The following is a 118,817-nucleotide window of genomic DNA, read 5'->3' as shown; positions in this document are numbered from 1 at the left end:
TACGCTAATTTTGCACCCAGTACCAGATTGTCGAAATTTTGGTTGTGGCTTGGGTGCCTGAATGAAAACTAGTAATGAATTTAATTAAACACGCTATATTGTCTACTCTCAAAGCACTGGAAAAGCCATTGTTCAGGTGCAGAATTAATGTATAACAGCTGCTGATATTTTAACTTTGAATTGCTGGTGCAGTTTAATCTCTTACATGAACCCACACACAATGGTAATGGTTTGATTGCAATCGCTATTGCATATTAAAATTGAAAAGTCTGCTGATTGAAAAATATGGGAGAGCTCAGCAAAACCTAAACTCATGTAATGTGCTTCATTTTTAAAACAGTTCAGTTCTCAAGAAGTATCCAGAGTAATCACTTAAAAAGGAAAGACATGCCCTATTGCAGAGCAAGTGCATTTTGTGGGATTGAAGTTTGTCATCTTAACGTGATTTTTTTTTGCAAATTCAATTTTGACAAACACTTTATTGATCTGAGATGGATGTGATTGGTTGTAAGGTTTCATTTCTTGGTCTAAATTTGTAAAGGTCACAATGATCTAATGCTAAATCCATCCTTATTTCTATCAGCTGAAAGTATTTGTTAGGGTAAATGTGTTGTTTAATGCAATTATCCTTTCCCAGATTTCTCAGCAATTAGAACAAGGCCAGCAATTAGCAAGAAGGATGTAGTTAGTAAGACAGTTAAATTAGTCAAGGCAATGCATGGCGCTGACAAAATTCATCCAAAGTGTCCTTTGGAAAAGTATTTGTGAAATAGGTTAACACGTAAGGCAATGGTAGTGTGTTGAAGGAGTAATCAAACATTTCTAAAAAGAGAAGAATTAGTAAGCTAAATCAGTACATTCAAAATTATAAAAATTCTTTCTGATCTTTCAAATGAATTTATTTTGAATTTGAGTGCAATGTTTCCAACAATTCTACTTCTGGATAACTACTCAAACAATGAAAGCAATAAATTATGATAACTATTTAAATTAATATACTGGCCAATATACATTGATAGAGGTGACATTTGGTGTTTAATCATTCTGTGGTAATGTTGCCAATGATAAAGGTTCTCTTGTCTGAAACAGTTTGTATTGTGAACAGCTGATCACCTTCACACTACAGTGAACAAAGTACTGCTACAAATCAACAGCAAAGCCCATTTTCATAAAAATCTAACTCAACTGCAGTGTGATATTAAGGGATTACAGAAAGATTTTTCAAAGGTGACTTGGTAATGTAGTTTTGACTAGTTAGAATTTCTTACACAGCTCGTTCCTAAATCCAATGTTGAAGCAAACAAATGAAAGTAGGAAGGCATCTTTCCAATAACTGTGTAGAGTAGCATTGATTAGAAGCAGAAGGTTGGAATTAAGATCCAAAATGTGACCAGTCAGGGAAAGTGGATGCTGTAGGAAAAAATCAAAAGATAATGTGAATGAGAGTATAAAATAAATGAAAATTGTACTGAAGTGTCTTCAGAAACATAATAAAAAATATCATCCCTCATTTCATACAATTATCATATTATCTCACCCTTGAGAATTAATGCATTGAATAAAATGCAAATTGCAGAGCTTTAGCCAGCAAGTGTGTCTCGTAGTGAGGTGAACTGGTCACATGGGGGAGTGCAGTGCTGTCAGCAACAATAAAATGTTAGCAGCAATCGCAATGGTTTTTAACTTAAAGATTGCTGCAGATGAAAGAGGGCAGGGACTTCAAACGCATGAGCAGAAACTGAATTTAAAATGAAAACTCATTTTACATATATTATCTACATTTGAAGTGTTGAAATAATTTTATAGACAACACTAAAATGCTGCTCAGCTCATCAGCATTTAGGGCTGGGAATCATGTTTTCGCGCAATCCTAACAGATTTCTTGATTTTGTTAGTTCTTAAAAATCTTTGAGAAAAATAATAGACTGCATCCAGTTTTTTTTTAAATCAATCTTGTGGATTTTACTGCTGACTCAGCACATCAGCTTGTAGAAATGCTTGACAGAACAGAATGCATCATATTCATTTTGCAGTTTGTGCAAAGCTAGCTAATCACTGAAATTACTCCAGAAATCCTGGGTTATGAAGGGGAAAACTAATGTGTTTCTGCTGATTCCTCTTCAGTAACCCCTGCTGGCATCACTTTAGATGGGACTAGCACAATCAAATACTCCACTAACATTCAATGTCAAGGCACACGTGTCTATTATGAATGAGACACATATGGGTGAGACATCACCATTTTGTACGTAGGAATTCTGAAGAAGGGCCACTGGACTCGAAATGTTAACTCTGTTTCTGTCTCTCAGATGATGCCAGACATGCTGAGTTTCTCCAGCAATTTCTCTTCTTGTTTCAGATTTCTAGCATCTGTAGTTCTCTGTTTCATTTCAGTCTGTAAGGGGTTGGTTAGCTCAGCTGGCTGACAGCAATTGTAGAGAAATCCAATTAAGGCAATTTTTAAACCTTTCTGGGAAATTTCTGGGAATGCTCAATCATCAAGCAGTATTAATCATGAAGACCCCAGACACAGTGCCGTGAACAGCCAGAGTAAAGGTGTGTTCCTCATTTTAGAACCTCAATGTTGGCATCCTTTTAATGTCTCCATTGCTTTGAAACCTCTGAAGTGAAGAGCTACTGCCCATTACTGTATAATCGAGAGCTTTTTGTCAACACCTGATTGGGAAGCTTCTTGATGAGCAAGAGAGACACCAACGTTCAATTCCGGCACCGGATGTGGTTGCCATGAAATTCCCACCTTCTCAAACCCACCCACTTTGCATGAGGTGTGGTGACCTTCAGCTTAAACCACCACTTGTCAATCCTGTAATGAGAGAGCAGACCACTGGGATTATGGCAACTTTACCTTTCACTTATGAAGCCAGACCCATGCATGCAAGGTCAAAAGGCTTTTAGGAGAAAAGGTGTTGAGAAAACAAGTGAAGACATAAAGCTGCATTGAGAAGTAAAATCAAAACCTTTCAGTCACTCCATTGACAGGATACAGAGAGTCATACAGCACGGAAACAGACCCTTTGGTCCAACTAGTCCACATTGACCATATTCCCAAACTAAACTGGGTCCCACTTGCCTGTGTTTGGCCCATATCCCTCTAAACCTTTCCTATCCATGTACTTACCCAAATGTCTTTTGAATATTGTAATTGTACCTGCATCCACCACTCCCTCTGGAAGTTCATTCCACACACAAACTATCCTCTTGTGTGAAAACATTGCCCCTCATGTCCTTTTTAAAACTTTCTCCTCCTTTAAAAATATGACCCCTATTTTTCAACTCTCCCACCCTAGGGAGCAGACCCCTGTTATTCACATTGTGTATGCTCCTCAAACTTCTATTCTCCAGTGAAAAGATCCCAGCCTATTTTTATAACTCAAACCCTCTGTTCCAGCAACACCTTGGTTGATCTTTTCTGAAATCTCTCTAAATTAATAATATCTTTCATATAACAGGGTGATCAGAGCTACACACAGTACTTCAGAAGAGGCCTCACCAATATCCTGTACTACCTCAACATGACGACCAACTCCTATACTTAAATGTCTGAGCAATGAAGGAATGCATACTAAACATCTTCTTAACACCCTATCTATGTGTGATGCAAATTTCAAAGATTTATGTACCTGAACTCCTAGGTCTCTCTTTTCAACAGCAATACCCAGGGCCCTATCATTATTTGTACAAGTTCTGCCCTTGCTGTTTTACCAAAATGCCATACCTAGCATTTATTCAAATTAAACTCTATCTGTCACTCCTCAGCTCATAGTTGATCAAGATTATTTTGTAATCCATGATAACCTCCTTTTTCAGTCCACAATGCCACTAATTTTGATGTTAACAGCAAACTGACTAACCACATCTCCTAAATTCTCATCCAAATCATTTGTATAAATGACATCCTTGTTCACGTTCTCTCATTATTTACTGAAATCTCCAGAGGGTGATGCTGGGCGTGTGCTGAGAAACGGGTAAGCTGTATTCAATGTTTGAGCTCTTCCTGTTGGAGCCAATATTTATTATGTTTTTCAGCCCAATTATGGGACACAGGTACCAACTTTATCAATGATGCTGTCTTCCAAACAGCACTGAAAGGGTGCACACCCATATCAGATTTTACACTGAAGTGATTATACACTCAGGTTTGTAAATGTGTATTAAAGCTTGAATTAACAATGACTAATTGGCCCTGACACTCTTTCAACTGTTGTTCCCAAACATGGCTGAGAGTCAGTTCAAACATCTGCTGATATCTGGGACTAGAAATCCATGCCATGTTTATGATGATAACAGAACAAAAGAGCATTGGTTAAAAAACTATGGTTGGAAAATACCAATTCAAATTTTTAAAAAACTTTTAATATGCAGTTCCTTTAGCAATTATATCCTTATTATTACATCAAGATACAGTGACTAAACATGACAATGTAAAATTGTTTTCAATTCAGATTTCAGATATAGTTTATTTTCAACTGCTACCACATGACAAAAAGAAACTACACTCCATCTGGTTCTCCCAGTAATTTACTGGTCATAGGAACAGGAGTAGGCCATTTGGCCTCTTGTGCCTGTACCTCCGTTCCATGAGATTAGGGCTGCACTGTGGCCTAACTTGTTATACCATATCTGATTGCAACTATATTTCTCTTTTCTCCCATCTCTTGAACAGCTCCCTGTATCTAGACTTCAGATTAAAATTGGAAAGTAACATTTGCACCATTCAAATGCCAGGTAATGATCATCTCCAATAAGAAATGATTCAACCATCACCCCTTGACATTCAATGGCATTACCATCACTGAATGCTCCACTATCAACATCCTTGGGATTACCATTGAGCAGAAGTTCATCTGGACTTGCCGCACAGTGGCTGCAACAGCAGGTCAGAGGCTGGGAATACTGTGGTGAGTAACACACTTTCTGACTCAACAAATGCTGTTTACCATATGCAAGGCAGGGGTGTGACGGAATACTCCCCACTTGCCTGGATGGGTGCAGCTTTAAAATCACTTAAGAAGCTCAACACCATCCAGGACAAAGCAGTCCAATGGATTGGCACCACATCCACTCCCTCCATCAACACTCAATAGCAGAAGTGTGTACTATCTGCATGATGCATTGCAGAAATTCATCAAAGATCCTTAGACAGTACCTCCAAACACATAACTAAGTTAATCTAGAAGGATATCAGAATATCACAGTGTTTCTCTGTGAATTATAATAAAAATCAATTTATTTCCTGCCATAATCAAAACACAGGTCGAATAGAAAGTTACCACATTCTCTGAACTGACCTTTAATATTATCAAAACTGATACCCGTTCTTAAGAATGAAAATATGTTTAAAGCAGTGAAAAAAATGCTTTTGTGAAAATCACAGTGAATCAAAAAAAACTCCTTCAAATTCCATTGAAATATTAATCCCATGTTATTTAATTTTAAGCTTGATTTTTATAAAGTTGATTTGTATTTTGACATTTGGCTGATTGGATTAATGAGTTTTGGTTGACTTTACCTGGATATTGGGCAGGATTGTTGCACTTCAGTCAGTTTGTTTGGGAAGTCTATAAATGCCTCAGTAGTTTATTACAAATATAAGCTCAGATCAGGGCTTCTACTTCTGAAACTTACCATTTAAACTATCAGTTGTAAGTCATAAGTGATTAAAAAGTTGCCATGTAAATATTCTCATAATTTTCATCCTGGTCATCTAAAACTATGTCATAAGGAAATATTATTCAACAGTTGTAAACATTATAGGTCAGACTGAATGAGCCTCAGCTTGTAAAACTCCTGCAGGAAGATTCACATTCCACATCTGTAGATGCAAAGCTGAGCTAGGGATAACAAAAACTCAATCATTAAAAAGAAAACTCCCCAACACATACAGACAGAGACAAACACAGACACACTCATACAGAGACACACATAGACACAGACAGAGACAGACAGTCAGAAATATACACATAGACACACAGACACAGCTAGGGGTGGATACACAAAGACACATATACACTCATACACACAGATACAGACGCACAAATGGACACAAACAGAAACACATGCACATTCATACACACAGACACACACTCAGACACAGCCAGAGACAGACACAAACAAACAGACACACACACAACATAAACAATCTAATAGACACAGAAAGAAATGGGACTTGCAGGAATGATTATTGAATTGAATTGAATTTGAATTGAATTTATTGTCCTGTGTACCGAGGCTCGGTGAAAAGCTTTGTCTTGAGAAGAATACAGGCAGATCGCATCAGAGGTTCTTGTTTTGGTTATTCGTTTCAAATATTTAAAAAGTATCACAATATAGAAACTCTCCCAGTCTTTGTTTCAACTCACCAAGCAAAGTCCCCTTCTGCAATATCTACAGCTTTGACCTCCTATCACCCGCTGTGTAATTGAGGTGGGTTAAGTAGAAATCCTCAGAGAGCAGAACCCTGACTGGGACAGCTCAGCCTGGTGACTGTCCTTATGGACGGAGGTTTATCTGACCGAGTGGAAGCTGAGATCTGCTCCTCCTTTCTGTTTATCTATTTCTCAGACAAACACTTTGCGTCCCAGACTGTACCTAATGTGTGCACCAGGAGGTGATACATTTCAGCTCTGTTGAACTCAGTTATTACACAGAAATACTATCAATTTTCACTGATGGTCTTAATAAAGGCTGGACATTTCAGAATTAGAAGTGTACACACCGGGGAAATATTTTGAGTAATGTGGAGTTCCTGTGATAACTGTGAGTAGGTTCCATGCTTCTACCTGATAATACATCCTCCGGGGACCGTGTGAAGAATACAGAAAGCAGTTTCTCTCAGAGCAAGGTCAATGTCCAGCCCAATGTCACGGTGTAGTTCCCCTACCTGAAGGCAGGGTGAGTGAAACAGAAACTCCCAAGGCTCAACCTTCCACAGCTACCTCCTGCTTTCTTGATAGATTGTGATGAATGAAAAAACATGCACAGGTCCTGGACTCGTCAATAATTTCTCTTCGGACCTGAACAAAGGTTCCTGTACAAACCTACATATCCATCCCAACTGAGAAGAATCCCATAGTATTCGGAAGAGACACAGAGGATTTTATAATTTTGTACATTCAATACCCATTCATACTCTGAGGGCTGTTGTGGGGCAATGCTAATGTCCTGTCTCTGAGTCAGGAGACCCACCAAAATTGGAGGTGTAGTGGACAGCGAAGAAGATTATCTCAGATTACAGTGGGATCTTGCTCAGATGAGCCAATGGGCTGAGGAATAGCAGATGGAGTTTAATTTGGATAAATGTGAGGTGCTGCATTTTGGGAAAGCAAATCTTAGGAGGACTTATACACTTAATGGTAAGGTCTTGGGGAGTGTTGCTGAACAAAGAGACCTTGGAGTGCAGGCTCATAGCTCCTTGAAAGTGGATTCGCAGGTAGAGATGATAGTGAAGAAGGCGTGTGGTCTGCTTTCCTTTATTAGTCAGAGTATTGAGTACAGGAGTTGGGAGGTCATGTTGCGGCGGTACAGGACATTAGTTAGGCCACTGTTGGAATATTGCATGCAATTCTGATCTTCCTATCGGAAAGATGTTGTGAAACTTCAAAGGGTTCAGAAAAGATTTACAAGGATGTTGCCAGGGTTGAAGGATTTGAGCTACAGGGAGAGGCTGAACAGGCTGGGGCTGTTTTCCCTGGAGCGTTGGAGGCTGAGGGGTGACTTACTGAGGTTTACAAAATTGTGAGGGGCATGGATAGGATAAATAGACAAAGTCCTTTTCCTGGGGTCGGGAAGTCCAGAACTAGAGGGCATACGTTTAGGGTGAGGGGAGAAATTTATAAAAGAGACCTAAGGGGCAACTTTTTTCACTCAGAGGGTGGTACGTGTATGGAATGATCTGCCAGAGGAAGTTGTGGAGGATGGTACAATTGCAGCATTTAAGAGGCATCTGAATAGGTATATGAATAGGAAGGGTTTAGAAGGATATAGGCCAAGTGCTGGCAGGTGGGACTAGATTGGGTTGGGATATCTGGTCAGCATGGATGAGTTGGACCAAGGGGTTTGTTTCCGTGCTGTACATCTCTATGACTCTTAAGTCCCACATGTTACCGAGGTATATACCTCATCTCTGAACAGTGTGATGAGAAAATATCCACTCATTCAGCCTCTAAATGTTGTTAGGGAATAGAGTCATAGAGATGTACAGTATAGAAATGGATCCTTTGATCCAAATCATCCATACCAACCAGATATCCAAAATTAATCGAGTCTCATTTGGCCCAAATCCCCTTAAACCCTTCCTATTCATATACCCATCCAGATGCCAATTAAATATTGTAATTGTACCTGCCTCCACCACTTCCGCTGGCAGCTCATTCCATATACACCCCACTTTGTGTGTGAAAACGTTGCCCCTTAGGTCACTTTTAAATCTTTTCTCTCTCACCTTAAACCTATGCCTTCTAGTTTTGGACTTCTCTACCCTGGGGAAAAGACCTTGTCTATTCACCCCATCCATGCCCCCTCATGATTTCATCAACCTCTACAAAGAAACCCCTCAGCCTCCGATGCTCCAGGGAAAACAGCCCCAGCCTGTTCAGCCTCTCCTTGTAGCTCAAACCCTCCAATCCTGGCAACATCCTTGTAAATCTTTTCTGAACCCTTTCAAGTTTCACAATATCCTTCCTGGTTGAACACGGTTGGTCACATGAAACTAAATAACTTTCTGACTTGGTGATTCATTTATAGGATCACTGGCCAGGGCAGCATTTATTGCCCATCCCCAATTGTGCAGAGGGCAGTTAAGAGCCAGCCACATTGCTGTGGGTCTGGAGTCACATATAGGCCACACCAGGTAAGGATGACAATTTCCTTCCCTCAAAGACATTAGTGAATCAGACGGATGTTTCCAACAATTGGCAATGGATTCATGGTCATCATTAGACGTTTAATTCCAGATATTTATTGAATTCAAATTCCATCATCTGCCATGAGGGGGCATTAGCCTGATTCTCTGGATTGCTTGTCCGGTGACAATATCACCACCTCCCCCTTGAACATCTCCTTGCTCATCATGAACCTTCTGAATCAGGTATTGACAAAGAGCTCTCGATTATACAGTGGTGGGCAGCAGCTCTTCAATTCAGAGGTTTCAAATCAATGGAGAGAGAAGAAAAGGATGTCAAAATTGATGTTTTTGTAATGAGGAATACACCTTTACTCTGGCTGCTCACAGCACTGTGCCTGGGGTTTTCATGATTAACACTGCTTGATGATTGTGCATTCCCAGAATTAATTGCATGAGAGGGAAGGAGGTTTAAAGGAGTTTGCTTTAATTGGATTTCGCTAGAATTGCTGCCTGGAATAACCAGAGGTTGAGACAGATTCTTGTTTTAATTGGGTCACACAAATTCACTTCGTTCCGGTTAGAAATCTAATTGTTCAGTCTCCCTGCTGAGTGTAATATTCTGCAGAAATGAGGTGGTGATTTAATAAAAATGCTGCTGGCTACACCAATATTAATGTACCAATATGTGTCAATGGCTCAGAGCTGAGTGTCGTTCCCAGCACAGAGAAACTCCCCCAGAAATAGAATAAAGTCACTCCATGAGATTGCATATGAATGTAGTTAGACAGTGACTATAATTAGCAATGTCAACCTTTAACCTGAAGTAAAACTTTCACTTTGAGTACAAATCAATCCGTGTTTATGACAAACATGATCATCTCGTTCATTTAATTACATTCGTTTTTTTCCCCAATCACTCCTGCTTATCTATTGCCTCCCAGCAATCATGTCACATTCCTGTTTTTGTGGCGATAGGAAGTGTGCTAAAAATGAGATGCCCCAAACATCAAAAATGCAGCTACCTCCCAAAATCTTCAGGCTGTATGAGCTGCAGATAACATGCAATCGCTAGATCTTAACTAGACCTCAACTGGATCATCAATCCAGATCATTGCTAGATCTTGTGCCTACACAGGCCTCACTGCCATGACTCTTTTCATTCACAAACTTCCCAGCCGCTGTGATTCAGAGTGTCAGGAACTGGTGGTGTCAATGGTCAGCTGTAACTGGGGTATGTGATATTATCGGCTATGTGAGCTTGAGTTATTTTGAAGTCCCACGTGCTCCAGCAGGTATGTCATAGCGTCCCTCTACAGGCTCATTCGAAAATATATTTTGCCAAAAATTGACTGCCTTTTGTGAGGCAGAACCTCCTGAGCCCCTGTCCCACCCAGAAGCTCAAGTGTAAAATCCAAATGGATAATCTCATTGGTTTAACAATCACAACCAGACTGTTAGTCTGTGGAATTCTCTTCCCTGGGATAATGGAGGTATGTCATTGAATTTATTCAAGGCAGAATTGGATAGAGTCTTGATAAACAAGGGTGTCAAGGGGAATGGGAAGGATGGGGAAGTTAGGTTTGGGGGTGAGTGATGGGGATGTGAAGGAAGGGACAGGAAAGGGAAGTTGAGAGCCACAGGGAGATCAGCCATGATTTTCTGACGTAGTAGAACATGGTCAAAGGGCCAAAGGGTCTACGGTGTCTCTTATGTCCAATGTCCCTGTGAAACAGAATGGGGACTGGCCAAGGACCTTGAGCCACTGCCCTACACTCCCCATTAAGACCCAATACAGACAGGAAGCAGATATCTTGTGCTGTTGATAAAGGGGAACCAGAGGATGTATTTTACTTCGATTTCCAGAAGGCTTTTAGAATTACAGAATCCTTACAATGTGGGAACAGGGCCTTCAGCCCAACAAGTCTACACCGATCCTCAGAAGAATATCCTACCTAAACCCATTTCCATACTCTATTACTCTACACTTACCCCTAACTAATGCATCTAACCCACACACCCCTGAATACTATGGGAAATTAAGCATGGCCAATTCACCTGACCTGTACATCTTTGGATTGTGGGAGGAAACTGGAGCACCCGGAGGAAACCCACACAGACACAGGGAGAATGTGCAAACTCCACACATATAGTTGCCCGAGGCTGGAATCAAACCCAGGTCCCTGGAGCTGTGAGGCAGCAGTGATAACCGTGGAGCCACAGGCACCTTTGATAAGGTGCCACATCAAAAGTTACTGTGGGGGCAATGCATTGGCATGGATAGAGGACTGGCTGGCTAACAGGAAACACAGCATACGAATGAATGGGTCTTCTTCAGGTTAGTGCGATGTCACGGATGATGTTCCACAGGAGTCGATGTTTGGGCCTTGACTCTTTACAATTTCTACAAATGATTTGGATGAAAGGGCCAAGAGATGCGATAACTAAGTTTGCCAATGTGACAAAGATAGATCAGAAAGTGAGCTGTGAAGAGGACATAAGGAACTAAAAAGGGATTTTGAAAGGCTAAGTGCATGGGCAAAGGTCTGGAAAATGGAGTACAATGTGGGAAAGAGTGAAATAGTTTATCTTAGCAGAAAGAATAAAAAAAGATTCACATTATCTAAATAGTGAGAGTTTGCAGAACTCTGAGATAAAGAGGGATCTGGGTGTCCGAGTGCATAAATCACAAAAGGTTAATCTGCAAAATCAGGAAAACTCATACAATGTTATGTTTACTGTGAAAGGAATGGAACATAAGAGCAGGGAGGTAACACTTCAGTTATAGAGGGCATTATTGAGGCTGCATCTGGGATACTGTTTCAATGCACTTACCAGGTGGGATGTTAATGTGTTAGAAGCAGCTCAGAGAAGGTTTGCTAGACTAATCCCTGGAATGAGTGGATTGCTTTATGAGGAAAGGCTAGTCAGGCCAGGCCTGTATCCTGTGGAGTTTGGAAGAGGCAGAGGTAACATAATTGAAACTTATGAACCGAGTTGACTGGGTGGATGTGGAAAGGATGTTTTGTGGGAGACTCTAGAATCAGGGGTCACAGTTTAAAAATAAGGAGGGACCCATTTAAAATAGAGATGAGGAAACATTTTATCCTCCCAGAGAGTTGAGAGCCTTTGGAATTCTCTACATCAAAAGGCAGTTGGTGCAGTATCTCTAAATATTTTTAAGGCAGACATAGATCGATTCTCAATGACCAAGGGGGTGAAAGATTCTTGGGGATATACAGGAATGTGGAGTTAAGGTTAAAATCAGATCAACCATGAACTTATTCAATGGGAGAGCAGGCTTCAAGGGCTGAGTGGCCTCCTCTTGAATAAACAGGAACAGCCATGACTGCGAATGTGAAACACAAACAGAAATTGCTGGAAAACTCAGCAGATTTAGCAACATCTATGGAGAGAATTCAGAGTTAATGTTTCGGGATCAAGTGACCCTTTCGGGGTTCAGATTTCCAGCATCCACAGTTCTTTTGATTTTTTTAATGCTGTATTGTGACTTTGTGCACAGTTTTGTACAATGTGACTATATGTAAATATAAACGATTAGGTGAAATATCTTCCCTAGGAGTTTGTGAATCTGTGGAATTCTTTACTGCAGAGGGCTGTAGAGGCTGGGTCGTTGATGTGGCACAGTGATAGTGTCCCTGGCCCTAACCCACTCTGCTGCAAAATGTCTGTGAAATTCATCGATCCTCTTTATTCTCCCTTATTAATCCCTTAATTTACTTTCTATAAGACCAATGCTCATTTAGTTAACTTCTCTTTTTTCAATATCGATAGAAATTCTTACAGTTCCTTTTTTATATTTCGGGGGCTAATCGAATGTACTAAACTTCTTAACTGAATAACTATACCCAGACTTCAGTATTGATTACTTTCCCAGATACCCTTCCATCTCCTCAAAATAATGAATGTCTTTGGAGTTTAATTATTTCAGTGAATATACAAAGTCTCTCAGAAGGTTTACACATGGGATTTCCTGAGGAACTGAGTGGGTGTGTGTGGAATAGGGAGGTGGGGCGGTTGGAACTTTCCCCAGTTGGATTCTCCCCCTTTCCTCCTCCAAATTTACCTCTGTCACACACACACAACTCTATGTGTGTACACAATGAGGTGACTCCAACTTTTCTCAAATTTATCCTGAACTGTTCCTCATTTCATTTCTATTATATATAGTGAACAAATTGGAAATCAATAAATTGTTGGAAGTGACATTGAAAAGGATTTAAATGTATTTAACTGTTTGATACAGTTAGCTCAGTTCACTGGATGGCTGCATTTCGATGGAGAGCGATGCCAATGGTGTGTGTTTAATTCCTGCACTAGCTGAGGACACCATGAAAGATTCCCTTTCTCAATCTCGTGACTCACCTGAGGCATGGTGACCCTCAGGTTAAACCACCATCGGATATCTCTCTCTCTAACAAGAAAGCAGGATTATAGTAGGTCTTTAACTTTACTGCCAAAGGTAAAATATCAAATGCAATATTACAAATGAGGATTGTACTAATAACTTTTATTTAAATTTTGATTTTGTACAAATATAAATGTTTTGAAACTTTATTAATGTGCAGAATTAACAATTCCATGTTAATCTGATAAATGAAATAAAACTCTCTTCATCTCATGAACACAAAATTTCTTAGTCACTTTGCAAAACACAGATCTTGCTTTTGGAGAAGTGACATTCAGTAATGTAATGATTATTCTGTATATAAGGGAGAATGTATTCAGTGTAATGTTATTAATTATTCTGTGAAACAAACTACATTTATTACCATTCCACTCCCTGAAATATATTAACAACATATACAGCCCTCTCCACTTTCTTAGTTCAGTGTCTTCTCAGTGTGTGAGGTTTTAGTTTGAATTGGGTGGGTGAGGTTTGGGCACATGTCCATTGAACCAGCCACACCAAATATTATTGCAGTACTTCTTTACCAACACTGGATGGCATAGCATTGCCTGTCTACATTCTGAAACCTTTAATGATCTTCAATTAAAATGCAACATTTAGTAAAATACAATGACATTGTTATTTACTGAGACAGTAAACCTGGAGTAAGACTCATATCTTTTCTCTTGCTTAAAAAATAAGGTATGGAGAGCCGAAGGTCCCAACTACCTACAATATACATTTCTACTCTTGACCATTGCACTTACTAAAGAGGGAAGTAGCTGATCACATTATCTATGTAGCTGTGAATTTGAAATATTATCTTGTAATCTTAACAGAAGTCTCTTATTGAACTTCTCTACATAAACTGAAGCAATTTTGCTGATAATGCTATAAATACATGAGAAGTTGCCAATTCATAGAACATAGAATAGTACAGTACAGTACAGGCCCTTCAGCCCACAATGTGCCAAGCATTTATCTTAATCTAAGATCAACACACCCCTCATTTTACTGCCGTCCATGTGCTTGTCCAGCAGTTTCTTAAATATCCCTAATGTCTCTGACTCTATTACCACTGCTGGCAGTGCATTTCACACAGCCACACTCTCTGTGTAAAGAACCTACTTCTGATATTTCCCCTAAATCTTCCTCCAATCACCTTAAACTTGTGACCCCTTGTGACAACCATTTCTGCCCTGGGGAAAAGTCTCTGGCTATCTTCTCTATCTATGCCTCTCATTACCTTGTACACCCCTCCTCTTTCTTCTCTCCAGTGTGAAAAGCCTGAGCTCACTCAAACTCTCTTCATAAGAAATCATCCTGGTAAATCTCCTCTGCATCTTCTGTAAAGCACCTACATCCTTCCTATAATGAGGTGACTAGAACTGGACATAATATTCCAAGTGTGGTTTAACCAGGGTTTTATATAACTGCTGTAAAAAAAATCAAAAAGCATTCAATAAAAATTCTGACCGTGAATAACTTCAGGACAAAAGTATTTCAAAAATATAACAAAATTGCTAAATAATGTAGCTAAAAATGCTATCCCTATATTTGAAAAACAGTATTCAGGAGAATGGTGTGAGCTGATCCAGCTTCAATGCTGGAGAGCGTCTCCAGTCAATTTGGCTGCTCTGAACTCTACCCTCATCACGTACCTACATCAGAATCGAAACAAGTAAATGTATAAATATAACTAAACAATCTGTAGCTAAAGAAAGAGTCATCTGTAATGAGAAAAATCTTATAACCTGCAATGAGTTCACAGCTGATTTATCATCATTTTTCCATTGGCAGCTCAAATAATAAAGTAACAAACAAAGTTTTAAAACTTTTATTCAGCTACTATTGTGTTAATCAAGATGGAAACTGCTTTCTCTCCTACTCTCCTTTCAACTCAGTTCCCTTCGCTGATCTCGGTGGGTGAACAGTCTGAGTTATAGTTGTGTCTTTTCTACATCCCTCCAGCTGGTTGTGATCTTGAAAGGATGAGGCTGAAAAGTTCTGAAAGTCATTCAGATGGACAGTGGCCTCTGAATACCAAGTGCTGAAAGCTCTGACAGTTCAGTGGTCTTCCTTTGGGACAGACAGTTGTGCACTTGTTGGATGTGGTTTTCTCCTGGAGGATTCCATTATGTGATGAATCTGCTCCCATGCCTCGTTCTGATGCTCTGGTGATCGATTCCATCTCAGGAACAACCCTGAAACAAAACGACAGGTCACTCAGGTGACTGTCAAACTGGACCAACTGTTACAGAGGTGGTTGGTTACCCGGCGTCAATTTGTACCTGAAAAACATACAGTGCAGGATCAATCAAGAATTTAAAAAGTCAATTATATAGGATGATAACAGTGAAATTAATAATAGACAATTTTGTGAAAGATACTATTATGATAAACAGTCAATAGGACAATCCTCATCTGTAATTACTGGACAATTGTCATGTTTTTATCCTGTTTCATTAATGTAAAAAAAATGCCAAAAAGTGCAAAGCTTTCTATATAGATTAGATTATCTACAGTGTGGAAACAGGCCCTTCAGCTCAACCAGTCCACACCAAACCTCCGAAGAGTAACCCACCCAGAGCCATTTCCCTCTGAATGATGCGCCTAACACTGCGGGCAATTTAGCACGACTAATTCACCTGACCTGCACAACTTTGGACTGTGAGAGGAAACCAGAGCACCCGGAGGAAACCCATGCAGACACAGGGAGAATGTGCAAACACCATCAGACACCATGCATGGCTGGAATCGAATCTGGGACCCTGGTGCTGTGAGGCAGCAGTGCTAACCACTGAGCAATATGCAACCCCATATAAATGGGGTGTGGCCCAAGGAAGAACTAATTGGCTTTTGATGAAGACACAGGCCCTTTGGCTCACAATGTGCCAAGCATTTATTTTAATCTAAGATCAACCTAACTTACGCAACTCTCAATGTACTGCCATCCATGTGCTTGACCAGCAGTCCCTTTAATGTCCCTAATGTCTCTGACTGCTGATAGTGCATTCCACACACCCACCACTCTCTGTGTAAAGAACCTGCCTCTGACATCTCCCCTGAACCTTCCTCCAATTGTCTTAAAATTATGACCCCTTGTGTCAGCCATTTCTGCTCTGGGGAAACGTCTCTGGAATGTTTTAAAAGGTTCTGATAACATTGGATTTACACAGAGTGGGTTGACATTTTAAAATGTTGTGGGTTATTATACTCAGAATGTTATGGTTTGTCTCAGCTGCTGGGGTGGAGTTTACTGCAGCCATCCAAATGTGAACAGAATTTTCAGAGCAGACTATTGGACATAGATTAGCTTGAAGCCTCCTCAGTGAGTGGAAGCTCTGAATAAAACAGTTCCTTCTTTCAGCTTTGTAGTTTCAGACAATCAATAAGGTAGCACAGAGCTGTGCAACTGTATTATCACTGCACTAAGGCAGCTTGCCAGAGGTAATGTGAGTGAGCTCTGCTCTTGTAATTAACACAGGGACAGCATCCTGATGTATGGTCACTGCTCACACATTCCCACGTGGATTATATTTGTCAACAGTGTCTATGTTTCTAGTCCTGGCCCAGTTGCTGTGCTGACTTTCCAGGCTTGTTACAGAACTACAACTCTCCTCCATTCTCTGAGAATTTCAGCTCCTCCCAGTAAAACCTTGTGAGTGTATTCTGCAACATTTCAACATTTGTATGACAAAGAATTGAGCGTTCGCTATCCCTGTCCCCTCGTGGGGAAACGACAACATCCAACTCCTCGCAACATCTTCAAAACGGCATTTTTAAAGGAGAGACTGAAAGACAGAAAGAAACAAAGGGAAAGGGAAATGGTGAGATAAAGAGAGGCAGTGAAGGAGAAATAGAAAAGGATATAAAGAACTTCTATTTGTAAAGAACATTTTACAACTTTTAGATGGCTCAAAGTCAATGAAATACTTTGGAGATCGGTTACGGTTATTATGTAGGAAATGCAGCAGCCGATATGCCTACAGCAAATTCCCACAAATAGTCACGTGATATGGACCAGTTGATCTGTTTTTGTCTGATGGCAGTAAGATACTAGCCACAATACTGGGGAGCAGTCCAATGTTCTTCTCCAAAATAGTCTCCTGCATTGTTTTCCCTGAACCGGGGAGGGAAAGCAGGCTCTGTTCAAAGCCTTATCCAAAATCTGGGTCAGATCACCTGCTGCCTGTTTGGTTTATTTCAGTGCCAGCTGATTGATGGGGTCAGGAGACCCGATACAAAGGGGAGCCAGCTTTCTGTTTAGCAACTTTCATTAAAGCCCCATGTACCTTGCCAAAGCTGCAAACTCTGCGGAGCCACAGAAGGCCAGATGGTGAGGTTGTTTCTTTCGTACAGAGGATTCATGTATTGCTTTCGCTCACAAGGTCTGTTCATCCGACTCCAAATCGAAATGGTCTGTTCCTTCACATTCAGAGTAAACCTACAAATAATAAGGAAAGTATTCCAAAGATAAGTGAATTTTGAGTACTTCTGCTGGCACTATTTGATATTTTCTGCTGAGTGTTTCAATCTGATACAACAGAGTTTTCTTACAATAATGCAATAATTGTAGTGGGGCTGATTAACCCCACGTACCCACTTCAGTCCAAATCTGGTGGTGATTAGCCTAAGCTGAAAATGCGTTGCTGGAAAAGCGCAGCAGGTCAGGCAGCATCCAAGGAGCAGGAGAATCGACGTTTCGGGCATGAGCCCTTCTTCAGGAATCGAAACATCGATTCTCCTGCTCCTTGGATGCTGCCTGACCTGCTGCGCTTTTCCAGCAACACATTTTCAGCTCTGATCTCCAGCATCTGTAGTCCTCACTTTCTCCTAGGTGATTAGCCTAAACTTTCTCTCCAAGGAAACCAAACCACCATTTATCATTGAGGGCCCAGTCATATCTACTAATTTATCTTTGATCCTTACATGATACTGCGTTAAGTTTGATCATGGGTAATATTAATTGCCACATTTTCAGACATTTCGTCATCATGCTAGGTAACATCTTCAGTGAGCCTCTGGACGAAGCACTACATTGGACAACAGGCAGAAAACTAGCCAGCAGGATACATGAACATCACCTAGCCACAAAATGACATGACCCTCTCTCGCTGGTATCCTTACATACAGATGAGGAAGGACACCACTTTGACTGGGAAAACACATCCATCCTAGGACAAGCCAAACGAGAATTCCTAGAGGCATAGCATTCCAACCAAATTTTAAGACATTTGGACAGGTACATGAATCGGAAAGAGTTAGAGGGATATGGACCAAATACAAGCAAATGGGACTAGTTTAGTTTGCTATAGGACTCTATGACTTTATGACTGTAAGTAACAACTGTTCTTGTGTGATCTTTCTGGAAGACAGGGAGGACTATAGAGATTTGTATATGGATAGTGAGGCTCGGTGACAGGGGTGCTCTGATACAGACTTTGAATCTTTATCTTTCTCACTTTTGACATGGAGCTAATGAAAGCAGCATCAGTCCTCTGCATCTTTGATTAATAATCTCGGGATTTGGGAAAAGTCATCTCTGGAAGATCATTGGCGTATAGGACCCGATATTACTGACCTGATATCACCACGTGCTCCACCAGTTCAAACGGTTTGTAAAGCCTGAACCTTTAATGTTTCTTTTTGCCCGCTAATTTGCTGAAAGTGGTGAATAACTGATAAAGATCCATTGTGCGGGTGATTAGTTTTGGCAAAATCCAGCCCCTAGAATTCTCCTCATTTATCCAGATGAATATTGTCAGCAGTGAGAATTAAAGCACAATATTCAGAAAGAAGTGTATTAGGATTTGTGGGACAGACATGGTGAAATCTCCTCTGTGTAACATCCTTGCCAAAAACACACAAGCAGAGCTACATTAAAGGCCTGATTCAAAGTGCAATGTTCTCTTGATGATATAAACTCAGCTGCAACTCTCCACAAACCATGCTTTCAGAACTAAAACATTTTGAAATGTGCTGGATCTCTCAGGAGACAGCAACTTGCTTTGAAAATGTGACCATTTCCTCTTTCACTCTTAAAATGGTGAAGTCTAAATAATCTGCTCAGTCAAAGTGAAAGGATCAAAATCTGAGAGATACTGTGGGAGGTCATTTTTGCTGATTTGTTTCTGAACAACTGGAGGAGAGATTTCCCACACAGAAATGTTAATAATGACTTCTCCCCCACCCCAGAAACCCAGCTCATTTCAAAAGCAAAAGACTTTCATTATATGCAATTATCTATAGCAATGGATAGTTGAAGCTAAGAAATAACAAGTATATATATATATATATATATATATATATAAAGTCTTCTCTCATATGGTGTTGAAATAAACTCCATAAATCTATTTTCGTTTGAAGTTAAAAGTTTTAGAACATAGAACAGCAAAGTATGCGATGTTGTGCCCAACATGTTGCCAAGTAAAACTAATCCCTCCTGCCTGCCCTTGGTCCGTATCCCTCTTTTTTCGTTTGTCTAGCAGACTCACACTAACCACTGAATTTAAAAATCCCTATACCATGGCTATTTGAGAATGCAGTTGGAGGAGGAACCGCCAATGCTTCACACAAGAATCAGAATCTGAATCAAAAGCTTTTCTTTCTTTTTCCTCTCTGTTCCATTGAGATGTTTCCTTTAAAGCTAGTCTTCAAATTGTAGCTCTGGAACAAGGAAATTGCAACGTGATGTCGATTGCTTATGATTACAGCATAAAAAAAAACTGGAATATGTAAAAAAAAAGTCTGCATTCACCCGCTCAGTGGGTCAAGTGGTGTATAACTGCACATGTTCAAATTTTGAATAGTAGATGCACTTCTGTAAGGAAGTTCCTGGGCCTGCACACTAAGTAAAGTTGAAACCTTGTTGATTTAATAGCTGTTCTATTGTATTAAGAACCAAAGGCAAATTCTGATCCATTTTATTAATGAAAACTATACCTACTCTCTCAGACTCTCACTCACTGGATTTTGCAAACACTCTGGTTGCAAAGTCTTAACTTCTGTTGAAATTGCTGCTTTTTGATGGTTGACCAGTGTACGTCAAAGCTAAGGAAGTAATTTGTTGCATATAATTACGATTTCACAAATCGGAGTTGCGTGTAAGTGGGATTGACTGAAATTGTGGCTTCGCCTTGAACCTAAAGAGGAAGTGGAATTGAAATATACAATAAAAAGGGTCAGTGTCTGTTGGAGCTTCAGGTCACTGCTAATTCAATGATGGGACTGCAACAACAGCTCCACATTTGGTGGCTGGGACATGGTGAGGTCAGCAGTCAGGGTTGATCTTCCTCAGAGTTCAGTGAGGTTCAGATTATTTAACTTGGGATGTTATCTAAATAATTCAGCATCATTTCCCACCCCAGCTGACAGGGGGGAGGGTCCTCCAAATTGATGTTAAAGAACCTTCTGTGGCACAAGGAGCCTGTTCACACCACGATGCTCAGACCAGAGAGAGAGTTTCACAGAAAAGCTGGTGACTGGCAGAAAAGAGGGAAGACTTTGGGCAAGGGCCAGGGTTTTGTCGCAAAGGTCAGGGGAGCAATCAGATTCCTCCTGGATTCCACAAACTGTCCACTAGAAAGTGGATTCTTGATTCTTGCCACAATGTGTTCCCACCAGAATTAGCTGCTGGTATCAATGTCATATGGATCTGAAAGACATCTCATTTAAAATGGGATAACCATATGTCACTGAGGTATGACTTTTCCAGGTAGTGGAGGAGTCTCATTCATCCTGGCATAAACTCAATGATGAAGTCTCACTGCTGTCTGGGGAAGAGAATGTCACAGACTAATCACCCTCTGAGAAAAATCAAATTCTAATCATCTCATTCTTGGGAGACATCTAACTTTCAAACAGTGTCTCCTTGTTCTACGCTCACTCACTTCTCAGCATCCATCCTGTCAAGTCCTCACAGGATCTTATTTGTTTCTATAAAAGCATCTCTCATTCTCCTACCCTCGACATCCTAATGGATTTCTTACTGAGCTAAGGAGGCCAAACCTGTACAGTATCCTCTGGAGGTCTCACCAAGGCCCTGCAGCAAAATGTCCCTGTTTTTATATTTAATAGCCTTTCAGTAAACATCAACACTTCATTTGTCTTTCAATCACTTGCTATATCTGTACTTGCTATAACTTCTTTTGATTCATGTACCAGATACCATCTCTCTGCACCCCAGAGTCCTGCAATCTTTCTCCATTTTTTATTCTACCAGCCAAATAGGGAAATTCACATTTTTCCACATTATATTTCACCTGTCAAAATTTATCCAACCACTAAGCCTATCCCCATCTCTTTATAAATTCTTCATGTCCTGTTGACAACTTAGTTTCTCACCTTTCCCTGTATCACCAGTTAATGTAACTATTATACATAATTGAAGCAGAAAGTGCTGGAGAAACTCAGCAGGTCCGGTAGTATCTGTGAAGAGAGAAACAGAGTTAATGTTTCACGTCTAATGAGTCTTCTTCAGAACACAGATATCATATATTTGGTCACTTTGTCCAATCATTTATAGTGAGTGTAGGTATTTGTGACTCCAGCACTGATTCCTGTCACACTCCATTAGTTACAGCTTGCTAACCTGAAAAGAGTTATTTCTCCCTACTCTCTCATTGCTGTTAGCTAACTAATCCTTTAGATACTGTCCCTGATATAAGACTTGAACCCAAAACCTTTTGACTAATAGGCCAGGATGCTACCCATCATACTATGGCTAACACCTCGGCTTTTAATTCATCAGCTTCTAGGTTATGGATTCAGAATGCTCCTCCTATCTTCAACTCCCACACCATGAGCTGTTATTTTGCAGTAACTTTTGATGTAACATCTTATCAAATACTTCTAAAATCCTAAACACACAATTTCTATAGGTTCCATCCTGACTCACAGAACTCTAACAAATTAGCTGAATGTGATTTGTGTTTCACAAAAGCATGTTCAATTTGCTTGATTGTATTATGATTTCCTAAATGATGTGGAGGTACTAGTGTTGGACTGGGTGGACAAAGTTAAAAATCCACAACACCAGGTTAGAGTCCAACAGCTCCAAAAGCTTGTACTTCCAAATAAACGTGTTGGACTGTAACTTGGGGTTGTGTGATTTTCTAAATGTCCGACCATGACCTCCTTAATCATGGATTCTAGCATTTTCTATATAATAGACGTTAGGAAAATTGCCCTATGGTTTGCTGTTTTCTGATTCTTTCCTTTGAGTAGAGCGGTATGTTTGCAATGCTCCATTCTGCCAGGGCTTTCCCAACAAGTGTCAGGAGTTTTGGAACATGACAACTGATGTATCTCATATCTTCTGTCTTCACCAAATTTTGAAATCTTAGAGATTTCATACGTACAGGGAACTCTCACCACTGGGAAGCATGGGGCAGGTTGCCGGGAATTTCCCCAAACATCAGGGATATAAGTAAGACATCAGGAAACAAGACGCAGAGAGGGGAACTGCTTTGCAGAACCTCTACATTCTGCTCGCGAAAAGACTCAGATTCCAGATGCCTGCCACTTCAACACCGAACCCTGTCCCCAGGCCAAGATCTCTGTCTCAGGCTTGTTGCAGTGCTCTGGTGAAGCTCAGTGTAAGCTGGAAGAACAGCACCTCATTTTCAGCCTGGGGATCCTGTAGCCTTCGAGACTCAATATCAAGTTTAATTATTTTAGGGCCTCCACCTTCTCCCAAGTCCTTACCCCCACCCCAACCACCAGACCTTGTCATGCCATGGGCTGCTACAACAAACACCCCATTGTCAGCCACTAAGGGTTCCCATTAGCAGCTACCCATTCTCCCAGACTAACTTTGTCTATCCTCACCTCTCCTGCCCCCCAAACACCATTGCCAGCATATATACCAAGCTTTTCCTAGCTACCATCAGTTCTGGAGAAGGGTCACTGGACCTGAAATGCTAACTCTACTTTCTCTCCACAGATACTGCCAGACCTGCTGAGTTTCTCCAGCAATTTCTGTTTTACTTTTCAGACTTTCAGCATCCACAGTTTTTGTTTTTCTCAGTGGATTATATTCAGCTATCTATTATTGGGTAATATTTATTTGATTCAATATTTTGATTCTCAAAATATTTAACAGTTTAGAAACATTTTATGAATTTGACCTATGGAAAGTAAGTCCTGAGAATATATTTACACAGACTGCTACTGTAAAGAACTCAGTGATGATTCACTGACAATGACCTTCACATTAGGTGGAGTTTGGTAAAGTGATTTCCTCATACATTACCGTTCCTTTTCATTATTACACAGGAATGTCCCAAAGCAGGATGCATAGGCATGTTCAAACAATGTGATCAGGAAGTGCTCATTAAACTGGAACGAGCAAGGGAACTGGCTGATCATCTGCCAGCAGCAATCCAGGAAGATGAGGAAGATGGGTGCTTCTTGTTTCAGCTTGGCATGTGAATACGCTGAACTGGCACAGCGGTGTTGGAAAGGATGTCCTGCCTGAAGAAGAAGAAAATAAAAATGTGACAGAACTCTTCAGTCTGAGCAATGCCAACCATTCACCTTTGTTAAGGTGTCAGAAATGGAATAGACACAACCTCACAATCAATTGTGTTAATATTGTTTCTTGAGGTGCCTACTTCTTTCTGTGAGCCTCAATAATAAATGCGAGAGGCAATTCAACCATGAGAGGCCTCACAGGTAGGCCTTGTCCTGTTCCTCTTCAATGTGCACAAACAAACAGAGCTTCCGGCAGGAATTGCTGGATAACAGTCCAGAGCTGAGATCCATGAATCACATAAAATCATAAACTCCTCCAGCATACAATAAGCCCATTCAGCCAACCATTTCTGGGCTTGCTCTCATAAAGAGCAATCCAGTGAATTCCGTGAGCTGGTTCTCTCACACTCCAGGCGTAGTGATGCTGTGTGAATTGTTCACAGTGCTGACTGATGGAGCTTGGAGCTTGCTGTTGGTGGCAGACTCTGAGTTGAGTCTGCCTCCTGACAGCAAATCAATGGGGCTGCTTCTTTCCACTGCACAGATTGGTGTCAGCTACAAATTTCTAGATTCCAGAGACAGGTACAGACCAAGTGATCAAATACTTTGTGGAATAACAGTCGACTGATGCCTGGAGGGTGGGGCAGTATTACTTGGGGAAGTATTACAGCCAGGGGAAGGGTAAAAACTAACTAGTGTTGTTGTGACAAAACTGTGGGGCTGACTACGCTGGAGTGTGATATCAGAATCTTTACAGACTGGAATGTTCATGCACACTTTATCCTGAAGACACTAAATGTGTCCTGAGTGGATGCACCTTAGGTGGTCTGTGCAAAGTATGCACCGGGAGAAACATGATCTTTTCTCAATCATGCTTTCTTCTGATTTTACATACCTGTAACCATTCCCTCTCGATAAGTGCTTGGAAACCATCAATGGTTCGACAGTCTGGATCCAGAATGATTTGTGCCAGCGATGTGAGCTGGAGGGTGGAGTCTCTCCCTTCAGAGTCATGGATCAGGACAGACACTCCTTCTCTGTGACAGCAAATTGACAGCATCACTCTCGCATCGAATCCCATAGCCCACCACATGTTTTTTCCAAGTTTAGTTGTAATGATTCACTTTAAACTAATTTGATGTTCAGTTTGACAGAATCACAGTCTTGGTTAAAATCCATTTTCTTTCTCCAAACAAGATGAATTAAGTAAACATTCTGAAACTCTTTGTGGTCAACGTTTCACATTATGAAACGTGGTCAATGTTAAATTGCTGCTAATCCTGAGGTATTGAGATTCTCCAGATAATGTTCTGTATACCGTTAAAGCTGGAGAAGAACGTGGTAACTGTCCACTGGTCCACACTACACCAGAATGTTCGTGACGTTGGTGATCTATTTGGCCTCTCCCTTCCACCCCACTCTGAACTTCCAGCAAAACAACTTCTCCATTTCTGAGATTGCCTATTTCCACCTTTATAACTTCAGCCAACTCCATCGTGACCTCAGCTTATCTGCTGCTGAAATCCTCAATCATACTCACACAGTCACCGAGATCTACAACACGGTAAAAAGACCCTTTGGCCCATCATATCCATGCTGGTCAAAACAAAACACCTCACTATTCTCATCCCCTTTTTCAAGGCCCATAGCCTTTTATTTTTTGACATCACATGTGCACATCTAAATCCTTCTTCAATGTGATGAGGGTTTCTGTCTCCCCCACCCTCACAGGCAGTGAGTTCCAGATTCCCAACTCCCTCTAGGTGAAAAAGTTTTCCTTCGCATTTTCTCTGAACCTCTTGTCCCTTAGCTTAAATCTATTCACTTGCCCCCCTCCTTCACATCCTCACCACCATCATTGTCCCCTCCACTAAGAAGAAAGGTTTCTTCCCAATCACCCTGTCGGTGCTCCTCAGAATTTTATACATCTCAGTCACAGCCCCTCTCAATTTCTTCTGCTCCGAGTAAACTGTGCAAGGCTGACTCTGCTCGGAGTTACAAAGGCAATGAATTTAAGGTTGTCAGTTGAGCTTTCAGAGTGCATCACTTTTATATTCTGCCTTGTGCAAACAGAGGGACCATGGCAATGCTTTGCAACGTTTTCAATAGAACAAAAGCTTGGGAAAATTGTGGGTACATTTCCCATTACACCATGTCTTGCCAATCAGGATTGACTTACCAACCACAGAATCATGAAATTCCTTTGTAGAAACAGACCATTCGGCCCATTGTGTCTGCACAGGCTCTTCACATGAGAGTTATCTTAGTGCCAGTCTTCTGCTAACCAATCTGCACCCTGTTTTCTATGCAATATAAATTGTTCCCTTCGGGATTTGATATTCTTGTGATTTTATTCTGATGAGTGCACATTGACAACGTTTGAGAACAAGAGCCTTTTCTCAGTAATGCTCAATTTATACATTTGTGTAATCAGCTACATTCATTGACATTCCCGGTACAATATTCAAGGCTGCCAGAGGACCTTAATTGAGAAAATAATTTTGAAATCTTTTGAACAGTTTAAGCAAAAAAAACAGGAAGTGTGCAATTATATATCAATCCTACAGGAATTCTAATAGTTAGCTGTTTAAGATAAACAAACACAATTACAATGGTCCAGTTTCAGAGACAGGCATCCATAAAATTGCTATAAGAGTTCCTTAAAGATGTGTAGGGCAGGTGAATTGGCCATGCTAAATTTCCCATAGTATTACGTGTATTAGTCAGAGGGAAATGGATCTGGGTGGGTTACTCTTCGGAGGGTTGGTGTGGACTGGTTGGCCTGAAGGGCCTGTTTCCACATTGTAGGGAATCTAATCTAATCCTTAATTTCTTCAGAATTAGCCAATCTATGGTCACAGTTAGATCACTGTGACCAGCCTCAGTGTTTAGCCAGATTCCTTTTTGTGATTTCTATCAAGTGATTCTCTGGGGAAGCGCGTTTATGTGAACATCAGACAACAGCAAGATTGGGTTGACTGCTGTGAGCCATGGCCTGCTGATCACACGGGAGAAAACAGCATGTACCAGACATACAGAGGAATGCTGGTGCACAGGGAATAGGTCAGAGTGAGAGTAAATTGTAAAGTAATGATAGTCCCTTGTTACTGAGAGACAATGGTTGATAAGTTTAACCTGAGAGCCACTGCACCTCAGGCAATGGTGAAGTTGAGAAAGTAGTAATCTCAGCTGGTCACAGAAATTGAACCCACGCTGCTGGCACCACTTGGTATTTACAAACCAGCCAACCAGCTAACTGACCCTCCAGCAAGAGGGAGCTCAATGGGAGACACAATGTCCTATCACAAAGAATTGCTACTGTTAGAAATGACGTCTGAAGTTAGAGTGTTACCTGTCAACACACTGTGCAGCCAGACACGCGATGGTCAATATAGTTTTAACATGGCTCAGCCATTTAGAAGCCTCCAGTTTACTGAGCCACCTGTCAATGCTATTGGATTGGTCATTACAAGCATCGACTAATTTAATCAGGCTTTCCTGAAGAACTCTGCCTCTGTAATAAAAGAAAATACATTAACACTGATTAGAAGAAGTTCAGCTTTCCAGGACGTGCTCCAGTATTGAACATCAGATGCTATGTTGCATCTTTTAATTATGCTGACAGTTCCATAAGACATACCTACAGGGATTACATCCTAAAAATTCATCAAGATCTTTGCACATGCATTAACTCAGCACCAAAGGGAAGTGAATTCTGAGGCAGAGGTACATCCAAAGCTCAGGATGTCAATTTCAAGCCACCAGCTTTGACCTGGGGAATGCTCTCAACATCAACTGGAGTCCGTCTCAGCCTGCAGGATAATGTGTAGACCTGGGTTTTTTACAGCAGTGTGGAACCCTCCATATTACATGTCTGATTCCTCACAAAATTAGACTACTAAAAGAAATCAAGTTTCTAACAGATAAATAATGTCCATGGTGTATGCTCATTTTTCACTAAATTTCAGCAGAAACAAAATTCTGACTCATTGACTCTTACACAAGTCAAGCCTACAATCATTAAAATCACCCTAAAATCTTAAGTAACCAAACAGCATGCAAGAGGGATTTAGAAGTGAGTTGATTGGGACACAGTGGAAGAATGATAACTGATTTCCAAAGTTACAGGGTTAAAGGTGACTGGAAGATCATCCAGTTTGAGGTTGAAGGGTCACTGGGCTCAAAACATTCACTCTGCTCTCTCTCCACAGATGCTGCCAGACCTACTGAGTTTCTCCAGAAATTTTGTTTTTTTTTTATATTTCCAGCATAGGCAATTCTTTGTCTTATTGAAGTTGAATATGGCAGTATTCATGGAATTATGCATCAAGTTCAGCGCTGGAATGTTTAATATTTGTTTGCCTTCTTTTGAAGAACTTTATGACGATTACATTCAGGAATATTCTCTGAGGTTTGTTCTATCTCAAACACGGCATCCAACCATCTCACCCCCCACCCCACCCCATTCAAAATAACAACGTGATTGTGCTGGTGGGATGTTAGTAACTGTAAACAAGGTAGAAACCCAACTCTGTAAAGCCTCTTCTTCTGATTTTAACTGGACAGTAGTGGCAGAGGCTGTGGATTGTACACAATCCCAATATAATTTATCCCCTCTAGAAACACTGGCGTTTCTTCCCAGAAAAATAACTGCACACAGAATTTCTTGCTTCTAAACTCTTCACAAAAGATTCCTATCACTTACACCTTTCCCAGGAAGTTAATTTTGATTGGCAACCATCCTAGTTATTCTCAGAACACTCTTCCTGACAGTGAGACATGAAAGGTTTAATTCTCTGATGACAGAATAAATTCAAGTTCTGGTGTGTGACAGTGTCTTACCAGGCTGGCCTGATCTATTCACTAATGGAGAGAGACAAAAAAGCTGCAGATGCTGGAATCCAAGGTAGACAGGCAGGAGGCTGGGGGAACACAGCAAGCCAGGCAGCATCAGGAGGTGGAGAAGTCGATGTTTTGGGTATAACCTTTCTTCAGGACTCAGTCCTTCATGACTTGAACCATTGACTTCTCCACCTCTTGATGCTGCCTGGCTTGCTGTGTTCTTCCAGCCTCCTGCCTATTCACGAATGGAGCAGTCTTCCAGCTGCCAAGAACTGCATGGATCCTGTTAGAAAGAGCAAAGCAGATGTTCTTTGTTCTGTAGAATCACTGAACTCTCATCAATTGTTACCATTGTTTCAGTGAAGGTGACAGCTGTGCCTGAGTCGGATGGTTATAGCACGTCAGGTCAGACAGCCTCCGAGGAGCAGGAGAACCAACTTTTCGGTCATAAGCTGGTTATAGGTTCAAATCCCACTCAGTGTCTTATATATAAATCTTTAGACTGACACATCAGAGCAGCGCCTGTGTCTTTGAGTATATCTACACTGACATGACTCTCTTTCTGGGGATATGGAAACCTTGTCTGACCAGGGGTTGGAAGGATTTTCTGGCCGATTATCAGCCTATTGAACAAACTGTCCCTCAGAGACCAATAGGTCACAGTGGGACAGTCCCACAGCATCACAATACCAGAGCGCAGTACTGCAGGAGCTCTCATTTCCTTCAGGATATCCCTCACAATGAAGGACATTGTTACTACCCTCTGGAATGGTGCGTCCTGAGGTGACTCACCTTGCTGGAAATGGGAAGGGTGGGGTTTACAGAAGCGGGTTGGGTGGGATGTTCAGCTTTTTACACACTCCTCCCACTGTCTGTGCCTGACTCCCGCGTTGGGCATTTCAGAGACATCCAAAACGATCGCTAGCCTCACAGATGCTGCTTCTCTGCTTTGGGACAGTCTTGGGCTAGAGATTCCCATGAGATAATGGGAAATCGCTTTTCTTCAGAGAGAATTTGAGGCTATTCTTGAATTGTTTCCTCTGCCCTCCAGGTAACAGTTGCTGGAATAGAGTTCAGAGTAAGGAGCTTGTATTGGAGTCCTGTGTCAGACTTCCAGAAGATGTGGCCTGTCCAATCCAGCTGATTAACATTAACCCAGTGCCTTAAGGTTGGGGACACTGGCCTGAAAAAGGAGTGTTGGAATGTCTATCCTGAAAATGGATTTGTAGGATTCTGTGGAGGCATTGCTGGTAATATTTCTCTCAGGATTTTAAGTGTCTGTTTATTGATCCATATTCATCTAAAAGGCTGATAACTCTGCTGCTCTGTGGACTATGACTCGGTTTCTGTTCTATCATCAGACACTTTGTTCCTCAGTTACATAAAATATAAACTTAAAGATTTTGAAACACACAGTAAAAATATAATCCCAAAAGCACCGCTCTACAAGACTCAGACCAGAGAGGGTTCCCTTCTCTATCCCCTCAAATGGCTTAATTTATCTGTGGCTTCAACTTCCAATCTTCAGAATTGGAGAACATTTCCTCAAGCCTTCAGACAAGTATAAGTCTTCTCAGCTTCAAATAATTCCTTCAGTGTTTCAGCCAAAGCACTTCTGGTCTGAAACTTCCACTAAAGTCCTGACACTGAGCTAAGCTAATTTTAACAATTCAATACTATCTTCTCCCCTTCTCAGGAGCAACTGCTGCACAGAGGTAGGTTCTGCTCAGGACTCTACAGAACTGCCCAAACTGAAACCAGCAGGTAGCAGCGAACATGTTTCTGTCAGTCTGTCTAATCTGCCTTCCACTCCAATTAACACTATCCAGCAGCCTCTCAGTGGGTACGTTCTCTTCTTCAGCTCAATTTTTATCTGTTCCCAGGTGATCCAACTGTCCCCACCACAGAAGCCTGAACTGGAGCAGGAGATGGAACAGGGGCTGGAGTAAAGGCTCGAGCAGGGACCGCTGATGGAGCAGGGGCTGGAGCAGGGGCTGAAGCAGGGGATGGAGCAGGGGATGGAACAATGCATTTCTCTGATATTTCTTTGTCATCTTGTCCACTGTACTTACATGTTCACCTCTCTCGCTGTAACTCTGACTTGTTCAGTTAGTCAATGAACAAAGGAGGTTTTTTTTTTCATTTAACCTATTTTTCTAATCACCCTATTCAGAGAGGTTATTACACATTCCTGGGTTCAGGTGGTTTTGAATGAGGCCTCCCGGTCCAGGGCTGGGGACTCTACCACTGTGACACAATTGGCCTCCAAAAGCAAGTGTTAGCAACCAAGGTAAGTATGTATTAACCCTGGGCACATCCTGTAGCTATTTTCTCACCTGTTCACTGATATTAGTACATACCCTGGAACAGCCGAGACTTGAACCAGGGCCTCCTGTCTATATGAGGTCATGTTAACCTGAACCACTCAGTGGGAACAGGAGCCCTCAGATCAGATGGCTATTTTACAACCAGCCCAATGTTACATTGCTCAGACTGAACCTGCCTGTTCTCCTATCAGTGACATTGATTCGGTTACCAGCCAGACATAAAAACAGGCAGACACACAGCAATAACAGAGACGGTCACATTAACTATTTTACATCAAACATGGCTGAATGCATCACAGCCAGATCTGTCATTTTTACATCCTTTGCAGTTAAACTGCAGGAAGAAGATCAAGAAAATGGAACAGTGGCTCAGTGGTTAGCACTGCTGCCTCACAGCACCAGGGTCCCAGGTTCAATTCCAGCCTTCGGAGACTGTGTGGAGTTTGCACATTCTCCCCGTGTCTGCGTGGGTTTCCTCTGGGCGCTCTGGTTTCCTCCCACAGTCCAAAGATGTGCCGGTCAGGTGAATTGGCCATGCTAAGTTGCCCATAGTGTTAGGTGCATTAGTCAGAGGGAAATGGGTCTGGGTGGGTTACCCTTCGGATGGTCTATTTCCACACGGTAGGGAATCTAAACTCTCAAAACAAATTAAGTGTTATCACTCTGTGTTTATGTGAATCAAAACATCATTTACACATGACTGGATTTACTCAGAGTATGATTGTGTGTGAATATCAATCCACAACTCTGATCAATCAGAGTAGGTTAAGAAGCATCAAATTTTCAACCATTATCAATGAATATCAGATCAGACAGATCTTCATCTTCACTGCCCGCTCAATAATCAGGAGTGGAGTGTGCTCACTCTCCTTCTGACCAAAGTGATTCAAGGCTCCCTTTCCCAGGTCAGGGTTTCAGAAGTAGGACAAGTGTAAAAGGCAAGATCCAGAAGGGTGAAGGATGCTGCAAAGAAAACCTGAGGCAGATGCAAGAACTGGGGACACAGGGGAAGAGTTAAACACACAGCCAAGAAGCGTCAGCTGAATGAAATGGGTGATATGGAGCCCATGGAGGTCAGTGAAGACAGGGGGTGTGGAGGTGGTGGGTTAACAGCACTTAAGGACCATGCCTTTCTATTTTTGTGCTTTTTAAAGCCATGGATTAAAAGGAGAACAATGGTGTCCAGGACCATTGTTTCAGAAGGATGTTTTGAAAGTAAGGAATTTGATATTTTTTACGAACCCTGTTTGTGTAACTGTGGGTTTCAGCTGACAAATGTGCTGACAAAATGGAGCTGAGGATCGTTTAAAAGTGAAGCTGATTGGTTTTTGGACTAGGGACCAATTATTGAAATTATTATTGAAAATTATTATTGAAATTATTATTGAAAAAGAAATGTTGTACCTGAAGCTCAGCTTTAGATCAAGTAGGATTCCAAAATACTGCATGATGAGGTATTGCCATTTATTTTTATTATTTGTGATCTTGGTTCTAAAGTAAAGGATTTAATGTATAGCTTTAAATTTGATTTGTACCTTTGTAGCATGTGTTAAGAAAGGGGAGGATTTATTTTTTAGTTTCAATTTAGATTTGTGCGTTCAGTTAAGATGGAGTATCTGGAGATTTGCTTTGTTTACTTGCATTTAAAAAAGGTACTGAGGTGAATAAGAGATAGGATTTATAATCATCTAGAGAGGAATAAGTTGAGTAGGGATAGTCAACACAGTTTTGTGAAGGGTAGGTCGTGCCTCACAAACCTTATTGAGTTCTTTGCAAAGGTGACCAAACAGGTGGATGAGGGTAAAGCGGTTGATGTGGTGTATATGGCTTTCAGCATTCGATAAGGTTCCCCACGGTCGGCTATTGCACAAAATACAGAGGAGTGGGATTGAGGGTGATTTAGCGGTTTGGATCAGAAGTTGGCTAGCTGAAAGAAGACAGAAGGCGATGTTTGATGGGAAGTGTTCATCATGGAGTTCAGTTACTAATGGTGTACCAAAAGGATCGGTTTTGGAGTCACTGCTGTTTGTCATTTTCATAAAGGACCTAGATGAGGGTGTAGAAGGATGGGTTAATAAATTTGCGGATGACATTAAGGACGGTGGAGTTGTGGATAGTGCTGAAGTACATTAACGGTCTCTTGTGCCTACATCCTGCGAATGGTCACCATGGTAAATAAAAAGAAAATTAGGACTTACAGACTTTCAAACTGGCTTCATTATGGGATCTGACTTGTTCAGTGTTACCATCAGCTGCCCAATCTGATTCAATGTGAATGAATGTTTGGGGAAGAGGTTGGAGTCAATAAAATAGTCCGCTAAGACCACCCAGACATTCCATTCCAGCAAGTTCTAAAGCCTCTGCATCAATCAGGCATCCTGACAGTATCAAGATAGTTCACAGGGTGAGTCAGGGAGGGATGAAGCGGTAGACTTGGCTCCCTTTATATCAACTCCTGATGATCTGATTGAGTGCAGTGTGAGGAATGGAAGGAATCACTGATAGATATCTAGGACAGAGTCAGAGGATTGATCAGCTATTGGTTATTAATGCTATATTTTAAAAACATACCATTTTAATCTTGCTCCTAATGGAAAATTCATTTAAAAATGCCACTGTCTTCTGTTTCATATTCTTTCAATAGAAATGGTGAAAGCCCACTTTACGCGCTAATTAGTTTGTTGCCCTATTCCTTACCTCTCTATTGATCTGTGTAGTCTTTTCCAATTGTGGTATTTAGTTTTAGATTCAAAGCCTCCACCTTTCACCTTTGCCTGATGGGCAGCTTGTGTGGATCTGGTATCAATGATATAACCTTTCTTATCAGGGTGGAGAACAGCAGCCAGGTATTGTTCATCCTCTTTACATCTCTTGCCATTGGCTCCAGTCAGTGGCTGACTACTCCGCATTATCACCTACAAGTAACAATATCTTTAGCATCATCCAAGCCAGAGATCCATTCACCATATTCCAAACATATTGAACACATGAAACAGTTATTGTTTGTTCCACACACAAACCTACTTCTTGCTGGTGGATTCAAAGGTGATTCTAATCAACTAAAGTGTCCACCAGTAACAAATATTTAGTTCTATGAGATGATAAGCAAGCAACTGCTGAGCTTCTCGATACACAGTGAATGGTAGGGCCCTGGGGAGTGTTATAGAACAAAGAGATCTAAAGCGTACAGGTTCATAGCTCCTTGAAAGTGGAGTCACAGGTAGACAGGGCAATGAAGAAGGCTTTTGGCCACTTGCTTTCATTCATCAGAGCATTGTGTGTAGGAGTCAGGATGTCTGTTTGCAGCTGTACAAGATGTTGGTGAGGCCACATTTGGAGTACAGCATGCAGTTCTGATCACTATAGAAAGGATCTGAGTAAACTAGAACAGGTGTAGAAAAGATTAGCTAGGATGCTGCCTGGACTGGAAGGCTTGAGTTATAAGGAGAGGTTGGATAGGCTGGGACTTTTTTCTCTGGAGTGTGGGAGACTGACGGGTGACCTTAAATCATGAGAGGCATAGATAAGGTAGATAGCCAACAGCTTTTCCCCATGGTAGGCGATCAATAACTAGGGGACATAGGTTTAAGGTGAGAGGGGAGAGATACAAAAGGGTCCAGAGGACAATTTTTTCACACAGAGAGAGGTGAGTGTCTGGAACGGGCTGCCAGAGGGAGTGGTGGAGGAGAATACAATTTCATCATTTAAGAAGCATTTGGACAGGTACCTGGATAGGATGGGTATGGAGGGATATGGACCAAACATAGGGAAATGGGACTAAATTAATTGTGAAAACTGGGCAGCATGGACAAGTTGAGCCGAGGGGCCTGTTTCCATGACTCTATGTAACTGAGACATGTTATGTCTAGGCCATATTGTCCAGCTGAGAGTGTCTGAAAGAGCTCACTCACCATTAGAGTAACAAGTCTGAATCTCAGACTTCATTCAATCAACCTCTCCTTGTTTGTTGCTTGAATGTCATCTGACATTCAGGATTTTTATTTCAAAGATTAGCATCTTTCCAGATGGTAATACTGAATGCAGCAGCAAGTTTCCTGCAGGCCACAGGTTGTGCAGTTTAGAAGGTATTTAATTAAAACTGAATGACACTTGAATTGCAGTAACATGATGTTCTCATTCTTGAAGTGCGATATTGTAAATAGCAACAGAGTAAGGTTTCTTACCATTCCAGTCCTCTTGTGGTGGTAACTCAGGACTGGAAAGCGTCCACTTTGACGAAAGCAGGCTATGGTCTTTAGAGCTGCATCATCAACAGCCTTGTGAACAATCACTGCTTCAGGGTAACTCAAACACACAGCAAACTCTTTGTTCACGTAACTGAGTCTCCAATTATCGGTCTATGTGAGTGAAACAGTTTTAAAGATAGCTTTTAATTACTGATTGAACAGCAGAGCCATCTGTTACTTTGAAAACAAATGAATATTCTAGCAGTGGGTCATTGGGTGGAGGCAGAATATTGTCAGAGGTTTCTGGTGTCACTGGGGAGAGTCACCCAGCTTAGAAGGGATATCTTGGGAGAAACTTCCTTAATGCACCAAACAATATTAAGATGCATTAAAAAAACTTATTGTGAAAACATCAGAAACAAATAACTGCCGAAAAACAATCAATATCTGAAAAAGCTAAGACAAAGTGCTGTGGTTGCTGAAACAAGAAACATAATGTGCTGGAGAAACTCAGCAAATCTATCAGCATCTGTGAAGGCAGAAAGACAGTTACTGTTTCAAGTCCAGTATGACACTTCTCGAGAATATATTTGAAAGATTTAGCTTCAGCACTCAAAAGCAAAAGGCTGCAAATTTGATTACTGAGGGGAGTTTATCATTCCAGGACACACTCTGTCCAGCTGTATAGCAGAAAGAAGCAATCACTTCCTTCTGCAGCAAACAGGAAAGAAGGTAAAAGATTAGAAATAAGAAAGCATCAACAAATACATTTAAATATGAAAGCTTTTTACATTTTTTATCTTTAAAATTCTTGAAAAGTTGTATATACCAAAACAAACTAACATGTAAAGACAGCTTAGTAAACTGTTCTTCAGGAGTAAATAAGTTCCAGCCTTCCTGAAGGTTCGGTTCCTTTGGCCGATAGAAGAAGGGGTACATGTGTCTGACAGATTCCAGAGAAGACAGAGACTGCAAAACAAAATCAGAGAAAATGGATATTTTATCAAAGAATTATACCAGAAACATCAATGTAACAGTGTTGAGAGTTTACTTATTGGTTCAGAATGCTGCAGTATACTGGCCCTTCGAGAGTGGGAATAAAACAGGATATGAAAAGATTTGGAATTGTAAAATTTCAGATTTGTTTTAATTAGATTTCTGTTCCAAGATGTAAATACTTTTTGAAGTAAATTCAAAAATGAATTAAGTTTCTCTGCTCCTCTCTTAGCACCAGAGAAAGTCAACAACAACAAAAGAGCAGCCATTCCCCTGGCCATGGCCAGATTTAGGACAACTGAACACCGCCTCTGCTCCCCCTCCCCTTCCCCACCCCCATCTTACAATGTTCTGGGAGAAACAAAAATCATGAGAAAGTTAGACAGAGCCAATAAAGACAGCTGGTGGTTAATAGCTGTGTCACTGGACAGGCCATGCAGAGGCTGGGGACATGATTCAAGACCCATCACAGCACCTGGTAGAGTTGAAAGCCAGTCTTACTGATACTGACCATGAACCCATCATTGCCATCAAAAAAAAAGAATTTTGTTTTAGATTTTACAGACATCAAGGATATGGGGAGAAAACAGGTTATGTCATTAATGTGAAGGATCAGATCTGATCACAGTGAATTATGGAGACTGTTCCATGGCTGAATGCCGAGTTTCTATTAATGCTCCTCGGAAAAGGAAATCTGCTGTCCTTACCCAGTTTGGACTATGTGTGACTCCAGCATTGTGGTTATGTTAACTGTCTTCTCAAAGAGTCAGCAAACCACTGAATTCAAGGGTAACAACTGTTGGCCTTGGCAGTGCTGTTCACAGCTGGTCAATCCAGTCATTAATCCACTTACCTTTTATGTGATGATAATCTCTGCCCTGGTTCCTTTATACCGTGGATTTTGGGAAATGATCATATATATTGCATCTTCCAGATTCATGCTACTGATGGATCACTGCATTTCATTCAACAGCAAACCTTTGTTCAGAGTGATTGATTTTGGTTGCAAGGTTCAGAATTAACACAAAAATTAAACATTACTCGATTTCTACAATTGTGAATGTTCCTTGTATACCAAGTGAAGTCTGTCAGTCTGGAGAATAAATATTTTTCACTGTGGCACCTTCTCTGATGAGGTATTGTATATCTACAGAACATATTTCATTATACTCTCCACATAGCAACTATATTCAAAGCATAACATTTCCTGTAAATTGAATGTTTTCCTGGCTATATCTTGTGCCGAAGGGATTCACCAGGATGCTGCCTGGGCTGGAGTGATTCAACTCTGAAGAGAGACTAGATAGTCTGGGAGTGTCCGCCGTAAAGCAAAGGAGGCTGAGGGGGGAGCATGATTGAGATGTAGAAAGTTCTGAGGGACATGAACAGAGTAGATAGGGTGAAGCATTCCCCTTTAGTAGTGGGGTTAAGAACCAGGGGCAGAGTTTTATGATAAGAAGCAGGAAGATTAGAAGGGATATGAGGAAAAACATTTTCATTGAGAGGGTGGTGGGTATTTAGAACTCACCGTCTGAAAGGTAGAGGCAGGAAGTCTCAAGATATTTAAGAACTATTTAGATGAGCTCTGAAATGCTAATAGCAGACCTTTCCTTGCTGTAAAACTCTGGCTCTATTCTGTGGCTAAATTTTTTAAAATTATTGTCACGCAGTTTTTAAAAGGATCCTTTAATTTAGTGAAGGATGTTTAGTGTGATTATATAACTCAAATTGCCCTTCTGATTCCAGAGAGTGGTTTTGCGATCTTCAAATTTTATCGCATATAAATCAGCAGCAAAAGGCTATTTGTATTCTGTGGGTTAGTGTGGGTTCACACTGACATCCAAGAGGCTAAAAGATAATCAGGATCATTTTGTAGCTTCAAATTGAGGCACTTGAAATGAGTGTTACTCAGAATGAAAACTAATGGACAAAAAATGATGGCCTCTGCCTCAATGATCTCATTCAATCCACTACTTGGGATATACCAATCCTTGCCAGAAGCCCAACATCAGGAAACCACTGGGAATATTCCAGTCCATTCCCACATTGTTTCCATGTGGATAGGATAGCTTTTATCTTAAATCTTATAGATAGAAATTCAGTTTCAACTTGCAAATTTCTGCCTAGTCAGTTTGGAATTTCTCTCTTATGTGTTATTTCTTAATTCTCTGGTCAAATGGAACAATTTCTACAGCTATTTTCACAATCATTGCATTACCTCAATGGACTTGGCAACGTTCAAGCATTCTTCCATTCCTGGTATCTCCAGGTACATAACACACAAGTCTTTACATTTAATAGTTATTATCCCTGAAGACCCTGTATATCTGGAAAAGAAAGAAAATGTCTTGGGCTGTTAAAACACATTATGGAATGTGAATATGGGATTCACACAGAAAAACATCCAGATATTTTTCCTAAGCCTGGACTAATCACCTTCGGAATATTCTACTTGCACAAGGACAAGTAGCATGACCCTGCTGTTGGTGTTTGCTGAGTTTTCACGAGGAAAATCTTTCAGTCTCCAGCAAAATCATCTCCTCCCACGAATCAGAGAAATGTTAGCAGTCTGCTGTGCATGAACATACACACCCTTCTCAACTCTGAGCTCAAGGGGTTCTGAGCGTCATATATAGATGACTTAGAACTCACGTGAATCAGACCAAAGGTGATTACTTTCTCCAGCATCCACAGTAATGTGGTTAGTATCATTAAAATACAAATGAACCTCAGTGCTACTACTGCAAGGTTTACAACTATTAAAAAATTGCATTAGAATCTGTGTCACAATAAGTGGCACAAAAAGAGAAAAATATTTTTAAGCAGATTCAAAAAACAGAACTGCGTGTGTGTAAGGCATGGGACAGTGAGAGTGCACGTCTCTCAATCGTTAAAAGATTTATGTCCATTTCTGTTTGGGCAGTAACATGAGTCTTATCACCATCTGAGACAAGAAGCTGAGGGACTCTGATCACACTGGTTACACAATTCACGTTCAGATTTTATTTAATCCACATTTAGATTTTCATTGCTTTTGTGGATCAGTGTTGGAAAATTATTTCCTTATTTCATAGCTCAAGAAACTCTAAACAAAGCCACAGTTCAGACTTGCTTGACTCAAAGTGATGGAGAGAAATGATTTTGGCTGGAGGTTACGGTGGAAGAGGTGAGTTCAGATCAAACTATAAAATACAAGCCAGCGAGGCTGTTCAAGGGTGATTTCTGGAAGCACTTCTTCAAACGAAACCTCATAGATATCTGAAAACCTCTTCCCCCAAGAAACGCCATCGGGCTGAGGGATTAATTGGATCTTTCATATGTAGTTTGTTTAATTTTTGTTGGGTAAGGAATACTAAGGGTTACAGAAGCAAAGCAGACAGATTGAGTTCTGACACACATTGGCCAGGATCTGAATGCATGATGTAACAGGTTTGGGGCCAATGATCTCCATTTCCTACATTCTTCACAGTCACTTCAAATCAGAAAGTGTCCATTTAAATACCAGATACAAAACAGGCACAAACAACAGCTTTGCAACATAGCATTTGCACTAACACAAGGCATTTCTTTTAATAAAAATCCTATTTCCTTCAGACAATAAGACCAATATAGACGCAATAAACTTTCTGTTATATTGAGGAAGGAAAATGAAAGGGTTCTTGAGGAGTCACTTGAGCGAAACTTGAAGATTGCAATATAAGCTGAAAAAGCACAATGCCTAATGTGAAACAAGCTGCTAACATCAATTAAATATCAGACCTGTCTCCATTCTGCTGATTTACACATTTGATGCTTTGGTATCCACTTATGTTCTGCACACTAATTAAGAAAAAAAAGAGAGAAAGAGAAAGACAAACACAGGCGATATTAGTGTCAGAAAGAAGCATTTGTTAAATGTTGACTTCTGATTTAACAAAGCTGAAAAATGTGTTGCTAGAAAAGCGCAGCAGGTCAGGTAGCATCCAAGGAGCAGGAGAATCGACATTTCGGGCATAAGCCCTTCTTCAGGATTCTCCTGTTCCTTGGATGCTGCCTGACCTGCTGCGCTTTTCCAGCAACACATTTTTCAGCTCTGATCTCCAGCATCTGCAGACCTCACTTTCTCCTTCTGATTTAACAAATCCAGCTTCCTCTAATTACATCACAAGAAACTTAGAACAGCTCCTGTGGGTTAAATACAGATTATTGTTAAAATTAAAAATTAATGGAAATGCAGAAATTAAATTGAAGTCATATTAAAAAATCACACAGCAGGTAAGTACGCTTTTGAGAGAAGGTTCATTCATCAGAATTAAAATCAGACAATTGTCAATGTTGTTATGTAATTTTAAAGAACAGTTTAAAATGCCCCTGGGTCCAGTCACCAGGATTAATAGAGTCACAGAGTTAAACAGCCATATAGCACAGAAACAGATCCTTCAGTTAGTCCATGCTGACCAGGTATCCCAAACTAAACTAGTCCCACTTGCCTGCATTTGGCCCATATCCCTCTAAACCTTTCCTATTCACGTACTTTTCCAAATGTCTTTTAAATGTTGTGACTGTACCTGCAGCTATCGCCTCCTCTGACTGTTCATTCCACATATGAACCACCCTCTGTGTGAAAACGTTGCCCCCCCACTCCCTTTTAAATCTTTCTCCTCTCACCTTACACCTTTGCCCCCTAGTTTTGAACTCAGCTACCTTAGGGAAAAGATCTTTGTTACTCACCTTATACATGACCCTCATGATTTTATAAACCTCTAGAAGGTCACCCCTCAACTTCCTACATTCCAGTGAAATAAGTCCCAGCCTATCCAGCCTCTCAGAGTCATAGAGATGTACAGCATGGAAACAGACCCTTCGGTCCAACCCGTCCATGCCGACCAGATACCCCAAACCAATCTAGTCCCACCTGCCAGCTCCCGGCCCATATCCCTCCAAACCCTTCCTATTCATATACCCATCCAGATGCCTTTTAAATATTGCAATTGTACCAGCCTCCACCACATCCTCTGGCAGCTCATTCCATACACGTACCACCCATTGCGTGAAAAAGTTGCCCCTTAGGTCTCTTTTATATCTTTCCTCTCTCACCCTAAACCTATGCCCTCTAGTTCTGGACTCTGCAACCCCAGGGAAAAGACTTTGCCTATTTATCCTATCCATGCCCCTCATAATTTTGTAAACCTCTATAAGGTCACCTCTCAGCCTACGACGCTCCAGGGAAAACAGCCCCAGCCTGTTCAGCCTCTCCCTATAGCTCAGATCTTCCAACTCTGGCAACATCCTTGTAAATCCTTTCTGAACCCTTTCAAGTTTCACGACATCTTTCCTATAGGAAGGAGACCAGAATTGCACACAATATTCCAACAGTGGCCTAACCAATGTCCTGTACAGCCGCAACATGACCTCCCAACTCCTGTACTCAATACTCTGATCAATAAAGGAAAGCATACCAAACACCTCCTTCACTATCCTATCTACGTGCGACTCCACTTTCAAGGAGCTATGAACCTGCACTCCAAGGTCTTTGTTCAGCAACACTCCCTAGGACCTTACCATTAAGTGTATAAGTCCTGCTAAGATTTGCTTTCCCAAAATGCAGCACCTCACATTTATCTGAATTAAACTCCATCTGCCACTTCTCAGCCCATTGGCCCATCTGGTCAAGATCCTGTTGTAATCTGACGTAACCCTCTTCGCTGTCACTACGCCTCCAATTTTGGTGTCATCTGCAAACTTACTAACTGTACCTCTTATGCTCGCATCCAAATCATTTATGTAAATGACAAAATGTAGAGGGCCCAGCACCGATCCTTGTGGCACTCCACTGGTCACAGGCCTCCAGTCTGAAAAACAACCCCCCACCACCACCCTCTGTCTTCGACCTTTGAGCCAGTTTTGTATCCAAATGGCTAGTTCTCCCCTGTATTCCATGAGGTCTAACTTGCTAATCAGTCTCCCATGGGGAACCTTGTCGAACACCTTACTGAAGTCCATATAGATCACATCTACTGCTCTGCCCTCATCAATCTTCTTTGTTACTTCATCAAAAAACTCAATCAAGTTTCTGAGACATGATTTCCCATGCACAAAGCCATGTTGTCTATCCCGAATCAGTCCTTGCCTTTCCAAATACATGTACATCCTGTCCCTCAGGATTCCCTCTAACAACTTGCCCACCACCGAGGTCAGGCTCACTGGTCTATAGTTCCCTGGCTTGTCCTTACCACCCTTCTTAAACAGTGGCACCACGTTTGCCAACCACCAGTCTTCCGGCACTTCACCTGTGACCATCGATGATACAAATATCTCAGCAAGAGGCCCAGCAATCACTTCTCTAGCTTCCCACAGAGTTCTCGGGTACACCTAATCAGGTCCTGAGGATTTATCCACCTTTACCCATTTCAAGACATCCAGCACTTCCTCCTCTGTAATCAGTACATTTTGCAAGATGTCACCATCTATTTCCCTACAGTCTATACCTTCCATATCCTTTTCCACAGTAAATACTGATGCAAAATATTCAGTTAGTATCTCCCCCATTTTCTGTGGCTCCACACAAAGGCCGCCTTGCTGATCTTTGAGGGGCCCTATTCTCTCCCTAGTTACCCTTTTGTCCTTAATATATTTGTAAAAACCCTTTGGATTCTCCTTAATTCTATTTGCCAAAGCTATCTCATGTCCCCATTTTGCTCTCCTGATTTCCCTCTTAAGTATACTCCTACTTTCTTTATACTCTTAGGATTCACTCGATCTAAGCTGTCTATACCTGACATATGCTTCCTTCTTTTTCTTAACCAAACACCCAATTTCTTTAGTCATCCAGCATTCCCTATACCCACCAGCCTTCCCTTTCACTCTGACAGGAATATACTTTCTCTGGATTCTTGCTATCTCATTTCTGAAGGCTTCCCATTTTCCAGCTGTCCCTTTACCTGCAAACATCTGCCTCCAATCAGCTTTTGAAAGTTCTTGCCTAATACCATCAAAATTGGCCTTCCTCCAATTTAGAACTTCAACTGTTAGATCTGGTCTATCCTTTTCCATCACTATTTTAAAACGAATAGAATTTTGGTCGCTGGCCCCAAAGTGCTCCCCCACTGACACCTCAGTCACCTGCTCTGCCTTATTTCCCAAGAGTAGGTCAAGTTTTGCACCTTCTCTAGTAGATACATTCACATACTGAATCAGAAAATTGTCTTGTACACACTTAAGAAATTCCTCTCCATCTAAACCTTTAACACTATGGCAGTCCCAGTCGATGTTTGGAAAGTTAAAATCCCCTACCATAACCATCATATTATTCTTACAGATAGCTGAGATTTCCTTACAAGTTTGTTTCTCAATTTCCCTCTGACTATTGGGGGGTCTATAATACAATCCCAATAAGGTGATCATCCCTTTCTTATTTCTCAGTTCCACCCAAATAACTTCCCTCGATGTATTTCCAGGAATATCCTCTCTTAGCATAACTGTAATGCTATCCCTTATCAAAAATGCCACTCCCCCTCCTCTTGCCTCCCTTTCTATCCTTCCTGTAGCATTTGTATCCTGGAACATTCAGCTGCCAATCCTGCCCATCCCTGAGTCATGTTTCCGTAATTGCTATGATATCCCAGTCCCATGTTCCTAACCATACCCTGAGTTCATCTGCCTTCCCTGTTAGGCCCCTTGCATTGAAATAAATAGTTTAATTTATTAGTCCTACCTTGTCCCTGCCTGCCCTGACTGTTTGACTCACTTCTGTTCTCAAGTGTAACAATCTCAGATTGATCTCTTTCCTCATTATCTCCCTGGGTCCCACCCCCCCACCTTACTAGTTTAAATCCTCCCAAGCAGTTCTAGAAAATTTCCCTGTCAGTATATTAGTCCCTTTCCAATTTAGGTGCAATCCATCCTTCTTGTACAGGTCACTTCTACCCCAAAAGAGATTCCAATGATTCAAAAATGTGAATCCTTCTCCCATACACCAGCTCCTCAGCCATGCATTCATCTGCTCTATCCTCCTATTCCTGCCCTCCATGCTCGTAGCACTGGGAGTAATCCAGATATTACTACTCTTGACGACCAACTTTTTAAATTTCTACCTAACTCTCTGTAATCGCCCTTCAGAGTCTCAACTTTTTCCCTTCCAATGTCGTTGGTTCCAATGTGGACAATGACCTCCTGCTGGCCCCTCTCCCCCGTGAGAACATTCTGCACCCTCTCCGAGACATCCTTGATCCTGGCACCAGGGAAACAACACACCATTCTGCTTTTTCTCTGCTGGCCACAGAAACGTCTGTCTGTACCTCTGACTGCAGAATCTCTCCTTATAACATCGTGGTAAATGTTGTAAGTGCTGAGTTATAGGGACAGTCCCCACTGGGGGTTTATCAGCATAAAGGGTCCCCCTTGGGTCTATTAGTCAGAAAGGAGTCCCCTCCCGGACTGGGAGTTATAACTGTCTCAGGTAACTGGAAAACACATTTCTCAAACTGCCTCCTGCAGCTGAGCTCAAGGTCTAAACCTGGATTGCTAAGATCCCACACTTTATATTCAAGAACATAGAATATTACAACGCAGTACAGGCCCTTCAGCCCTTGATGTTGCAACGACCTGTGGGCGGCACGGTGGCACAGTGGTTAGCACTGCTGCCTCACAGCGCCTGAGACCTGGGTTCAATTCCCGCCTCAGGCGACTGACTGTGTGGAGTTTGCACGTTCTCCCCGTGTCTGCGTGGGTTTCCTCCGGGTGCTCCGGTTTCCTCTCACAGTCCAAAGATGTGCAGGGTCAGGTGAATTGGCCATACTAAATTGCCCGTAGTGTTAGGTAAGGGGTAAATGTAGGGGTATGGGTGGGTTTCGCTTCGGCGGGTCGGTGTGGACTTGTTGGGCCGAAGGGCCTGTTTCCACACTGTAATGTAATCTAATCTAATCAATCTGAAGCCCATCTAACCTACATTACTACATTATTATCCATATGTCTATCCAATGACCATTTAAATGCCCTTAAAGTTGGCGAGTCTACCACAATTGCAGGCAGTGTGTTCCACACCCCTACTACTCTCTGAGTAAAGAAACTACCTCTGACATCTGTCCTATATTTAGCACCCCTCAATTTAAAGCTATGCCCCCTCGTGCTAGCCATCACCATCTGAGGAAAGAAGCTTTCACTGTCCACCCTGTCTCACCCTCTGATTATATGTCTCTATTAAGTCACCTTTCGACCTACTTCTAATGAAAACAGCCTCAAATCCCTCAGCCTTTCCTCATAAGACCTTCCCTCCATACCAGGCAACATCCTAGTAAATGTCCTCTGAACCGTTTCCAAAGCTTCCACATAGTGAAGAGACCATTAGCTTTGAACTTACCCAGTGTAGTCCCAGAGTGCTGATGGGGCATGGCTGCAGAAGCCTCCATCACTAATCCCCCCACCCACCCCAGCTCCACGGCAATGGAGAAGAGAGGTGAAAGACCTTCAGGGCAGAGGAGAGGACTTGGGGCATCAGTACCTCCTACACAAACTCATCTTGCTTAGGATGAGTAGAGATCACTTTAAGGGCAGCAGGAAATCCAGCTGTTGAGGAGAGATCAGGTCCCAGTTAATCTGTGATCCTTCTCCCCCCTCTCAGTAGAACAGGACTGGCTAAAGGCAGCTACAGGTTTCAGCTTTTTATCCAGGCCTTCCGAGTTGCGCATTCTAACTTCCTGTTATTCCAACACCTGAGTGTTCTAGTTACCCTGGAACGCTGTCACTAGCTCAAGAAGATTTCCTGTATCTAAACCAACCCAGCCAACATTGGTCTGTAAGTGATTCCTGACTAAGAACAATTAACAGTCATGAAGAATTTGACTAGCCCCGATGCTCATCCTTGGTTACTGTACATTTGCTGATTGGTGATAATTTCATGAAATAAAATGATCCCTTCATTATAACAATATTTGACAATTATTCATTCATGTAATGTAAACTTTGAAAAGCAAACAATGCTGTCCTCATTTTTCATAAGGTTTAACGATCAGTTAATCATTGAAAGGTCCAAAACATTGTTTAAACAATGCTGTATCTCAAACCATTTCATATAGCCAAACATCTTAGTGTCAGTGTCACAGCTGTGTGTGCCTGAGTTTGTACATGATCTTTAATTTGAGAGGCCCATGTGCACAAGGTTTGCAATATTAATGGTTGGGTCTGGGACCCACAGGGAATGCTCCCTTTGCACAATTTATTTGGTTGTTTGACACAACGATTTCCTTGACACACTGGAAATAAATATGAATTAAATACTCCAGAAGGTCATTTCCACATGTCCAATGCATTTCTATTTTGTGCAGTTTTCATCTTATATTTTCAACTGGGGAAGAATTTTATGTTTCAGACATTAGACTTTTGAATATTAATGAAAGGAAGGAATTAACCACCTTTAACCCCTATAGATGGAATTTCATCATCAGGCATGTTGACACTACTGCAGTGAGTGAACTTCATACAGATTTCCAAAACCTAATCTCGCTGTCTCTGTTTTACTTTCATTGACACGGGGGTGTATTTTCGACAAAGCAGAACAGAAACTATAAGCAGTATCAAGCAATTCCACATCTAAAAATCAAACAGTTACAAAGAACCCCACCCACATTTAACTCCCTTTTGTTTCCTGTGCATTTCTGGTGAATTTTTGACATAGAATTGCAGAAAACAATGAATTTTATAGGAACAAGAGCACGGAAGTAGAAATAGTCTATTCTGCTCAACATACCTGCACCACTATTTTAGCTCATGGCTGATCATCAACCAGTTTCTCTGTTTGTGCACGATACCAATAGTAAACCTGCTGAGTGCAGCTCAAGTTGCTAGAGATGTCTTGGGTAATGAAGACCTCATCAAATATTTCTTCACATTTTCCCTGATGATGCCCAAATAGAAAAGGTTATTCCAGTGAAGTATCTCATCCATCCAGGCTCGAATGCTTTAGTTTCTTGTTTCCTTTTATTTGCAGCTTCTTCCACAGAATCCCCCAAAACAATCCCTTTCCCTTTATTAACCAATCACTGTGGTGGGAGGCCAGAAATTCCCTTCGGCCATTTGCTTTGTGCAGGTTTGAAGACTTTAGCTTTGTATTTTTATAAGCAACGATATAGTGAGGGTGTGCGGTCACTGCCCATGGAGTGCGCCCTGAGACACTGGTGACTGATGGAGGTCTGGAGGGGTAACAGGTGAACTAGAGTCTCCAGGAGCCCACTCAAACCTTCGTGTCGGGAATTGTCTCCATTTGGATTACAATCGGGGGGGGCAGGGGGGAAACTTGTCTCTATCTAGTTTCTGATGGCAGAGATTTGGGTGGCAGAGGGAAACATGGGAAACTGCATATTAGCAAGGAGAAATGACATTGTATGTAATGTTCAGAAACGTAGAGTTCTCTCACCACTACCTTGTGAGAATATCCCATCTCACCGTTCAACATTTGGTTGGAAAATGGGAATTTTTGATCTCAATGTTGTGAAGCTTCTCATTCGCTATCTCACATGATCCTCCCAGCTTCCACATCATTGTCCACATCTTTCAGGAGCTGGGGAGATTCTTCCCAAATATTTTCCAAGTCAATTATTCTGTTCTTCACATGACAAATGTGCTTGGAGATGTGAATATAGTAACTTTATGACACTGAGACCTTGCGAACATATTCAAATTATTTTAAAGCAACTTTTCAGTTCAGGGTGTGATGATCACTGTCAGAATGTGGTCTGAATGGACATTCCTCCCCTTGGCAAATTACTGGTCCTAGCCATATTCCTATGGTCCCGTTTAAACACCAAAGGGAAAATACATTCTGGCCCCATCCTTCTGGTGCAATGTGGCATTGATAGAGATCCAGCAAAACGTGAGCCTCACAGTGTAACTGAAGAGAAGCCAAAGAGTCCAAGACAAAACAAGCTATATTTGTTTTGAAACCACAGTGGATGTCTCCACCATGTTTTTGCTGACAATACATATTGCAATGACCACAGTTACCTCTTTGCAAAAACAGACAAAAATTTAAAAGTACCAACATTTCTATAATTACATTTCTGTCTACAGAGCAGATTGTCTCTCTCGACAACATAATAGTCTTCTTGTAAATGATATAAATTCCTCTGAGTGACAGCTGAGAATTGAAACAAGCTCTCTGATTTAATGTAAAGCAAACTACATCAGAGCAAGTGAGATGGCTGTTTCATAACTTTAGTAAATTGCCAACCAGTCACCTGGAGTGAGATGAATTGCATAGAAGTAGGTGATATCCTGTCGACAGACTACAGACAGGGGGAACTCACACAGGGAGCAGCTGGCAAGAGACATCCACTGGCAGTCAATAGCATGGATGAATTCAAGTGGCACCGAGACTAATATTTAATGGAGTAGCTAACATTATTTATGGGGACATACTTGATGGAATACAGAATCTACTCTTGTCCTGGATTTGCTTTATGATGCTGCTCTTAAGAAGAAAACATTATTTTGCTGAATTAGTAGTAAAGGTAGGATTAATAGTAAAAGAATTAAATCCTATCTGTCTCTGGGTCATGGCTCTCTGACCCTGATTGGCTAGTAGCCCTCCCCCTCAAAGTGGGGTATTATTGCCATACAATTAATCCAGAGACCCAGGTAATATTCTGGGGACTGGGGTTCAAATCCCAGCCCAGCAGTTGGTGGAATTTGAATGTCATTAAAACCTGGAATTAATAGCTTAATGAAGACCATAAAACCATTGTGGATTATGCTAAAAACCCATCTGGTTCACTAATGTCTCTCAGGGAAGGAAACTTCCATCCTTACCTGATCTGGCCTATATGTGACTCCAGACCCACAGCAAGGTGGTTGATTCTTAGGAATGGGTAATAAATACTGGCCTAGCTAGTAACCCTTACATGCCATGAAGGGATTAAAAGAAAGGTCAGGTGGATTGTGACATTTTTCATAAAATGAGCAAATCAGCCGAAGGAAATAGAGGGTCCCTACCATTAGGTATCTCCATTTAGAGAATTGTTGATTATTGAATTTCTCCACTTTGAGGAGATATAGATGCTTAGTCATTGAGTATATTCAAGACTGAGGTCAATAGATTCCTGGGTTAAATGTATTAAGGACATTGGGAAGAGTGCAGGAAGGTGTAGTTAGTGGGCATGTCAGCTGTGATCTGGTTGAACAGCTGGGTTAGGGTTAGGAACTGAACAACATCAAGGGCTGAAGGGCCTGTACTGTTTGTACTATTCTGTGCTCTATGAACTGTTTCCTCCTGTTCCAATTTCCTAGTTTATTATGCCCCTTTGTGGCACCATTTTCTTAAAAAAGATCACATTTGTCGAAATGGCTCACATTGTGATTAATTCTGATTGTTCTTCTCAAATACATGTTGCTGTTTAAGCTCTCTCCTTATGTACACTTTTAGCTGTTAACATCTTTTTATTATAACTCGTTCCTGGTATCGCATTTTCAGCTGCAAAATTGAAAGTGCAGATATGATGAATGTCATACTGTCAGAGGACAACAACCCAGCAAGTGGTTTCAGAACAACAGAGCCCACACAACAGATGTTATGTGGCTTTTCAAAGGAACCACAGAATTGTTTTAAGGTGACCATTTTGTTTTATTACGACTCATCTTTTCCATATACCGCGAACATCTCCCAATCAATGGCTGACCTAGCCTTGGGGAAAACATTTCACCTATCTCCTTCCTGTTCATTGCTGTGGCACCACCAGTTCTTTCTGATCAGTTGGCAGTAAATCCAACTTGAATGGAACATTATATTGAGAGTTCTTCCTGTTTGGGGACATCTGCTTGGACTGGAAAGGCATGAGAAATTTGATTTTGTTTTGTTTCAAATATTGTTTAAATCTTAACCTGCTTCACACTGGACAGGCCTCAGGAAGCTAGCCAACTAACTGCTATTACAGTCGCTGTAATGAGGAGCATGTCATAGAGTCAAAGAGACGTACAGCACATAAACAGACCCTTCGGTCCAACTCATCCATGGCGACGAGATATCCCAACCCAATCTAGTCCCACTTGCCAGCAACCAGCCCATATTCCTCCAAACCCTTCCTATTCATATACCCATCCAGACATCTGGCTTCTCTACCACGAAAGGCAAAGACAGTGGATACAGATTTGTGAGGAGTTGTAAATCTCAAGAAAATTACAAAGGTAGGCAATGGTGAGGGTATGAAACATGCAGATGAAAGTTTTCATTTGATAACATTGGTAAGTACCGGGGTGACTGCTATGTCATAATGTTTGGGAAATGAGAGGCAGGATTTCAGATGGAGCTTATGGAACGTGGAGGATACAAGGTCAGTCATTTTGAATCAAGAAGAATTACTTATTTGTTCAACATCTGATGTGACAGAGAGTAGTTCAATTGCTTGTTGCTGACTATGCTTGTGTCTGTGACGCTTACATTCCCTGAGAAAATGACAGCTGAGTGGAATTTGGAGAGAGGCAGCCAATAAGGTACAACCTTGTCAGGTCCCACTTGAATTTAATCCTTTGTCAGAACTTTGGACTGATTCTAAGATTACAGAAACTAGACTCATACTTTCTGTATTGACACTATCACAATGAAATATTGAGTGGATGATGCGTACACCTCATACTAAACAAAGCCATAACAAACCACGAATTACATTAAATATTAAATAATTTTATAACTATAAAAAAAACTTTTAAGCTCAATCTGTTTGAAACATTTTTCAATTTCCACTCTAAAGGATTGACCCTGAAGTGCCTGGGATTCTGTTTGAGTTCCATACAGATCTGATTCCAGACAATACAATTCCTGATCAACTGGTCTCACTAAATCTCTAAATACAGATCATGTTTGTTTTCAGTGACTTTTGATGTTAACGATGTCGCTGCAAGATGTGAAATGCTGATTAAACCAACAGTGAACAGATATGCACTTTAAAACATAACATAACATACATGGGAGATTAAATCCAATAGATTTGAGCAATGACCATCTCCAACAAATAGGAATCTAAGCATCACAACCTGAATCAGTCATATTATCACATCATCCTCACTGCATCCCCCAATATCAGCATCATAGGTTTATCATTGACCAGAAACTCAACTTGCTCCAGCTACATAAATACAGTAGCTACAAGAGCAGGTGAGAAATTATGAATTCTGAAGTGCGTAACATATCTCACCATTCCACCATCTACAAGCATTGCTATATGATGATGAAACACTTCCTATTTTCCTGGAATGGGTGCAATTCCCGCAACACTCAAGATGCTTGATACCATTAAGGAGAAAATGCCACTTGATTTGCACCCTTTCCATTACTTCAATATTCACTCCCTTCACCATGGGCACCCTGAAGAACAATGTGCACCATCTACAAGATATGTTATAGCTATTCAGCAAGGCTCCTTCAACACCATCTTCCAAACCTGCACCCTCAACCATCTAGAAGGAGAAGGGCAGCAGGTACGAGGGAACACCGTCACCTGCAAGTTCCCCTCCAAGCCACTCATCATCCTGACTTGGAAATATATCCCTGTTCCTTCACAGTTGCTACGTCAAAATTCTGGAATTCCCTCCCCAAAGGCATTGTGGGTCGAGCCACAGCACATGCATTTTCATGAAGGCAGCTCACTCTCATTTGGGAGCCTATACTTCATAAAGAAATAAATTGAAAATACTGTCAACTTCTAGCCAGTTCCCACGAGAGACACATGAATTTCACTGGCCCTGAGTTGTCTATCAAGACAACCACCATGAGTGAGTAGGAGACAGGTAGCTGGGATGCAGATCATATCATGTACAACATAGCTGTGGGTGTTGGTGTAAGGATTGCAGACACAGTCCCATTAATGGTAAATCTTTAAATAATTCAATATAGAAGAGACCCTTTGATCCATTGAATCTGTACTGCCCAAACTACATTAAATCTACACTAGTTCCACTTTCCCACACTAGGCCCACAGCCTTGAATGTTATGGCATTTCAGGTGCTCATCCAAGTACTCTTTAAAGGCTGCGAGGTTTCCCACCTCAACTCCCCTCCCAGCTGGTGCATTCTAGATTGCCACCAGCCTCTGGGTGAAAATACTTTTCCTCAAATCCCCTCTAAACCTCCTGTCCTTCACCTTAGAAGTGTGTCCCTTGTTTACTGGCTTTTCAACCAAGGGAACAGCTACTTTCAACCCAGTGAAATAAAACAAAAACCTGCAGTTGCTGGAAATCAGAGACAAGAACAAATAACTGGAGAAATTCAGCGGGTCTGGCAGCACGCATATGAACAGGTTCGAGAACTGCTTCTTTCTTGCTGTTATCAGACCTTTGCATGGATCTTTCAAATATTATTTTTGATCTCTCTTTCTGCGCCTTCTCTGTGGCTCTAACACTGTATTCTGCACTCTGTTTAGATGGGTCAGTTTTTGTCCAATGTGTGCAGGAGGGTTTCCTGACACAGTATGTAGACAGGCCAACAAGGGCAATGCCACATTGGATTTGGTACTGGGTAATGAACCCAACTATGTGTTAGATTTGGAGGTAGGTGAGCACTTTGGTGATAGTGACCACAATTTGGTTACGTTTAATTTAGTGATGGAAAGGAATAGGTATATAACACAGAGCAAGAGTTATTGCTGGGGGAAAGGCAATTGTGATACTATTAGGCAAGATTCAAGATGCATAGGATGGGGGAGGAAACTGCAGGGGATGGGCACAATTGAAATGTGGAGCTTATTTAAGGAACAGTTACTACACATCCATGATAAGTATGTACCTGTCAGGCAGGGAGGAAGTGGTCGAGCGAGGAAGCTGTGGTTTACTAAAGAAGGTGAATCTCTTGTCAAGAGGAAGAGGAAGTCTTATATTAGGATGAGATGTGAAGGCTCAGTTACTTGAGAGTTACATGTTAGCCAGGAAAGACCTAAAGAGAGAGCTAAGCAGAGCCAGGAGGGGACTTGAGAAATGTTAGCGGATGGGATCAAGGAAAACCGTAAAGCTTTCTATAGGTCCATCGGGAATAAAAGAATGACTAGAGAAAGACTAGGGCCAATCAATGGGAAGTTGTGTGTGGAATCTGAGGAGTAGGGGGAGCACTGAATGAATATTTTTCATCAGAATTCACACTGGAAAAAAACATTATTGTTGAAGAGAGTACTGAGAGACAGGCTACTAAATGAGACGGGATTGAGGTTCACAGGGAGGAGGTGTTAGCAATTCTGGAAAGTATGAAAATAGGTAAGCCCCCTGGGCCAGATGGGATTTATCCTAGGATTCTCTGGGAAACTAGGGAGAAGATTGCAGAGCCTTTGGCTTTGATCTTTATGTGGTCATTGTCTACAGGAATAGTGTCAAGAGACTGGAGGATAGCAAATGTTGTCCCCTTGTTCAAGAAGGGGAGTAGAGCTAACCCTGGTAATTATAGACCAGCGAGCCTTACTTTGATTGTGAGTAAAGTGTTGGAAAAGGTTATAAGAGATAGGATTTATAACCATTGGGATAGGAATAAGTTGATTAGGGATAGTCAACACAGTTTTGTGAAGGGTAGGTCGTGCCTCACAAACCTTATTGAGTTCTTTGAGATGATGACAAAACAGGTGGATGAGGGTAAATTGGTTGATGTGGTGTATATGGATTTCAGTAAGGGGGATGATAAGGTTCCCCATGGTAGGCTATTGTACAAAATATTGAGGCATGGGATTGAGGGTGATTTAGCGGTTTGGATCAGAAATTGGCTAATTGAAAGAAGACAGCGGGTGGTGGTTGATGGGAAATGTTCATCCTAGAGTTCAGTTACTAGTGGTATACCGCAAGGATCTGATTTGGGGCCACTACTGTTTGTTATTTTTATAAAGGACCTAGATGAGGGCGCAGAATGATGGATTAGTAAATTTGCAGATTACACTAAGGTGAGCCATGAGGTCTTGCTGCAGCTGTACAAAACTCTGGTACAGCCGCACTTGGAGTATTGCGTATTTTTCTGGTCACCGCATTATAGGAAGGATGGTATGGAGGGAAGGCCTTACAAGGAAAGGCTGAGGGACTTAAGGCTAGAGAGAAAAGGTTGAGAGGTGGTTTAATTGAGACATATAAAATAATCAGAGGATTAGATAGGGTGGACAGTGAGAGCCTTTTTCCTCGGATGGTGATGGCTAGCATGAGGGGACATAGCTTTAAATTGAGGGGTGATAGATATAGGACAGATTCAGAGGTAGTTTCTTTACTCAGAGAGTAGTAGGGACATGGAACGGCCTGACTACAACAGTAGTAGACTTGTCAACTTTAAGGGCATTTAAATGGTAATTGGATAAACTTGTGGATGAAAATGGAATAGTGTAGGATAGATGGGCTTCAGATTGGTTCCACAGGTAGGCGTAACATCAAGGGCCGAAAGGTCTGTACTGCGCTGTGATGTTCTATGTTCTGCTATCTTAATGCAGTATGTATGGTATGGTATAACATACAAAACAACACTTTGCACTGTAGTGGTTCTGTTCGCCGAGCTGGGAATTTGCGTTGCAAACGTTTCATCCCCTGTCTAGGTGACATCCTCAGTGCTTGGGAGCCTCCTGTGAAGCGCTTCTGTGATCTTTCCTCCGGCATTTATAGAGATTTGTACCTGCCGCTTCCGGTTGTCAGTTCCAGCTGTCCGCTGCAGTGGTCGGTATATAGGGTCCAAACAATCTGTTTATGTCCACCTGTAACCTAAGACCATCTTCCTCACTGTCACCATGGTCATTCATTAGGCCACACACAAACTTAGTTACCATCACTCTCATATGCTCATCTATATCATTTATATACATCATGAACAACAAAAGGACCCATACACTGTGGTATGTCACTTAACTCTGGGCTCCAGTCACACAAGCAGCCTTTTACCACCCCCTGCCTCCTACCATGAAGCCAATTTTGGATCCAACTTGCCAAGTTACTCAGGATCACATGAGCTTTTACCTTCTTTATCCATTTCCCCTATGGAACCTTCTCCAAAGCCTTGTTGAAATCCATGCAAACTTGGGGCTGTTTTCATTAGAGAAAAGAAGGTTTAGGGGTGACTTGATTGAGGTGTACAAGATGATTAGGGGGTTAGATAGGGTTGACAGTGTGAACCTTTTCCCGCGTATGGAGTCGGGTATTACAAGGGGGCATAGCTTTAAATTAAGGGGGGGTAGATATAGGACTGAAGTTAGGGGTAGGTTCTTCACTCAGCGAGTCGTAAGTTCATGGAATGCCCTGCCAGTAGCAGTGGTGGACTCTCCCTCTTTATGGGCATTTAAGCGGGCATTGGATAGGTATATGGAGGATAGTGGGTTAGTATAGGTTAGGTGGGCTTGGATCGGCGCAACATCGAGGGCCAAAGGGCCTGTACTGCGCTGTATTCTTCTATGTACATCCACTACATTACCCTCATCGAAACACTTGGTTACTTCCTCAAAAATTAAATCTGCTTTTTTTTGGCATATCCTCCCTCTGCCAAACCCATGCTGATTATCCTTGATCAAACCTTCCCTCTCTTAGGGACAGGCCAGTCAGCAATGTCTACATCCCACAAGTGAATAAGAAAAAAAGGATATTAATTTGCTCCTTCAGAATTTTCTCCCGTAGGTTTTTACCACTGATAAGGGACTCATTGGTCAGTAATTCCCTTGTTTATCTTTCATGCCCTTCTTGAAATGTGAAACCACATTAGCTGTCCTCCAGTCCTCTGGCATCTCCACTGTGGCCAGAGAGGAACGAACAACTTGGGTCTTGACACCTGTAGTTTCCTCCCTTGATTCCAACAGCAGCCTGGGACACAACTCATCCAGACTGGGGACTTTTCCATTTATAAACCTGTCAAAGCTTCCACCAAAACCTACTCTCTATCAGTCTGCTCAAGAACCTCACAGCCCATCTTCCTGAGTAAAGACAGATGCAAAGTACTTGCTTAACACTCTACCAATATCCGCACACAGCTTTCCCCTTCATCCCTAATGGGTCCTACTCTCTCCCTGGTTATTCTCTTCCCCTTGGTATGTTTATAGGATATTTTGGGATTCTCCCTAATCTTAACCACCAGTGTTTTCTCAAGCTGCTCTTTGCTATTTCATTACTTTCTTATGTTCTCCTGCCCTTTCTATACTCCTCTAGGACCTTCATTGACTTGCTCCCTTTGTAATTGATATATGCCTCCCTTTTCCTTTTTATCCAGTCCTAAATATTCCTCAACATCCAGGGTTCTCTGGGCTTAGTGCTCCTCCACTTCCTGTTGGACCTGTACTCTCCCCAATTCCTTTTTGAACACCACCCATTGCTCTAATGTGGATTTACTCTCTACTCCAGTCCACTTTGACCAGATCCTTCCTTATTTTAATTAAATCAATATCTACACACTGACACGTTTCACATTAAGTAAATAAAAAATAATAAATGGGTTTGATCACATTACACTTTTTGATAGTGAAAATATATTTGCAATGTCTTACAAGGAATAACTTGATTTATACAATTTGACATGGGAAGGCTTTGAAAGCAAAATGTTGAGAACTCCTGAAAGAGAAAAGCATCAACTGTCACAACTCTAATGGAAAGCGTGCACTGGTAATCAAATTCCAGTATTCTACAAGCCATGACAAATGGATAAATAACCAAAGGAAACACAGAAATGATTAATTTGCCTGACTTTGACCACAGCTAAAATAGAGTCATAGAGATGTACAGCATGGAAACAGACCCTTCGGTCCAACTCGTCCATGCCACCCAGATATCCCAACCCAATCTAGTCCCACCTGCCAGCACCCGGCCCATATCCCTCCAAACCCTTCCTATTCACATACCCATCCAGATGCCTTTTACATAATGCAATTGTACCAGCCTCCACCACTTCCTCTGGCAGCTCATTCCATACATGCATCACCCTCTGCGTGAAAATGTTGCCCCTTAGGTCCCTTTTATATCTTACCCCTCTCACCTTAAGCTTATGTCTTCTAGTTCTGGACTCCCCCACCCCAGGGAAAAAGACTTTGTCTATTTATCCTATCCATGCCCCTCATGATTTTGTAAACCTCTATAAGGTCACCTCTCAGCCTCCGACACTCCAGGGAAAACAATTCCAGCCTATTCAACCTCTCCCCATAGCTCAAATCCTCCAAACCTGGCAACATCCTTGTAAATCCTTTCTGAACTCTTTCACATTTCACAACATCTTTCCAATAGGAAGGTGACCAGAATTGCACACAATATTGCAAAAGGGGCCTAACCACCGTCCTGTACAGCTGCAACATGACCTCTCAACTCCTGTACTCAATGCTCTGACCAATAAAGGAAAGCATACCAAACACCTTCTTCAATATCCTATCTACCTGCAACTCTACTTTGAAGGAGCTATGAACCTGCACCCCAAGGTCTCTTTGTTCAGCAACACCCCCTCGGACCTTACCATTAAGTGTATAAGTCCTGCTAAGATTTCATTCAGAAACAAGAAAACAAAATTTATTTATTAAAAACAAGCTTATCCTTTAACAAGTGACAAAATGGATTACTAATTACTGCTAGGTAAATTTAAACGATATCCCTTTTAAACCCAAACGCACGCACATTCATTCACAAATAGAACAAACATGACAGGTAGTTCTGCAGAAACATCACAGATGGAAAACATGGTCAAAAGGAGGTAAATTCAGTGGACCAAGATTCCAAATCACAAAGGTAAAATGAACTTAATTTTTCCACAGTTCTTTCAGTTTTCTGGCAATAACATCACTTTGTTATTGATTGCAGAGGTTCTTAATTTGCTAGCTGATCAACTGGACCTGAGTAATTTGAGTTAGAGGTTCTTTGCAGTGTTGTAGAATGTTGGTTTCTTCCACTCCCAAAGGGAGCAACAGTGAAAGCAAGATCTGTCTTTACTTGGCAAGTTTCAGGAGGTCTGTGTGTAACTGCCCAAACTCAGTTCTGTGTCAAATTCAAGTTATCTATAATCACTTGATGCTAGGCAGCTTTTTTAATGCAAAGGCACCTTGCACCTGTTTGTCACATGAAAATATCAAATCCAGCTTGTCCAAACATGTAATTGACTGAGTGTAGTCAATAAGTGAACACCATACAGTTCCACTTTTGTCCGAGTTGTTAAAAAAAGGTTGTTTCACTGTCAGTGTCCAAAATTCAATGTTCTCAGTTTATATTTCCAAAAATGGAACCATTATAATCCTTGCACAATTAATTCCTAAAATTCCTAAACTGCCACCTGAATTATTGTTAAATATTCTACAACTACCCAGAGAGAGTTGCTGTAATTAAACATTTAGAACCTCGCCTGGCACCAATAGTTTATTTCCTGAGAAAAGTATCACTTTGGTCAGATATACAATGACCAACACAGACAGGCCTTTTACTGGAACTGTTACTTCTTCCTAAGTATGTTACGTTTAAATGATGTTCTGTTTCAAAGCAGTAATTTACACTGAGCTGAAAATGTGCTGGTCCAAGGAGGTGTATTAATTGTGTGCTGCTCAATCTTGCCAATTTGATCTGCTTTTAAATTGAAACGTAATCTTGTCCAAACATATCTGTGTTAATGTTGAGTGAGATAATGTGGGGTGCTGAAAATTTGTGTCAGTTTCTGAACAACAAGGTAGAAAATAATTTCTTGTACAACAGAACAAGTAGCCAGCAAACACTAAATTGTACATTAAACATCAGATAAACTTCATACTGGTTTCTGTAAATCAAACAAATTTTAAGACGATGTTCTTTGCATAATTTATTTAATGGTTCCTTGAACGTTTTCAGATGTTCCCTTCATTTTTACTTTATATAACTTTTTCCCCCAAAATCTTACATAACACAATCATATGCAGACCTCAGCCAAATTAAATAAAGCGTATGATTTTTCTGCAGAGCACGTTATTGTCCTGCGAGAAGGTCGTGCAGCTGTTTCATTTCTGGTTAAAATTTAACTTTGGTATCAACCCAACATTTGTAAAGCACGTCTTTCTTTCATATCGACTGAAGGGTAATGTTAAAACTCAGGAGCACAAATGAACTGCTTCTGCAGGGGTTGTTTAGAAGGTGAAGCAGTTAAATGGAGATCAGAGAAACATTCTAACGTGGAAAGTCTCATCCTGCAGTAAACTGACCCACTGGGGACAAGGAGGGAGTATGCACATTTTCATTTAAACCTGACAGCGTGTTCAAGGTTGTGTCATTGTTGTGGTTCAAAACACATTTTACCCAATGGTTCGTGTCAACATCTGGTCCTTTGAAGATAGTTTTTTAGCTTCGGGCTATGTTCCAGTCTTATTAAAGTCTTACATGCACCATTTCTAAAATACAAAAACCCTGGGGGCATTTACAAATCGTACAAAAAAAACAAGCAACAGAAAGATCTTCACAATAACACTGTGCACTTCCTGTTTGGTAAAAATTCAGTTAACATAGCACTATTCGGGGTATGATTTCTGATAGGTTCCACATTGATAGAAAAGTTTTAATGTAGCGTTGATTCCCCTACCATTAGTAAATCAATGACGCTTTGGGCGGAAGGAGTGTTCTTTTTAAAATAAATAACATTTCAATAGTTTCCCGGACATTAGGTGTGATATTTCAGTGACTCTTACTACTGTACACGTCGGCTGAAATTCAACTCACAGCATTCCTCATTAACTGACCTCTTTTCGACGGCATCTATATTCCTCAGTAACAGCCAAAGCTCCTCTTTGTCGCCAGCCCTAGAGGAAAGCAGCAGATGGTGGCTGGTTATGCACAAAGTGCCTTTCACAGGCGGCAGGAACGGCCGAGAGAGCAGCACATGGTCAACTTTCGACGTTTTAATGAGCTCTGAGAACTCCATAGCCCGGAGACAGACACAGAGAGACAATGAGGAGAAACCCTCTTGCAGACTCGGGGTCGGAAAGGGAATGTACTCTGCACTACAGCTCATTTGAATATAACGTAACAAAGAGTTTTTGAAAATGCCCTAATTTGGCGGCTTGGATTTGCTGTGGTTTCGAAATAAGATGGACAGAAATATGAAAATATATCTTCATGGGAGGAAAGTGATTTGGCAGCTGCCTGTGTGTTTGTAGCCTTTAGCGGATAGAGTTAACGGTTTACAGGAACATGTCCCTCTCGCTTTACGATGGCTGGTTCCGAGGGGGAAGCGGACATTTCCCGGTCGGTGGGTGGGGGTGGAGGTAGAAATCGGCAGATTACCCTCAATGAGCGTCTCCTCACTCTCACCTCCCACCTTCCAGCCAGTGGATTCCTACATTCCCGGGCATTATACACACACCCAGCTTACTGCCGAGAAGGAAACGTGCGATGGTTTTTACAAGTCTGAGAAATCATCTTTTGTTCATTGGTTCAAAGCTGCAACGTTAAATATTTTAATACATAACCCCGCCCAGGACTAGAGCGTTAAATCAACTATTTTCTGTGAAACACAGTTACAGGACAGAAAGTTCAGTTTGATCTCAATTTGACAGCCTCTCTGACCAGTTAAAAAGCCCCAGTTCCCAAATCCTGGCAACCAATCAGAACTTCATGGAGGACGGCTAATATTTCACAATATTTTTGATGTTGACAATATTCTGTTCCAGTGTGGGGTGAATAAGAAAAACAATTCCCTTTCTCTCTCTTGTTTATAATAAAAGCCTAGCTTTTAATTCAAAACGAGTAGTTTACAGCTGGCCAACTCAACTGATTCTGAAACAGACAGTGCTGGAGAAACTCAGCAGGTCTGGCAGTATCTGTGGAGAGAGGAAGCAGGGCGGACATTTCTTTATCTGTTTGAGTAAAGCGCAAACTTCCAGTGAATGTGAAAATGCCCCAAACTGAGGTGACTCTTCTTTAAAAAAAGACAAGGCTCCCTCCCACACGCCAGCAGCTGCCTGTCGGGTTCCAGCGCTCTGTTTCCAGGAGATACAGCTTGCTCCTTCTAACCCATCAGCCACGATCCCCTCCCTGTGGTCAGTGCCCTAGGATTGATCCTCTCACTCGCTGCTCAGGGCAGGCCGGCTCTGCACTTTCAGATTACTGTACAACCCAGTCACATTGCTGCTGAGACATTACCCCCAACATTTACAGATTTGTGAACACGGAAGCATTCAAGGGTCACCCACAGAGTTTCTTCTGGGTGAAAGCATCATTCCCCTCCAGGATCCCTCAGCATCCTCGCGTATGGGAAGGAGGCGGCCGCCACCTGAATGCGGCAGTAACAATACCTCAGCAGAAGGAGGCGCTCCAATTCCATCCGACTCCACAATAACAGATTCTCCTGTTTTGGAGATGCCGGTGTTGGACTGGGGTGTACAAAGTTAAAAATCACACAACACCAGGTTATAGTCCAACAGGTTTAATTGGAAGCACTAGCTTTCGGAGCGACGCTCCTTCATCAGGTGATCAGATCACAATCAGTGCTCCGAAAGCTAGTGCTTCCAATTAAAGCTGTTGGACTATAACCTGGTGTTGGGTGATTTTTAAGATTCTCCTGTGAAATACAAATAAGCTGCGGAATCTGGAAATCTGAAACAAACCAGAAATTGCGAGAGACACTGCCTACAGAGAGATTCAAAACTCATGATGTTCCTGAAGAAGTGTCACTGAACCCGAAGCATTTACTCTGTTTTCGCCCACAGATGCTTCAGTCCAATTCGTCCAGACAAATCATGTTTCCTAAACTAAACTAGTCCCATTTCACTGCATTTGGCCAGTCTCTCTCTGAACCTTTCCTATTCATGTATCCTTGCAAATGTCTTTTAAATGGAACTGTACCTGCGTCCGCCACTTCTAGTAGTCCTTTCCATGTTCAACCCACCCACTGTGTGAAAAAGTTGCCCCTCAGGTCCCTTCTAAATCTTTCGTTTCTCATCTTAAAAATATGCCCCCAAAATTTTGAACTCCCCACCCTAAGGAAAAGGCCTTTGCTATTGACCTTATCCATGATTCTATAAACCTCTATAAGGTCAGCCCTCCTCCGCTCCAGTGAAATAAAAAGTCTCAGCTATCCTGTAACTCATCCCTCCAGTCCCAGCATCATCCTGGTAAATCTTTTCTGAGCCCTCTCCAATTTAATAATATCCCTCCAACAGCTGGGCAACCAGAACTGTACACAGTACTCCAAAAGTGGCCTCACTAACATCCTGTACAACCTCAACATGACGTCTCAACTCCTATACTCAATGGTCTGAGCAATGATGGCATGATCAAGCAGAGTCAGCATGGCTTCGTAATGGGGAAATCATGTCTGACAAATTTACTATAATTCTTTGAGAAAGTAATAAGCGAATAGATAAAAGGGAAGTAATGGATGTAACATATTTAGACTTTTAAAATGCTTTTGACGAAGTATCACACAGTAAATTCCTTAACAAGGTAAGAGACCATGGTGTACATTGACTTGGATAGAGGATTGGCTAATTTAATAGAAAACAGAGAGTAGGGACAAGGGGGCATTTTCAGAATGGCAATGTCTAACTAGTGGAATGCCACTGAGATCAGTGCTGGGGCCACAGTTAGTTACAGTATATATTAGTGACCTGGATGAGAAAGGTAAATATACTATAGCTAAGTTTGCAGACAACACAAAAATAGGTGGGAAGACAAGTCTATGAAGTTTGATAGAATGAACAGAGGAGCTGAATATTATTTAAATAGATAATGACTGCAGAAAGCTACAGCACTAAGGGACTGTGGGTTCTCATCCACGTAACACAAAAAGACTAGCATACAAGTTCAGCAGGTAACAGAGAAGGCAAATGGAATGTTGGCCTTTATTTAAAGGCAATTGCATATAAAGATAAGGAGGTATTTCTAAAACTATACAAGACACTACATAGCTGGAACACTGTGAATAGTTCTCGGCCCCTTATCTATGGAAATATATATTAATTGGAGAACGTTCACTAGCATGATACTAGGTATGAAGAGACTGTCTTACGTGGAGGGCTTGAAAAGATTGGGCCTGTGCTCATTGCAATTTGGAAGAATGAGAGGTGACCTTATTAAATAATACAAGATTCGTAGGGAACCTGACAGGGTAGATCCTGAGAGATTGCTTCCCTGTGGGAGAGTTCTAAACCAGAGAGCATCACCTCCGAATAAGGGGTTGCCATCCCAGGAATCAACTTGGTAAACTTGTTGTCTGGCAGCAAAATCGAAACCCAGAGAATAATCAGGTCAATAACAGTATGGGTGCAAAGTTGGCTGAGTGACAGGAAACAGATAGGAGTGGAGTTGGGTATATCATGGGTGTTCTCCAGCTACTGGTTTTGGGACCATCGCCGTTCCTGACATGTTCTAATGGCCTCGACTCGGGTGTACAGAGCCACTGTTTCAAAATTTGTAGATAACACAAAACTTGGAAGTGTTGTGAACTGAAAAGAGGATGGAGGTAGATATTTTAAATTTGCTTTTGAGATGTATGCATCACTGGCTAGACCAACATTTGTTGCCCATTTCTAACTGCATTTTAGCAGGTGGCAGTGACCTGAACCTCTACAGTCTGTGTACACTCCAGGGAGGTGTGTACAGGCTCATTGAACTGATGAGCAATTGATGGATGAAATTTAACGTGGAGAAATGTGAAATGATTCATTTCGGTAGGAAGGACAAAGGGAGGCAGAATAGAATAAAGGGCACAATTTGAAAAGAGACACAGGAACAGGGGCAATTGCAAATATATGTGCATAAATCATAGAAGATATCAGAATAGTTAAAAAGGCTTACGGAATCCAGGGTTTTCTAAATAGAGAAATAGTTACAAAAGTAAGGACATCACAATGAACCTCTGTAGAAAAGTAAATCAGCCTCACCAGGAATATGGAATCAAGCTTTGGGGACTCTATTCCAGGAAGGATGCAAAATTATTAAAGAGGTTGAAGAAAGATTTTTGCGAGTGGTTTAGATAATGAAGGACTTTAGTTACATCGATGACTTGGAGAGGTTCCTGTTGTTCTTCTTGGAAGAGAGGAGGTTGAGAGAAGATTTGATGGAAATATTCAAAATAATGATGAGACTGAACAGAGTAAATATAGAAAATCTGTTCCCATTGGCACAAGGACCAAGAAATAGCAAATACTAATTTAAAGCAAACAGCAAAATAATGAGGGAAATCTTTAATTGACAGCAAATCTGGAACCCACTGCCCAAGAATCTACAAGAGCCAGGTTCAACCAGGGCTTTCAAGGGAAGCTAGTGAAGTCAATGGAATTTTGTGACAATCCAGAAGATCATTGAGACTTGTTTTTTTATTGCAGATTTAACTCATTAACTGAATTAACAGAACCTGTTTTGGGGGGAATTTGAACTCATGTCTCATTCATCCACCTCTGAGTAACTAACTCTGTAACATAACCATGCCATTTTTGGAAGTATATTACCAAATATTTTGAAATAACTAATAGGTTGTGGTTCAATGTATTTCAGTAATATTTCAGTAAACATTAGAATTTGAGGTGGCATAATGTATTCCTCAAATAACATTTTCTGGCCAGATTGATGTCTATGATTCCAAATGCAATGAGGCTGTACATGAAGGGACCAAACCTGGTCCACGATTTCCATTTGCCTGGTTCAACAGCAGCAGTAGTTGGAACAGAAACACTGCCACTGAAAATTCAATTTCTGTGCACTCAAGGACTCTGCAACTCACAGGCCTGCTCATTCAGTGACTTACAATAAATCCGATGATGCTCAACAAAGTGGAACTGCAGAACGTCCAAAGAACTTGGACTTCCCTTAAACCCAACATAACCCAGAGAGGAATGCCTCTCCCACTGGAATGGAACTTCTCTACAGGACAAATGATAAACTCTTCAAACTGACTCAACTCTGGTCCAGAACCAAGACCACCCAACCTCTCTCTTTGAGTTACAGTCCACACATAACTACCCTCTTGGATGTTTTGGAGACATCATTATACAGGTGATGCTTCAAATCTGATGGGAATTATCACCAATAATGTCTCCACAAATCCACTGGCAGGACAGATGCCCCGGTGTCAGTGTCCTCTCTCAGGACAACATTTTCAGTATTGAGGCACTGGTCACTGTCAATTAGTTGCACTGGACAAGCTTCATTATCAACATGCCTGACTCAAGACTTGTAAAATAAACCTTTCTAACCTCCATATTAAATCAGATGTCTATACAAACCACAACTAATGAAACAAAAGTCTGAATTTCAATTCTATTCTTTTACAGGATATGGGCATCATTGGCTAGGCCAGCAGTTAGTGTCATTCTCTAATTGCCCAGGAAAAAGTGGTAGTGAGCTGCTGTATCAAATCATTGCGGTCTATGTACTGTAGGTATTGCAATGTTATTGCTGTCTGTAGCATTTGCAGTATCCAGTGCCTCCAGCATTTCTTAATATCATGTAGAGCATTTTGAATCTGTAATGTGGGAACCTCAGGAGGGGGCTGAGATAGATCATTCAATCAGCATTTCTGGCTGAAAATTGTTGTGAATGCTTCAGCCTTATCTTTTACACTGATGTGATGGGCTCTTCCATCATTGAGGTTGGGGATATTTGTGGAGCCTCCTCCTCCAGTGAGTTGTTTAATTGTCCACACCATTCACAACTGGACATGGCAGGACTGCAGAACTTAGATCTGATCTGTTGGTTGCGGGATCACTTAGCTCCATCTAAGACTCACTGTTTATGCTGTTTGGCATGCAAGTTGTCCTGTTTGGTAGCTTTACCAGGTTGACACCTCATTTTTAGGAATGCCTGATGCTGCTCCTGATGTCAGTGTCAAAATGTGTGGTGCTGGAAAAGTTCAGCAGGTCAGGCAGCATCCGAGGACAAGAAGAGTCAATGTTTTGCACATAATCTCTTCATCAGGAATGTCCACGACATGTCCTCCTGCACTCTCCATTGAACTAGGGTTGATCACCTGGCTTGAAAGTACGTTAAAGTACTTCATAATGAGAGCAAACACAATTCAGAGGGTTGGTTTTATTCTGTTTTGTCGAGATGTTTTTTTCTTTTTGGCAATCTGGATGACCTTTCAGATTGTGAGCAACCACTTGCTGTATGAACCAGATCTTGTGATTTGAACAGAAGTTGTGTGTGGTTTATTTAATTGCATGTAACAAGGGAATAGCACATCCTGCTTCCACTATTTACAGAGAACGGAAAACATTACCAGGAGAAAACACTTGCCATAAATGTAATTAAAGTATACTGTAATATTCACAAAAATATCAGCTTTCTTTAGAAATGAAAGTATCTGTCTAGAAAGCAGAAATAAATTACTAAAATGAAATGTCTGGTCACTGTTCCGATATGGATAATTAGAAGATAAGCAAGAAAATAGAAGATAAATTCAAGGCAACAGAGATATTAACTGGACAGCACACAATTAATGGGAAAATTTTGAGAAAAGTAGGCACACAGAGAAATCTTTTGTTGATAATTGTGAAGATCCAACAGCAATGTTTCGGACAAGTGCTTAGGAGGGAGACATTGTGTAACATGGATCAAGCCATTTGATAAAGTACAAGGCAACTCACTGACCCAAGTCTGTGTTATTGTGTTTATTCACAGTCTGCAGTAACACAGACCTCTCTCAGATTTCCAACTGATATCCTATAGAAAGAATGAAATGAAAATGTTTAAGCAACCTGCTTAGGCATGTTGTGACATCTCTGTAACCATCACAACCTGACTTGAATATTGACCATCTGGCTGGGCAGTAGGGAAACCAGCGTTATGTCATATTGCCCTGTATTGGCAAGGGTGGGGATGGAAAAGCAGAGGAAGAGAGGGGTACTGTGCTGGAATTAATTGCAATACTTGGAAATAATTATGAAATGCTTTTTAAAAAAAATTTCACTGTAAAATTGTTCTGCATCACCCAGGAATTGAACCCTAGTCATAAGGATGGGAGAGATGAATGATACTGCTACACTAGTGTTCTCTGGCTCTTGGCCTGTACTTAATCAAACATTGCCTATCACCAGCGTATTTTTAATAACATAATCAAACAATCATGAACAACCTTAAACACTGGATTGTGAAAAGTTTGTAAATTACGGGTAATAGAGCAAGAGGAAAGACAAGGGAACAAATACATTGGCATCTTAAGCAGCAGAATGGATACAAGATTTGAGAACAAGGTGTTGTTCTAACAAGGTGGGGAGTTTTGGGGCCAAGATTGGTGCATGTGTAAAATTAGCACCTGAAGGAGAGGAGTGTAATACATATGTCAGACATAATTTATTACTTAACATTAACTGGATGACGTCTGGATTCTGTGTTCCTTCTTGCGTTTCCATAGACCTTTGTTTTCTCTGGGTGCCTTTGCACATCACAATAATTTTGCAGAGTGCACCTCCAAATATCCAATGACACTGAGGCAGAGGATAATATGGCTGCAGCCTCTGTGTTCAGTTTCCATGGTCATTGTCTATGGTCAGTGTCATGGTTTAGTAAGTGTGTGTGGTCAGTGTCCATTGGTGTGGAGTGGTCACTTTCTTCCTCTGGAACTGGCTGTATGATTTTGGAGAGTTTTACAAAAGCAGGGATACATTCAACATTAATGAAAACAGAAAATGTTGAAGAAACTCAGCAGGTCTGGCAGCTTCTGTGGAGAGAAACTGTTTCAAGTTCGATATGACTCTTCTTCAAGACTGAATCCATTCTGAAAAAAGGGTCATATGGACTCAATACATTAATTTTCTTTCTCTCTTCACCAGTACTGCCAAATCTGCAGAGTTTTTTCAGCACTTTCTGTTCTTATTTCCAATCTCCAGGGCCTACAGTATTTTTCACACTGCTCTCCTTATTCCAGTCCTATGTGCAGCTGTAAGTCTGTGTGTGCGTGCGCACAGCTGCATGTGTGTGTATGTGTGTGTGTAGCTGTCTGTGTGTGTAGCTCTGTGTGTGTGTAACTGTGTGTGTAGATATGTGTGTGTAGCTGTATGTATATGTGTATGTGTTTGCAGCTATATGTATGTTTGTGTGTGTAGCTGTATGTATGTGTGTGTGCAGCTGTATGGGTTTGTGTAGCTGTATGTCTGTATATGTGTGCAGCTGTATGTGTGTTTGTAGCTGTATATGTGTGTTTGTAGCTGTGTGCAGCTGTGTGGCTGTGTGTAGCTGTATGCGTGTGTACAGCTATATGGGTGTGTGTAACTGTATGTGCAAATGTGTGTGTGCAGCTGTATGTATGTAGCTGTGTGTGCAGCTATATGTGTGTGCGCACAGCTATATGTGTGTGTGCAGCTGTATGGGTGTGTGTGCAGCTGCATGTATATGTGTGTAGCTGTATGTGTGTGTAGCTGTATGCATATGTGTGTGTATGTGCGGCAGTATGTGTGTATGTAGCTGTATGTGTGTGTGTATCTGTATGTGTGTGTAGCTGTATGGGTATGTGTAGCTGTATGTATATGTGTGTAGCTGTATGTATATGTATGTGTGTGCAGCTGTATAGGTATGTGTAGCTGTATGTATATGTATGTGCACAGTATGGGTGTGTGTAGCTCTATGTATATGTGTGTGTGTGTGTGTGTGTGGCTATATGTGTGTATGTAGCCATATGTGTGTGTGTAGCTGTATGTGTGTGGAGCTGTACGGGTATGTGTAGCTGTATGTATATGTGTGTGCAGCTGTATGTATGTATGGGTGTGTGTAGCTGTATGTATGTGTGTAGTTGTGTATGTGTGTGTGCAGCTGTATGTGTGTAGCTGTATGTGTGTAACTGTATGTATATGTGTGTGTGTGCAGCTGTATGTGTGTGTAGCTGTATGTGTGGAGCTGTATGTGTGTGTACGTGAGAGAAAGAATATATTTTTACCCAATGACCACATGTAATATTCTATTCCATTCAAAACTGTAAGTTGCCAGACTTCTTTCAAATCCACAAAATCTGAACCTGCTTAGTTTCTCATATGTTACCCTAATTATAGTCCTTATTTCCATCTCTGCAATACACTGTATTGACTAATTTTGTCCCGTCTCAGTTCATCTGCTCCTGAAGTCCTCCTTCATGCCTTTGACCGTTCTAGACTCTGCTGTTCTAATGCACTCCCACTTTCTACTCTCTATATTTGCAAACATCCAAAACTCTGCTTCCCATTGTCTTTTTTCCCCCGTAGAAAGGCAACAGAGATAGACTATTGTGTATTGTCCAAAGGTTTGGATTTAAAGGATAGAAAGTGGGAAGGGCTCTGTATGGTCCCTTTAAGCTGACAGGGCGGTTCTGTGAAAGACTATCAGGCAGTTACAGAGTGAGTCTGAGCTGAGCTTCCTGATTCAGTGTTACCTCCAGCCTCTCGGTGGACAGTGTGCCTGTTCCCCGGGCACAGAGATGGAACCGCTAGCAGCAGTAGCTGACCCGGAGCCAGATGACCACCTGAGCCGGGTGAAGGCGCTAACTGCAAAGTTAAATTTGCAGACGCGCAGACCCTCGTTCGCGGAATGGCAGCAGAAACTGGAGAGCGAGCCTTGGAAAAGTGGCGAGAGCTGGCAGGTCCAGTCAGGACCAGGCAGTGACAGTAACATCACCCTGAGCCAGGGAGTGAGCAGCAACAATGACATCTCCCTCACCAGCATCTGTGGCTTCGCCAATATCGGAGAGGCGTTGGAATGGCTCAGGAAGGAGCTGGTGAGTATTGGAGAGTCATTAACCAGGATGACAGATCCTACGGGGGGGGGGGGGGGGGGGGGGAGCATTTGATAACCAAAATGGCCATGTGATTTACCGACAAAGAATCTAATCACCTCTCAACTTTTTTTTGATAACAACAAAAACTTTTAAGAACACGCAACACAGTGTGCTCCCTGCTGGAGCTTACCTGTCGGTTTGGAGATCAGACAGAACTCCAATGATCTCACAGACAGACAGCTGCCTGCCTACCATGTGAAAAGCTGCCTCTCCCTGTTGTTGTTTTTGGCAGCACACCGGTCCCTGTCTGCTCTGAGCCCAGGCAGGTTCCCCCAGGCTGCTCGCTGTGCTCTGGCTGAGGAGTAAGGAGCTCAGACCCCACACTCAGCCTGAGCCTCCAATCTCCCGTCAGTGTTACTGTCACTGAGCAGCCCGGGCTTTTGTTTCACTGAGCGGACTCTCCCATTCATTTCCTGACATTGCTGGGCCGGCCCTGAGTGTTTGCCCTGTGTCCTGTGGCCCGGGTGGTCACTGCAGAATGGACCCTCCAGTAGCAGCTGCCTCGTCCGCTCCTATTGAACCAGAAAGTCACCGTTTGCAGAGTCGGATGTAGCTGGAGGCAAGGGAAGGGCTCCCAGACTGGATTTGAAAAGGGGATTGAGACTCTGTCTGAACCGTGTGTAAACTTGCAGCCCCTCCGCGGGGTTAGCTCTGACATTGAATTCCCCAGCTCCCACTGCTCCCATTAAGGAAGGATTCTCCAGCATTTCCTCTCCCAGAGTAAGGCAGCATCACTTCAAGCCGAACTTCCGCGTGAACAGCTCAGGGCAGAGCAGCCCCTCAGTAGGAACTGCAGACCCACCCCTCCACCCCCACCGGTTCTTTACTCCAGACTCCTCCGTTGTAGATGCACTTTGGGGACTGAGTTATTTACATCTTCCGCTGAGCAATCAATGATTCAAAAACTTTGGTCAAATGCTTTACGTGAGTCTTTTTGTTATTAATGTCGGAGGACCACCTCCCGTATCATCAATTGGGAACATTTTCAAAATGAGAATAGGTGTTTTCATCAAACTGTTCAGAAGTGTTATTACACAGCTCCTGGCTCCGAGATAGGGGCAATACCACAAAAGCCTCCTCAGAATGGGTACAGGTAGTTTTAATCAGCCTGCTCAGACACACTGTGATACTGCTGGAGTTGTTGGGACTTGAACCCAGACTCTCCAATCTGGAGGTGGGCACCACAAACACCTTCAGACAATGTGTATACCTATTTTTCTAAACAATCTGTTCAGAGATGTTTTCCCACACCTCCGGAGCAGGTTGGATCAGAGTCAGAGACACTACCAATGTGCCCACAAGACCCTGCAGGCTAGATCTTAAGATTGACTCATTATTTGTTTTACATGATGCTTGAGCCTAGATTAGAACATAGAACATAGAACATAGAAGAATACAGCGCAGTACAGGCCCTTTGGCCCTCGATGTTGCGCCGATCCAAGCCCACCTAACCTATACTAACCCACTATCCTCCATATACCTATCCAATGCCCGCTTAAATGCCCATAAAGAGGGAGAGTCCACCACTGCTACTGGCAGGGCATTCCATGAACTTACGACTCGCTGAGTGAAGAACCTACCCCTAACTTCAGTCCTATATCTACCCCCCCTTAATTTAAAGCTATGCCCCCTTGTAATACCCGACTCCATACGCGGGAAAAGGTTCACACTGTCAACCCTATCTAACCCCCTAATCATCTTGTACACAAGAGTGGTGCTGGAAAAGCACAGCAGGTCAGGCAGCATCCGAGGAGCAGGAAAATTGACATTTCGGGCAAAAGCCCTTCATCAGGGATGAAGGCAGGGAGCCTTTGGAGTGAGGGATAAGATCCTTGAGCCATCAGGTATCTGATGTGAATTTGATTTGAAATTGGTTTAACATACTGGTGGAGTGAAAATTTGCAACACGTTTCAAACTCGCAATCTTCCTGTTTCAGTGATATTCTCCATCTTCACCCAGCTCAATCTGCCCTCAATTCCTTCTTCAGTGCCCAAAGCTAGTCTCCATATACTGCCCAGTTACTGGCACTGTCCCTCTGACATTACCATGTTGGAACTTCCATTCATCATACCCCCCCCCCCCCCCACCCCAAAACCAACTTTTCAGTCTCTATCCTAATGGAATTTGCCATCTATTCATTTTTTTTTCCCATTCCTCTCCCCCTTTACTGTTTCTCAACAAACTTTTCTCACAGTAATTATAGTTACTACAAGCAAGAATGTATTTCTTTGGAAGAATTCCTTCCCAGAACAATTGGACATTAAGGCCATTTCCACTAACTCTCTGATATTTATGACCATTGAGAAATGGAAAGGATTCTGGATTAAAAGCTGTGACAATTGATTCCACTGAATGAGGAGTCCAGAATGTGGGGGTCACCCAATGTGATTTTAATACACTCAACACCAATCCACATCCCTGACCCTTTCAATTCATTCAAACAGGGTTAAAATCATTGGTCATTTGGTCATTTTGGATTGGCTTTAGTTAATATTGTTTATAATAGTGTTTTTATTATTAACATTTGTTAATTTAGACAAATATTTTCAGAGCCCATTATGCACCTGTGGTGGTAATTCCCTTTATCTCTGAAGCATAACATTGTGACATTTATGTTCAATTCATCTTGTAATAAAGAATAGCATTCCATTTGCCTTTTTAATTCCTAGCTGTAGTTTCATACTAACTTTTTGTGACTCATGCACACGAACACTAAGATCCCTCTCCACTTCCATTCTCCATTTAAATAATACTCTTCATTTATTCTTTCTGTGAAAGTGAACAATTCACATTTTCCAACATTATACTGCATCTGCTAGAGTTTTGCTCACTTGCTCATCCCATTGATATTTGTTTGCTCTTACATCCTCCTTGCAATGTACTTTCAACCTATCTTGGTGGCATCTACAAATTTAGTTACCTTCTCTTATTTAATTGATTATAGCTTGTGAAGAGCCGAGGCCCCAGCACAGCACAAAACTGTCTAGGACTCCATTCATTGTATCTGCTAATTGGTCAAAGAACCATTTATAACTTGTCTGTTCTGCTGGCCAGCCAATCCTCTCCCTATGTCCTTATGTTAGCCCCTTACACCATGTACTTCTATTTGACATCCATAATCCTATCAAATGCAAATATAGTTTTTAATAGGCTCCTCTTTCTCTACAGTGCATCCAACTCATTCAAAAACTCCAATAAATGGAACCATAGAAGCCCCACAGTGTGAAAGCAGGCCATTCGGCCCAAACAGACCCCCTAAAGAGCATCCCACACAGACCCATGCCTGCATTCCCCGTAGCTAATCCACCTAACCTATATATCTTTGGATTGTGGGAGGAAACTCACCCAGACATGGGGACAATATGCAAATCCCACACAAACAGTCATCCAAGGCTGGGGTCAAACCCAGGTCCCTGATGCTGTGGGGCAGTAGTGCTAACCACTGAGCCACTGTACCACCCCTTGTGTCAATGTTTTCTCTTACACAAAACCATTCAGACTCTTCCTAAATATCTTTACTTTTCAAAGTGTCCAGCTGTAGCTTCATTAAAGATCAATTCTAATAACTTTATTGAGTGAAGGTGCCTTTACTCTGATGTCAGTATTTAGTCCTGTCACATTACACAATACCAAATCTTTTACCAAATCTGTTCTCTTGCTAGTTTCAGAACATGCTGGTCTAAGAAATGATCTCAAAAACATTTCTTTCTCCCTCCTTTGTTTCAGCTGTTGCACTCCCTGACCATGAATAAGGAAGGGAGTGGACTGAATTAAAACATGCAAATTAAAATAAAAATTACATTCATATAGCCTCTTTCAACTAACAAATATTTCTGAACTTTTGAATTGTACTTACTTCTGCATAGATGCGGAGCAGCTAATTTGCAAAAAAAAAGGCACAGAGAGTGATGGATTAATGATCAGACACTCTGTGTTCATGATATTGGTTGAAGGAGAAATATTTGCTCAAGGTCACAAAGGGACACACTCCTATTCTTCTTGAAATAGTACCATGGAATCTTTCACATCCACCTGACAGGGCAGGCAAGCCTCAGTTTAATTCTTGAATAGAGGCAAAACATTGGATGCTGGAGATCCAAAATCAAAACTCCTGTTGATGCTGAATTTTAAGGCTCTCCAAGCCACTCTTTATCCCAAGACATTCTATAGTTTGGCATTCCATCTCTTTAATGAGAGAACCCTTGAGTTCTTTCCCAGATTTCTGATGAAACTCAATTGACTATTCCCTGTGTTAATAATTTTGGGATGCTCATTAGCAGCTTTGGGATTCCTGGTCAGAATTGAAGATCATGGATAGCGTTTGTTAACCACCCTCAATGGTTGCTGCTTGTGATTGGTGGGTTCAGTGGAATCAAAAACATATTTCTCCATTCTCTTTCTTCATTGAAGGGGTGGAACTCCTCAACTGATGCAGCATGCACTAGATCACCTTCATGGTCAAAGAATGTGACCAGATCAAGGAGTTCTTCATCCAATCAATGATCTGCCTCTGTGAACATTACATTTTCTCTCACTCTCTCCTAAAGAGCAAATTAAAATGTTGAACTTCACCTAGTGGCTGTATGACAATACTATGGCTTTAAGAGGTGCCATTTGTCCTCTTTTTTCATAATGCAAGGTTGATACAGAGGTACAAAGCCAATAAAGTAACAGCTGGTAATATCTTGGGTCTTTTTAAAATTAGAACAATAGCAGCAGCCTGAATGGGTGGGGTCAAGCTCCCACAGAACCAGGATTTTTAGTTTTAGCTTTCAGCAGTTACTGGGGTCTCGAGGCTGGATGTGGAAGCTTTTATTCCTCTCTTTGTTACAGTTAAAAGCTGGGTTCTCTTCCTGCTGCTAGAATTGCATGTGAGACAATCTATTTTACTGAATTTGCCTTTGCCAGGGGTGTGTTTATGGGATCTTACTATATTCTTTCAGTTAATTTGTAGTACTTAATATGAATATTATTTTGTTAAGCATTTTGATAGAGTTACAGTTAAGCTAATTTTCTTTTTTTCTATATTTTAACTGTAATACAAAAATAAAGTGTGTTTTGTTTAAATTTAAATAATTTGACCAATTGAATTGCATCTGGAATGCACATCTTACACTTATCTTTAAACAAGAAAAAGTTAGGGTCTGGCCTATCTCCTTAATATATGTTGAGGGGGTTTGGTCTAGTCCATAATAGCTGGTTCCTGATATCCTTGGAACAACCTGTTCTCCACTTCTTCTAGGCATTTTTCAAAGCGAGTGAAAGATTAGCATCCTCATCCTTTGAGTACGGGGATGGAGTTTCATCATTAATGTCTGGCTGTGTTGGAAATTAGTCCAGTTTAATCCCCGATGTGGCCAGTGAATGAAACAGGTTCATAAGAACATAAAGTCGAACATTCCAGAGAGATACTGAGTTTGCTTTTGTCTGCTAATTGTGGGGAATTTCTAGAAGCAGCCAACTTGCTCATTCTGTGTTCGATAGTAGCAATTTAAATCCAGCAAGAGGCCAAGTAAAAAAAAAGAATACAAGCAAGGCAATGTCTGGACAATACACCGGTAAAAGTGCACTGCCCTGGAGCCAAACCATCATTGTCAACTTGGTCACGTTTGTGAACCGAAAGGTTCTCACCATCTCCGAGAGAAAGCAGTCACAGAATGAGGAGGGCTGCCTGTCCGTCATTGTTTCTGGTTCATGTTGTGTTAGGAAAGCTCCACAACAATGCCAAACCTGACTCACCAGTGATACTGAAGGCCACATATAACATAATATAGACTATTTTCAGGTGGTTTGATGAAATCATTCAACATTTCCACCTATAACACTGAGGTTTAAAAATTGATCCCATCAGGTTACAACTGTCTAAGATGCAAGAGTTACCAAAAGCCAAGAGATAGCCTTAGGGGGTAGGGTGGGGGGTGGGGGTGCAGCATGTGGACCCACAAGATCATTTCTGGCATGTAGATATCATAGTTAGTGTCTCAAAACCTAATTTTAAACTGCAGTCAGTGACTGAAACTGTTGGGTTTTGAACAGCTTTAATTATTAGTCAGTCTGCTATTAAAACAGAAAAGTAGATCACATAAACAATCCCAGGCTTAACTAACACCTGTTTCTGATCTTAATCTCTCTCATAAGTCTGGATTCTGGAAAATATTCTTTATTTTGCCAGCAAGGTGAACCGATTCCCAATTTACAAGTATTACACGTTCAACTCTAATGCAATGCATCTGAGCTTCTGCAAGATTGACTTCTGTCCACACTCAACTGAGAAACCTCCACTGAACTGTGTGTGTGTGTGTGTGAGTGTGTGTGTCTGTGTGTGTGTGTGTGAGTGTGTGTGTGTGTGTGAGTGTGTGTGAGAGTGTGTGTGTGTGTGAGTGTGTGTGTGAGAGTGTGTGTGTGTGTGAGAGTGTGTGATTGTGTGTGCGTGTGTGTGAGTGTGTGTGTGTGAGAGTGTGTGTGTGTGAGTGTGAGTGTGTGTGTGAGTGTGAGTGTGTGTGTGTGTGTGAGTGTGTGAGTGAGTGAGTGTGTGTGTGTGTGTGAGAGTGTGTGTGAGTGTGTGTGTGAGAGTGCACTGCAAGCCATTCCTTTGAATTTTGAATGGGTTAATAAGACCTATTTTGTTTTAACCCGAGAGAATTTGCTGTGGGTCATTTTGTAAATTGGAATTCACAAACAGAGTTGATGAAACACATCACCTCTATTTTAAAAGGGAAAAGAAAATGACAAAAGAAAATAAATTAAAACTCACCTCTGTTATAGACAGAAGAAGTTAACAATAAAATAATTCAAATCACCCCTCCTGCTTGTCCATGTTAAACAGGATAGTCTATTTGCAAAGTGCAGCTTAATTAGGTAATGGAGAAAGTGAGGTCTGCAGATGGAGATCAGAGTTGAGAGTGTGTTGCTGGAAAAGCACAGAGTCTGAGGAGCAGGGGAAATCGACGTTTCGGGCCAGAGCCCTTCATCATGATGAAGGGTTCCAGCCTGAAATGTCAATTCTCCTCGTCCTCAGATGCTTCCTGACCTGCTGTGCTTTTTCAGCAACACACTCTCGACTCTAATTAGATAATATCAGGTCTTCTTCAGACTGTACAAATTCTGACAGAGCTTCATCCAAAACCCTGTTCCCATTAGAGCTTACCTTTTAAAGATTCATACTGGCACTTATTTGCAAAGTGTATAAATCATTAAACAATTGAATAATGGCCCTTTCTGGTTCCTGATTGCACGAATTAAACTTTGCTGGATCCATATTGGGATTGTGCCTTAGTCTGAAGCACGAGTTAAACGCCTGTGTTTCCTCATCATTGTATTTTACATTTTCTTCATTTATGCTTTGTCTGATGAGGATGGCATTCACTCTGCAGCTGATTGCATACTTGCTCATGAAATTTGCCTGGCTTTTTATCAAGGCCCGAGGCAGTGCGGTATTTGCTCAGATGTGGCCAGGGCCAGTTTCCCTGTTATCTATCTGGTCAGGGATTGCTGCATGGTCTAAATGGTCTGGTAAAGGCAAGACTTTTCCCATCATTGGATATACTTGCTATGTGAGTGATGACAACCTAAACCATTTTGTTTTCTTGCTCATTTTCAGCTTCTGCGAGTTTCCTCTCTTGCACTGTTTTCCCTCTGATATACATTACCTCATTACTCTCTGTGGCTGACTAAAGCTCATGCTGCTCACTCCATGGGCTCTTGCTATCTACTGTCTGGTGCCCAACTGGGTCTCTGTCCCCTGCTGCTACCTGTTGCTGTGAGCTTCCCATCAGGTATCACCCCCCGTTCTGTGTTTGTCTCATTGGGCTGGCCTCATTCCTCCCTCATAGCACTTTACAGCTGCTGGGCTTTGCTTTTGACACTCCTTTCTACTAGCGTTCTGGTCACTAACAGCCACCATGTAGGAAGATTAGGATTGTATTCAGGTGAATGAATACCACCTGGTTTTATTAAATGCAAGTACATCCATGGTCCACCTCCCTATGATCTGGCAACACTATAACATGGTGCCTCCCCTACTTGTTCAGTAACTAATTTCAGAGTAAAGGTATAGTTAATCTTTACTCCACAGAGCTAGAATCATGATTAGAAATTAAAGATATTTTCCTGCTCTGTGATGTTGGTATCTGGACAGCATAAAGTTCTGATCATTAGTTAAAAAATAACCAGACAGTTTGCTAAACTCTGCTGAAAAATGTGTTGCTGGAAAAGCGCAGCAGGTCAGGCAGCATCCAAGGAGTAGGAGAATCGACGTTTCGGGCATAAGCCCTTCTTCAGGAATTTGCTAAACTCTGCCTTTTAACCACATGGACTGCAGTGGTTCAAGAAGGCAGCTCATCACCATCTTCTCAAGGGTAACTAGAGATGAGTATAAAATGCTGACCCAGCCAGCAACACTAATGTCCTACTAGTGAATTTAAAACAAAAGCTATCAAGGTATCTGTGCTCCTCCAATGACTGCCTCTTGAGCACTCTGCAACTCTTCAGCCACCTCCGGAAGCTTTACTGTCTACTATCTCGCCTTCTCCTCCCCTCTCCCCTCCTTTGATATGCTTCTTAAAACCAGACCTTTGGAGTGGTGTTTTGGCCACCTGTATCCTTATTTAGTTTAATGTGAATGGTTTTCTAATTCCACTTCTGTGAAGAGATTCCAATCTGAGATAAACACAATGTTAAACAATAGGGAATCATGGGAACAAGCAGGAAAGTGGAGTAGAGGCCATGGTCATGTTGATATTGGAGCAGGCCCAAAAGGCTATGATCTATTCCTTCTCCAACTTTTGCTCTTACAAAATGCCCAGTTGGTTTTCTTATGTTAAAAGTGCCATGTAAATGCAAGTTGCCACTGTTGCTGTTCTAAGTGTTTTTTTGATGTAGACACATTAGGCAATGTAGTGCCCAAGGGGAAAGGCGGCTCTATCCAGAAACACTAAAAACTCATAAAAGAGAAATCGATAAATCTTTTTAAAACATCAAAATTTTAAAGGATTGCAGGGAAAGCGCATGAGAATGTGACCAATAGCCAATACATTCAGAGAAGCAGCACAGATGGAATTATCAAAAATCCAGTGATTTTATCTGCAGATCTGAGATATAGTGATCTGTATTTTTGACTCCCAAAAAGTTAAATAAAATCTTATCTGGCTTTGACTAAAGTTTTGCTACGAGCAATTAAATGGTTCATGGAACCATCTTTTAAATTAAATACTGTTAATATTTTATCCATTTGGTTTGACTTCTCTTAAAAATAAGAATGCTTTCATTGGTAAATATTTATAGCTTTGCTTTGTTCTTTCAGCGAGAGATGCAGTCTTCAGATCATCAGCTTGCTCGGAAGCTAATTTGTCTCAGGAGAGAGATTCACAGACTAAAGGTGGAGCAGATCTGTCATCAGCACAAGGAGATGTTGGATGATGTAACGTACGAACTGGAGGAATGTGAAGAAGAGTCAGACTTACTCTTGGATATTCCCCTGAAAGCTGTATTCAGTCTTTCCACACCACTTAAACATATCGGAGTGACTAAAATGAACATTAACTCCAGAAGGTTCTCTCTTTCCTGATCTAAGATAGAGTCGATTAATCTTTAGACTATTAATAAAAAAAAGTTTGATCACACTGTGAGGGGATTGTGCATTGCAACATTACCTGTAAGTTATAGCTGGAGTCAATTTTCAACTCCACTTCAATTAGAAGTCGTATGACATGAATTTGGAAAGTCCTGTGGGTCACATGCAGAGTGGAACTAAAGGTTGTGCAGTTTAATGAAGCTGAGATGATGAGGGTAATGCTGATGGAGCTGTGCATTGTATTTGTTTTGTGCTTTGTCTCACTGATGAATGTTATTAGTGATGAAGGTGATGGACGCCTCATTAAATTCTCAAGGGCCATCGTTATCAACACATGGACAAACACACCCCTAAATCTTACAACATATTCTGTACATAAACATTTATCATAATCTACTCTGCCAATAACAAAGATAATTAGATTTATCTGCATTTTTGTTCACATTTTGGTTAGAAATATGCTTATGTAAAATCAAATACTGGTATTCCAACTTGGGCACTGCACTGTATTAGAAAACGTTTTTCAGTCTGATTAGTAAACTTCCAAAAAAAAAGCCTCAAAACTAATAAAATTATATCATAAAGTGCTTTTCATTTTCATTCTGCATGACGTAAAGATCGTGGTTAACTGAAGCACTAAAAGTACAAATAAAATGTACCAGTATGTTGTTGTTGGTGGGCAATGGCATTGTAGTGAAGGTGACAACCAGAAATTAAAAGTAAATCCTACTTTTTGAGAGCTTGCTGTGAGTAGTCAGGAATGGTCAGAGTGACAGGGGATGGAGATCCCAGAGATACAGCCTGGGGCAGTCCTGAGCTGGAGTAGGGGATGGATGGTGTCCCTGAGCACACAGTGTTCTTGCTGCAGCGTTACAGTGAGAGTTACCGGGGCAACCCGAGGGGCAGCATTGAAGGGGTAGAGTGCCCTCGAAGTGGATCAGAGATGGGCCCAGGACAGTTGTTTGAGGCTGACACAGGTCAGATGCCAATGTCTGTGGATGTGGGTCATGTGTAGCCTGCCCTCAGATGTTGGTAACACCCAGTGACCAAGATGGAGTTTCTTTGGAGCAAACAGTGAGCTGAAGTCACCAGGAATCCGCACCAACCTCCATGTGGAGATTTCTTAATGTTCAACTTGTTTAGTGTATTTGGTAAAATGAGAATTTGAATAATAATGTGATGGAATATGCCCCACTTGCCTGGATGGGTGCACCTTCAACAGCACTCAAGAAGCTCAAAACCATCCAGGACAAAGCAACTCCCGCTTGATTGGCACCACACCCACAAACATCCACTCCCTTCACCATTGACACTCAGTAGCAGCAGTGTCACTATATACAAGATGCTCTGCAGAAATCCACCAAAGCTCCTTAGACAGCACCTTCCAAACCAATGACCACTTCCATCTAGAAGCACAAGTACAGCAGGTACATGGCAACACCATCCCCTGCAATTTTCTTTCCAAGCCACTCACCATCCTTGACATATATCACTGTTTCCTCGCTGTTGCTGGGTCAGATCCTGGAATGGAGGAGAAAGTGAGGTCTGCAGATGCTGGAGATCAAAGTTGAAACTTTATTGCTGGAACAGCGCAGCAGGTCAGGCAGCATCCAGGGAACAGGACATTCGACGTTTCGGGCACAGGCCCTTCTTCAGGAAGAAGGGCCTGTGCCCGAAACGTCGAATCTCCTGTTCCCTGGATGCTGCCTGACCTGCTGCGCTGTTCCAGCAATAAAGTTTCAACACAGATCCTGGAATGGCCTTCCTAACAGTATTGTGGGTCTATGTGCAGTGGTTCAAGAAGGCAGCTCACCCCCACCTTCTCCAGGGTCAACTAGGGATGGGTAATAAATGCTGCTTCAGTCAACAATATCCATATCCTGTGAGTGAATAAAAAGGTTTTCTTAGGTTAACTAAAAGAGTGAATTTATCAATTATTACATTCAGGAAAAATTAATAATGCAATACAGATAGAAACAGATTGAAAATAGGAGGGGTGTCTAAAAATTAAGTTTAAAAATGGCTATGCAGATATGTCTTTGAATTGTTTATGAACAGCAGATATGGTGACATTGAGGACAATGGTAAACAGACAATTTTCCAGATTCTTGGTTTTAGATTTATAGAAAATCCTTTTTACTGTTTTTTTAAAATTGATTTGCAATACATGGAGTGAGAATTTCATTACCTGCAACACAGGTGTAACAAGGGGATAATTCTCTGACTGTGACTTTAACAGCATGCCAATACTCAAGCCCTCGCAAGTACACGTGAGAGAGTTCAGTCTTACTTCAATAGATTTGAAATTAACTTTTACCTCCCTGTCCTTTTGTATTTTTCAAAGAGGAAAAAACAAAACGTGTCTCCAGTCTGGAATATAATCTTCAGACAATGACTTGCTGGTGAGCAGGGGATCATTGACCCCTCAGTATCTTTGTGGTGAAAAGAGATCACTGCCCAGTCTATTGACACTTTAAAAGTTCCATTCCATCAGTATCCGTCTCACTCTCTCTCTCTCTCCAGATAGCCACTTAATTTACATGCACTACCAGTTTTGATTGTATCAGCCCTCTTTTTAAAAACACATCTTGCAATTACAAGTTAAAGACATCCATAGTATTTTGGCGTTCTGACCTGTTGTTATAACACATTTTAATTCTGCAAGTCTTTTGAGGCAAAATATATCTTTAACAATGATGCAGAATGGACAACAGCAAATCAACAGCCAGATGATAATTGTTTACCTTCCAATGGGAAGAAACTGATCTGTGATTTGAAAAATGTGTCAAAAGCAAAAATGTTGCTTTGCATTAATCCAAGGAGACAATGAATTTATAAATATTTAAATTACTCTATACATATCAAAATGTAGTTTCATTACTGTACAGAAAAACAAATCTGCCCATTGCATCCACTGTGAGGTACCTTTCCCACTGAATACAAATTTAAAGAAAAAAAAAATTACTTAGCTGTCACTGATTCTTAGAATTCAAGAATGTAACAGACATTTTAAAAGAAATTATAAGGAAGAAAGTAAGAGCTTTATAGGGTCTTTGCAAGATAGAAATGTGCTGAAATGATGAAAAAAATCTCAGGTTAAGACATCTGTTCACCACAATCTTAAACCGCTATATGGGAACTACATGTTTCACTGTGTGTAAATGTAGGCTTGTGACAATAGGCAATAAAACAGGGGATAGGCAATTTCACGTGTAGCTTCAATATCTTAACAACACTGTACTTTTCAGTGGTGTGAGGTGCTGGTGTTGGACTGGGGTGGACAAAGTCAGAAGTCACAGGACACCTTTGAGGAGGGAGGAGTGCTTCGAAAGCTTGTGATTTCAAATAAACCTGATGGACTATAACCTGATGTCTTCTAACACTATTCGCTGTGTTATAATTAGGGAGCAAGGAATTGGTTTCCCCGTTTAACATCAGTACAGGTTGACTGACGGCCATGAATCATTGTGCAATGCTTTTTATTCATTCATGGGTTGAGGGTGTTGCTGGAAGGGCCAGCATTTGTTGCCCATCCATAATCCCTCCGGAGAAAGTGCTGTTAGTGAGCTGCCATTGTGAACTGCAAAGCGACTGTTTCTTTGAAAACAAAAGAGGCACTGCAAAGAGTAAATGGAATCTTGCTGTGGTAGTGGGACTCTCACCTGTTGGCTAAACAGATGGTGAGAGAATCTCAGAGCTTCTATTCAGGAAGGCACAGACTTATAAATCAGGCAGTGCATGGCCACCAATGGTCCTTTCCCTGAAATCAAGATTCCCCAGGGTGGATGTCCCATCTCTCAGCCAATCAGAAACTGGCAGCTCTTGCACTCACTGGCACCACTGAGGAAAAGGTGGGCACACCTCAGGAGATGAGGATTGTGGAGGGCCAAGGAGAAGATTAGTGATGGAGAGAGGGAGGCTACACGAGGTGGGAGCCATGTGGAGAAAGGGCCTAAGGGCTTTTAAAGCAATGATAGGGTGATGGCTGTCTCTGCGTGCCCCCTTCTTGAGGTCCAGTCCATCAATCAATCTCTTGGTTGCCTTTGGCTGAGGGAGCCCCTCCCCTGAGCTGTTGAGTGGTCCACACAGTTTGACCATCATGAAACCACATGGCAACAGGCCAACTGCAGTTGTGAGAATCCCAGTGACGATGGGGCAAAGCTCCTAAATGGAATTGACCAATGGAGGGCCTCGGTTTGGGCAGGAGGAGGAGGTTGGCCTTGGGCTTTCCCAGCAAGACCCCTACTCTGATGGAGGTGGCTGGGTCTTGCTACAACCCACTCACTGAATTAAATGCCCATACTATTTCCAGATTCACCGCCAAAAAGAGCAGAACGTTCTGCCGTTACCTCTGGTTCTTTTCACAGATACTGTCAGAGCTGCATTTTCAGCATCTCCTGTGCTTTTCTTTAATGTCTTTGTAAGTCTTGTCAGACAGAATCTGCCATTAGACATTCAAAATCACTGGAGCTAAGGCATTATGCTGCAGACCTTAACTTATCTAGATCTCTTCGGAATTCCTGCCTGGAACTGACCATTCGTGAATGTAGTTATTCGAGATTAGTGCGCTGTTTCCCTTTGCAACTGGAGGTGGGGGCAGCTAATTGGCTCACACAGGAGATGAGTTGGAATTTACTGCAGTGAGGAAATAGGCAAGAGAGGGGGCCTCAGGGGCTGTTTGGAAGGAGATGGAGACATGTGCTTCGATAGAGAATATTGAGAAAGGTACAAGTTAGATCTGAGCTTCACAAGGAACTTAGGAGGTAAGGGAGTGCCAGAGTGAGGTGAGTGATTAGAAAAGCAAAGTAGAAAGAATAAATAATTGGTGAGAATTAGTGACTGGAAGCAGAGAACAGGAGAAGAAGGTTGAAGTAATGTGTGGGAGTGCCAGTCAAAATGTAGTCACAAATCGACATGGAGATGACTCAGGTTTCATGGTATCAGTAAAGATTAGAATCGACAAGCCCCGGTTGTAAGTAAAGGACAGGGAGGACCCAGCAAGTGAAAGGTCAAAGTGAACAGAAGTTCTACAGTGTATTGTTCTCATGGACAACACACTCATTTTGGAATTACCATCACAAAAGACTCTTCAATTGTCCCCTACTCTATATCTATCCAAAAACATCGTGGTTAATGAAAAAAGGCCGAATTGTCCTTTGTCCCTCGACAACACAGCACCAAGAATTAAGTCCAAGTTAATGCTAGCAACGGCCAAAATCCCCCCCAAAAGCCAAATATTGCAGATGCTGCAGGTCTGAAAAAAAGGCAGAGAATGCGGGAGAGACTTCACAGGTCTGTGTTAATGTTTCAAGTTCAGGTGACTCATTTTCTGCTTTACTACCTCAAGGGATCAATATTTGAATTCCACAATTTCAGGTCCTGAGCACATTTGCCTATTCTCCATTTTTCTTAAATTCACAACACCACCCAGTCCCCCTGAACCCCACAGCCTTGTCATGTTTCTGTTAGGCTTACATTTCTCTCAGTAGAGAGAACCCATTCTCTCCTTTTTTTACCATAATTCACATCCAGTTTATGTCAATATGTCTCTTTTGCCACAATTAGCGGCCCCTTTGTCTTTTGTACTGGGCCTCCACACCATCTGTTCCCCCAGCCCCTTCTTCCCCTGCATCAAAAGTATAAAACCCCACCATTTTCCAGCAGTTTGATGTTCTGTAGATAGATGGATACTGGATTTAAAACATTAACTCAGTTTCTCTACAGATGCTGTTAGACCTGATGGGTCTTTCCAGCATTCACTATATTTGTTCCAAGATCCCTATCTGCTGCGACAGATAAACAATTGGAACATTTTAACATTATATCTGTTCTCAGCATCGTTAATCTGAGCTGAGCAAAACAGTAGGAGCCACTGGGAAGGTGCAGCATTATAGTGTTTGTGGATCTTGTGCAGGAAATGGCTGTCAAAGATAACTCACTTTGAAACAGAAGACATGAACAATTAGACTCTGACATGTTTCATTCTTAAGTAAAAACTGATCTGTTGTTTTTATCTAGCGTGATCTATTTTGTTTTCGATTTCCAGCATTCACTATTTCACTTTTTATTGCAGTGCTGGTAATATGGAGCCTGTACCTCAGGTAAATGCATTGTTGAATCTTATTGCCCAGCGACACAATGTGATTCACAGTCCTCTGGCCAAGTTACCTCATTTTACCAAGTTAATGAAATATTGCTGCTTTGATTGCACCAGGACATGAACCAGGGCTATGTGTAATCAAAATTATATTTTGGTGACTGAAGAATCATTTGTGTTAAGAACGAGAATACTGTTAGGGAATATTGATTGACAGTTTTATCTGAGCAATCCACAAGGTCTCCCGAACTTTTTCACTCTACTGCGTAGTTTATTTAAAGGAAATTGAGAAACCACACTGAAGGTTATATTTAAGGACTGGGTTGTTCCTGTCTGTTTATTTAAGGTTGCAATCCAAGTTCCAAAGGTAAAGGTGTATTCTAACATAAAACTGTCCACTCAGATTTTTTTTAAAGAAGTTCTTAGAAGAACTTTCATTCCTTACTTTAGTAAATAAATTATGGGCAAAGCAGAGAACTTAACCTTTTGATAAATCGGTGTCTTATTTTCATTGGTTTTACCTTTTTATTTCAACAATTAACCATCTGTATGAAACAGATGTCATGCTTTTTAAATGATTTTCCAAAGGTTATATTAAGTCGTAACACCTGCATATTAGATATGAAGCAGAATAAAGCTCATGGTTTTTGCCTTGGGTACACATACAAACAAGATCCATTTTATATCAGGTTCACTGAAACTGTATCCTTTAATATGATATAGATACAGAAGCCAAATAGGGTACCTTCACAGGCAATCCATGGACTTTGCTAATTTATGGTTTCCAAATCCGTCACTAATACAAACTGATACAAACTGTCCCTCGTTATGGTTTTGCACTTGTCAAAACTTCAGGATTGTCCCAGACGCTCCAGGAATTGAACAGTTGTTCTAATATTAAACAAAAGTCTCAGTGCCATTGAAATATGCATTACTTTTGTTTCCTTTGTACATAATTGTTATTTACAAAAATATTATTGATATGTCAAAGACTGTGAGACAGAATGAGGCCAGAGTTCATGTGATGGCAACATATCATTGCTCAAGGGCAATAAGTGTTGGTCTTGCCAAGGAAATCTATATCCACCAAACAAAGAAATAAAATCAAGATTGGAGTGGTTCTAACCTCTACACTGTATTAAGTGAACATTTCAGCAACGCTAAATCAGACAGATACATATATATAACACATTCTGTACTAGCCAGGTACAGAGTGAAACCAATGACTCTTATAGTGTAACCACAACTTAGTAATGGAACTCGATCAAAATTCAGGAAGTATTTAATGATCATAGCAGGAGAAACCAATTACCATTAACAACTGGATCAAATCTAGAAAAGATTTAGATTTGCATTATAAATATCTTTTGTTGGCATTGTTGTGTCATAGCTTTTGCACAATTTTGGGAATTTCTGTGATCAAGCCTTCATATGAAAAATGAAATGACTTCAAGTAAAAATCTTATAAAATTCTTATTGAAATTAATAATAATAAAAAGTTTGCCAACAATGATAACCTTTAAAAGGTCATCTGAGTTGATTGTCAATGCAACAGTTCTGAGGAGTTATTTGTAAAATGTCAGAGTTCTCATTTATCGTCAGGTAATTGGTGGTAGGGTCAGAAACTGGGAGAAAATGTCAAAACCAAATTTCTACATAACTTCCTGTTTCTTTCTTGGCTGTAAATTCACAGCGTCCGAAACTCTGAAACTTGTGAAGGGGCCGATTGGTATGGTTATGCTGTAGGACCCTGGATAGAAGGGAAGTGGAAGTGAGGGTGGAGATGTCACCACAGCAGGGACCTTACAGTGCTCACACTGCTTACACCATATTTAAAGTCCAGTTCCTCACCAGTTCAGATGCTACAGGCTAAGACCTATCTCTCACATTGTTGTGTTTGAATATGATCACCAAGCCCAGGCAGGAAAACTCACTTCCTGCTTCATGGATGGCAATCTGGAAGCACTGGTGGAGAGGATGATTATCTATTAGCCTGTTGACCACTGCATCCTGCCAAATCCAGCCTGGACTCAGGCGGTAGCCAGCTGGACACTTCCCTTCTTCCTGCAGCGCTGGATATTCCTTCAGACACTGAGGCTGCACTGCCCCGAGGGGGGCGGGGATGGGGGGGCACCCTCAGACCAGGCTGAGAGGGCTCTGGTGCCACGGCTGGTCCTGATCGAGGAGGAAGTCCTGCAGGACTCCAGGTCACTAACCCCTGTCTGCCATGTCCGGGGGAAATGTCAGGAACGGTGCAGGGCAGCTGCTGACTGGCAGTGCTTGTCCGAGAACACAATGGAATTTTAAAGATGGTGCAGGTACAAGGGATGCTGGTTCAATCTGGGATATCTGCTGAGTGGCGAGTTGTTCTGGGAATGGAATATGGTAATATAGGACTGGAATTAGACTTGAGTGATTAGACGGTGGCAAATAGTTAATCAGATGACTTTATTGAGTTTAATGAGATGAGTATAAGATGTGGCCAGGAAATTCATTAGGCCTCATAGTGAAAATCCCTCCAAAAAACCCAATGTGAGTCAGACTTAGCCAAAGGTACTGAACTGGTCATCGTGGTAATAGGAAAAGGTATTTTATTTGATTTTGTGACCCATAGAGTAACAGGACTAGAACAATGGTGCACTCTCCAGCCTCTGTCATAACACTTCACACATTCAGCCAGTCTGGAGGATCCACAATTCCACCAAAAAGATTTTATTTCTGACTCAGGCTTCTGGCAGGTCTTTGACTTAAGAAGAGTTCAGTTTATTTTGATTCGAAGAGTGTGGTGCTGGAAACGCACAGCCAATCAAGCAGCATCCGAGGAGCAGGCGAATCATTGTTTCAGGCATAATTATACCTAAAAAATCGACTCTCCTGCTTCTCAGATGCAGCCTGACCTGCTGTGCTTTTCCAGCACCACACCCTTTGACTCTGATCTCCAGCATTTGTGGTCCTCACTTTCTTCTAGTTTATTCTGATTCTTGTGTCATTCCCATGCTGGAGGATCCTGCCTGTCTTTCACAGAAGACATCCTCCATTGTTGTTGTTGATGTTGAAACCTATTTTAAAGATAAAATAATCTTTTGTCATTGCTGGCCTCTGCTTTTGCCTGTAAGGATAACTTTTTGTCCATAGCGTTGACACTTATTCTTAGGACCTGATGTTTTGTTTACTTTTTGTATCAGGTTGTCATTTTAACTCATTTGTGGGATGTGAGTATTACTGGTTCAGTCAGTATTTATTGCCCATCCCAAAATGTCCAGTTAAGAGCTAACCATATTGCTGTGTGAGTCCACTCAGGGGATTTTTGTCATTCAAGATTCCACATTTATAGTTTCAAGTAGTTTGTAAAAGTTATTAATGAAATTCTCCACAGATTCTCTGACAAATTATTTTTCTCTTAAATCTTGCCCACTCAAGAGTTATGAATTTTCTTAAGTTGAAGTAATTGGTGAAAGCTTTTATAACATCACCAAAAATGTATCTTCTTTTATTTTCTGATTGTTTTTTACATTATCTAATATAGGCCTGATTGAATATAATACTGTATTAACTTGTTCTACCTTTGAATTTGATATTAAAACTTTGAAGAAATTCTATATCTTAGAAACTGTTTACTCCATGCAGTCCAATGTTGTATTCTCTTAGGCTCATCTCTTTGGAGCTACTAACACTGCTTTAATTTCCACTTGATATATTGATTCAAGCCGATATTGATCAACTTACTGTCATGTAACTCTGTATAATTTCAGTATAATATTAAATCTGATGCACTGGAAGCTTATCATCTTGCATTAGGAATAGGAGTATAGAATTAGGGATAGAGCATAAAAGTAGGGAGCTGTTGCTTCAACAGTGAGACCACACTTGAAGTATTGCTGACAGCTTTCATAGAAAGCTTACAGCATTCGGCCCAACAGGTCCACATTGACTCTCTGAAGACCACCCCAGCCAGACTCATCCCCCTACGTATCCATGGCTAATCCACCTAATTTACATACCCCTGGACACTATGTCCAATATAGCATGGCCAATCCACCTAACCTGCAAATGTTTGGATTGAGGGAGGAAACCCACACAGACATGGGGAGAATGTGAAAACTCCTCACAGGTGGTTACCCAAAGCTAGAATTGAACCCAGGTCCAGCCCAGGTCCCTGGCGCTGTGAGACAGCAGTGCTAACCACTGAGCCACCATGCTACCCCACTTACTTGGTCCTCTTACTTGAGGAGAGATGTAGTTGTAATGGATGAGATGGTTCACTTGATTGATTCTAGAGATGCAGGAGTTGTCACATGAAGCGAGATTGAGTAGCTTAGACCGTTACTCTTTGAAGTTTAGAAGAATGAGAGGAGATCTAATTGAGTGATAGAAGATGCTAATGAGGATTGACAAAGTTGACATAGAGAGGAAGTTTCCAAATGTGGGGTAATCTAGAATGAGAGATTATGGTTTTACGATAAGGGGCAGCAGATTTAAAACAGAGATGAGGAGAAATTACTTCTCTCAAAGGTAAAAATCACACAACACAAGGTTATATTCCAACAGGACTTTGGAAATACAAGCTTTCGGGTGCTGCTTCTTCATCGGGTAGCTACCTGACAAAGGAGTGGCGCTCCGAAAGCTTGTAGTTTCAAATTAACCTGTTGGACTATCACCTAGTGTTGTGTAATTTTTAACTTTGTCCACCCCAGTCCCACACCAGCACCTCCACATCATTCTCTCAAAGGGTGATGAATGTGTGAAGTTCAGTCTCCCAGAGTGTGGTGGGTGACTGTAAGAGTATACAAAATAAGAACAGGTGTAGTCCATTCAGGCAGGGACATTGGCTGCTGGGGCATTGAGTAAACTTAAAGGATAAATAATAAAGCTTTTAAAATTCTTCTAAATGGTGCAAAAGTATAAGTTCTTCAAATTTGTTTTGAAGCTTATAAAGTTTGCAAAAAAAATTAGAATTTTTTTGATATAATTATTAGATTTTCAGGAATCAAAATGAAGGCTTACCCTTTTAATGAACCAAATAATGTGTTCATAGCATTTATCTTCTTCTTATGATGTTTTCCTTTATCAGCCTGTCGACCTGCTCAGCTACATTTCCTACCCCTTTTCCTTTGGGCTCTAATGTACTGCTGGTAATCCCAATGTCCCCTGGCCCTGCAGCCTGAATCCCAGCTCAGGTCTGCTGCCTTTGTCTGGAGTGTGACTGTCTGGCCTCACACTGACTTGTTGGGGCTTTTGACCACCAAGCCTGGCTGCCTTTTCACCTCAAGCTGTTATTGCCTTCGATCTGCCTGAGCTGCTGAAAGACAAGATGAATCTTTCTTAAAACAACAAGGCTTTTAAAGTGATCACCCATCTGTATGCAATTTCTTTTCTTAACTTTCTTCAGGTTCAGTGTAGGTTTCCTCTTTACACAACTGTGACTGCTGCTGACATCTTATGGTATTGGGCTGTAAATAGAATCTACTCCATTGTGTTACAATCTCAGCTGAAGTTATTACTGAGCACATTTATTACACAAATGAAATAAATGTAGAAAGAAGAATAAATGAGAGAGTTTACATAGAACATAAGTTTAAAGATTTCAATTTGCATAGTAAAAACCAAAGTATTAACCTCAACAGCACTTCTTTCCTGTGCTCATACCAAAGCAAATTCACTTTTCCTTCACATTATTGGGCTAAACCTGAGTGTGGTCTCAATTCCCAGTCTTGTGAATCTGATAACCTCTTCTTTGAGTCTTCATAAGAGCTTAGATGTTCTCAGCTTCAAATAACCCCTTCAGGATTTTAACCAGATGTTACTAGTCTAGGAATTTCAAATCGACTCCTTACACTGAGGTAACTTGTTTTCTCAGCAGTTCTTAATTACATTTACAGCTTTCAAAGTAGTTGTCGTATATATCCAGCTTCACACCATGAACTCTGCAAATCTGAAACCAAAAGGGTATTCTTCAAATCATGGGTGTTTTCCATAAGGCAAAAATAAAAACAATTTCTGGATCCTTCTAGCTGAAGCCTAATGCTCAACTGTTTACTTTGTTTCTCATAAAATTCAACCAGAAAGTCTCTCTTTTATACTGTGTTTAAGATAAATCACCATGGCTACATAAATACATAGAAGTTAATTATTAAACCCCTTCACAGACAAAGACAAAACTCACAGGTCACTCCTTCAAAATGCAGATATTAAAATAAATGTTATTAAAAACATATAAATTAAATATGTTACATCATAATTGCTCACCGTGCTAAGATTTGATGTAAAGGATGCCATAGTTACAGATTACGTAGTTAATCAGATGAGCTTGGCAAGCTACAGCAAGAGAACTTGCTAGCTCTCACAGCAACAATCCCTCCTAAAATGTTAACACAATTCGAACTTAGCCAAAAAAAAAAGTAAATTTCAATCCTATATTTGAAACATATTCCATTGGTCACAAACTGCATTGAGACACCTGGTGGCCATAAATACATGTTTCTTTTTCTTTCATCAAGCATCTCATAGAAACATGGATTCCCTGACCTTCTATTTTTGACTATCAATGTCAAAATCTAACTTGATTTTACTTCAGATCCAAACATTAGTCTCTGTCAAATAAAATAGAAAGCATAGTTGCAGTGTATAATAGTAGGAGGGGTGTTGGTGACCAAACAGACACTGCTTCTGTTGATCAGAGGTTGGGAACCAGAGGACACACATGTAGGATAATTGTAAAGATATCAGAGATGGTGAGAGTTTTCATTCTGCAGCGAGTGGTGATCTGCAGTTTAGGCTACCTGATACAATTCCATGATAACTTTCAAAATTGCGTCAGCCAGAAATTTAGAAGTACCAATATTGTAGATCTATGATGAAGAAGAATTGGACATTTTCTTCCAAGAGCTGGCACACACTCAATGGGATGAAAGGCCTGTTCTGTCCTGTAAGATTGTCTGATTCTAACCAAGCACTTTAATGTGAAGCTAATCCTCCATTCAGGTGCAATGTTACAATGAGTGTCTCTAATCCAGATGCTTATCTGGAGTTAGTCTGGAAGAGATACCTCCTGAGCAGAGCAGCACATTGTGACTTGTAAAAGGTGATGCCGTCCTTTCCCCATTCTAAAGCGGACTCTCAGCTAGCACACATTGATCCAAATGTTATTTTACCTGCAGGGCAACATTTCTTTGAAAATTGCAAGACATCTCTAAAAAGGTTAGTCATGTCTTGCTGAACTCACACACATTCGCTTCCATTAGAGCCAGAGGCTAAACGCTGTTCAGGAGCAACACCTTTAGTCAAACAAGAGAAAAGGCCACAAATCCAAAATGGAAAAAAATATACCCGGCAATTTTCTCTCTGATTTGCATTCCTCCGTGTGATTCTTATTTTTTCTCCCTTTTTCACTTATGATGTATCGGTGACACTGGCGAGACCAACATTTATAGCCCCTCTCTAATTTTCTTTGGGAAGGTGATAGTGACTCTCCCCATTGAGTGTCTTGCTTGGGCTATTTCAGAGAGCAGTTCAGAGTCAATCGCATCACTGTGGGTCTGGAGTAACATGTAGGCCAGACCAGGTAAGGACAAATTTCCTTCCCTAAAGGACATCAGTAAAACAGATTGGTGACACTACTATGCATTAGTCAATTATTTATTCAGGTCCCAGAGGGAGGCTGAAACTACAGCCTTACAAATGTTGTTGCTGAGTCACCCTGACTCTTGTGTCTGGTTATGCTCTCATGCTCAGAAAAGATACTGGCTGATCAGTGATCTCTCTTGCACCGGGAACCCATTTATATTGCAATAGTTCTTGTTTTATTTTTCTATCAATTTATTTCCTGTTATCCTCTTAAATGTCCTTTTTGCTCTTCCCAAGTAACAAACCAGCCATTTCTCCTGGTCTTCCACATTCCATGCCTGAAGACGAATCACATGGAATCTCCACAGTAGAAACCTGCTGATTGATCTGAGCCAGAGTTTAAACTGTACACCAGCCTCTTCCCAGGATAGTAACTCATCCAGCTACACCCATCTCATTCAGTTTGATGTCTTCCTAACACATCTCTCTTATATATCAAGGTTTTCTTTCAATCCATCAATGTCATCTGTTTCAATGAATCCATGTGGTAACAATTCCACATTGACACCGTTCCATCAGGAATTCCTTCTGACATTAATTCCTTGTTGTGTCAGTGACTTTCTTATAATTGATTTTGTCCTCAAAGGAAACAACAACAATTTCCATTTATATAGAACCTTTAATGTAATGAAACATTTTGAAGAATTTCACAATATAACAGTGAGCTCATAAGGAAGTATTGAATCTGATAACCACAAACAGGGTCAAGGAGGTCCCTTTTTGTGAGTCTCTTAATAGGAGAAGGTGAGCTAAAGAGTTGGCCAAGTTTAAACAGGAAATTCCAGAGCTTGGATTTCAGGCAGTTGTAGGCAGGAAGTTGTCATCAATGGTGGAGCAATTAAAGTCAGGAATGCTTAAGGGGCCAGAATTACAGTTCAAAGGACAGTGGAGGATTGACCACTTAGAAAAGGTTAAAGTGGAGGGTGACTCCAAAGTGAGGATTGAAATTTCCTTACATTTACACCATCAAAACCTTCCATAAATTTAAAGATGTCTATCAGGTCTTCTCTTAATTTCCTCTTTTCATAGAGAAATGTGCTACTTAGTCTTCCTGTTTCTCACTTCCAGAAACAGCCTTTCAAATATTTTCTGCACACCTTCCAGTGTCTGAAGGCGGTGTGTGTGAGAGATTAGCAGTTGGGTGTGGTGCTGCCCAGCTGTTACCTGTACTGATTGGAATGAGGTCAGCCTGGTGGAGCTCATAGAATATGAGTTCCCTGATTGGACCGAATTAACAACCCAATCAAGGAGCCCAGGCTGACAGTTTTAACAGGAGTGTCCTGTTACTGTGAGAGTTGGCTCTGAGGGAGCTGGATCAGTGTCAAGGGCTCTCCCCTTGTAAATAAAGAGTGACTTGATGATGGGGATATTGGCCTTGGTGGAGTTATTTCATCACCATTGATGAAGGGTGACTCACTGTCTGAATTACAGGCTGACTTCCCAGTCCTTCATGGCACTGACTGCTTCTGGGCAAAGAGCAATTTGGAACAAGCATCTCAAGCTGTGTTTGTTGGCCACTTATTTAATATGAAAAATACCAAACAGCTTCTTCAGGTTTGGACAAGAGTTAAAAATCACACAACACCAGTTTATAGTCCAACAGGTTTAATTGGAAGCACTAGCTTTCAGAGCCCCGCTCCTTCATCAGGTGAACCACTTCGAAAGTTAGTGCTTCCAAATAAACCTGTTGAACTATAACCTGGTGTTGTGTGATTTTTAACTTTGTCCACCCCAGCCCAACACTGGCTCCTCCACATCCTCAGGTATGGGTAAGAGGCCCCTCATGTTTGTCCTTGCCCCATTTGATGTACAGCTTCCAGCTGGTTGGAAATGTTACATTTTCATTTCTGCCTGACAGTTTGTCATTCCCAGTTTTCAGATACTGTGTGGCTCATTTCCTAATCCCAAATCCTTGTTTTGCACAGAGGATGACTCAAAACCTTTGAGACTGATTCATTTAGATTGGCACATGTGACTGTAAAACATGCTCATGCCGAATACATTAAATACAGGCCGTCTGCCAACAGGTTTAAAAAAAATGCTTTTATGGGACATTTAAAAAGGTAGAGTACCTAACATTGCAAACAGCGCCCACTCTGCTGTAAGGTTTGCTTTTCAAGATACATGTTGGAGATTGAAACAAATGGGGCCATGTGCCAAGTATACGCACATACTCTTCCCAGTAACTAGTTGTGGCAAATATTTATTGCTTAATATTTGGCATGTATGTTTTGTCTTAATATATATTTTAACAAATTGAATTTAACTTTTAAGTCTAAAGATTTTCAGCCTGCTGCTTGGCTATTGAACATTTAGTTTAGGCGTTGGCAGAAGGTGGGGAGTGGGAAGTGTGAGCTGTAATAATGTTTGAAAGATAAGCAAGTTGAAAGAGGTAGAAAATAATAATGATGGCGTTTCATTGGGGTGTGAGTACAGCCTGACATCTGACATGTTGCTCAGTCCCTCTCCTCAGGAACACTGATAACATTGACAATTCAGCCCCACTAACATGGCACTCTCAATTCACCAAACTATTTTCCCCAAGTTTTCTGAAGTGCATAGAACAGACTTGAAGGTATCAGTCAATACCTCTCCTCTTACATCCTGTACAGTCTAAAGCTAAACCTCAACCCTGCAAATGCACATGTTTCAACTGCACAATTACTGAGACAGAAACCACAACAATTATGCTGTGGCCAAACACATGCTCTGAGCAATCGAAAGATGATGGAATCTTGTCAGTCTTACTAAAGCAGCACATTCAGCCGAATGAAGAAATGTATCAAATGCAAATTTTAATTAAGAAAGTCAGTAAGTACAAGGAAAATATTTTGATTTGCTACTTCTCAAGGAAATGCTTATTTCAGAATGACTGAAATTGGATCTGTGATCTGCCAAAAATGATCTTACAATCATACTGTGTCCTGAATAAGATTGTCCTTTGAAGACAAACACCTGTCTGGGGTGATAATGTAAACACTGCAGAATGTCGACTGAGTGATGGGTTTGTTATTCAATATTTTCCAAAGAGATATGTTGGTAATTTAATCATATTTATCAAAATACATTTTAAATGACTGCGTCCATCTCAAGCAGGAAGCCAGTTTCAGCGGAATACAAAACATTTATTGTTATCATTTTGAAAACCGAATCTTTATTTTCCAAGAATCAAGAGCACATTTGAACCTTTTTACCTTTAGCACCAGTTGACACATGAAATATCATAAAACACGAGACAGTGCAAAGCTCCTTTCCCCTGAAGCAAGACTCTAGATGAAAATGGGACACTTGGTGAGTTAGCTGAAAATATGGCACACCCTCTTACAGGAATGATGTGGCAAAGTTAGTTGCTACAAATTTAAAAACATGAAACCATATAATTCTTAAACATAGTGGGGTAAATTTACCAAGTGGCTAAGTGCAAGTTTTGGGGAGATTAATAGAAGATTTCTCTCTGTGAGCTCGTGGGAGAATTACAGAATTGTTCTGGTGCTGAAGGAGGCCATTCGGCCCCTTGAGCCTGCACCAAGTCTTCAAACAAGCTTCATTACTTAGTGCCAACCTCCTTCTTTCCCCTGGCATCCCTGAATACTATTTCTATCTAAATAATCTTCCAATCCCCCTTGATTGCACCATTGAATCATATTTCCAGGCAGCGCTAACCTTATTGTGTGAAAAGATGTTTTGCTCACATCAACTCTGCTTCACTTGCATATCACTTTAAATCTATGCCCTTTCCTCCCATTTCCTCCTCGGTGCAGGAATAGTTTCTCAGTATTTATTCTGTATAGCCAGCTCATGATTTTGAAAACCTCAATAAAAACTCCTCTCCTGGGAGAACAGTCTGTTTTTGACCAGCCTTGATGTTCAGTTGTCTCTGTCTGGAAACTAGACACTGGTTAGTAGGAAATGGAGAGTTACTGATTCACTTAGAAAATGTCGCTGATTTAGCCACTGAAACGTCACAACTCATAGCAACTGCTGCAGGAAAGGCAACTTGTTTTCTTCAAGTTTAAACTGAGTTTTGTTTTACTGTGACCTTTGTTTGGGAGAGCAACAGTACACACTCCTGTGCCTTTCTCGTCTCTATGCCTCTGTCTCTGAAACCTGTTTCCAATTCCAACCTGCTCAGTCAGCTGATGGAATACTGGAGGTTGGCTAACATGGTGCCACTATTTTAAAAAGATGGTAAGGAAAAGGGAAAGGAAGGGAACTATAGACCAGTGAGCCTGACATTGGTGTTATTGGAGGGAATCCTGAGGGACAGGATTTATATTTGGAAAGGCAAGGACTGATTAGGGATAGTCAACATGGCTTTCTGTGTGGGTAATTGTGTTTCGCTAATTTGATTGAGTTTTTTGAAGAAATGATGAAGAGGATTGATGAAGGAAGAGCAGTGGATGTGATCTATATGAACTTCAGTAAAGTGTTTGACAAGATTCTGCATGGTTGATTGGTTAGCAAAATTAGGTGACATGGAATACAGGGAGAACTAGCCATTTGGATACAGAACTGCCTCGAAGGTAGAAGATAGAGGCTGGTGGTGGAGGTTGCTTTTCAGACTAGAGGCCTGTGACCAGTGGAGTGCCACAGGGATTGGTGCTGGGTCTGCTGCTTTTCATCATTTGTATAAATGATTTGGATGTGAACATAGAAGGTATGGTTAGTAAGTTTGCTGATGACACAAAAATTGGAGGCTTATTGGACAGCGAAGAAGGTTACCTTAGAGTACAATGGGATCGTGATCAGATGGGCCAATGGGCCAAGGTGTGGCAGATGAAGTTTAATTTAGATAAATGTGAGGAGCTGCATTTTGGAAAGACAAATCAGGGCAGGACTTATACGCTTAACAGTAAGGTCCTAGGGAGTGTTGCTGAACAATGAGACCTTGGAGTGCTGGTTCATAATTCCTTGAAAGTGGAGACGCAGGTAGATAGGATAGTGAAGAAGGCATTTGGTATGCTTTCCTTTATTGCTCAGTGCATTGAGTATAGAAATTGGGAGGTCATGTTGAGGCTGTACAGGACGTTGGTTAGGCCACTTTTGGAATACTTCATGCAATTCTGGTCTCCTTGCTACATGAAAGATGTTGTGAAACTTGAAAGGAATCAGAAACATTTTACAAGGATATTGCCAGGGTTAGACAGTTTGAGCTATAGGGAGAGGCTGAATAGGCTGGGGTTATTTTCCCTGGAGCATTGGAGGCTGAGGAGTGACCTTATAGAAGTTTATAAAACATGAAGGGCAGGGATAGGATGAATAGCCAAGGTCTTTTCCCCAGGGTGGGGGAGTCTAAAACTAGAGGCCGTAGGTTTAGGGTGAGAGAGGAAAGATATAAAAGAGACATAAGGGGCAACATTTTCATGTAAAGGGGGATGTGTAAATGGAATGAGCTGCTAGAAGAAGTGATAGAGATTGCTACAGGTACAACATTTAAAAAAATCTGGATGGATATATGAATAGGAGGGGTTTGGAGGGATATTGGTCAAATGCTGGCAAATGGGATTAGACTAATTTAGGATCTTTGGTCAGCATGGATGAGTTGAACTAAAGGGTCTATTTCCATGCTGTATATCTTTATGACTCAATAACTATCAATATCTCTCCAAACTGTTTGTATTCCACTTGCAACATGTCTGTCCACCTATTTTTGTGTCATCTGTAAATACGGCTGGCGTGCATTCACTTTCTTCCTCTGAGTCATTCATACATATTAAAGCAGTTGTGGTCCCAGTGATGATCCCTGTGGAATCCCACTGGGCATTGGTCACCAATCTGATAAAGAACCCCTCTCCATACTCTTTGTTTCTGTCGTGAGCTAATTCTCTGTCCCTGCCACTGTATAACTACCTCCACCACCATGGGCTCTTATGAAGTACACCTCATTGGACGACCGACTCAACACGGACGTATACTATAAACCGACTGACTCCCACAGCTACCTAGACTACACCTCCTCTCACCCTGCCCCCTGTAAAAACGCATTCCCATATTCCCAATTCCTTCACCTTCGCCGCATCTGCTCCCAGGAGGACCAATGCCAATACCGAACAACCCAGATGGCCTCCTTCTTCAAAGACCGCAATTTCCCCTCAGACGTGGTTGACAATGCTCTCCACCGCATCTCCTCCACTTCCCGCTCCTCCGCCCTTGAACCCCGCCCCTCCAATCGCCACCAGGACAGAACCCCACTAGTACTCACCTACCACCCCACCAACCTCCAGATACGTCGGATCATCCTTTGTCATTTCCGCCACCTCCAAATGGTCCCCACCACCAAGGATATATTTCCCTCCCCTCCCCTATCAGTGTTCCGGAAAGACCACTCCCTCTGCGACTCCCTTGTCAGACCCACACCCCCCCACCAACCCAACCTCCACTCCTGGCACCTTTCCCTGCAACCGCAAAAAATGCAAAACTTGCGCCCACACCTCCCCCCTCACTTCCCTCCAAGGCCCCAAGGGATCCTTCAATATCCATCAGAAATTCACCTGCACCTCCACACACATCATTTACTGCATCTGCTGCACCCAATGTGGCCTCCTATACATTGGGGAGACAGGCCGCCTACTTGCGGAACGTTTCAGAGAACACCTCTGGGACACCCGCACCAATCAACCCAACCGCCCCGTAGCTGAACACTTTAACCCCCCTCCCACTCTGCCAAGGACATGTCTTCTTGACCTGCAATCTTCTTCCCGACCTCTCCGCCCCCACTCCCTCTCCGGCCTATCACCCTCACCTTAACCTCCTTCCACCTATCGCATTCCCAGCGCCCCTCCCCCAAGTCCCTCCTCCCTACCTTTTATCTTAGCCTGCTTGGCACACCCTCCTCATTCCTGAAGAAGGGCTAATGCCCGAAACGTCAATTCTCCTTTTCCTTTGATGCTGCCTGACCTGCTGCGCTTTTCCAGCAGCACATTTTTAAATACCTCATTCAATGCCTTCGAGAAGTCCAACTCCAACTCGAACTGGTTCCTCTCTACCCACTCTGGTTGAGACTTCCTCAAAAAACTCTAATAACTTAGTCAGACACAGTTTCCCTTTCATGAAGCCATGCTGACTTTGCTTGATTAGATGAAGATTTTTCAAATCTTCTTCAATTACTTCATTAAAAATTGATTCCAACATTTTCCTAACAATAGATGTTGGGATATTCAGCCTATAGTTACCCACTTTTTACATCCTTCTCTTTTTGAATAGAGATCAAATTCTTTGGGTTTTTTTCTCCAGAATTCAAGGATTTTTGGAAAATCACAACCCATGCATCCCCTATCTCTATTCTGTAGCTACTCCCTTTAGGATCTTAGGATGTAAACCATCAGGGCCAGGGGACTTATCTTCCTTTAGCTCCTATAGTTTGTTCAATATTACTTCTCGAATGATGGTAATGGTACTTAATTCTTCCCCATATTCTCTGATATTAAAGGGATGTTTGATGCCTGATGCAAAATATCCTCTGCATTTCCCTGTGCCTGATAACTATCTTTTCAGGATGACTTTCCTCTGACTCTACCATTGTGTGGCCAAGTATCTGTGTACACGCCCCTGGATTGATATTGAACTTTGACCTACTGTGCTCGTAACCTCTGACTGATATCAGTCAGCCTTGGCTTGATTGAGGACACTTTCCTTAGACATTGAGGCATGGCTGTTTGACTGAGGCACATGCAGTGTGTTTGTGTGTTAGCTGTTGTCACTTGGTGTGAGTGGGAGATTGATGCAGCACCATGCAATACAGCAAACCATGCTGCCCCCTGGGCTGATCACAGCTGGGAAACGTCAACCTGGCTGGCTCTGAGTCTGCGCTAAAGGCGAAGGCAGGACAGGTGTACCGTGAAACTGTAAGTTCTGTAAGGTCAAGGTGAGGCAGAATTGCTATGAGCATCCAAGAAGGTCCAAAGTGAGTGAGTGCAAAGCGAGGAATGCTGAGATTCAATCTGTTCTGAGTTATGACGTGGATGCTGACTGTATCCGAAAAGAATGCCAGGTGTATATTCAGTGCCAACCTCTATGGGCAGGGAGGCAGTGGTGCTGGGGGAGGCAGGGTGGTGGTGGTGCAGCTCACTGCCTGTGGAGTGTGCCCTGAAATATTGGGAATGATTGATCAAGGCAGAGGACAGTCTACTCTGACTCTCATATTGGGAATTGTTGGCATTCAGCAAATTGCAGGTAAGTGAAGCAAAACTTGTTAATAATGAGATATTAAAGCTTGCCAACATTTGCCCTTGCCACTCATCAGCACGGTCTAGTCTTGTCTTTAAAACCTTAAATGGGAATCAGGCTTCTTTTTCTCAACTTCAGAAATCTCCATTTTTCAATCTTGTGTGTTTTCCCAACTGACTTGCCATTGTCAGGGCCTTGAAAGATTCTACTCAAATTGTTCCAGACTCTAGACATTCCCTGAGATGTGTGAGCACCCAGCTTTGCCAGGACATTTGCAAATTGAGTTCGATGATAGACACAATGATAGCTGCCCTATACAGACTGAGCAGTGTCAACGGGAAATGATTGATTTGACTGTGACACAGCAAGCCAGTGGAATTAGCTGAGGTTGGCATTTATCTCCGGGGCTTGAGAGAGAAAAAAAATTGAACGAGCTATTTACAATAATCAAATTGTTACTAAGTTTTTAACAACAGAAGATCATTTAGTCATTTTGTAATCTTTAATGAAAGGACTATTAACATGAGGAAGATATTTTCAGATCACCTTTCTCAGAGATATTTTCACACACTTCTGGAGCAAGAGGGGCTTGAACTTAGGCGTCCTGGCTTAGAGATAGGGACATTACCACTGTGCCCTAAGAGAGTCTCTTGTTATCATTAAGAAAGGCAGAAATTTCCAATTTACGCAGCTGGGGTTAATATCAAGTCCAAATGGATGTATTGGAGATGGTTCCTCTACATTGCTGAAGATTCCAGCCTCACAGCAGCTGAGTGACATCCTGCCACTTGCTGCATTATTCTGGGACTTTTTTTAGTAGGATTCCCAATGGCCAAGGCAGCTTTACCTGTGGGTTGATGACCCTTGGGAGCAGGCCTGAGGTTCTCTATCTCATAGTAGCTGGTCATTTCTCTTGCACTGTGGCATTGTTGTTCTTCATTAAAACAAACTGTTTTCACTGTTTTCCATTGCACTTAATTCTGCTATTGAATCAAATGCACCTGCAGTGAGGAACCCCAGAGTCAGTCGCAACAATCTTCTCAGTTTCTCTGGTATTGCTCATTTCAACAGGAAGTGGTCGGTTGCCTCTTGCTGGCTGTGGAGATGAGGCGATTTGTCAGAAAAGACAAAGAATTTCTGAGGTAAATGCCACGTATGATCACAAGGTGCTGAGCGATTAAACAACAACAGTGTGTGGGGAACAGATCAATTAATTCGATGGGTTTACTTCACTGAGATTGGGCTTGTACGATTTCCTCTCGCCTCAAAATCCAACTATTTTGAACAAAAGGAGTATCAACATTTTCACCACCTTTAGCCAATTATACCATGTAGAGGAGATAAAGTTCACAAGCAAATAAAAAGGTAAGTTAAAAGTTTTTGAAGAGCTTCTGCAGTATCTTACACATCATTTTTTACAGCTCTGAAACACCTTATTATCAAAGCCATCTTCAATCCAATGTAAAAGCATATTTTCCTCTTTGTGGATTACTATGTATAGAGTTAGGATTTGTATTTTGAAGTAAGATTGCATCTGATTCTCCCTGAAGTTCAGAACAATTGAGAAGCTTGCAAACTTTTACAGAATGAAAGTAATATGTCCCTGGATGAACTAATTGCATCTCACTATAAAACTGAAATATTGTTTAATATGTAATGTATCAGAATATAATATTCTGCAGAATTCTAACTCCTACAACCCACTGGCTCAATGTATGTACAACTCTAGGCTGTAGCATATCCAGATGCCATTTTCTAAAATGTGTGGCAGTAAAATAGACACATTAACTGTTTACTTCAGGTTAATGAAGAGGGGAATTAAAAAATAAAATAAACATTGTCCAAGGCTTCCTTTTCTGTTAAGTTTATAACCGTAACTCTTACGTGTCCTGTTTTTAACTGATTTTCTGGTCATACAGAAAGCATTGAAAAGAATTCTGTCTGTTCCAGGAATTGAGAAGTCTATTTCCAGCCATCACCAGTATTCTGTTCAGGGTGAGGTGTTGTTTTATTGCTGTTTCACTCAACCTCGCTACTCAAATATAAAATTCCTTTTTAGCTAGAGTCTGGGCATGGCAAATACCTTCTTAACTAATGTGCATTTATATAATTTAATTCACATGAATGCTTTTTGGAATTACAAGGCATTATGAGAAGTATGCCTGCACAGCCAGAAACAGCTCTGATATAACAATGGATGTGATCACATGGGTATACAACATGCATTCATTGTTGTTTGCCCTGCCTTACAGCAGATTCTGGGTTTATTGTCTCTTGAAGCTTCATCCTGAATTGTCGTCTTGGTGGCTCGTTTGATTGATAGTTTGTCATCGCCGTCCACTGTCTGGGGCAGGGTGAGAAGGCTGGTCCTATACCAACTCAGTCAGCATAGGAATTAAACCTGTGCTGTTGCTGTTATTCTAAACCACACACTGGCCATTCTCACTGACTGAACTAACCAGACCCAATTCAACGTGACATCCTCTTTCATATTGGTCAGCGATAGATAGAAAATGAAAATAGACTGAAAGTTTAAGACTGGAAAATATTACTGACATAATTAATGGTATATATTTGTAATTTATACATTCACAAGATTTTATCCCCAGCAGTTGTAAAATGGGCATCACATTTATAAAATGAAGAAAATTAATAATTACAACATTTTTTTCACCACTATCTGTCTGCATGATTGTTCTTGAGTATCTACAAGGACTTGTTCGTTCATGTTAGCTTCTTGTGTCTCGACACAAAATTCACACAGTCCCAGGGCAGGGTCTATTCAATGGGGATGAATATTTGTGAGCCAACCAGGAACAAAATCAAATGTGAAATCCTGATCCAAAACAGGGTACTCTCTTTAAAGCTGAGGACATTACAATTCTGTTCAATGAGTCCATTGTTTCCATCTTTTTTTTTCCATTTTTCAAAGGCTTTAACCACTAGAGATTTCATTGAAACTACCGTAGCCTGGATTCACTAATTTCACCTGGGCCTGGCCTGCACCTGATTAGATTGGGTCACCTGAACCAACCAGTTCAGTTCTAGAATTGATATTAGTTTAGATTCACCGAGACTCATTATCCATTTCAATCATATTCTTTCAGCTAAGATTGTATCATGGAGTTCAGTTGCATTGAACAATTGGAAATTCATATCTGCTCTGTACTGCATAAAAATTACTTCCAACAAACACACTTGCTGTGATTAAATGATTTTAGAAGGGAAATGAGAATCGCAAACAAAAAACATTTGAAAACACAATGTTAAGAGGAATTTTATTAGAATAGTGTTTTATGGTATATTATCTCAATAACAGGCTATATTCATAAAATAAAATAAAGAAGGTGGATGCTGGAAATCTGAAACAAAAACAGAAATTGCTGGAGAAACTCAGCAGGTCTGACAGCGTCTATGGGGAGAAAGCAAAGTCAACACTTTGAATCCAGAGGCCCCACTTCAGAGGAAGAAGGATCTTTATCTGAAGAAGAGTCACTGGACTTGTGGGCGGCACGGTGGCACAGTGGTTAGCACTGCTGCCTCACAGCGCCAGAGACCCAGGTTCAATTCCCGACTCAGGCGACTAACTGTGTGGAGTTTGCACGGTCAGGTGAATTGGCCATGCTAAATTGCCCATAGTGTTAGGTAAGGGGTAAATATAGGGGTATGGGTGGGTTGCGCTTCGGCGGGTCGGTGTGGACTTGTTGGGCCGAAGGGCCTGTTTCCACACTCTAATGTAATCTAATCTAATCTAATCTGTAACGTTAACTCTGCTTTCTCTATACAGATGTGGCCTGACCTGCTGAGTTTCTCCAGCAATTTCTGTTCTCTTTTATATTTATATACAGAGGATACTCGATTATCCAAAGGACATGAACGGGCAGTATTTTGTTCGGTTAATGGAATTTGGGCTAATCGACTGTTGGATAACAAAGTTTAGCTGAGCATCGGGACCTTGCGATCGTGCCAGCTAATCTGATTTTTGGATAATCGAATGCGGGATAATTGAAATTCTTCTATAGTACCTTTTATATCAGAAAAATTTTCCAAGCAATGCATAAAATAAAATTTGACACCAATGTAAAGAAGGACAGGTTAGGGTAGGTAACTAAAGTCTTGGTGAAAATAATAATTTTTAAGGAACACTCTGAGCAAGAAGTAGAGTTAGAGAAGTATGAAGTGAGAATTCCGACACTTCGGGTCAGCTGTCAGCATGGAGCAGAGGGAGCAGGGAATGTACAGGAGTCTAGAGTTGATGAAACGCTGAGTGTTTGTGGGGGGGCTCTAGGGCTACAAGAGGTTGGAGGGCTAGGGAGGAGTGAGATCATGGAAAATTTGATCATATTAAAATTGAGGCATTGTTAAACCACAAGCCAATGTAGATCAGTGAGCATGTGGATAAGGGATGTGAAGGACTTTGTATGAGTAAGAATACAGGCAGCAGAGTTTTGGATGAATCCAAGTTTGTGGAAAGTGGGAATTGAGAGGCGAGGCAGAAAAACGTTGGAATTGTTGACAGTGGAGCAGCTAGGCATGGGAGGAGAATGTCAACGGCAAGTGATGGGAGGCAGGGTGAAGACAATATTATAAAACAAAGTTGGAAAACTGGACCATGAAACTGAGCCTCACTCGGCTCTTTTTATTTGTATTACATAATTATGACATAGTCTTAATTTTGATGACTATCTCAAGATTATTTCTACTCAAAATGTGTAGCTGTAATTTGTAATTTAATATTTTTAGCACTGAATTGCAGATACAAATCTTAAAGATGGAATGTTACTGTTTCTGAAAAATATGAAATAACATTTAATGACAATATGAATGTGCCTTTGAGATATTAATTGATCAACTTTGTTTAAATCACTAAAATGGTTTCACTGCATTCATCTCCCATTTTCTAAACTTCAAATTGTTGAGACAGGGTAAATGCAGGAAGGAAGTTCCCAATGAGCAATAAGTCCAGAACCAGGAGTCACAGTTAAGGATATGGGGTGGGCCATTTAGGACTGAGATGAGGAGAAATGTCTTCACCCAGAGAGTAGGGGAGCTTGTGGAATTTCCTGCCACAGAAGGCAGTTGAGGTCAAAACATGGAATATTTTCAAGGAGGAGTTAGATATAGTCCTTAAGGTTAAAGGGAACAAAGGGTATGGGAAGAAAGTGAGTACGGGGAATTGATTTGGATGATCAGCCAGGATCGTACTGAGTGGTGCAGCAGCCTCGAAGGGCTGAATGGCCTACTCCTGCATCTATTTTCTATGTTTCTCTGTTAACCCTCATTGGTCAGCAATATTTTAATAATTGCAATAAAAAAGATTTCGAGTGGTGAAGTATGTAGAAATTAATCATTACAAGAATTGAAAAGCAAAGCAGTTTTACCACAAAAGCATTCATTTCAGCATCTCCCTGCGTTTGGCTACAGCCTGACCCCCAAACACCAGACTTGATGTTTGTATGTGAATGCCAGGCGTTAACTGGCAATTACTCAACATCAGTTAGATTTTGTGATTAACTGGAAACTTCTGCTCCTCAGCAAAGCTATAAATGATTGCTGATTATTACCATACTTTGCTCAATTTGCCCTCTCTGGGGATGGGTATTTCAATTGCTATGATCTGAGGCCAGTCAAAGGCATGTTGAAGCTGCATTCGTGTCTGACATGTCTGACAAAGAGAAAATGAATGCAAAGCTGCAGAAAAGCCAATGCAAAAGGACAGTGAAATCAGCAAAGACAATGCTGTAACTTTATCCTTCACGATCAGCTTTTCTAAAACAAAAACTTTTTGAAATACAACATATTCTCAGAACATTTTCACAACAGAAATGGTGAATTCTAGTCAAAATTATAAATTGAATGGCTAAAATGTAATTTCTTGCTCGTTCATGCACTAAATAGGATTACTACATGTCTAACTGCATTTGCGTGAATATTATAATATTCCATTTAACACTGACCATCAGAGTGAATGTAGCCTGAGAGCAATTTAACCACACTGACAGAAAGAAGGTGGAAACTTACTTTATCTTCAGTGCAGAAATAATTCAATGTCGACGTTCAATATATTAATTATGCAGATTCTCATTCTTACTGCACAATGGAAGAACTAATGTAAGGGGGTGGCTTTGCATATAGAATTGTATGTTGCATCCAATTGCTACTACTTTAAATTTGAATATTTTGTTTGCTTCACTATATTCAGTATTTGATAAGAGTTTAGCAGCAACAATTAAATACCAATTGGGCAATGTTTTCAGTTAAATTTTGCACCGAGGGAAGTCAGTATTTTTGAATTCTAAAAGGATTTACAGTTTTAAAAATGTCAATATCATTTTCCATTACAGCTATAGCAAAGATATTCTAATGAGCAAGATGGGGGTAGATTTTTTTTTAATTACTATGAATGAGAGGAAAATTTCTCTAGTCATTGCGTTAATTAGAAAATCATTCAAAACGTGTGAAACTCACAGCACTCTTTCAATAAACAAAATTGAAATTAATCTTTTTATTTGTTGCACTGCCACTGCACACTTTATATCTAAGGATTTCTTTGCACTTATCTAATGATTGACACATTACAAAAGTAATTTTGAAAAAAAAATAGTTTACTTACATTTATATAACAGCTTGTTCTGTTTTTGAGAGCATAATCTAGCTCTGTCTACTAGGTCAAGTATATCAGATTTGGACATGCACATACCTCATGTAAAAGATGGAGTGTATTTTACTGGAACACTAGTTATCAAGCTAACAAACCCTTCCTGCAACCTAAGCATGCCTGCAGTCATCCAGAACATATGCATTTTTAAATGGGTATTTAAATTGGAAGAATTTATCTGGTGGATGTTTAAACTTGACTGTTTCAAAATGTCCCCTGCTTTATTTTTAAAAATGAGTAACATTTTTAAGGTGAGCTTTCATGTAGTTTTAGTACCCAAGACTCGCTAACACTTGCTAACTTCCTTGGTACATTTTGTGATTTATCGAAATTATTTGGATATAATATTAAAGCACAGTACACTACTTTTCTTGCCTTGAAGTAACATTCAGTTGTTCTTCTGTATTACTTATTACTTCAGGTTGTTATATCTGTCTTTAAGCTGATTTGTGATCACAATTACTGATCATTTATTGAGTTCTTTACAAATGAGCCAGATTTACCACAATGGCCATTTGATAGTTTTCAGGTAGAATTTCATTCATCAACTAAGTTGGCAGCAAGAAATTGTTTTGATGGAAAGCACAAAGGTTCCATGGTTTGTGAATTATCTCCATTTGAAGTTGAGATACACCCAGTTAACACCAATCACTAAATCTGGAGATTATTCTGCAGAACCTTGCTAACCAAACAAAATCTCAGTTCCAATCTCCCATTCAATAGTTAGAAAAATACTAAATCTGATCTGATTAGCATTGTGAAAGATTGGGAGTTGTCTCACTGCCAAACTTTGTAATTCGAGATAAACCTGAAATGTGTATGTAAATGGGACCTGGTGATTATTGAAAGCAGGAATCATTGCAATAGAAAAGCAGATTGAATGGGACTGTCCATCATGAAAACTCTGCTTCATTTCTTTATAAGTAGACAATGTATGAGTAGAAATATTGTTACAACACAACATGGTGTCACTCATATAAATGTGATCTGCCAACTTTTCCTTCCCCAAAAACATACTTCTGAAGACAATACATGCTACAGTTTATTTTCTAATAAGCACAATCTAATCGCAACTCTAATAAGTGGTCAAGGCAGCCAAAAACATACAAGCTCCAAAAAAAGAGTCCATATAGTCATCTGTTTATTGGAATGATCACCAAATCATTCAACAAACTCTCTTTCAACTAGTGAACACTCACGGAACAGCTAAGTAATATTTTATTGCAATTAAATAGTCATGTAATGTGTTATAGCTCACAAATAAGTGGATTCCAATATAATTTAAATGAGATAATCTTTCAAATGATCACGAGACCATGTAATTCTGAAGTTACAGCTAAATAGCACTGAGAAAGGCTTCTATTAAAACTGAAATTCTGCCATTCCTTTAACAGGTCAGGTTAACATTCTAGCAGCAAGCTTAATTTAAATGTGCTGTATCTTTATTATGTGCTGGTAGTTGAAATATAAAAGCTAATAGATTCAGTCTCAATAAAATTTGGCAAATTTTAGTGATAAAGATAATCCTCAGAGCCTTAATTCCAATTGCACCAACACTTCAATCCATTAAAAATGAACTGTGTAGTGAAATGATTGAAGATATTGACCTGCAACATGTTTTCATGTCGCATTAAAATCCTGCCTCAAGATAACTCACTTGGGCAAGGGATACCATATTTGGCTGAGGTTCTGCTATGGGTCTAGTCCTCCTATTCTTCTGGGAGCCCTCTGGGATTCATCCTTACATCCCTGACTCCTCTAAATAATCACTACAACTGAGTTTGACCACATACAAACTTAAATATTGGCAATGTCTATTATGGGTTAATTATCTTTGAATTAATTGAATTCAATTCCTTTCCTAAATGAACAATTGTCATGTTTACCTGTAGCAAATTTGTCATTTTTCTTTGCCTGTTGGTCCTCAGGCAGAATTTGTACTTCTGAGATCTCCAATTGATTTAAAATTTTCTTTTCAAACTATCTACTTTTAACCCTGATGTCAAAATCCCAGTTTATATTTTGAATTAGAAGTTCTGAGACACATTTATACTGAAGAGATGGTTCTACTGAACCAAAAAACAGAGTTCCAAAGCACAATGTTCATCTTGTTGGATAAATGGGCAGTTCTCTTGCTTGGAACAATCATGTAAGAATTTATTATCAAATAAATCAACATCAAAATAGCAAAATGACTCACTAAATTAAAATGATAAATCAAATCTTGTTCAAAGACACAAGGTTCCCAATTTCAATCAGTTTACCGATGTTAAAGCGAGATGCATGTTCATGGAATGGAACAAAGTCAGAGCGAGGGTCACTGCTAGATATTTCTTACCATTTTAGCACAATTTTTGGTGTTCTTCAGCAGGGCTGGACTTTGAACCACTGTGCAGATTTACTTCTGACCCCTGGAAGTTTTTTAATCCTGCTGTAATTTTCAATTTTCCAGATGGCTCGACACATTCAGTGCGGCCATATATGTTCAAGGCCAACATTTTAAAAAGGAAATCATGCACATCATCATTTGAATGCATAGGCATTTTAGCCCTTTAAATTGAAAATGTCACTCTGTTGCCCATAGCAACATTGAGCAATGAGGTTAAACAGGTGATCCCTTGCACTGAGTATTAGAGTGGTGCAAATAATTGAATGCAATTGAGTTGGTATGTTTTCATGTAACCTCACTGTATATCGGCCTATGTTTAGATAACATGTGTATCTCACTCCTGTTTTGGGTGGGAAGTCTCAGAGGTGTTGGTGGACAGCAGGACATCATTGAGTGATTGCTGAAGATGTTCCCACCCACAGGGAAACACTGTGATGCTTCAATGTGCAAACAAAGGAAAAAATGATGATTCAAACAAACAAATATTAACTCGTCTCCAAATTGGACAGAACACTTTAATCAGGAAACTTGAATGAAACCTTTTGCTTGTACGAAAAGTACTCAGTTTTCTTGCTCAACAATAATGTGGAGACAATATATTAGGGACACTGCATGTTCTTTAAATGTGAGCTGATCCAAAACCCTCCACATATCGTAACCTTCACCTGTGCATGCCGACCACATTGGCTGCCAGTCCAGCAATGCGTTAATTTTCAAATTCTTATCACTGATTTAAAATCCCTATACAGTCTCACTTCTCCCTATCTGTATCCTCCATCAGACTACATCCCTCCAATATACAAACACTTCTCCAGTTCTGGCCCCTTGAGAATCATTGATTTCATTGCTGTACCATTGATAGATGTGCCACAGGGGCCTAGAGTTCTTTTCTCTGACATTTGACTGATCTTTCTACAATTTGCTATGATCAGGTGAAGAAGAGCAAAATCAGCTCCCCTCTTTTTAAATGCCCATTGATTAGTTGCAATAAATTCTTTTAGCACTCAGCTCCATACATGTGACTTAAGACAGAATGAACTAAATTAAACTGAAGGAGCTAAGCATAAAGTTTTCTTGAGTGAAAGATGAAGGAATTTTGTTCCTGAATATAAAATAAAAACACAGTAACAAAGGTAAAAGGTTGTAAATGGAGAGAGTGGTATAGACAGGGAAAATAAAGTTACACAATTCAAAACTTCATAGTCTTTGAGGTGTGACAATGAAACCAGAGTCCATGATTTATTACTGTTGTCTACTTTTCCTGAACAGCAGTGAAACTTACAGAATTCTGGAGCTCTTTTCAAGGTAATGCCTCTGCTAAAAGAACAAAGTGAAGGTGCTGTGAATGTTAAGATATGAACCATTAATCGTGAACAATGAGGCAAAGATTATTCAGCCAGTAGCGTTGATGAAAGGGTTGCATTATCTGTACACCTATAGCTCCTCAGCTTCAATACAATACTTTCATATAGAAATATTCTCAGCTTTTGATTCTATTCCTTTGATCATTCTATGAATAGATATCACAGTGTTGTCACACACCAGCCAGTTCCCCTATTGACTTTGTGAGTGAACGTACCAGCCACTCACTGGCTAGACTCACACCCACAAAAAACCCATATTGACGTGGTACTGGGTAGATTTACTGGTTCCTGTGCAATGACAATACAGCAAGCTGTTCTGGAAGAAGAAAAAATGTTGGCGGGTGGAGCAGACAATGGCAGAAAGATTGTGAGCTGTCCAGCAATTTCAAAGACCCACGAGGGTTTGTTTACCGAGTGTCAGCCTCCCATAATGCCCTTCACTCCCCAAAACCTGTCCACCATCTCCAAGGCACAAGTCAGGAGTGTGATGGAATACTCCCAATTGCCTGGATGAGTGCAACTCCAACAACACTCAAGAAGCTTGACACCATCTAGAACAAAGCAGCCCACTTCACTGGGCAAAAGTGAGGACTGCAGAGGCTGGAGATCAGAGTTACGATTAGAGTGGTGCTGGAAAAGCACAGCAGGTCAGGAAAGTCTCAAACTCTTGTCTATTGGTGTTTTTTGCATAAGCACAATTTTGCTAAGATGCCTTTTTCTTATTCATTCACATGATATGGGCATCGCTGGCTGGGTCAGCATTTATTGCCCGTCCCTAATTCCTCTTGAGAGGGTAGTAGTGAGCTGTGTTCTTGAACCACTGTAGACCATTTGATGTAAGTAGATCCACAATGCCATTAAAGATGGAATTCCAGAATTTTGTGATAAAAGGATTTGTGCAAACTCAAACTTCTAGATGATGTTGTTCCCAGGTATCTGTTGTCCTTGTCCTTCTGCTGAGTCATCATGGGTTTGGAAGGTGCTGTCTGAGGATCTTTGGTGAATTTCTGCAGTGCACCTTGTAGTTAGTACACATGGTTGCTATAGTCGATTCTGCTATAAAGCGCTTGAAGAATTTAGACCATTATTTGTAGAACACAACCCTTATTCACATGTATTGGCTATAACGTGATTCCTGTCCCATTTGTTTAAATGGTGCTGCTTTGACACAATTTTCTTATAATGTGGAATCACACAGGAATAAAACTGTCATGTTATATCAGAACAGAATGTACTGGCGTTTATAGTGGAAGGAGTGGATGGTTGCGGATGTGGTGTCAATCATGTGGGCTGCTTTGTCCTGGGTTACAGAAAGATATTGATAGGTTATGTAAGTGGACAAAATGTTTTCAAATGAAATATAATGTGAAAAAATGTGAACTCATTCATTTCGAAGGAAGAACAAAAAAACAGAGTATTATTTAAATGGAGTAAAACTGCAGAAAGTGGGGACAAAAAGGGACTTGGAGGGGGACACTTCTGCATGAAATACAAAAAGCTAGCACCCAGGGACAGCAGGAATTCAGCAAGGCTAACAGAATGTTGGTCCTTATTTCAAGAGGGTTGGTGAATAAGAGTAGAGAAGTTTAAAGAAATGTACAAGGCGCTGGTGAGACCACATCTGAAGTACTGTGAGCAGTTTTGGTGTCTTATTTAAGAAAATTAATTTATTAATCTACTATGTTATTGGCAGGCAACATAGGGCAGGATGGGTAGCTCAGTGGCTAGCAGTGCTGCCTCACAGCACCAGAAACCTGGGTTCAATTCCACCGTGGTTGAATGTGGGAGTTTGCACGTTCTCCCTCGTCTGGGTGCTCTGGTTTCCTATTACAGACCGAAGACGTGCAGATTAGGTGGATGGGCTATGGGAAATGTACTGTTACAAGAATAGAGCAGGGGGATGGGTCTGTGTGAGATGTTCTTTGGAGGGTCAGTGTGGACTTGATGGACTGAATGCCCTGCTTCCACACTTGTAGGTGTTGTATGATTGGAGACAGTTCAGTAAAGGTTCACTCTTCTGCACAAAAAAAAACATTTTCTTACTACCATCAAATCTGAAGGATGGGTCACTGGATCTGAAATGTTAACTCTGATTTCTCTTCATAAATGTTGCTAGACATGTTGAGATTTTCCAGCAATTTCTACTTGTGTTTATGATTTCCAGCATCAGCAGTTCTTTTGTTTTTTTTAAAAGAGGTTGGGACTCTATCCTTTGGAGTTTAGAAGAATGCAAGGTGATGTCACTGAAACACATTGGATTCTAAAGGGGCCTAACAGAGTAAAAGCTGAGAGGATGTTTCCCTCATGAGACAGTCTTCAGCCACAAGACATGGTCTCAGAATAAAAGAGACACCAATGAGGAGGACCTTTCTTTCTCAGAGGGTTGGGAATCTTTGGAGCTACTTAACTTAGAGTGCATGGGGGCAGAGTCCTTGTGTATGTTTAAAGTTGAGGTTGATAGATTCTTGATCATTTGGGGAATCAAAAGTGAATGTGAGGAATATTGGATCCTATTGAATGATCGAACAGGCTGGAAAGAGTGAATAGCCTATTCCTGCTCCTATTGTTTATGGTTTTATCAATGGTATCAAACTTTTTGATTGTAATTGGAGCTACACCCATCCAGGTAAGTGGGGAGTATTCCATCACACTCCTGGCTTGTATCTTGTAAATACTGGGCAGGTATCGGGGAGTCTGGAGGTGAGTTACTTGCCGCAGGATTCCTGGCCTCTGACCTGCTCTTGTAGCCACGTTTATATGCCTAGCCCAGTTCAGTGATTCTCGACATGTTGATTTAACTTGTCACCCTGAATGCTGTTCACCCAGACGGTGGTGTACATAAAATTCTACATTGCATTAAGAAACACTTGTCACCCTGAATGCTGTTCACCCAGACGGTGGTGTACATAAAATTCTACATTGCATTAAGAAACACTTGTCACCCTGAATGCTGTTCACCCAGACGGTGGTGTACATAAAATTCTACATTGCATTAAGAAACACTTGTCACCCTGAATGCTGTTCACCCAGACGGTGGTGTACATAAAATTCTACATTGCATTAAGAAACACTTGTCACCCTGAATGCTGTTCACCCAGACGGTGGTGTACATAAAATTCTACATTGCATTAAGAAACACTTAAGAATCCTACCAAATAAAAAAAACCAAACCTACGATGATCTATTTAAAGCTTTGTGTGGCTTTGCTGACAAACTAAAGCTTCTTTATTAGTTGTGAACTAAGTTCATCTTGGCAATGTTGGGTTGCATACAACCAATTTAAAAGATTACCTGTCTGGTTAATAGGACTGTGCTCCCTTTTGAACATTGTCTGCTAAACATTTGGGGCTGTTGTGTGGGAGAAGGTTTCATTTCAAGAAAAATAGCTAGTGGAAACATAAAGATATCTCTCCTCGTGGGAGAGATCAAAACTGAGGATCAAAAATTTAACAAAAACAAATGTTGGAAAAGTTCAGCAGGTCTGGTAGCAATGTGGAGAGAAATCAAAAATAAAATTGAAGGGTCACTGGACTCAAATCATTGTTTCTGATTTCCAGCATACTCTGTTCTGTGGTTTTTATTTTGATCAAAAATATAAAATGACCATTTATATACCAAACAGTAAATTTAGGTTTCCAGACAGTAATGAGACTATAAAATTTCTGATCACGAGCATGGAGATGCTATGGAGCCTTCGTGTAGATTGGTTTCGGGAGGGAGTCGATACATGTGTGAGGAAGAAATCTCGTACGCTGATCCTGTTTCATGAGCAGCAGGTAAATGAGACATCTGAGGAGTAGAGAAGAAGGGCTAATGCCCGAAACGTCGATTCTCCTGTTCCCTAGATGCTGCCTGACCTGCTGCGCTTTTCCAGCAACACATTTCCATCTCTGATCTCCAGCATCTGCAGACCTCACTTTTTCCCATCTGAGGAGAAGACACCAGCATAGAATTGACTGGCCAAATGGCCTGTATTTGTGCTATATAAATCAATTTGTTACTTCTTCCAGGCCCCTCCCAAATCTTTATTCCATATGACTAGTTTTTTAAACTATCTTCAGACAGTGAACATTAATTGGGGAGGTATTTTCTAATCAAAGTAATCAGCGATGTTATTACACAAACAAAAATGAAAATTGCTGGAGAAATGCAGCATGTCTGGCAGCATCTGTGGAGGGAGAGTGACACAGAGTTATTGATTCAAGTCTGTTTTAGCTTGTTTCAGATCTCAAACATGGTTATTTCATGCTATTATACACCTTGGGAGTTGAACCTAGGTTCCCAGCTCAGAGGTAGGGGCATTACCATTGTACTAAATGTGACCCCATTAATTAGAGATTCACCTCTTCCATTAGGAGACAGCTGAAAGAGGGTTTGTTGATTGGAGTTGCATGATGTGTAATGTGTATCTTTGTAAAGTCCAGTGCATGAAGACTCAGCTGTAACTCTAGCCATCACTCCCTGAGCTAGAAAAACAAAAGTTCAGGAAGCCTCCATTGATCGGGCACTTGCTACATGTTCAACTGATGGAGTAGGTCTGAGAGAAAACTTCTGGACTTTAAGGAACCAGCACTCTCACTGTGCCCAGCTGACTGTGAATACCTTCCCATGTTGTGTTACAGGCTGAGATGAATTTCAGCCCTGAGTATATCTTTTTCTCTGCATTATAACTTTGATTATGCTTCAAAAGTATTGAGTTGGAAATGAAGTACTTGGAGATGTCTAGTACATGGAAATGTATGAAAAAGGAACAACAGAAGGCCACTCAGTTATAGAGTCAGAGAGACGTACAGCACGGAAGCAGACCCTTCGGCCCAACCCGTCCATGCCGACCAGATATCCCAACCCAATCTAGTCCCACCTGCCAGCGCCTGGGCCATATCCCTCCAAACCCTTCCTATTCATATACCCATCCAAAAGCCTCTTACATGTCGCAATTGTACCAGCCTCCACCACTTCCTCTGGCAGCTCATTCCATACATGTACCACCCTCTGCGTGAAAAAGTTGCCCCTTAGGTCTCTTTTGTATCTTTCCCCTCTCACCCTAAACCTATGCCCTCTAGTTCTGGACTCCCCGACCCCAGGGAAAAGGACTTTGTCTTATTTATCCTATCCATGCCCCTCATGATTTTGTAAACCTCTATAAGGTCACCCCTCAGCCTCCGACACTCCAGGGAAAACAGCCCCAGCCTGTTCAGCCTCTCCCTGTAGCTCAGATCCTCCAACCCTGGCAACATCCTTGTAAATCTTTTCTGAACCCTTTCAAGTTTCACAACATCTTTCCGATCGGAAGGAGACCAGAACATTCAATAGCATCATGGCTGATCTGATTTTAACATTAATCCAAAATTTCTGCATATCCCCAAAGATCTTTTATCCCCTTGGTAATTAGGAATCTGACTATGTCTGCCTTAAAATATTTAGATTCTGTCGCCACTGCTTTTTGAGGAAGGAAATTCCAAAGATTCACAACCCTCTGAGAGACATAATTGTTTATTATCTCTTTTTAAAACAGAGTGCCCCCTTATTTTTAAACATTGATTCCCTCATTCTAGATTCTCCCACAAAAGGAATCATCCTTCCTCCATCCACCCAGCCAAATCCTCTCAGGATCTCATATATTTTAATTCAGTCACTTCTGACTCTTCTAAACCCGTAGGATACAGGCCCAGAGTGTCAAACCTTTCTTCGTAAAGGTATCCATGAAAAGAGTGAGCACTTTCTTGGTTTCCTTTTGAAATTAAGGATAAATTAGGTAAGTTTGGGGTTGAGACTTGTAATCAAACTGGACAATCAGCAAATGTTTGAACTATCCTAGAAATACTTTGGTTCCTTCAGTCTAATCACATGCAAAAAAACAACTAAAATAGGGCTTAGAACAACTAATTTATGGAAGATCTGTTTATGATTAAATATTTCCAACTGTTTCATCTGAATAATTATATCTGATTGAAGTGATCAAAACTAAATTTATGAAGGCAGACTACTATTTAACTGAAAATAGACTCCAAAAAAATACAGTGCCAAGGGATCTAGGTGCTCTTGTGCATGGAACACAAAAAGTTAGCATGCAGGTGCAGCAAGAGACCAAAAAGGCAAAGGGAATTTTAGCCTTAATTATTAGGGGATTGGAGTTTTAAAAAGAGAGGTTTTATTACACTGTGTGATGAGGCTGCAGCTGGAGTATTATGTAGTTTTGGTTCCCATATTTAAAAAAACATATACTGGCATCAGAGGCCGCTCAAATTCAATACTCAAGAAGCTTGACACCATCCAGGACAAAGCCACTTGTTTGTTTGGCAGCACATTCACAAATAGCCATTCCCTCCATCACTGATGCTCAGTGTAGCAGTGTATACCATTTACAAGATGCACTGCAGAAATTTACCATAGATTCTTGGATCGTACCCATAAACACTTCCATCTAGAAGGATGACAACAGCAGATACATAGGAATACCATCATCTGCACGTTTCCCTCCACCATCCTGACATGGAAGTATGTCACCGTTCCTCCAGTGTTGTTGGGTCAAAATCCTGAGATGTCATCCCTAACAGTATTGTGGACCTACTTACAGAATAAGTACTGCAGTGGTTCAAGAAGGCAGCTCACCACCACTTTCTCAAAGGGCATCTAGGGATGGACAATAAATGGTAGCCCAGCCAGCAAATGAATAAAATAAAGGCTGATTCATGAGATGAAAGGGTTGTCTTATAAAGAACAGCTCAACAGATTAGGATTTTATTCATTAGAATTTAAAAGAATGAGGGGTGATGTTATTGAAGCATACAAGACTCTGTAGAGGTGTGACAGTGTAGGTGTTGAGAAGATGTTTTCACTTGTGGGTAGACTCTCAAACTAGGGGAGATAGTTACAGAATAAGAGTACATTCATTTAAAACTGAGAAGGAAAGGAATTCCTTTTTCCAGTGGATAGTGAAGGTCTAACATTCACTGCCCCAGAGAGTGTGGAGGTTAGATCAATGAACATATTTGAAAGAGAGGGCAGATAGGCTTTGAAACATTGGGAAGTTTATGACAATGCGGAACAGATACAAAAGAGGAGTTTAGGTCTGGGCAGAATGGAATAGAGAATGGCAGGACAGGTTTGAGGGGCTGAATGGCCTACTCCTACTGCTTGTATTCTTATGTAACTATACTATTGTATTTAAAAAAGACACCACTGCAAAACTCAGCATTTCATATAGTGTTTAATCTAAAAGTGTCCTCAT

General features: G+C 41.1%; 3 protein-coding genes across 6 annotated transcripts in view; 2 read left to right on the top strand and 1 right to left on the bottom strand.

Moving 5' to 3' along the window:
- Positions 1-13,374: 13,374 nt before the first annotated feature.
- LOC122563455 (myotubularin-related protein 9-like) lies at positions 13,375-60,444 on the bottom strand. Of its 4 annotated transcripts, none has more exons than XM_043717200.2 (11): positions 59,717-60,435; positions 39,859-39,918; positions 38,318-38,426; positions 35,947-36,072; positions 35,101-35,274; positions 33,614-33,831; positions 27,100-27,261; positions 24,643-24,784; positions 23,527-23,747; positions 17,567-17,718; positions 13,375-15,475 (listed from the first exon to the last, which is right to left on the bottom strand). In XM_043717200.2, the coding sequence occupies exons 1-11, from the start codon at positions 59,986-59,988 to the stop codon at positions 15,339-15,341; spliced, it is 1,773 nt and encodes a 590-aa protein (XP_043573135.2). In that variant the 5' UTR covers positions 59,989-60,435; the 3' UTR covers positions 13,375-15,338. The 4 variants fall into 4 exon arrangements, with proteins under 4 accessions (XP_043573135.2, XP_043573136.2, XP_087832785.1 ...); XM_087976659.1 differs by having other exon boundaries at positions 15,432-15,562; positions 59,717-60,444; XM_087976658.1 differs by lacking the exon at positions 13,375-15,475 and adding an exon at positions 15,581-17,065 and having other exon boundaries at positions 59,717-60,444.
- Positions 60,445-69,250: 8,806 nt separating this feature from the next.
- Positions 69,251-79,876, top strand: fam167b (family with sequence similarity 167 member B). The gene is made up of 2 exons (XM_043717139.2): positions 69,251-69,657; positions 79,020-79,876. Exons 1-2 carry the CDS (start codon positions 69,361-69,363, stop codon positions 79,281-79,283), a joined length of 561 nt encoding a protein of 186 aa, XP_043573074.1. The 5' UTR covers positions 69,251-69,360; the 3' UTR covers positions 79,284-79,876.
- Positions 79,877-102,329: 22,453 nt separating this feature from the next.
- The window catches only part of LOC122563454 (proto-oncogene tyrosine-protein kinase LCK-like), a 156,205-nt gene continuing 139,717 nt past the window's right edge, over positions 102,330-118,817 (top strand). Inside the window, exon 1 of the mRNA XM_043717198.2 lies at positions 102,330-102,540. The gene's annotated coding sequence lies outside the window, so the exon portion shown is untranslated. The remainder of the gene's footprint in view (positions 102,541-118,817) is intronic.

Source organism: Chiloscyllium plagiosum, unplaced genomic scaffold (assembly GCF_037043375.1).
Source record: "Chiloscyllium plagiosum isolate Xiang-an unplaced genomic scaffold, Cpla_swu_hap1 HiC_scaffold_30, whole genome shotgun sequence".
In the NCBI taxonomy this organism is placed as follows: Eukaryota; Metazoa; Chordata; class Chondrichthyes; order Orectolobiformes; family Hemiscylliidae; genus Chiloscyllium; species Chiloscyllium plagiosum.
Note: the sequence above shows the minus strand (reverse complement) of the source record. Positions and strands in the feature narration are given on the sequence as shown.

Coding starts and splice junctions, on each gene's coding strand:
- LOC122563455 (XM_043717200.2), bottom strand. CDS start 59,988: ATGAGCTGTAGTGCAGAGTACATTCCCTTTCCGACCCCGAGTCTGCAA. Junction 38,427..39,858: donor AATCAGCAGAATGGAGACAG/GTCTGATATTTA, acceptor TTTCTTTTCCAG/ATATACAGGGTCTTCAGGGA. Junction 33,832..35,100: donor ACCACAAGAGGACTGGAATG/GTAAGAAACCTT, acceptor TGTTACTTGTAG/GTGATAATGCGGAGTAGTCA.
- fam167b (XM_043717139.2), top strand. CDS start 69,361: ATGGAACCGCTAGCAGCAGTAGCTGACCCGGAGCCAGATGACCACCTG. Junction 69,658..79,019: donor AATGGCTCAGGAAGGAGCTG/GTGAGTATTGGA, acceptor TTGTTCTTTCAG/CGAGAGATGCAGTCTTCAGA.